The following is a 144,179-nucleotide window of genomic DNA, read 5'->3' on the forward strand; positions in this document are numbered from 1 at the left end:
CCTTTTTATTATTATTAAACAAGTGCGATTTAACTGTACATCTGTCTCGAAGGCCATGAATTCAGAAGATGCAGTCTATCCATTTGTTGGTAATATTTATTCCAGATTGAATGAGCAGGATCACCGCTTGGATCAGTTTGCCATGGCATTACAAACTCTCCTGAGTCGCAAGGCTCACCTGGAATCTCCCACTGTGGCTGCTCCGGTAATACCTGTGTCGCAGGCCGTCCCTGCTGCTGCTCCAGTCTCTGTGCAGGCACCCGCCTCGAGTATTACCTCTATAACAGGTATGTCTGGTTCCGCTCCGCTTCCCCAGCGATTTGGGGGGCTATTCAGTCCAATCAGGGCTGCCATCCAGGGGGGTACAGCCGATACAACTGTAAGGGACCCGAACATCTGGAGGGGCCTGACCAGGCTAGGAGAAGTCAGGGGCGGGTAAAGGGGGGCCGTGTTGTGCAGTGCAGAAACAATCTCTGCAGCGGCTGCTCTCTGTTGCATTAAGCTCAGACATCAAGCTCTTTACTGCCACCTCTGACTACTATGTGCATGTGCACCCCTCATGTGTTGCATGTACTACTGTGTTATGTAGTGTGATCGGCTGCAGCCCCTCTGTGTCTCAGCAACATATCAGATTTGTGGAAACAGGAGCTAGGACCAGGTAGGAAGATCTCCTTTACAAGTAGGGGCTGTGAAGGAAAGGGGGGGGGCTGTTTGTGTGCAGGGAGGGGCCAGAGCTTTGTGTGTTTACAGATGTGTATATGTGGGGAGCTGACATGTTTACAGGCGTGAGGGGGGCCCGACATGTATACAGGTGTGAGGGGGGGCTGACATGTATACAGGTGTGAGGGGGGCCTGACATGTATACAGGTGTGAGGGGGCCTGGCATGTATACAGGTGTGAGGGGGGATGACATGTATAAAGTTGTGAGGGGGGGCCGGACATGTATAAAGGTGTGAGGGGGCCTGACATGTATACAGGTGTGAGGGGGGCCTGACATGTATACAGGTGTGAGGGGGGCCTGACATGTATACAGGTGTGAGGGGGGCCTGACATGTATACAGGTGTGAGGGGGGACTGACATGTATACAGGTGTGAGGGGGGCCTGACATGTATACAGGTGTGGGGGGGCCTGACATGTATACAGGTGTGAGGGGGGCTGAGTGTGTACAGATGTAAGGAGGAAGGCTGACATATTTACTGGTGTGAGGAGGGGGGCTGACATATATACGGGTGTGAGGGGGCTGACATATATACAGGATTGGGGAAGGGGCTGAGTGCGTACAAGTGTGAGGAGGGGGGCTGACATGTATACAGGATCTGGGGGGGGATGACATATATACAGGTGTGAGGAGGGGGGGCTGATATATATACAGGTGTGAGGGAGTTGACATAAATACAGGATGGGGGGGCTGAGTGCGTACAGGTGTGAGGAGGGGGCTGACATATATACATGATTGGGGGGCTGAGTGCATACAGGTGTGAGGAGGGCGGCTGAGTGCGTACAGGTGTGAGGAGGGTGGCTGAGTGTGTACAGGTGTGAGGAGGGGGGCTGAGTGCATACATGTGTAAGGAGGGGGCTGAGTGCGTACATGTGTGAAGAGGGGGGCTGAGTGCGTATTTGGTGGGATAGCCCATGGGCAGGCCCTGGGGAATGTTGGTGGTCAGGCTCGGGGGGGGACAGGCCTAAAGTTGTGTAAGAGGCCCAAACATTTCTGATGGCTGCCCTGAGTCCAATGTAGAGGGTTTCTCAACCAGGTTGAGATATACTTTGAGATGCTGCCCCAGGCATTTCCCACAGACAGAAGCAAAGTAGGTTTTGTGATATCTTTGCTTTCTGAGAGAACCTTGGCCTGGGCAAACCCTCTATGGGAGTCGCAAAAACCTGTTGTCTTGAGTTACCCAAGGTTTGTGGCTTCTTTTTAAAGGGTATTTGACATTCCTGCACGCTCCGCTTCTGCTGCCAAGTGCCTCATGTCCATCAAACACAGTACAAGAACTGTTGCCGATTACGCCATTGAATTCCGTACTCTGGCAGCAGAGGTTGCTTGGAACAATGAGGCTGTCGTGGCTTCTTTTTTTCATGGTCTCTCAGAAACCACCAAGGATGAGATAGTAGCCTGAGATATATCCACTGAGCTGGAGAAGTTGATTACGTTTGCCATCCTCATTGACTCCAGACTCAGAGAAAGACTTCCTTTTAAGGAGCACTTGCGGAATCCTCCTGTACATTTGTCTCCGAACTTTACAGTCCCACCCTTGCCTCCCGTGAAGATGAACCTATGCACTCAGGCTTCACGTGTCTCTCTGCGGATGAGAGAACCCTTAGGAGGAGGGAGGGATTGTGCCTTTATTGTGGCCAGGCAGGTCACTTTTTGAAGTCTTGTCCTACTCATCCAGGGAATGCCAGAACCTTGAGATCCTGTCACGGACAGACCTTAGGTGGTGTTGTTTCGTTCCCTGTGATCCAGAAAGATAAGCCGCTGGTTTTGGTTACCCTTTATTGGGCTGAGTCATCCGTCGAGATACAGGCTCTAGTTGACTCTGGGGCTGCAGGCCTGTTCATTGATGCTGCCTTTGTATCGAAGCACTTGATTTCGCTGCTGCTGCCTGACACTCCACTTGCCATTGAGGCTCTTGACGGGAGACCTCTACAGCCTGCCCATGTGATTCATGAGACTGTTCCATTCTCTATGGCCGCAGGGGCTCTTCACCATGAGATAATCCAATTCCAAGTTATTTCCTCACCTAAGTTTCCGCTGGTTATTGGTTATCCTTGGTTACAGAGGCACAACTCTTCTTTTGATTGGCTCCGTGCTGAGGTTCTCTCCTGGTCGCCACAACGCAGCAAGACATGCTTCCAGAAAGTAGCCAAGGTCCTGTGCACCTCTTCACTCTCCGTCCTGCCGGAGGAGTACCGCGATTTTAGCGATGTCTTTGACAAAGGTCAAGCCGGTAGTTTGCCTCCACACCAGATGTATGATTGCACAATTGACCTTCAACCTGGTGCCATTGCTTCTGGCTCCAGAGCCTGCTTGCTGTTCTACTACGCTCATCGCTGGCTCCCTGACCTTTTGGCTTGTCTGACTATTCGTTCCTGTTCCTGAACTCTGGCAATGTTTTGACTATGTTTATCTTTTTATTATTATTATTATTATTATTATTAAACAAGTGTGATTTAATTGTACTTCTGTCTCAGTCTGATTCATGGTTTCTGACACCTTTGTCCCAAAGTTTTTGCTCCTCATCTGTAATGCTTGCTGTATCAGTATGTGGGAAGACCTTTAGGAGGCCGCATAATTGCCTGCACAATCACATCTACAAAATAAAGAAAAAACATTTTACTAATGTCGGCAGCTATTTTAGTGAACAGCATGGAGGTGATCACTCAGCCCTATGGATTCAGGGGATTGAAGAAGTGGTTCGCCCCAAGAGATGTGGGTACACATTTGGGCTACTCTGCAAAAATGACATTTATTGGATTTTCCATTTACAAACAAGGATCCCCAATGGGCTGAATTTTGAATGGGACCTTACACACTGTTATAAGTGTGGGTTCCCATTCATAAATCACCATGTGTACATGGCTGCCTTACCAGTGGCTTTCAAGCTCTGCTTTCTAGCTTGATTGCTGGTCTCTTGGAATATGTTTTACAGCACACCTGGAAAGTATTTACAGCCCTTCACTTTTTACACATTTAGTTATGTTACAGCCTAATTCCAAAATGGATTAAATTAATTATTTTCCTCAAAATTCTACAAACAATATACCATAAGGACAACATGAAAGAAGTTTGTCTGAAATCTTTGCAAATTTATTAAAAATAAAAAATTCATTATTTTGGTATAAGTATTCACAGCCTTTGCCATTACACTCAAAATTGAGCTCAGGTGCATTCTGTTTCCACTGATCATCCCTGAGATGTTTCTACAATGTAATTGGAGACCACCTGTGGTAAATTCAGTTGACTGGACATGATTTGGAAAGGCACACATCTGTCTATATAAGGTTCCACAGTTAACAGTGCACGTCAGAGCACAAACCAAGCCATGAAGTCTAAGGAATTGTCTTTAGACCTCCAAGACAGGATTGTATCGAGGCACAGATCTGGGGAAGGGTATAGAAAAATGTCTGCAGCATTGAAGGTCCCAATGAGTACAGTGGCCTCCATCATCTGTAAATGGAAGAGGTTTGGAACCCCCAGGACTCTTCCTAGAGGGGGCCGCTTGGCCAAACTAAGCGAATGGCCTTAGCCAGGGAGGTGACCAAAAACACAATGGTTACTCTGACAGAGCTCCAGAGTTTCTTTGTGAAGAGAGAAGAATCTTCCAGAAGAACAACAATCTCTGAAGCACTCCACCAATCAGGCCTGCATGGTAGAATGGCCAGACAGAAGCCACTCCTCAGTAAAAGGTACATGACAGTCTGCCTGGAGTTTGCCAAAAGGCACCTGAAAGACCTTCAGACTATAAGAAACAAAATTCTCTGGTCTGATTTAACTCCTTGGCCTGAATTGCAAGCGTCATATCTGGAGGAAATCAGGCACTGCTCATCACCTGGCCAATACCATCCCTCCAGTGAAGCATGGTGGTGGTAGCATCATGCTGTGGGGATGTTTTTCAGTGGTATGAACTGGGAGACTAGTCAGGGTCGAGGGAAAAATTAATGTAGCGATGTACAGAGACATCCTGTCCGAAACCATGAATCAGACTGAGACAGAGGTACAGTTAAATCACATTTGTTTAATAATAATAAAAAAGATAAACAGAGTAAACGTAGTCAAAACATAGCCAGAGTTCAGGAACCAGAACGGATAGTCAGGCAAGCCAAAACAGCAGGGAGCCAGAGAACAGCGTAGTAGAACAGCAAGCAGGATCTAGAGCCAGAAGAAATGTCAGCCAAGGAAGGGCTGAGCCCAGCCCTGACACATCTTTGATGAAAACCTGCTCCAGAGCGCTCTGGACCTCAGACTGGGGTGAAGGTTCATCTTCCAACAGGACAAAGTCCCTAAGTACACAGCCAAGATAACAAATGAGTGGCTACAGGACAACTCTGTGAATGTCCTTGAGTGTCCTTGAGTGTCCCCCCAGCTAGAGCCCAGACTTGAACCTGATTGAACATCTCTGGAGAGATCTGAAAATGGCTGTGCACCGATGCTTCCCATCTAACCTGATGGAGCTTGAGAAGTCCTGTAAAGAAGAATGGGAGAAACTGCCAAAAATAGGTGTGCCAAGCTTGTAGAATCATACTCAAAAAGACTTGAGGCTGTAATTGGTGCCAAAGGTGCTTCAATAAAGTATTATGCAAAGGCTGTGAATGTACATGTAATTTTTTTATTTTTAATAAATTTGCAAAAATTTCAAACAAACTTCTTTCACATAGTCATTATGGGATATTGTTTGTAGAATTTTGAGGGGAAATAATAAATTTAATCCATTTATGAATAAGGCTGTAACATAAAATGTAGAAAAAGTGAAGCGCTATGAATACTTTCTGGATGCAGGGTACAGATATATGTTTTTTTATTTTTGTTTGTTTATTTTAATATATATATATATATATATATATCTTTTGTTTGATATATCTGTAGCTGCATGTTGGGATTAGCAGATGTTGGCTACCGTTTTATCACTAGCCAATTATCTACAGCTGCATACCTGTTCTAGGGTCATATAATAAATCTGGTATAATATAGCTGGTTGATCTGTGTTGTGGTTTATGATTAAGTTCAGCACGTAACATGCTAACCTTTTCTCCCTCACTGTGTTCATTAGAGTGCTTTTCTGCTGCTATGTTCGTGAATTTTCAGTAAAGGTGGATTACAGTATTGGAAGTGCGATTGCCTGGATCTTCCTTGATTATCACATACATTCATTTTCAGTTTTTGTTAACCTAAACTTTTTTATTCACCTCTGGCAGTTTATTGCTTACCTTTGTACCATTTCAGGTTATTTACTGGACTTGACCTGTTTAAATTTCAATAAAAACTGCAAAAATGGGGGTGTTTTAACATTTTTGATCTGTAGTGTATATATATAGCGGGCAAAATAAGCATTGAACTAAGTACTGAACACGTCACTATTTTTCTTGGTAAATATATTTATAAAGGGGCTATTGACATTTTTCACACATGTCAGTAACAACCTATGCAATCTATACATGCAAAGAAACCAAAACAAAGTAGTTCAGAAATTAAGTTATGTGTAATAAAATGGAATAACACAGGGAAAAAGCATTGAACACATGAAGAAAGGGAGGTGTAAAAAAGCATGGAAAACCAAGACACCAGCTGAAATCTATCAGTAATTAGAAAGCAATCATGCCCCTTATCAGCTGATTCAGTCTGAACTGATGGCCTATAAAAAGGTGTCCCACAGGGTGGATTTTATTTAAATCAAGTCAATTTAAATCACTATTTAAATCATGATTTAAATTACTAGTAAAAAGGCTTGATTTAAATCAACTCAATTTAAATCATAATTTTTAAAGAGCAACTGTAATCTTTGCCCCGCAGCAGCTCCTCCTCTGACCCGCTGTTGACTCACCGACAGTCCTATTCACTTTAATGGAATGGCTGGTGATGTGGCAGTGACACAACAAGGTGAGGGATGTGGCGGCAGCAGGTGAGTGGATGCCCGCTAATGGGACGTGCCATGATGGATCTGAAATGACAGGCGCTCTTTAAATGTAAGGACTTATTCTTGCTGGTAGTAAGAATCTTTAATATTGGCAAACAAAATGAAGGTTTCCTATTTAGAATAATAAGCTGTCAGGTAAGTAAAAAAGAGAACAGAACCGATTCAATCATACAGTTTGTAGTGTACATAGATTTGCAAAACAATGCGATAAAGGAATATTCCTGAACTTTGTTTTATCTCAGGGTTACTGTGAAATTGTGTAAATGCATCAATGCAGAGCATGTTATCTCACCTTGCAGAGCATTTTATTAAAATAAATTTGATAAAAAATGGTTTAAATCATTTAAAAATGATTTAAATCAAAAAATATGATTTTTTTAATTTTTTTTTTAAATCATTGATTTTTATCCACCCTGGTGTCTCATTACCAAGGTGTCCCACAAGGAACATCTCTTGATAGATAAAAGCAAAGAGCTCTCTCAAGACCTTTGCAAACTTATTGTTGCAAAACATACTGATGAAATAGGTTAAAGAAGGATTTTTAACCTTCTGAATGTTCCAGTGAGCACTGTCGGGGCAATAAACTAGAAGTGGGAAAAAAACATAATTTCATCATAAACCGGCCACAACCAAGTGCTCCTTGCAAGATTTCTGATAGAGGAGTAAAACGAATTATCAGAAAAGTTATCCAAGAGCCAAGCACCACTTGTGGAGAACTTTAGAAAGACCTGGAATTAGCAGGTACAATTGTTTCAAAGAAAACAATAAGTAATTCACTCAACCGCCATGCCCTGTATGCATGCTTACCACGCAAGACACCATTGCTGAAGAAAAAGCATGTTGAAGCTTGTTTAAAGTCTGCTGCACAACATTTTGACAAGGCTATGAAAATACTGGGAGAATATAGTCTGGTCAGATGAGACCAAAATTGAACTCTTTGGATGCCATAATACACACCATGTTTGGAAGTCAAATGGCACTGCACATCAGTCCGAAAACAGCCCCGTACCAACAGTGAAGTTTGGAGGTGGGAACACCAAGGTGTGGTGCTGTTTTTCAGCATACGGTACTGGCAAACTTCATATCATTGCAGGAAGGATGAATTGAAAAATGTATCAAGAGATTATTGATAAAAATCTGCTGCCATCTACCAGGATGAAGATGAAACGAGGGGTGGACATTTCAGCAAGACAATGATCCCAAACACAAAGCCAAGGAAACTCTCAATTGGTTTCAAAGAAAGAAAATAAAGAAGAGGCCCACGTAACCTTCAAGATTTGAAGACTGTTTGTGTGGAAGAGTGGGCCAAAATCACACCTGAGCAATGCATGCGACTAGTTTCTCCATACAGGAGGTGTCTTGAAGATGTCATTACCAACAAAGGATTTTGTACGAAGTATTAAATTGATTTCAGTTAGCGTTTTGAATACTTTTTCCCTTTATCATTCCATTTTATTACACATAACTTAATTTCTGAACTTATTTGTTTTGGTTTCTTTGCATGTATGGATTGCAGGGGTTGTCACCGACATGTGGTGAAAATTTCATGTTAATGGCACCTTTAGAAATATATTTACCTAGAAAAATGGTAATGTGGTCAATACTTATTTCACCCACTGTGTACTGTATATATATATATATATATATATATATATATATATATATATGGCTTGTTTTATTGTCTGAAGTGCCACAGCCCCTTTAATCATACACCTAAATTTTATACGATTCTTAGATAACAGATAGTGCAAACAAACCTATTTTTCAAAAATGATCTAGTGGACAATTACCGAAGTCCTTTTTCTAATAAAATATTACTTCCTCACATTTCCCATTAGACTTCCATCCTGAAGCTTCAGTGCATGACCTTATGGAAAATAAGAAATGACACTAACTACAAAGACATCCGGAGGATGTAATGTATTACTGCCATGTATTATGAAACAGTTTTGATCCTTCTTATTCAATAAAATGTTACATTGGGAGATGCTTAGCATGTCTATCTGCCTTTCATTCATCTACGGGAAGGAAATAATGCCTATACAAAAATACATTATTAATCTATGCTGCCAGCTTTTTCAGAATGAGGCAACCTAAAGAAAACAAATGAATTGCAACCTGTAAAGAAGAAAATAAATACTTGCAGTTTGGTGGGGTACAGTGTTTTAAATCTTCGCTCTGGGTGCTGCTGTTATGCAACACTTCTGGGTGTATAGGATAGCATATTCCCTGTTGGGTGTTGTGGTTCGTGTCATCAGCCTATACACCACTACAAGATAAGGTAGTGACATAGGGGTTTCATTTTATATCATTTCAATACATTCCGAGTACATCAAAACTAATAGTATGTAATCTTATTTTTCCTAGATTAGAAAGCATCCACAGCTTTTGTAGAAAAGCCTGCACCCTGCTAATAACTACAGACTAGGACCCTTGCTCCTTGTGTGGAAGCAGTGGTCTTTATGCAGAAGTCCAACATACTCCCTGGTGATGGTGGATGTTAGCGACCTTGCGCTCCTCCACCTTCCGTTTGAGGATGCCCAATAGGGTTTAGGTCTGGAGGCATGCTTGGCAAGTCCATCACCTTTACCCTCAGCTTCTTTAGCAAGGCAGTGGTTGTCTTGGAGGTAAATCTTTATGTAGAGCAACAATTCTTTTTTTCATATCCTTAGAGAGTTCTTTGCCATGAGGTTCCATGTTGAACTTCCATTGACCAGTATGAGAGAGTGAGAGCAATAACACCAAATTTAACACACCTGCTCCCCTTTCACACCTGAGACCTTGTAACACTAACTAGTCACATGACACCAGGGAGGGAAAATGGCTAATTGGGCCCAATTTGGACATTTTCACTTAATGGTGTACTCACTTTTGTTGCCAGCGATTTAGACATTAATGGTTGTGTGTTGAGTTATTTTGAGGGGACAGCAAATTTACACTGTTATACAAGCTGTACACTCACTACTCTTTGTAGCAAAGTATCATTTCTTCAGTGGTGTCACATGAAAAGATAAAATGTCTTTAAATATTTGATTTAATTTAAAAAAATTAATTCAATGCATTGTACTGGCAGAAAAAATTTAGTGCTGTGATAAATGGGAGACATCTGTAGCCTATAGATTATTGATCCTCAGCACAGTTTCACATGCAGAGAGAATATTAATCTATGTTTTGCTGTGTAACAAGGAGAGTGCAGCTCTGCGCTTTCCTAGTTCTAAGAGTACACTGTCACTGGTTAGAAATCAATTGACCACAATGACAGCCAATCAATGATCTCATCAATTTATTTTCAAGTGAACCTGCCAGCTCCAGTTGTCACTGTAAATCACAAAGAGAGAGGCACAAAGACAGCTGAAGCTAGCAGGCTGCAGTACATTACAGTAAATAAAAAACGTTTTAAAAAATTGATTAAAAACTGTTCTCTATAAAATATATGTTTGTCAATTGGAAAGCTTATGATAAAAACATGAGCAGGGTATGTGTTAAGACAGTGTAGTAAATAAAATGTTTACACAGACGCTAGATATACTTCACCTGTAGGTACCATTAAAATAGATCCTCAAGTAAAACACCCAATTCTGTAACTGAGCTCCGGTGGGTGGAGTGAAACACAACAGTGGGCATGGCTGGAGCGGCGCTGGCTGAGGCCACACATCTCATTAGCACCGGGTCGGTTTGAGCGGCGTCTCATACAATACAGTATAACACTTCTGGATGGGTGAACCTGACAATATATAATGCCAATACTTATTTACGCATGCAAAGTTTTTTATTTTTGAAGGAATACCTGAAACAAAAAAATTATCATTTAACAAGCAGCAGGCTATCTCCCTGGCAGAGGTTCTAACCCCTTCCTGCTCCATCCAAAACGAGAATATATTATTTGTTAATATTTATAATGTCATTACAGAATATAGTGCTTCATGAGCCTCCTGCCTAAGTACGACAGTGTGAGTTTCTCCAGCTTAGCTGTACATGGAAAATATTTGAATACTGTCAATTAGGCAGAGACAGTCTGTCTTACATGATTTCAGCTTTTACTCCCTGAGCTAACCACAGATAGAGAAAGTAGGCAGCTGGCCAATCCCCCCTTAAGCACTTCAATACTGGGCACTTTCACCCCCTTCCTGCCCACGCCAATTTTCAGCTTTCAGTGCTATCGCACTTTGAATGACAATTGCACGGTCATTCAACACTGTACCCAAATCACCACTTGGGTTATATTTTGCTAAACAAACATAAAATACTGTTTTTTTTAAAAAAAAAGCTTTTTAGTTTCTGTTATAAAATTTTGCAAATAAGTATTTTTATTTTTTCTTCACTGAGGTGCGCTGATGAGGCTGCACTGATGGGCAATGATAGGCTTTGCTGATGGGCATTAATGAGGCTGCATTGACGGGCACTGATGAGGCTGCACTGATGGGCACTGATAAGCTGCACTGATGGGCACTGATGAGGTGGCACTGATGGGCACTGATAGGCGGCACCGATGGGCACTGATGGGCTGCACTGATAAGCACGACACTGATGATCAGTGCACTGCTTATCAGTGTACACAGTGTGCTGACAGGCTTGGCGCTTATCGGCATTCCTTTTCTCACACAGACACAGCGCATGAGAAAAAAACTGCAGATAACCAGCAAGTCTATTTACATGTGATCAGCTGTGATTGGATCACATGGTAAAGGGCAGCTGTGATTGGCCCGATACCCCAGTCTGTAATCAGCTGTGTCAGAAGGAGTTCTGTGGTTTCTGGCAGGGTTCTGGGAGAATGTCCATGGACACCCTCCCAGAACTATAGTATCGCACTGCAGCCGTCTTTTGGCTTTAGCCCTTGTTGGTTAAAAAATACAGTATAGAGGTTACCATTGCTGTTCTCGCCTTCAGAAATTGCTGAACCATAAATGCACATTGGGAGCATTAACTTCACAGCAAAAGTGCTTTCAAGGAAAATGGCCTGCATCTGAGAAGAGTCTAGGACACTTTGGGGTCTATTCATAAAAAATTTATAAATAAAAAATAAAAAAAAATAAAAAAGTGCAAATGTCTCAAGCATTCATAAAGCCATCTGAATAATAACATTAATCTGCTTAATATGTTTACTCCCTAGTATTGTCAGCTTCCATCTAGTGGTCATAGGGTGGCATTTTCCTAATTGAGGTATTTCAGAAACAACTGCATTATGGTCAATAGATGGAGCTGACTACAACAGGAAATTAATTTATTATGCAAATTACAGAGATTATATGTGACTATTGTGTGAATCCAATGCCCTGAACAAGCATGCAGCAAGTATGATTGTGTTTATATGTTAGAAAATATGCTTTCGGGTAAACTAACTGATTAAATGAAACAGTGTAGCAAGAGATTGACTTATGTGGAATGAAGCTTGGTAGCTATTTATTTACAAACCTTATAATACATTTCTTTTCCATTAACATCTCTTTTTTATTTTTATATATATATATATATATATATATATATATATATATATACAAAAAATTAGCATGTTTTCTTGTTGAATTTCCAAGAATATGCCAGTTTTGAGTAGTTGGAATTCACAGAACAGTGACCAAGTTACAGTGTTTCAAGGTTAAAATGTCAGTCTCATATGTGGTCTAGTAGCCATCAATCATGTCTGCACGGGTAGGTCACAACCATCTGAAAACAATTAGGCCCAAATGATCACAGAATGAAAACCTCCAAATTTAATTTGCAGAACTTGATGTCCACACACTCTTGTACCATCCACCCTCACCCCAAGTCACATTCATGTAAATGATTAATCACACTAATTATCGCTTTTCTGTGACCAGTGTATATAGAAATATCCGTTAATCATGCACCAGAGACCAAGCTACTGAATCAACATAAAGCTGTATGTTTTCCTAAATAGTCTTTTTTGAACTTCAAGCATTAATTTTAAAAAAATATGCATTGAACAAGAAATAGTAACCAGTGATAACTGTGTAGATTGTATAAACTTTTAAATGATGAGGAACACTAGGGCCACGTTCACAATTGTGTGTTTTTGGTGTGTTTTAGATGTGCTGCACAAAAAAAAGTCCTGCTTGCTGCATCTTTTATGCACTTTCATCAAAACGCACATTATATAGAGTTCAATGGTAATGCACATAAAATACACCTAAAATGCACCACAGATGTGAACTGACCAATAAGTGTTACTAAACCCAGGATCCTGCATTCACTATATCTGGTCTCCCACAGTACACAGAACATGGAAATGCAATTATTTTAGTAAATATAAACTGCTAAATACCTTTTCTCATCAGCAGTATATAACAGTCTTGTAACTTCTATAAGTGTCTGCTTAAAGCTTGTAGGATGAGTTTTTATTCTGCACTGACTGTCCTATCAGGATGCAGGACCCCTAACTCTCTATCCGGACAGAGCCGATTGGCCCTGTGCTGATCACATGCATCCTCCCACGGAAAAGAAGTCTCTAGAAAAACACACCAAACTGCTGAGCACGTGCGGCCTGACCCCTGACTCTGTATTTTCAGGAAATATATTGGTGACAGTAGAAGGAGCAGAGGATCAGAGAAGACAGGATCAAACAGCCTGTTTACACAATGCAGAGGATTATCCCCTTAAGTTCCACAGTGAGTATAACAAGCATGCTTTACTGCATATACAGACTGATTTTACTGTTGTGGGTTTTGTAACACTTTAAGTACATAATTCTAACATCAATGATCCATAATAATTGTTACTCAAAAAATTATGAATTGAAAAAAATTATTCTTAATCGAAAAGAAAATATTTTTTGACAATCTTTTGGGTTGCATTCAATCATGACCCATTGTACTCAAAACTTCTGCAAAGAGAGAATGCAATTACATTTATACTTTAAATTTAATGCTGTGCAGGAAAAAGCAACAGGTTACACTATAATGGCATTGGCTAGCCTCCCCCTGCAAATATTCAGCTGTAGATTATGTTTACATGAAATAATTATGCTATTATAGTAGTCTGAGTAAAATTTCAGCTTAAATTATTAAATTAGCTAAATACATTCCAGATGCATTAAAACAAAAGGGATTCAATATTTTATATTTTATTTTATATTTGAACTTTCTTTAGAAAGTGGCCACAGCCTGAGTAGAAAAGCCTGTCTCCTGCCATCATGCTGCGGAGATGGACCCTTGCTCCATGTGAGGAAGCAGTGGTCTCTCTGCAGATGTCTGACATGCCTCTAATGCTCTTGCTCCCTGCTGATTGGAGAGTTCCGTCTCAGTGGGGGGGGGGGGGGGGGAGGGGTGTTGCACTACTGAAGATACTTCACTGTTTTCCCACAGGAGTCCATCTCAGCAAGGGATAAAAAGGAAAGAAGAAAAACGAGTCCTGTCAAATCAAAAATCAACGGTAGAGAAAATTCAAACCGTAATGCCACTAACCAGAGTATGGTACTGTTGCTGTAGCTAAACCAAAATGTCCATACAAAAAAGGCCCAGGTATAACTATCGGGGTCAAAAAGCAGCTACTTCCGCAACAGAGGGTCTTAGTCAAGATTTTGATTCTAAAAAGTACAAAATTTATTAATTCCACAGAGGGTGCAAAATGCATTAATTCATGATGCGACTATAAATATTAAAGCAGATTCATTCACAATACTTTTAACCTCCCTGGCGGTATGATTATTTCAGATTTTAGGTGCTGAAAGCGGTACCATTATTTTGCATGGAAATTTGGCGTTTTATATTGTAGGTCTGTAAATCTTAACAATAACACACTTAAATCTGTCCAAACCAGAGTCTAGTAGATATCCCGGGTATGATAAAGTTTGAAACACAAAAACATAAATTATAATATAATAAATAAAAATAAATAATTAAAAAAAAAAATAGTAATAAAATAAATTTCCCCACAATTCACTATCGCTCAATTCTGCAAGTGTTCTAATTTACTATCGCTGTTTTCTAGCTGGTCTAAAACCACTTTTGACGTAAAGGGACACTTTTTGGTTGCTATGGACAATCTCCAGTTTCCAGGCAGAAAGAACAGTGTATATCATGTAAAACTGCATGCAGGGCATGGGCCAAAGCACTGGGGACAAAAGGGATGTGAAATCATTTCATACAGTACTGTAATCTGTAAGATTACAGTACTGTATGTGTTATGATTTTTACTTTTTTTTTAATTTGCCGCCAGGCTCCGCCCCCGTGCGTCGCGCCGCTCGCAGGGAACGGAGCCTGGCACGGAGAGGCTTCGGAGGAGGACGGAGCCCTCGGACACTGCGGGTGACATCGCAGGATCCCGGGGACAAGGTAAGTAAAGCCGCCCCAGGATCCTGCAATGCGATCCCGAGTGTGGCTCGGGGTTACCGCTAATGGTCCTGAATTTTAACCCCGAGCCACACTCGGGAAAACCGTCAGGGAGGCTACAGGATTTTTTTCCAAAGGGGAAAAAAAAACACTAAAAGATGGTGCTATAAAAACAAACAAAAAACATAGAAACACACACAATACCAATACACAATCAAAAACAAACACACAAGACCAGACAAAAGCATATAATTCCCAGAAAAACAGTTGTGCGATATTATCGCACTAATGCAAAAATGCATATAAAAAATGAAATTAATTCAAATCAAAAGTTTTCACAGCTCCACTGTGAATGACCCCTGGGAGGATCTTGATCATTATATGACAACCCTGAATCTGGATAATTTCTAGATAACTGCTGATTGATTTGGAAAGCAATGTTTCTATAGCTGAATGACCGGTGGTTAGATCCTGTCGCTAATTAGTTGGATTATTGCATCTTTGAATGGTAGTCCATTTCACTTATTGGGTAATTGGCTTTCTTTACTCACTCCTTTAAAATTGCGCAGTCCCACTTGCATTAACACTGGCGCTTTTGAATATGCTCCAATTTATTGTCAAGACCATCCATGGAATCTACAGTAAAGTCCCGACTGATTGATACATGCCTTATAGAGAGTATATGGAGCAAAATTTAATGCATGAATTCATGGCAGGTAATTCACTGAAAATGCAATAAGTAGCCAGAATTAATATCAGTGCAGTAAACAAGGGGACCGACTTTTCTCCAGGTGAATGGACAGATTGAACTGCTCAATGGCGATCATATTATTGCACAGAATCAGGTTTTTCAACAAACACAATCAGGTATTTCAGGGAAAAGCACGCCCATACATTACCACCCTGTTAAGTCCAGTGATCATTATGTCCCGCTGGATCCTTGCAGACTGGGCTTCTGTCACATTGATGTTTCCTTAGGCTCGTAAGAGCTCCGTGACGGAAAACGAATCCTCTGATGCAAGGTTGCTGGATCCGCGGCACTCGCCGCGTGAGGTATATGGTTAGGGTGGATGCCGAGCGGACGCCTCCTGAGCCGCGGTTTAGTTTGAATGGGGCATTCCGTAGCTGGCGTCATCCAGCTACGGAAATCAAAATCTTGACTAAGACCCTCTGTTGCAGAAGTAGCTGCTTTTTGATCCCAGTAGTTATACCTGGGCCTTTTTCGTATGCACATCTCAGCAGAAGACATGTTTTCATACTCAGGCTGTGGCTACTTAAAAAAAATAACACTTTTTTTTTTTGATGCACCTTGAATGTAATCACACCAGGTGTTGTGGAACTGTGCTGGGCAGCTTTGTCCAGAGATGTCCCATCACAAGACAAGACAAAATGTCTTGTTTCCTATCAGGCTAGTTCACATCACCAGCACCACAAACAAACAGATTTCCCAGCACATTTACCAGCCAGCCTGCTACAACCAAACTGACCTCATCTAATGCCGCGTACACACAAGCGGACTTTTCGATCGGACTGGACCGACGGACTATCCGAAGGACTTTCGACGGACTTCCAACGGACTTTCTGAATGAATAGACTTGCCTACAAACAATCACACCAAAGTCCGACAGATTTGTATGTGATGACGTACAACCGGACTAAAATAAGGAAGTTGATAGCCAGTAGCCAATAGCTGCCCTAGCATCGGTTTTTGTCCGTCGGACTAGCATACAAACAAGCGGACTTTTCGATAGGAACTGGGTCCGGCGGAGTTCCGACGTAAAGATTTGAAACATGTTCCAAATCTAAAGTCCATCAGATTTTCGACAGAAAAAGTCCGCTGCAGGTCCGATGAAGCCCACACACGGTCGAATTGTCTGCCGGACTCGGTCCGTCGGACCAGTCTGGCCGAAAAGTCCGCTCGTGTGTAACAGTTAATGTTAAAAACGGAGGGTTTTGTTTGCACACATTTGCAAGTATATGCGTAAACCACAGTGCCCACATCAAGGGACCTCTGTATATACCGCAGTCCTAACTCTAAAATTTCCAGAGTCTCCATGTGCCTGGTGGGAGCCCACCCCTCCTTAAAGGCACAGGGACACACATAATGCCCAACAAAGACACAATGGTAGCGAAGGCATCCAGTACGTCCCTGTACCCAATTTAACAAACTATACAAAGAAGTGGCAACCACTTCAACCTATAACTGGCCTTTGCAGCAAGGTGCACATGAAAGGGCACTGCAAAGGGAAACTCCACTTTCGTGGGGAAAAAAATAGCAACTAAAGAAAAAATAACATAGCATATACAATTGCAACATAAGTCATATTGTAATTGAATGTTATTAAAAATGACCTTTCCTTTTCAATCTGCAGCTCTGTAATTTTTCTATAAAATGCAATATTGTTACCTGGAGGTGTTCTCTACACAGAATGTGTACAGAATGCTCCCCAGAAACATCATTTCCTGCTTGTGTGATTGGCTCACCGATTTTCCCAGAAGTCTGCACTAAGTCAGAATCAGGCATCCCCTGCAACAAAAATGTCATATTTTAGTGAGATACTCCCAATAGCAAATCACATCTAATGGGATGCAGGCCCAGCAGCTTTCCTCATTAGTGCCATGCAGGTGCAGCAGCTGATTGATAATTATGAAACCACTCCCATTAGACTCACTTTTCCACATGGACACAGACAACACACAGGGATTTCTTCAGAATAACAAAAGGTAGAAATCTGCAACAAAGTTTGTTAAAATGCCTGTACATAAATCACCCAGAAGGGAATGTTTTTTTCTCAACGAAAGTCTAGTTACTTTTTAACCGCTTGCCTGACCAGCCGCCATCATTATACTATGGCAGGTTGGGACGGCTGCACGAATTGCTATAGTTGTACGTCGGGCGATTTAAGAGCAGTAGGGGGCCATGCTGAAGCCGATGCACGTGGCTGTGATGTCCGCTGGCCACCCGCGATCGCTCCACACAGAGCCAGAATGGTGATCTGTGTATGTAAACAAACAGATCCCCGTTCTGACAGGGGAGTAGAGAGTGATCTGCTGTTTCTAGTGATCAGGAACAGCGCTCTCTCCTTCTCCAGTCAGTAGACTTCCCCCACAGTTATAAACACCTTCCTAGGGAACACTTAACCCCTTGATCACTCCCTAGTATTAACCCCTTCCCTGCCAGTGACATTTCTACAGTAATCAGTGGCTATTTATAGCTCTGATCGCTGTATAAAAAAAGTGTCAAAATTGCAGATTGCTGCCATTACTAGTAAAAAATAAATAAATAGTAAAAATGCCATAAATGTTTTTTTTACCAAAAATATGTAGAAGAATACATATTGGCCTAAACTGATGATGTAATTTGTGTTTTTTTGGGAGGATATTTATTATAGCAAAAAGTAAAAAATATTGTTTTTTTTTTCAAAATTGTCGCTCTTTTTTTATTTATAGCGCAAAAAATAAAAAGCGTAGAGGTGATTAAATACCACCAAAAGAAAGCTCTATTTGTGGGGACAAAAAGGACATCAATTTTGTTTGGGTACAACAGTTAAATTGACACAGTGCCATAATGCAAAAAATAGCCTAGTCATTAAGGGGGCAAATCCTTCTGGTCCTTAAGTGGTTAACTGTTAGACAGAGTCAATTTGGTTGTTTTGCAGGCTGGCTGGTAAGTGTTCTGGGAAATCTTTTGTTTGTGTTGTGCATTGCCCTTCCATGTGCACCTTACTGCAAAGGCAAGTTATAGGTTGAGGTAGATGCCGCTTTTTTGTACAGTTCACACCTCTGTGTTGTTATGGTGTGAAAGAAGTGCTTTTTTTTATCAGTGCAGCGTGGTGCAATGCAATTCACCACATTGGACTGTGCTGGAACCAATAGAACATAATTAAATGTCACTTTGTGACACTTCAATAAGGCTTGCACAATGGTGCACCGGCACTGCTGTCATCCAGCTGCATACCAGTGGCTGACTTTTAAGCACAGCTGCTTGTGTGACCAAGCCCTTAAATTAAAGTGATACTAAAGTGTTTTTTTTGTTTTAAAATAACAAACTATGTTATACTTACCTGCACTGTTGCAGTGGATTTGCACAGAGCAGCCCAGATCCTCTTCTTCTCAGGTCCCTCTTCGGTGCTCCTGGCCCTTCTCTCCTGTTAAGTGCCCCCATAGCAAGCGGCACCTGAACCGAGCCACAGCTATCCATTCAGACACGGAGCCATGGTCGGCCCCACCCCCTCTCTCTCCTCATAGGCTCGCTGACTTTGATTGACAGCAGCGGGAGCCATTGGCACTTCACTGCTGTCTCAGCCGATGAGGAAGGAGAGTCCCGGACAGCCAAGTCTCGCATGCAACATTGCTGGATCGGAGGGGGATGAGGGAGGCTCCTGCACACATAAGGCTTTTTATCTTAATGCATGGAATGCATTAAAGTGGAGTTCCACCCACATTTTTTACTCCTCCCCATGCAGCACTAATGTGCATCCTTAAAATGAATTGGCAATTTATTTATTTTTTTCTTACTTACCTAATTTATGCCAATATCCAATTTCACTTCCTCCTTTAGAGGCCGCGGCACCGTACGTCATTTCTGCTTTTGCATTGGCTCCTGGGAGATCTTTGTCAGTTTGGCATGGCACTGCTCCCATAACATTTAACATTGGCACCTATGGAAACTCTTGGTCAGCTTGACATGGCACGGCTCCAGTAACAAATAACATTGGCGTCTATGGAAAATCTTGGTCAGCTTGGCATGGCTGTGCCATGTCAAACTGACCAACATTGCACCGCACTGCAGGTGTGCAAGATCGGCAGGTGCATGTTGGGTAGCCAGCATGCACGGAATCCAGGAAGGAGGACACTGTGGCTTCAGATGCCCACACTGGAGATGGCCGCGCTGTGCAGGAACTTCACAAAGTAAGAAAACGATGCTGTACAAATAGAAAACTGGGCATAGTTTACAGCATACCTTTGTTACATTGCACAAGGCATGAGTATTCTAGTGGTATTTTTATCTAAAAAGTCATATTTCAGCCAGAACTCCGCTTTGAGATAAAAAATCTTCTGCCTTTACAACCACTTTAAGTGTTTAATTGGGCCAAAAGAGTAACAATTATAATGTTAAGAAATGTATGCACTTATATATCTTCTCCAGATTACTGTTCTCATTTTAACTCTTTCTAAAACTTCAAATGTTTTGAAAACAGACAATTTACAAAAAACAACAAAAAACAAAATCTATTTCCTCCCTATAGGGTTTGCAATTGCCATATCCACCAGTTTTTTTACATAACAGATATACCCAGCTGTAATGAATAACCATTAACTTATCTTTAGAAAATAAATCACTTTCTTACATAGGAAGTACCTGGTACAATTATGAGGACTATTTCTTCTTTGGATCTCATGGTATGTCTCATACTGATGTTTAACAGGCACTAATTTTATGTTAGTTTAAATAAGTGAGCATAAATGTCTTGTCCGTGTATTAAATTATCATGAGTCTGGTTCTTTTATAAAGTGCCCATTTTCACGCAGCTACCTAAAAGTTTTTAGGAAACGGAAGGTTAACATCCTGTGTTACTAATGCAAACTTCTAACCTTAGACCTATTAAGGGTGTCAAAGCATGGGCCACCTTGTCTATTAATGGCTATTAAAATGCTGTTAGTCTGTGTGGTATCTGATAGTGTAAATCTGCTATGTGATGTTTTCCAGGAATGAATGGCGCAATGTGATACAGCTTGGGTTGAGGGCCAGTTAAAAAGGTCACAAGTTCATGAGTAGTTAAGACATCCTCTAGTATGTGGCTATCAAGGGAATCTTCATCAATCTCTGAGAAAGTCCTGACTTTTCCCTTCCACATACAGTTTAAATAAGACAGCTCAACAGGGGTGAAAATTATTACAAATTATCTGTTTTTTCGCTTTGTGTCCTTCTTTGAATATGTCTAGGTTATCTCTTAACCTATTGTGTGGCAGGCAGAAGAAGCTAATTAGAGGAAATGTCTTCATTCACGTAATGTCAAGTAATGTGTCTTTAGAAATTCAAGTGATGAAGAGCTTGATATTGTATTTTAATTTTGGGAGTTTTATTTTGAGTAAATTTGTAATGTGCTAAATACAGTAAAAGCATGTTTAGATATTTTAAAAAGCTTAGGGCCCATTATACCATTGAACTGAAATTAAAAAAAAAAAGGAATTTATATACTTAGTACTATGCTTACACGTATTACCTACTTACAGTAGCCAAAATATAATATATTTGTGTGATAGTTGTCCTTTAAATTATTTTTAGAGTAGCCAGGAAAAGACAGTTTATAACAATAGTGTAAAACCCAAGGCCATGATTGTTTACACAAATTAAGTGGATGGCCGCATCTAAATCAACACCAGTGTTATACCCTGTCCAGGCCGTACAGACCACCTAAGCCTTTTGCACGGCGTGAAAAGCTCAGGACGCAAGATGGTGACAGCCATACATATTACACTAAAACCAGGAGTAGACATGTATATAATAGGGATAATCCCTTTCCAGGAAGCTCCATTCTTCTGCTCACCTCCATATTGCTGGTTTATTCCTTTTTGGTATTAGCGGATGTAAAATAATTCCCATCATCATGGTCAGAGGGAATAAAAAAAGTCCTATCATCGCTGTCAGTAGGAGAAAAATAAACCACATTGATGGTGTCATTCAGAATAAACATAGCCTTATCATCAGTGGAAGTAAAATAAGTCCCATTGTGCTGTAAGGCTCCATTCACACTAGCGCGTTTTTTGATGCATTTTGCATTTTGCAGAAATGCATGGGAATTTTTTAACATGGGTTCCTATGGAACATGTTCACATCAATGCCTTTTTGTATCTCTGCATTTTTGGAAAGGGTCAGGGACTTTTTTTCATGCAAAATGCAGCGTTTTGCATGTAATACAATTCAATGGACAAGCATCAAAAACGCATGTGTACCGTTTTTGCAGCGTTTTTACAGCGTTTTTGATGCGTTTTTGCCGGTTTTTTTTTACATTTTTTTTAAGACTGTAAAAAAAAACTGTAAAAAAAAAAAAAAAAACGCAAATCGCGGCAAAAACGCCGCAAAAACGCCGCAAAAACGCTGCTCAAAAACGTGGCAAGCATGAAAAAAAACCCTCCAAAAACGCTCAAAAGCAACATGCATAGGTGTGAATCGAACCTTAGTGGGAATAAATCAAACTTTTATAATGTTGATTTCAGCAAGAATAAAATAAACAACATATTATTGGTATTGGTGGGAACAAGAATAAGCCCCATATCGTTGGTATCTCTGGATACATACTATACAATTTTCTTTAGATTTTTTTGTTTAGATTTACCAAAACCATATAATATGAGGTCAAACCTAAACACTTTAAATTTTTATGTAATCAGGCAGACCCTTGCACTACATAGTTGAAGGTAAATCTAAAGGAAATCGAACAACAAAAAGTTGTATAGTGTGTATCCAGCTTTAGGCTGGCCTTACATTATAAAAGTTTCTTATTCAATTTCCTTTAGATTTACCTTCAACTATGTGGTGCATGGACCCGATTACATAAAAATTAAAAGTGTTTAGGTCTGACCTCATATTATACAGTTTTGGTAAAATTGTACAAAAAAAATGTATAATATATGCCTATTAGATTATAAGCTCTTCTGAGCAGGGCCCTCTTAATCCTCCTGTACCTTATTGTATTATAACTGTATTGTCTCCCTTTTATATTGTAAAGCGCTGCGTAAACTGTTGGCGCTATATAAATCCTGTATAATAATAATAATAATAATAATAATAATGGCGTGTATAATGTATTTTTCTTTTTTTGTTTTGTTTTTTTGCTTTTAAAAGATGTATTTCTCACTGGTATAGAAGTATATGTAAATGATAAAATACCTGCGCACAACTCTTAATTAAAAGAAAAATGTGTTCTATTGCCAACGGTGACGTGTTTGTTATTTAATTGCAATCCCAATTCAAAATGTCATCAGAATATACTATGTTTGTGTGCTAAATACTGACAGCCACTGTGGCAAAATGACTTTATTTATGCTACTGTAAATCATGAAATTGAAGAGTCACCTGCACCCCTGACTCCAATGAAATGCTTCATTCTACAAAGCATATGTAGGAATCTGAGAACAGCCAAGATGTATGTTGGATTCTGAAGGCAGAATATGCTGTGGGGTCCTATAGCTGGGGGAGTGACCCTGCTAGACGTAGCACCCACCCAGACATAGATTGCTAACACATTCATGTATAAGAGCAGTACAGCTTTGAGAGAGTGCCAGTTACCTGTAAGAATGGCTGTACTTTTCTTCGATGGGAACCTTGGTGTTTTGCTGGTGTACAGTGTTGTAATGGGATCTGCTTTTACCAGGAGAGTGGACAAAGGGGATGAAGGAGACACTGAGAAGAAGATAACATTCGCCAGATGCACATCACGTTGTCTGGCCCTCCACATCACACAGCTATCTGCCAGCTTCAGAAGTCTTCAGGTATCTGGGTCACAGAACATAACAAAACTATAGTGGGGTTGATTTACTAAAACCAGAGAGTGCAAAATCTGGTGCAGCTGTACATGGTAGCCAATCGCTTCTAACTTCAGCTTGTTCAATTAAGCTAACAAAAAAAAAACTGAAAGCTGATTGGTTTCTAGCAGAGCTGCACCAGATTTTGCACTCTCCAGTTTTAGTAAATCAGCCCCACTAAGTCTATGTTATTTTGTTCTATTTGTTTAGTGAATTTATAGTAGAAAATCATATGGTCAAATAGTAGCACTTGCAGGGTGCCTTTTTTTATATCACCAGAAGTAAAAATAAAATCTATCTATAATATTAAATAAAAAGTAAAATATTTGCAAATGTATCCCTAACAAATTAAAAAATATACTTTAATTAAAAGAAAAAAAAGCATGGGTTTTCTAGGAATTTACACCTGTAATTTATTGGTTTCATTTTATTGAGTTATTTACCTAAACTCAGGTTTTATAGGAATGTAAACCTGTAATCAATTTGCTGGTCTTACTATGTATTATTTTTTGTTTCTAGGATGATAATATTTTGGCTTGGTGTGGGAAAAAGCGGCGGTGCTCACAGGTAAGTAGTAGAGTTTGGGAGATAGAAATGAGTGGTTGCTTTGATACCAGCAATGAAGAAATGTGTTGATTTAAAATGGAAATGCACAAATGGCACCTAACTTGTAGAATGCAGGAGCCTGAAATCAGCAGAGGCTCAAGTTGGCCATATACTTGTAGAATTGAATTCAACATTTTTCATTTTAAATATGTTCTTTCAAATTTTTTAATCATTAGTGGGGTCAAATCAATGTTCATTTGATCACAGTGACAAGAACATTTAATAGGAGCAGGATGGAAATATTTTCTCCAAGTGTATGTGGTTTTAGTTCAGGAATTTTCATACAAACGTTCATATTCATTTTTGGACAAATATTAATTTGAAAATATACTAGTGTATGGCCAGCTTTAATGTGGCTTATGAATACGGAGACTGCATATGCGTGTGCACCCAGTGTTTGTATGTATGACCCTTCAAATGTTTACAATTACATTAAAGAATGTAATCATTACATGTTGGTGCATTCTGCTTTCTGATAACATACTCATTCTATATACTCTATATACAATATAAAGAACATGTATTGTATTTACATTTTTAAGGAGGAACCTGTGTAAGCATACAGTGAGGGGAAAAAAAGTATTTGACCCCCTCCTGATTTTGTACGTTTGCCCACTGACAAAGAAATGCTCAGTCTATAATTTTAATCTTTTTTTTTTTTTTTTTAATTTTAATTTTAAATAAAAATAAAATTTTTATCTTAACAGTGAGAGACAGAATGACAACAAAAAAATCCAGAAAAACGCATTTCAAAAAAATTATACATTGATTTGCATTTTATTGAGTGAAATAAGTGTTTGACCCCTTCGCAAAACATGACTTAGTACTTGGTGGCAAAACCCTTGTTGGCAATCACAGAGGTCAGACATTTCTTGTAGTTGGCCACCAGATTTGCACACATCTCAGGAGGGATTTTGTCCCACTCCACTTTGCAGATCCTCTCCAAGTCAATAAGATTTCGAGACTGACCTTTGGTAACTCAAACCTTCAACTCCCTCCACATAGTTTCTATGAGATTAAGGTCTAGAGAATGGCTAGGCCACTCCAGGACCTTAATTTGCTTATCCTTTTGTTGCCTTGGCCGTGTGTTTTGGGTCATTGTCATGCTGGAATACCCATCCACGACCCATTTTCAATGCCCTGGCTGAGGGAAGGAGGATCTCACCCAAGATTTGACGGTAGATTGCCCTGTCCATCGCCCCTTTGATGCAGTGAAGTTGTCCTGTCACCTTAGCAGAAAAACACCCCAAAGCACAATGTTTCCACCTCCATCTTTGATGGTGGGGATGGTGTTCTTGGGGTCATAGGCAGCATTCCTTCTAATCCAAACACAGCTGAGTTGAGTTGATGCCAAAGAGCATGATTTTGGTCTCATCTGACCACAATACTTTCACCCAGTTCTCCTCTAAATCATGCAGACGTTCATTAGCAAACGTCAGGAAGGTCTGTACATGTGCTTTCTTGAGCAGGGGGACCTTGTGGGTGCTGCAGGATTTTAGTCCTTCGTGGCGTAGTGTGTTACCAATTGTTTTCTTAGTGACTATGGTTCCAGCTGCCTTGAAATCATTGACAAGATTCTCCCCTGTAGCTCTGGGTTAATTCCTCACCATTCCCATGATCATTGAAACTCCACAAGGTGAGATATTGCATTGAGCCCTACATCGAGGGAGATTGACAGTTATTTTGTGTTTATTTCACTTGCGAATAATCACACCAACTGTTGTCACCCTCTCACCAAGCTGCTTGGCGATGGTCTTGTAGCCCATTCCAGCCTTTTGTAGATCTACAATCTTGTCCCTGACATCCTTGGACAGCACTTTGGTCTTGGCCATGGTGGAGGGATTGGAATCTGATAGATTGATTGCTTCTGTTGACAGGTGTCTTTTATACAGGTAACAAGCTGAGATTAGGAGCACTCCCTTTAAGAGGTGACACCCGGGAGCCAGAAATCTTTTTTTGTTGTTATTCTGTCTCTCACTATTAAAATAAACCTACCAATAAAATTATAGACTGATCATTTCTTTGTCAGTGGGCAAATGTACAAAATCAGCAGGGGATCAAATACTTTTTTCCCTCACCGTAAACAACGCATTCTACCAGGCTTAACAAAATTCCTAATAAGGACATACACTTTGGGACGTCTGCCTTTACACGCACATGAACATTAATGGCATCCCAGTTTTAGTCCATATGGTTCAATATTGAGTTGGCCCACCCTTTGCAGCTATAACAGCTTCAACTCTTCTGGGAAGGCTGTCCATAGAGTTTAGGAGAGTGTCTCTGGGAATGTTTGAACATTCTTCCAGAAGCACATTTGTGAGGTCAGGCACTGATGTGGATGAGAAGGCCAGGCTCACAGTTTGCGCTCTAATTCATCCTAAAAGTGTTCTATTGGATTGAGGTCAGGATTCTGTGCAGGCCAGCCAAGTTCCTCCACCCCAAGCTTGCTCATCCATGTGTTTATGGACCATGCTTTATGCACTGGTCCAAATCATTTGGTAGAGGGGGGATTATGGTGTGGGGTTGTTTTTCAGGTGTTGGGCTTGGCTTTTTAGTTCCAGTGAAGGGAATTCTTAAGGTATCAGCATACCAAGACATTTTGGACAATTTCATGCTCCCAACTTTGTGGGAATAGTTTGGGGTCGGCCTTTTCTGTTCCAACATGACTGCACACCACTGCACAAAGCAAGGTCCATAAAGACATGGATGAGCGAGTTTGGGGTGGAGAAACTTGGCTGGCCTGCACAGAGTCCTGACTTCAACCCAATAGAATACCTTTGGGATGAATTAGAGCGCAGACTGCGAGCCAGGCCTTGTCATCCAACATCAGTGCCTGACCTCACAAATGTGCTTCAGGAAGAATGGTCAAACATTCCCATAGACACACTCCTAAAACTTGTCGACAGCCTTCCCAGAAGAGTTGAAGCTGTTATAGCTGCAAAAGCTGGGCCCACTCAATACTGAATCCTACAGACTAAGACTGGGATGCCTTTAAAGTTCATGTGTTTGTAAAAGCAGGTGTCCCAATACTTTTGGCAATATAGTGTATAAATAAGACAAAGCTACTGCAATGAAATAACCCAGACAGTTAATAAAAATGCTAAATCAATGAAAGCCAGGAGTGCTACCCACACCTTCACAAAATACTTATATTAAAAAAAATAACAGATTAAAAGTGTAGGGATAATAGTAACAGTAATAATAATATTATTGGATTATTACAGGATCAAACAGGCAGTCATTTGGCTTTTTGCATCCAGGACCAAGACTGGTAGCTTTTAGCTCTAAGGCCCCTGGCACATGTAACATCTAGCTTCTGTGCATGTCATCCCAGGCAGTGGCGGAACAACCAGATCTCCCATACAATCTATGTTTTTCTCTATATTGGATTACATTCTCGTGGTCTGTTTATGTTAAGTTGGTATTTGATAAAAGGCAAGACTTAAAATTGCAAAAAATGCTCAAGTTGCATTTTTTTAAGCAGGCATATTTGAATATAATTTGCAGAACAGTCATGGAACACTGTACCCAAATGAATGTTATATCATTTATTGAGCCACACAGAACTTTCTTTTGGTGGTATTTAATCATCACTGTTTTTTTTATTTTTTGCTATGTTTCCTTTTGGTTTTTGCTACATAAAGGGAAAAAAAATTAAAAATAAAACATTTTTCTTAGTTTCTGTGATAAAACTTTACAAATAAATACTCCTTTTTTCATAAATATAGGCCAAAATGTAGTCTGCTACATTTCATTACTGAAAAAAACAAAAAACAAATAGGTGCATATCACTTATACTGCATGAAAGTCATAGCGCATGTCAGGACCAGTAAAAACACCCCCAAAATGACCCCTTTTTTTGGAAAATAGATAGTCTAAGGCAGGCATGTCCAAAGTCCGGCCCGCAGGCCAATCGCGGCCTGCATTACGGTTTCTGACAGCCCGCCTGGTAATTTTGACATATATATCTTTTGTGGCCCCCAACAAATGTCCGAGCGCCGGGGCCACAAAAGATAGATATGCTGGCTGCCTTGGAGGGGGCGGAACAAGTGCCGTTCATACAGGAGAGGAGTATTTCCTGTTTACAGGGCGTCCTGTTCCTTCTCCTGAGCTGCCATTGGACAACTGTTTTGTCCATCATAGGAGGCGGGACTTTTAATTAAAGAGGCCGCTGATAAAAACAGGAGTTTCTCCTGTATGTTTGTTGGCGCTCGTCCTGCCCCCCTCCCTGTCTCCTCCAAGGCTGCAGATGGACATGAATCAGGCTGCACTGAGGCAATGGTGAGTCTGCATCTATGTCAGTGTGGGTTCTACATTAATGTCAATAGAGTGGGTGCTGCATTCATGGCAATACGGTGGGTGCTGCATTCATGGCAATACGGTGGATGCGACATTCATGGCAAAGGAGAGGGTGCTGCATTCATGGCAATGGAGTGGGGGCTGCATTCATGGCAATCAAGTGGGGGCTGCATTCATGGCAATGGAGTGGGTGCTGCATTCATGGCAATGGAGTGGGTGCTGCATTCATGGCAATACAGTGGGTGCTGCATTCATGGCACTTGTGAGGCTGCAGATGAGCACTGATTAGGCTGCATTGATGGGCACTGACCCTTATTTTGCTTCATAGTTCTTTATTTAAAAATTAAGATTTTTTTCCTGAAACTTCCTTTTTAAAGTTAAGGTGCGTGTTATAAGCCAATAAATACGGTATATCCAACTAACACGCCCAAGCTCTTCTATTCATCACACACAGCACAAAGGCAAGAGAATTCTTGTTAGGCAGGGTATTAGTGCTCGGACGAACACACTTAGACCGAATTTTATTTTGTTTTTTTTTGTTTTTTTTTCCTCTTCATGCTATTTATTTTCAATAGATTTTTATTAAATGTTTCAAATACAGCATTTCAACATTGGTACAGAAAAACGTGTGGAGACATAAAAGAATGTTAATAAAAAATAATAACAGCTGCCATACACTTTATATTAAAATCCCACATGTTCCTGGAAGAGTGTCTATCTCAACCTCAAAAAAGGGAGGAGAAGATGACAACCTCCCCTCCCAGCACCCCTCAAGGGATCTAGCTGTGCTGGGAGAAGGGGTCAGCCCCCCCTAAGGATGGTAGGTTAAAAGATAGGAGCGAAACAGGTTTTAATAAGAGACAGTTTCAAAATAGACCAGTATTGATTGCAGAGTGTATGTGGGGTGGTCGTCCTAGAGTCAGATCAGGAGACCTAACCAGCTGAAAATAATTTGTATTAATTGTGACGTAAACCACAGGTGTGATGAAGACTGTGTCCATATTAAAAGGACGCAGGTACACTCCGTGTGATGGCAAAGCCAATGCGCCTCCGCTGCCTGTGGCGAACCAGAGGGGGTCGTTTAAGTAGGTGCCCATTGGCTAGAAGATGATAATCCTAAAGTCAGGGCACCGATCAAACCATGGTCCCAGAGGACATCCTGTCATGGTGCCTCTCTGGCCCCCGACAGACGGGGGGCGCAGTCGTGTTCTTAAAAGGAATCCTGTGTTTTGGCCTAGACCGAATTTTAATGGTTTAAAGCAGGGGTCTTCAAACTGTGGCCCTCCAGGTGTTCAGGAACTACAATTCTCATCATGCCTAGTCATGTATGTGAATGTCAGAGTTTTACAATGCCTCATGGGATGTGTAGTTCTGCAACAGCTGGAGGGCCGTAGTTTGAGGATCCCTGGTTTAAAGAATGTCAGGCAAAATGGTCGGCCCTCAAGCATGTTCACTTCATCAAATCTGGCCCTCTTTGAAAAAAGTTTGGACACCCCTGGTCTAAGGTATTTAGTAAGAGGTATGGTAAGTTTTCTGAAGTTGTGATTTTTGTCACAATTTTATAACAAATTAAATTAAATGTGGTTTTATCACAACGTTTTCATTTTAAAGGATAAGTTCACCTTAAAAAAAAAAAAAAAAAAACTTTGTATGTTACCCACTCCCAATAAGCTGCAAAGTCTGTGGTTGGGGGGAACTCTGATGTAAGTGTGGGCCTTGGTGAGCAAAAACCCACTAGCATCAGAGTGCTTTTAATTATAAAAAGTAGAGCTTTTTGAAAAGATTTTATTGTTGCTGCACATTGTGACGCGTCTGAAATTTATTCACACAGGATTAAAAGATCTACTTTTAACACATCTGTAAAAGATAAATATGTATGGAATTCTTTAATATAATATCCTGTGGTTTAAGGGGATTTCTTGATTTTATGATAAAAGTGACTTGTTTAAATACTGCTGGATATGTTTTAACAATCTAGTATTTTTCAGTGTATGCAGCCATGCATGGGCCAATGGGAAGAAGCTTCACAACAGTGTCACAAGAAATGTGAGGTAATGTCGAATGGTATCTCAACTTTTTGACTTCCATTAAGACTCAATTAGCATATTCAACCAACTAAATACAACTTCTGACTCTGACTTGCAAGTGTTGTATTCAATAACCCTCATGAGTTATATTTGGAATCTTGACCTCACTTATGCATACATGGGTGTATATTAAACAGCTTAACTGCTTAATGCCTGAAGGTAAAACAAACCTTACCGCCCGAACCCAATTTTCCAATGTTGACATTTGTTAGTTAAACTGTACATACAAAACTGTATAGTACAACTACTTAGAAAATCAAGTAGAAAGGAAAACACCGCTCCAGGTCAGTTTGCCTGAATCTGCTGCAAACAGGTGCCGGTTCAGCTCCTAACTGGAGATATCAAAAGAAGGAAATAAAGACGACCATGTGCCGAAACCACCTATATTAAAAAATGTCCTTAAAACGAAATAAAGACTAGCAAATACACATGGATTAGCCAGCTAGTATATTTCATACTTAGTATATCCAGGCAAATGATACCTTGTTTTTTTGTTTTGTTTTTACATGTACATGGTAATGGATACGACCTGTTTTTTATAATTAAAGAAAAACTGGCCCAATGTAGTAAAAACATTATCTGTATATTTCTTACCATTACCAGGCCCACCACCAAAAAACCCAATTTGGCATTTAATAGTAGTAGCTACTGGAAAGTATTATGTTCAAATTACTTTTTACATTTTTTTTAACAATGAACAAAGCCTTTTCTAAACCAAAAGCATTGGATTCATACTGTATATATGGTACCATCTACCAAGCAAGTTCAAAAGTATCTAATGCATTGTTTACTTTTTATCTTAAAAACTTTTTTTCGGAAATTGTGTGGTCAATCAATCTATCATTAAATTGTGGAGCTCCTTATAATTCTAGGAATTCTCTAGTGGCGGTATAGTAGCAGCTCATTAGAATACCCAGGAACAATAAGAAACTACAAAGAAGAAAAATATAACCTCTTCAAGGGGTAGTAAACTGCTGGGTGTTTTTTTTTTTTTTAAACCTGAAAGGTAATCTCATAATGTGCTAGTATGCTATGCATACTAGCACATTATATGAAGCATACCTGAAAATGAAGCCTTTCACCGGCGAAGTGTCACCGGTGAAAGCGCTCCCATTTTCACCTGGTCTTCCTTCCGGGTCGGTGGACTCCGGCTTTGTGAGCCGCCGTCACTTCCGTGCATTACGGCCGTTCTTTTTAGAGCGCATGCGCCAGTAACGTCATCGGCTGCATCTACAGTAAATATCTCCTAAACGGTGCAAGTTTAGGAGATATTTACAGTACCTATAGGTAAGCCTTCTTATAAGTTTATCTATAGGTGAAATTCATGCATGGGAGTTTACTCCCACTTCAAGCTGGGTATAAACGGACTGAAAATCAGCTGATTCCACAGGAACAAGCTGACTTTTGGTCCATGTGTACCTGTGACTGTTCAACAGAAGCTGGTCTAATGACTGCCTTCTGTCGAACGTCATGTTGGAAAACCAGCATTTGATCAGCTATTTCAACCAATAGCATCAACTGATCAGTGCATTCTGACAGGGTAGGGGGTGAGGGTACTCGCTGTCAGACTACAATAGCTCAGTGGGATAGATCCTCGCATCACACATTGTTTGTGTTGATGCATAGGTCTGTCCATTTTTTTTTTGTTCAACCCGCTGATTTAACAAAAAAAAGCAAAACGCACATACCCTACTTTACTCTCTGACTTTTCTTTTTCAGGCGTTCACTAATGTAAACATTGTCCTGTCTGTAGTCTGCACTGTATGGAGTAGATGCCAGCTTAAGAACAAGTTTGTATGGAATAACACGGGATAGGGTAATATAGATTAGAAATCATCATTGATGGCTCCTGGAAGGAAGACATGAACCAGACTTATGTGTGATCAAATGCCATTCTTGCTGTTTTAGTCCCGATCTGCAGGAATGTTGCTCAACAGTACAGTGCAGACTGCACTTAGGCTAAATGTAAACAAAGCAATGTTTACACTGGTTTTGGCCATCAATGACAATGATAAACAGCAAAGGAATGGCAAAGTAAGAGATTTTATTTGTAAATTGATTAATCTAGAAATATATGTAAAACACAGAACGTGTTTATGGCTATACCTTGTAGGGGGTTGTTCTAAACAACATCTTCCCTGTATAAACCTCCTGAGCCCTCCCACATTAACAAAAGTTCCCTTTCATGTATGACAGTCAGGCAGAATTTTAGATCGCTCCATGCATGGGTCCAACTATCAATGATTGCATTGTACTTGTTTTAGGGCTCCAATTCTTTAAAGTATGCCTTTGTTCCATTCAATTACAAAGCCTAAAAGGGAACACAACCTACAGAAGTACAACAGTGGAAATTTAAAGGGTAGATAGGTAACATGCATATTAGTAAAGGCAACCAATCCCAACATCTTAATATTACTACTATTGTAGAAATAAAGTCAAAGTATTTCATTGTATATAATTAAACTTTTCTATGTATTTTCTTTGCACTACGTAGAACCACCATGAATGTGTGACCAGCTGTGAGTTTTTGAAATCTCTGAAAATGAACAAACAGGGAGATTGCCCTCCTCCACACCGAGCATCTGGGTTCACTGCCGCTTGTGTGTTAAGTTGCAGTATTGACAAAGACTGCCCTGGCATAAAGAAGTGCTGTGCCAATGGATGCGGTTTCACCTGCCAGGTGCCAGTTAATAAGAATAAAGGTAATCTATCTGCTGAGGGGATAGACTTAAATCATAGCGTTCACATGGATATCTAAAGTCTCCTTTCTATCCTACAGGCCTGCCATTAAAACCTAACACTGGTTTCATATTTAATGAACATTTCAATGGAAGCATAGGAATCACATGGAAGTCTAGATTCAATGTCTCTGCAGAACCAGTTTTATACATCCTACAAAGAAGATGGAATTATGGCATTCAGCCTAGTGAGGATCGGTCTACATCTTGGCAAACAATAACAGTGGTCAGTGTTGACCTTCTACAATATTGTTAGTATGTAACAGTTCTAAGTGCTTGATTTCTGCAAAGAAACATCTCAAGAAGAGCATTCAAAATTAAATAATAGCTAAATAAAAGCCCTGGTGTCTTTTATATGTGAACTTGGCTTATATGTAATTGTAAAGAGCATGAGAAATAAACAAAACACATGGACCCTGATAGCATGGCTTATTCTTGTTGGTTTATTATTTTGCTAAAATAGAATCTGCAATGTGTAGGCGGTCACATGAGTTTGATAGTATAATTCCAACATATGGTAAGGACTTGATGACAAATAGTTAGTTGTTTTTTTGCATTTCAACACATAATACATTTTAAAGGAGGATTTTTTTCTCTATTTTGTGTATTTGCATGTTGAAAATCAAGGTAATTTTTCTATAATAATTTATGTGTATGAAAATTAGTCAGAAGAGGCAGTAAAAATATGTGTCTTTTATTTTTCCACAGACAGCAACACACCGTTTCAGTATGACTGACATAAGGCCAAACAGATGGTATCAGTTCAGAGTGGCAGCAGTGAATGTACATGGCACCCTAGGATTCACCACCCCAAGTAAACATTTCCATTCAAGGAAAGGTAAGAATCAATACATAGAGGTTTCCAGTACAGTACTGTCCTCAGGCACCACCAATAGTGAGTGTGAGGAACACAGATTGAACTAAGTCACTAGATCACTAGGTTTTGTAGAGACCTTCAAAATATTATTAACATGATTTGAAGTTTTCAAAGAAATAGGGAAATGTTAGAACCTCTGACAAGTTTTTGTTGCTATCGCTCTCTTTATGTGGAAGATCTCCTTCCTATTCTGTCCCCATATCAGTAACTGCAGAGAATCTCTGTAACAGGAACAGCGCTTTTATGAAAGACCAACCTGACAGCGGTTTCTACTGATGAGCCAAACATACCTGGGATTGGGTTTGCAGAATATTACTGTTAGTTAGGGTGTCGAATCCAAACCCCATTAACCACTTGCTTTCCGGGGCACTTAAACCCCACTCCTGTCCAGACCAATTTTCAGGTTTCAGCGCTGATGCAATTTGAATGACGATTGCGTGGTCATACAACACTGTACCCAAATGAAATTTTTATCATTTTTTTTCTAACAAATAGAACTTTCTTTTGGTGGTATTTGATCACTTCTGTGGTTTTTATTTCTTGTTAAAAAAATTTAAAAAGACCGAATTTTTTAAAGAAAAGTTTATATTTTTTTATATTTTGTTATAAAATTTTGCTAACAGGTAATTTTTCTCCTTCATTGATGTACGCTGATGAGGCTGCACTGATGGGCACCGATAGGTGGCAGTGATGGGCACTGATGGGTGGCAGCAATGGGCACTGATCGGCACTGGTAGGTTACATTGATAGGCAGCACTGCTAGGTGGAACTGATTGGCACCACTGGTGGGCATTGATAGGTGGCACTGGTGGGCACTGTGGGCACTGGCAGGTGGCAATGGCAAGTGGCACTGGCAGAGGGTACTGGTGGGCACAGATAAGGCAGAATTGCCTCTTCCTCTTCGGGACCGATGTCCCTTGCACATAAGCCGGTGATCGGCTTTTTTTTTCCTCACGCTATCAGCGTGAGGAGAAAAAGTAAACCAATTACCGAGCTTTTGTTTACATCATGTGATCAGCTGTCATTGTCTGACAGCTTATCACGTGGTAAGGAGCCAGGACCGGCCCCTTACTCGGATCTGTGATCACCCGAGTCTCAGTGACTCAGTGATCACAGCGCGCGCCACAAGCGCCCTGCAGGGAGCGTGCGGGCATGGGTGTCCACAGAACTTTTTTCAGGGGGGGCATCATTTTAAGGTCACCCATGCTCCGCCCCTTTTCGACTGTCATTATCACGGTCAGAGACTGCAGACATAATACTGATACAGCTGATACAGTTCTCACCCCACCAGCTGACTCTCGTCTGAATCATACCAGACTTAATCATGAATCCCATGATTAAGTCTGGTATGACGAAACATGTCGGGGCGTGGCTGTACGGCATCCAAACAGTAGCAGAGAGTGACGGAGGAGACGCTGCATCTCATCTCCGTGCATGAGCGGTGGATCCCTGCGCGATTCAGACGAGAGTCAGCTGGTGGGGTGAGAGCCTGGTTCCGCTGATCTTGGGTCCGCCGCGACCGTGTTTACATTGGTGCTGGGAGTTCACACAGGAGTATTGAGAAGTTGGAATTGCTGTGCTGGTTTTGGCTTGATTTTACAGTTTGTAATGTGAGTGCAATGATTGAAGGTTTTAAAGTTCAATAAATGTGGTGTTTTACGGTATCACACTATGTGCACATTTTTTATTTACATATGGAATGAAATGACACTGGGTCGGATGGAACGTAGAGTTTGAGCACACTGTGTACAGTGTCTTATGCGCTTTTGCCAAAACACGAGAGTGTGAGGCATATTCATCCGGTGAGTGTTGAATTCAGAGGGAGAGGAATCACTGGCACGTGTGATTTGGTGAACATTTTTTCAGCAATTTGCACACTTCTTCACGGTGTTCTCTCCTATGGACATTTTTACGGATGCATCTCTTCTTTTATATATGATGGACTTTTGAAAGGGTTTTCAATTTAATAGTGACACACACAAGTGTCATTTTATTACTTCAGTTCACTTTTGAAAGAATTTTCAGTTTAATAGTGGCACACTTAAGTGTTACTTCGATTATTTTAGTACACTGGTTTTATATTTTGAGGCATGTTATATCACTGAATTTTGGATTTGTTTTGAGGTGGTTTCATTCACAGAATAGAGTGAGACACACAGATATTGCATATATCAGCCTAATACACTGATTGGACACTTTGAATATTGGGGTATGATATATCACCAATAATAGCGCCACTTATATTAATTTCTTTGGGATTTATAAATGAATATAGACCAGTTTTAGTTTACATTTAAAGTGGCAGCTTTTTTCACATAAGTTTATATAATTCACATTTTGACTCACACTAAGTGCTGCAATAGACACTTTTTCCTGAGCGCAGTGGTGGGGACTCAAGGAGGGCGCAGTTTGTTTGAGTACCAGTAATTACATAATACTGATACACCCAGATACATTACACCCTCATACACCCAGATACATTACACCCCCATACACCCAGATGCATTACACCCCCATACACACAGATGCATTACACCCCCATACACACAGATGCATTACACCCCCATACACCCAGATACATTATACCCCCATATACACAGATACATTACACCCCGATACACACAGATACATTACACCCCCACACACAGATGCATTACATTGCAAGCTTCAGATGACATTAGAGAGAATTAAATCCTTAACCCCAGAAAAGGCAGATGGAAGGCTCCAACAAGAGCTGCACATGCCAAGCAGCTCAAATGAGGCTGGGGCCCCATGCGGTGGGTGTTTTTGGGGCCCCTATCTAGAAGGGAGCGCTGGGCCTCTCGCATATGTCTAGGCAGAGCCCACACAGCCGACAGTCCCAGCCGAGGAGGAGGAGAGGAGGGGAGATAAATCATCAGTGATCTGGTTGGGCTGAGCATTAGCAAACGCTGTCCCGGCAGCAGGTGAAAGGTAACAGGCAAGCTGCAGGAGAGATTTGTATTCCCTGCCTCTGGTCGTGCTGCCTCCCCTCAGCTCAGGGGCTGCAAATACCATCACTCCCTGACACTCCATGTTGTGTAGGTGACTCCCGCCCTGGGACATGCAGCTCGGCGCCCTCGACTGATTGCCTATAGGCCTATAGGTAGCACCAGCCCTGCAAGGGGGGGGCACTTGACCCCCCTTGCCCCTACCTGTGGACGCCCATGTGCGCGGGGAGCGTGCAAAGGGGAGGATGTCATATGACGGCCTCCCAGAAATTCAGGTCCGAGCTGTGGCCGTCATTCGGCTATAGCGCAGACGCCAAGTGGTTAAAGCCAAATGTTAAAAAAAAAGTAATGCCCATTTTGTACGCTAACAGTCAAGGAATTGGCAAACAAATAGTATAGGGGATTGAAGAACAAAAAAAGTTTAAAAGTTTGTCAGGGAGCAGCGATTTTAAAAATGCTTAAAGGGCAACATTAAATATTCAAAATTTAAAATTCCTTTAAATAACATGCCTGGGGATGCCCTTAACCTGTCTGTGAAGTAAGGCATCTGTACAATATAAACAACCTAAAACAGAAAAAAAATAAAAATGCACGGGATTCCCCTTAAAGTGTTACTAAACCCAGGAGCCTGCATTCACTATATCTGGTCTCCCACAGTACACAGAACATGGAAATGCAAATATTTTGGTAAATATAAACTGCTAAACATCTTTTCTCATAGCAGTATATAGGAGTCTTGTGACTCTTATCAGTGGGGTTGATTTACTAAAGGAAAATCCACTTTGCACTACAAGTGCACTGCAAGTGCACTTGGAAGTACAGTTGCATTATATCTAAGGGGAAGATCCTAAATGAGAGGAAGCTCTGCCAATTTCATCATCCAATCATGTGCAAGCAAAAATGCTGTTTTTATTTTTCTTGCATATCCCCCTCAGTTCTACAGCGACTGCACTTCCAAGTGCACTTGTAGTGCAAACTGGATTTGCATTTAGTAAATAAACCCCACTGTCTGGTTAAAGCTTGTAGGAGGAGTTTTCATTCTCCCATGATTGTCCTATGAGGCTGCAGGACCCCCAAAACTGAGCATGTGCAGCTTGCCCCCAAGGCTCTGTTCTATCAACAGATAGATTGGGGACAGTGGAAGAAGGGGAGGTTAAGAGAAGATAGGATCAAACAGCCTTTTTACTCAATGCAGAGAATTCACCCCTTAGGTTCCACAGTGAGTATAACAAGCATGCTTTACTGCATAAACAGACTAATTTTACTGTTGTGGGTTTAGTAACAATTTAATGGATCTGATATGAATGAGGAGACTCCATGCCATTAAAAAAAAAAATTCTTTACACTGTACCTGCCCCTTTGCCCCTTTGCCCTTTGTTTACATTCACCTGTCAGCCAGGAATCCTCAGGCTGAGTGTGGATAATCACTGGTTGTTAGGACACCAGTAGCCACTGGCTCCCTAACAACCAAAAGCTCTGCAGCTAAATGTTTCATTTCTACCTGCAGACAGAGGTTTAGCTCAAGCGAGCACCAATGTAGTCGGTGTGTCTTTTCCAGACTGGGCAATGTTAATGATGTTACCAGCAGTGCTAAAGAAGTGTATTAGCAGGCAACAACACTTAGTGAATCAATGTGTGAATCTTGAGTGAAAACATGTATGAATAGACTTTATGATGTTACTATAGATCAGTGGTTCTCAACCCTCTAGTGCCGTGACCCCTTCATAAAATTTCCCAAGTTGTGGGGACCCCTAACAGTATAATTATTTTCGTAGCGTGGGTTGTCAGCACCCAAGGTAAAACAAGTAATTTGCGCCCCTAACCCATGGACATTTAGCACTCCCTGAGTCCTTTCCACTCATACAGTATTAAAACCCTTATGGTACATTTTAGGATGTACTACTCTTTCTCTTTGTTCTCCTTTCTTTCCCTTTTATCTCTCTCTCTATCCTAATTTCTTGGGATTTTTTTTCCCCCCATCCCTCTCTCTAGCCATCTTTCTTGTTCTTTCTCTCCCTTTTTCTTTGTTCCTCCCCCTCTTTTCCTCTCCCTTCCATGTATTCTCTATTTTTATTCCTTCTCTTACTCCTTGGTGGTGGGATGAGTGGCAGTGCTGGGGGGAGTTGGGATGAGTGGCAGTGCTGGCGGGGAGTTGGGATCAGTGGCAGTGCTGGGGGAAGTTCTGATCAGCCAACTTAGGTGCTCTTGATCAAGATCATCTGCTGATCTGAGAACTGTAGTGGGGACTTTTAATGGCAACTATAGTCGCAGGTAATGTTACGCACTGTGTCTCCGACTTTGTGGTTACTCGCAGCAGTGACACCTATGCAAAAATCAAGAGTCTCCTCCAGCCCCTCCCACTTCATATTCCTCACCAGTCAGCTGACCTCTAGTCTCTGCCCCGTAGTCATGCCGTGAACTGAATGAGTGGATACGAAGAGGCTGAGTGGGCAGCTGCGGGCTCCAGGAACAGCCCTGCTGGGCGGCCACAAAAAAGGCTGGGAGAGCAGTGCTGGCTTCAGGAACAGCCCAGGATTCAGTGACCCCTGGCAAATCATCATTTGACCCCCGAGGGGGTCCCGACCCCAAGGTTGAGAACCACTGCTATAGATGATAAGTTTACATTTTTTTTTTCTATAATTTTTCCCATTAATAACGACACTAAAATGATGTTTCTGATACAAAGCATCAGCATTTGTGCATTTTTAAAAAATGTAACATTAATGTAAGTAAGAAAAAAATGAAAACGTTTAAAAAATGGTTAAAAAAAAGCAAAAAGATTAGCAGAAAATAGCTAAGAGAAGGGTAGAAAAGAATTAATTAGGGCTGATTAGGGTTAACTAAAGGGCTGCATGAAAGCTTATGTTACCCCAACATTTCACATTTCATATTCAAATATATATCTGTGTTTCTATGTACTTGTTTTGAAACATATCCTGTTCTCTTTGCATTGCTTCATTTGTGTAAAATACCTGGTGATCCTACCAGCCCCCCCCCCCCCCCGCTTTACTGTTTCAAACTGACCACCGTAGGGCATGGCAGCACATCCATCCCAGCCTGGTCAGCTTGCGTGTTTGCATTTTACTTGAGAGCACAACCTGCCTGTACTCCAACGGTCAGACTTGTGCTTACATAGCTCTTCACTAGGAAGATCAAAGCTCTGCTGTTTCTCTGCCTCCTGTTGACATGACCTTCATCCCCCGACCACCTGCAGTCTTCACCCTCCGTTCTCTAAGCCCCTTATGCAGCTGAGAACAGAGATTGTGTGATCACTTATAAAAAAAAATATTATAATATTTTTAACCATCTCTCTGTTACAGAACGATGTGAAAATAATATTTTTAACCACTTCAATACCGGGCATTTTCACCCCCTTCCTGCCCAGACCAATTTTCAGCTTTCGGCGATGTAACATTTTGAATGACAATTGCGCGGTCATGCAACACTGTACCCATATGATCATTTTTCCCCCACAAATAGAGCTTTCTTTTGGTGGCATTTGATCACCTCTGCGGTCTTTATTTTTTGCGCTATAAACAAAAAAAGAGCGACAATTTTGAAAAAAACACAATATTTTGTAGTTTTTGCTATAATAAATATCCCAATTTAAAAAAAATAAAAACCCATCTTTACCTCAGTTTAGGCCGATATGTATTCTTCTACATATTTTTGGTTAAAAATAAAAAAAAATCACAATAAGCGTATATTGATTGGGTTGCGCAAAAGTTATAGCACCTACAAAATAGGGGATAGATTTATGGAATTTTTATAATTTTTTATTTTTATTTTACTAGTAATGGCGACGATCTGTGATTTTTGTCAGGACTGTATTGCGGCGGACACATCGGACTCTTTTGACACCATTTTGGGACCATTGACAATTATACAGCGATCAGTGCTATAAATATGCACTGATTACTGTATAAATATCACTGGCAGGGAAGAGATTAACACTAAATGTGTTACCTAGGGAGTGATTCTAACTGTAGGGGGAGGGGTCTGACTGGGGGTAGTGACCGAATGGTGTCCCTATATACAAGGAACACACGATATGTCTCCTCTCCCCTGACAGGACGTGGATCTGTGTGTTTACACACACAGATCCACGTCCCTGCTCTGTGACAAGTAATCGCGGGTGCCCTGCAGGACATAGCAGCCGCCGGGCACGCCCATCAGCTCCCGAGTGACGCGACACGAGTGCGCCGCCTAGATGGCCGGGAAGTCGAGGACGTCATATGACGGCCGCCTAGGATGAAAGAGCCACCTTGCGGCTGTCATATTACTATACGCGGGATGGGAAGTGGTTAATATATACACACAAAGTTTTTCCTTGCATTTCTATTCTAAACCGAATGGATTGTTTTACAAGGTAAGAGTTTACATATACTTTAACTGACACCTTGGGGTTCATTTACTAAAGGCAAATCCATTGGAAGTGCACCTCGAAGTGCAGTCGCTGTAGATCTGAGGGGAAGCTCTGCTGATTTGATCATCCAATCATGTGCAAGCTAAAATGCTGTATTTGTATTTATCTTGCATGTCCCCATCGGATCTACAGCGACTGCACTTCCAAGTGCACTTTCGGGTGCATTTGCAGTGCACTTGTAGTGCAAAGTGGATTTGCCTTTAGTAAATAAAGCCCCATATGCAGAACAGAGATCACCCCTTTGATCTACACATAAATGAATCAGAGTAGCAATGTTATTACTTTGTACTTCTCCATGAAAACTATAAAGTGTCCTAAACAAAAAGATATTTGTTAAGCCTAATACACACAAAGAGATTATCGTTTGTTTGTTTTTTTTGCATGCTAGTCTTCATATCGAATACGAATAGGTAACTAAAGTGTGAAAATTCTCATACGACTGAAAGAAAAAAAGGAAGTGCTGTATTGTATTTTCGGACAAAAACTGTGCTGATTAAATGAAAATAGTAAGATCTGGTATTACCTGAGAAAAATTTTTGACCGCTGTATGCTAACAATCAGAGTATCGTACGATCGCGTCGAAAGAGGAGTTTTTCGTCCTGTTTTCTCATCGTGTGTACAAGGCTTTACACAGCAGAAGCTATTACAATTGCTGTGTAAACAGAGCACAACTCAGCTGTCATTTTGACAGCTGGTAATTATATTTGTGTTAATGGGGCAGAATGCAGACAGGAGCACTGCTACAGTGTGGACATTTCTGCACCCACAGGTAGCATGCTCTGCTGGAGGCAGCTGCCATCATTTCCCATAGGTCACTCCGGCCCTGCCACTGCCTCTCTTCTACACAATATCCCTGTACCACCGCCTCTCTCCTCAGATCACCTCAATTTCTTCTGTTCTCATATCAGGGGAGACAGAGCAGCATCACAGGGGGCTGAAATAATCGGATGACTCTACAGCCTCCCAAAAATTCTTTTGCTAAAAATAGAAAAGCCATCTTCTATCAGCCAGCTTTTATAAGTTTTCAGGCCCCGCCTCGAACTTGCCTGGGGCCCCATGGGGGTAATCCAACTCTTAATATGCTTTCAGGAACTTCTGCTTTCATAGGAGCCCAATCTTATTGGTATTTTGCCATGTGACAGATTTCCCTAAAGTTTATAGTATCACTGCTAACCCTGAATTCCCAGGATAATTTGAAGGTATGGAGATGGATAAGAACTCCTCTCAGTTTTTATTGCTGTCTGTGTCCTTGTTAGAGAGATTCATCCTTTCTATTTGTCCTGTTTACCATTATCATTGAAAGTAAAAAAAAATCCCAAATTTTGGGTTGTCCCCAGGAAAGTAATAGATGGAAAATCTTCCAATTGGGACGCTAGTTCTGGTGATCTGGGAGTCCCCAAGGCATTCCCTTAATTTGCAGGGATTTCCTCTCACTTCCTGTTTGGCTATGGGACAGGAAGTGAAGCGAAATTTCTGCAATGCAAAAAATCTGATAGGGGTTATAACCCTCCCTTTGCTCTATCCAAAATGAAAAAAAAAAATTGTCTATAGTTCTACTTTAACTAACCATTTGCTAGCATAGTAAATCTATAACTTGTGCCACAACAGGATTACAAATTAATCATTATCTAAATCTTTTGCTCTGTGTCAACTGTTTTTCCTTGTAATGTACTAATTAAATTGTTTATACTCCTACATAGGGCTTTTTTTCTCAGACAATAGGTGCAGGAACTCCCCCTTTCCGAGTCACCCCTTTTCTCCATCCCTACCCAACTCCGAGCACCATCCCTTGGTTCCATCCCCTACCCACCTCCCAGTACTGCCACCTTTTAGGCAATAAAGAACCAAGTATCATTTTGTGTTGCTAAGTAATTTGTATGGAATTTGGTAATGATATCAAGAAAAGCAGTAAAATAGATCCCCTGCAGTCAGCAACAATAGATCCCCCTAACAGCAATGGAGCAACCCCCAACAAAATACCCCCCCCCCAGCAACAATAGACTCCCGGCAGCATTAACAGATCTCTGCACAGCCAGCATTAATAGACTCTCCGGCAGCCATCAACAATAGACCCCTCCCCCCAACAGTAGATCTCTTTCAGCAACAACTGACCCCCCAGCAACATAAGACCCACCTCCAGCAACAATAGGTCCCCCACCAGCAACAATAGATCTCCTCAGCAACAATAGACCCACCCTGCAAAAATAGATCCCCTCCAGCTAGAATAGATCCCCCAGCAGTGAGCATCAATACCCTGCAGCACACCCCAGCACCCCTTACCATTACATAGAGTCAGTCCAGGAGGTGCCGGAACTGTGTTCCCCCACGTTCCCGCTGAAAAAAAGCCCTGCTCCTACAGCTGTCATACAGTGTATTCCAAAAGATCTGCAGTACGTTTTTCTAATATTAAGAACTTGCTTGCCCATACAGTGCAGTAGTAAGAGCTAGCTGCCACTATAATTTACATAGAATTTCCATGTTAAAATTAGTTACTTTGTTAGCTGTTGATTGTATTTTAACATTTTCTTGTGCAGGCTTTATTCTTGAGACAGTTGGGCGCTCTTGGAGATGCTATCCTCAGAACAAACCGCATGGCTAAGAACCTTTTTTTAAAATTATTTATTTATATATTTTTTTTGGTGCCTGTTAGGGACTTGCACTGGTCTAATATGTTCTTATGATAGGTTACTGAAAAGGCCAACTCCTCCCAAAACTAATATTTTAATATTACACAGTTGTTAATAAGTTATATCTCTTACTGACTCCATATATCTGCTGCAGAATCTAGAGGAAATTCATGCCCACCAGAATTTTCAAGTCTGCCTAAATACTATTGCTAATAGCAGACAATTGGGTCACACCTTTTTCAAAGAGATTTACATAATGCACTATAAAGAAATAACAAAAAGTTCAGGTGAGAAAGAGATACACTTTCACTTTGGACTTTTGTAAGGAAGTAGAGCCATAAACTATTATAGGGAAATCAAGGTCTGATATCAGTATTTGGTCTTTAACCAATAACCAGTGCAAACGACAGAATTTTGTTTACATTTTATTATACTTCTCATGTGTTTGGGTAGTACCTTTATTTTCTGCTATGTACTAAAATAATAATAATTGAACAGTATTTTGAATTAATTATTTTGCACAGATCCATTGCCACCAACTGCTCCTACTGGTCTCAGACATGGTAACCTAACAACTGTCCATGATGGTACCCTAACTGTGCATATTACTTGGGCTGCACCACAAGAGCAAGACCTAAAAATTCATCATTACAGAATATCCTGGAGGAGTAAGACCAATCTGCATGCTGGGAGCAAAAGAGACAGCTGGAGGCTAACAGATGGGGTGTGTAATATTAAAGGCTATGTTATTTTAGCCTCCCTTTATATTAAACTGTTCAGTTAATCAGTGTTCTGTGTAATTCCAGGCAAACACGGAGTTCTCGTTAGAAAATTTGCTGCCTAATACTGAGTATTTAGTAAAAATACAAGCAGTCTCGTTTTGGGGTCAGAAACGACTGAAGAGTTCAAAGTCACAGCTTATTATCAGGACAACATTGAAAGGTAAGGTATTGACCGCGACTTACCTAGCACCTAGCCAGTGCAGGGTACATGGAGACAATATACCCAACTGCATGCACATAACTCTGGTGCCTGAAAGTTAATATATAGTGCATTTCAAAATATTTACAGTGGGTATAGAAAAGAATCCCCACCTTTAAAATAATTACATTTTGTTGTTTTTCAGTCTGAAATGAAGACACACACAGTTTTTGTTTTATCCAGCTGTATTTACTCAGTGCATCTTATGACATCCAAGTGAAAGATATAACAAAAACATGTCAGAAAAAAAGTAAAAAAAACTTTAAAAAAAAAAGAATCACTGAGTTGGAAAAAGTAATGCCCCCTCCTGGAAATGACTGTAAACTCAATTAGGTGTAGCTAATCATCTTCTCAATCGCACACAAAGCCATTTGACTTTCAACTGTGATCAGCTGTGGTCATTTTGATTAGCTCAGCATAAAAATGCTTTCCTGAAGTATTTCAGTCCTTGGTAATGCAACTGAAGCAAACAATCAACTACGGGTGGCAAGGCACTGTCAAAAGATCTATGGGATAAAGTTGTGGACAGGCACAAGTTAGGAGATGGATACAAAAAAAATGCAAAGGCTTAATCAATACCTAGAAGCACAGGGAAGTCTATTATTACGAAGTGGAAGGTATTTGGTACAACACAGGCCCTTCCAGGATCAGGATGTCGCTCCAAACTGGAGGATGGAGGTAACTGGTCAGAGAGGCTACCAAGAAGCCTACAGCAACTCTGAAGCAGCTGTAGGAATTTATGATAAAGAGTGATCATTAGGTGCATGTAACAACAATGTCACAAATTCTCCACAAATGTGACTTGTATTAGAGGATTGCAAGAAAAAAGCAACTCCTCAATAAAGGTCACATGCAGTCACGACTGAGCTTTGCCAAAACGCACCTTGAAGATTCTGTGGTCACATGGAAAAGGGTGTTATGGTCAGATGAGACTAAAATCTAATCACTTGGCCTCAACACCAGGGGCGTTGCTAGGGGGTGGAAATTGGGGCTATAGCCTCGAATCTGGGGCCCATAGCCCCGAGTCTCTCCTCCGACATCCCTCTCCGCCCGCTCCTCATCAGCACTCTTTCAGCCTGGCCTCTTCAATCTGGGAGCGAGGTGCAGCGAGCAGCAGAGAGATGACATCATCTCTCACTGCCCGCCACACATCAGCGCTCTTCCTCCCTCACAGCACGGTGGAGGTCACGTGCTTCCTGTCATTGTGGAGCCAGACTCCCTTGCTTCAATGATGGAGGTGCAGCGGGGAGCAGCGACATGACATCTCTCACTGCCTGCCCCGCATTACTGCTCTCCTGCTCTCACTAAATGGACCAGTGCTGTCAGCCTGCCACCAATGCAGCATCAATGCACATTTGGTGGCACTGGCTGGCATGGCAAATGACAATCCACATCAGTTAGCAAATGACAACCCACATCTGATGGCCGGGGATGTGGCAAGTGACAATCTGCAAATGGTGGACAGAGATGTGGTAATCTACAAATGGTACCAGGAGATGTGGCAAGTGACAATCTGCAAATGGTGGCAGGTGACGTGGCAAGTGACAATCTGCAAATGGTGGCAAGAGATGTGGCAAGTGACAATCTGCAAATGGTGGCAGGAGACGTGGCAAGTGACAATCTGCAAATGGTGGTAGGAGATGTGGCAAGAGGCAATCTGCAAATGGTGGCAGGTGACGTGGCAAGTGACAATCCACATCTGCTGCCAGGTGAAAGTGGCAAGTGACAATCCACATCTGGTGGCAAGCGACATGGCAAATGACAATTCACATCTAGTGGCAGGTGACGGTGGCAAGTAACACGCTGCATCTGGTGACAGGTGACGGTGGCAAGTGACACGCTGCATCTGGTAGCAGGAGATGTGGCAAGTGACATGCCCAGGGCTCCGACTGATTCTGCAGTATGGTGAGTTGAACCACTTCATTATATATTAGAATGTAACAATAGAAATAATACACTTCAATCACCCTGACACCCCCCCGGGCATGCAAAATGATTGGTGACCGCTGTTATGGGCTCTGGCCCCAGATCTAGCAACACCTCTGCTCAACACCAAACAATATGTCTGTAGAAATCCAATACAGTTCACCATCCAAATAACACCATTCCTACAGTAAAGCATGGAGGTGGTAATATCCTGTTTTGGGGATGTTTCTCTGCAGCAGGGACTGGGGCACTTGTCAGGATAGAAGAAAAATGGATGGGGAAAAATACTATCAAATTCTTGAGGGAATTTTCTGCTGCCCTCTGCCAGAAAGTTGTCAACGGGAAGAAAGTTTACCTTCCAGCATGACAAGGAGAAAAAGGTGAATGTCCTTGCATGGTGTAGTCGGAGCCCAGATTTAAACCCCATTGAAAATCTGTGGAATGACTTGAAGACTGCAGTGCACAAATGGTCACCATCAAATTTAACTGTCCATTAAAGAATGGACAAATACTGCAAAGTCTAGATGTGCAAAGTTAGTAGAGACAAATCCCAACAGATTAATGGCTGTAATTAAAGCAAAATATGGTTCAACAAAATACTGACACAAGGGGTGATCCTTTTTCCAACTCAGTGATTCTATTTTTGATTTTTTTTTCTGACATGTTGGTGTCATTTCTTTCACTTGGATGGTATAAGTTGCACTAGTTAATACAGCTAGATAAAACAAAAAACCATGTCTGTCTTCATTTCAGGCTTCAAAGCAACAAAATGTGATTGTTTTAAAGGGGGGTATATACAGTATGTTCATTTTCTAAAAAATGTATTACTTTTTTTCATCAGCTAAATAATAAATATTGCATGTGAATAGATCATATTTACTAATTGCAAACAGCTGCGGTATTCTGTGCAAGTCCTGTGCTCTGTGAACTCTTTTAGGCCTCTTAGGCTCCATTCACACTAGCGCGTTTTTTGATGCATTTTGCAGAAATGCATGGGAATTTTTTAACATGGGTTCCTATGGAACATGTTCACATCAATGCCTTTTTGTACCTCTGTATTTTTGGAAAGGGTCAGGGACTTTTTTTCATGCAAAATGCAGCATTTTGCATGTAATACAATTCAATGGGCCAGCATCAAAAACGCATGTGCACCATTTTTGCAGCGATTTTGCAGAGTTTTTGATGCGTTTTTGGCGGGTTTTTTTTTTTCTATTTTATTTTTTAAAACTGTAAAAAAAAAAAAAAAAAATGCAAAATGCGGCAAAAACGCAGCAAAAACGCTGTAAAAACGCTACAAAAACGCTGCTCAAAAACGTGGCAAGCATGAAAAAAAAACCCACCAAAAACGCTCAAAATCAACATGCATAGATGTGAATCGAGCCTTACACACTGCAGCTTGAAAAAGCTCAGTACAGCTTTTTTTTTTTTACTGAGCTAAAATACAGCCCATTAATTGTAATGCGCCGTGCATATTTCAGTAAAAAAAACGCCTCATGCACGCAAATACCCGCAACTGCGCACAAACGTGTGCAAATACCCATTTACGTGTTGTGCAGAATGAGAACGCAAGAATAAGTTTTCGCTCATTTGCACAGAAATGCACGTGTGCGCAAAATTGTACGAGTGCATATACGCGAAAATGCACGTAAATACGCGTAGATACATACAAAAAAAAAGTCTGAAAAAGTAGATGCTCAGACGGGAGTATCATGTGCAAGAGGCCTTAGGGCTTATAGACTAAAGCCAGAGTTGGCAGGAAAATTGGTAAACTCACTCACCCCTTCGCATCTTAACCAGTAGAATTGCACAGTCTGCCAGAAAGCATAAAGCTAGTGCTGTTTTTTCAAACAGAATATCCTGGAAGTGCCTTATATTAATTGCTTACTGTATGTGTGAAATAAAGGCATTGTACACAATATTTAATCATGTATAAAACTATTTTTTTTAAATTGTGAGCTTAAAGGGAAACTGTAATTTTGACTACTCTGGCTCATTTACTTGTATTTGTATACATTTTAGCTTGAGCTATTGATCTCTGCATAAAAAAGAGGGAAACAAATAGGACAGCAGAGGGTGCCAGACTAAAAGCAGTAGTATGGTAAAACTTTGAGATAGGACAATTGGCAACTCACATTTGGTGCATCAAGTAAAGCATGTCCTCATGTCAGAACACCTGCTGTCTGTGAGGTGACAGGCCACTGTAAGGACCACCAGTGAGACGATCAATAGCTGTGTGACGAACCAGGAAGTCCCAGGAACCACGCTGGAGCACACAAGGATGCTGGACCAGATGTGACATCACCACCGGTGGAACCAGAAGCAGATAGGTGTGGTAACGAGTTTCAGAGCTCTTTGGCTCCTTTCTCTTGATGGTTTGAGAAAGGAGTTGAAAAGCTTTGAAACGCGTTACCATGCCCATTGGCTTCTGTTCCACCAGCGTTTACGTCACATCTAGTCCAGTGTCCCTGTTTGTTCCAGCTTGGTTCCAGGGACTTGCTGGTCTATCGCACACTTGATGGTCATTTTGCTGGTGGCCATCACAGTAGCCTTTTACCTGTCAGACAGCTGGCTAAATCGAAGAAAGTTCTAACATGGAAAAATGCTTTACTTGATGCATCAAATGTGAGTTTTCTTTCCTCAATAAAGTATTCCCATACTACTGCACTTAGCCTAGCGCCCTCTGCTGTCCTACTTTTTCCTTTAGAGATCACTTCAGTCTTATGAGGAGCAGCCTTGGATGTGTGCAGAGTATTAACAGCAGTTTATTGACTTAAATATATGGACTGGCCAATGAGGAGCTTATATGTTTGGACTAATATACCACTTAGCAGTGTTAGTTACTGTTTTCATCTATGAATGGGCAGCTAATCTCCACAGCGCACCATTTCTTTGATTCTGTTTCTATACAACAGAGGGAGTCTTTGTAAAATGAGGCTAAAGCTCTCCCTGCTACCTCAAAAAAAAATACAAAATATGAATATGCAATGATCATATAAACCTAAAATATGTATTTTTAATTATTATTTTTAGCACTGACCATATGTACATAGAAATCATGAACAAAGCACTACACATTCTCTTTAATGAAATGTATTTCAAATTGCTTAAACAAAAAATAAAAACATAATTTCTATTTAAGTCCTACACACTGGGAAACCGTTCAGTCGCTTATTCCATGGCCACACACCAGTTATTATTGACATTAACCTGCATGTATAATCCACTTCAACATATTGGGGTTTATTTACTGCAAAATCTGGTGCAGCAGAGAAACCAATCAGCTTTCAAGTTTTGTTTGTAGCTTATATAAATAAGCTGAAGTTAGAAGCTGATTGGCTACCATGGACAGCTGCACCGGATTTTGTACTCTCTCGTTTTAGTAAATCAATCCCATAGTGTCTGCTGATTTTTTAATTTATTTTTATTATTTAGAGCTTCCAGTTGAAAATTGCATGAATAAAATCATTGCTGTTTCAACTAGCAGACCCCAGAATATACATGAATTTGTACAACTTTTTGTGGAATATTTAACTTGCTCACTTGAAACTCACATGTGGCCTTTTATATGCAAACATTGCACAACGTACATCAAGTAATATAGAGAATAAAACACTAATATCCCAATTTCTCTTTCTTTGCAATTAACAGATCCAAAATTATCAAATTTGCATCCCATAGATGGCTGTAAAACAATTCAAACTAGTTGTACTTTGCAAGCATCTTCCATTTACCACAATAATCAGGTGCATATAAAAGTATCATGGAAGCCAGTATCAGGTAACATCTCTCATCTCCTTTATGTTATTCCTAATTTACTGTGATGGAGCAATTTGAAAAAAAAAAAATATTGTATGTCATAGATATGTATTAGTCATTATGGCTAATACATATGAAACGTAGAACATTGTTTAACGTTTTGTGCTACCTCTATAGACACTAAAAACATTTAAAGCCCATATGAGAAAAGAGATATGGAAGCTGTCATTTCTTGCTTTTAAGGATGCTGGCCCGGGAACTGTTTTGACATCCATATACCAGGAACCGAAATGAGGATCAGCATGGCAGTCACAGAGCCTATATCTTTAAAAAATAAGTCAGCAATGGAAGCTAATGTTTAATTATCTATATAGGTTTATTTCTTTTTTGTACATCACGGGACACAAAGCCACAGTATTTACTGTTGGGTTATATAGGCACCACTAGGTGATGGACACTGGCACACCCTAGACAGGAAGTTTAGCCCTCTATATAACCCCTCCCCTTACTGGGAGTACCTCAATTTTTTTGCCAGTGTCTTAGTGCCTGTTCCAGGCCGAATTGAATGGTACCTGGGCCTCGTGTCCGAAGAAACAAGGTTTTACCTATAACGCTTCTCTTTTTAGAGAGCTGGACCCCGGGATCCAGTATTTGTTTTTTTCAGCCATATTCCTGGTGGGGTGCTTTACCGGCCCAACAGTGGCGGAATTATCAGGGTCGCACCAGTCGCATCTGCGACTGGGCCCCTGAGTTCTGCCACTGTGGGGCGGCCCGCTGCCGCCCAGGAGATAGTCATTGACCTGGAGTCCCGATCGTCCCGCCCATCCTCTCCTGCTGCTCCGCCCATCCTCCCGCCCATCCTCTGCTCCCTCACTCACGGGGACAGTCCCCGCCCGCTTCGCCCATTCTCTCTGCCCGCACAGTCCCCGCCCACTCCGCCCATCTTCTCCGCCCGCACAGTCCCCGCCCATCTTCTCTGTCACACCTGCACTCACGGGCACAGTCCCCGCCTGCTCTGCCTTCACTCAAGGCCCCGCCCATCCTCTCTGCTCGCCCAAGCAAGACAGAGCAAGGAGGGGGACCAAGTGATCTGCAAGTGAGTGGCACCCATCCTTCAATATCAACACTGCCACTGATCCCCCCACACCACTGCCACTGATCCCCCCCACACCACTGCCACTGATCCCCCCCACACCACTGCCACTGATCCCCCCCACACCACCACTACTGCCACTGATACCCCCCCACACCACCACTACTGCCGCTCATCCCCCCCACACCACCACTACTGCCACTGATACCCCCCACACCACCACTACTGCCACTGATCCCCCCCCACACCACCACTACTGCCACTCACCCCCCCCACACCACCACTACTGCCACTGATCCCCCCCACACCACCACTACTGCCACTGATACCCCCACACCACCACTACTGCCACTCATCCCCCCAACACCACCACTACTGTCACTGATCCCCCCACACCACCACTACTGCCACTGATACCCCCACACCACCACTACTGCCACTCATCCCCCCCACACCACCACTACTGCCACTGATCCCCCCACACCACCACTACTGCCACTGATACCTCCACACCACCACTACTGCCACTGATACCCCCACACCACCACTACTGCCACTCATCCCATCCCCCCTCCAACCATCACCCTTGCCACTGATCCCACCCCCCACCACCTCTGCCACTCATCCCATTCAACCCTCCCACCACTGATCTCACTCCCCCAACCACAACCCTTGCCACTGATCCCATCCCCCCCTCATCGCTGCCACTCATCCCATCTCCCCACCACCACCGCTGCCACTGATCCCATCCCCCCCACCATTGCCACTCATCCCATCTCTCCCTCACCACTGCCACTCATCCCATCCCCCGCCACTGATCCTATCCCTCCCCAACCACCACTGTTGCCACTCATCCCAGGGGCGTAACTACAGGGGTAACAATTGCAATAGCGCACATGTTGCCCCTGAACACCTGGATGTGGGGGGGGGCATTTAGTAGAAAAAATCTCCTCAATTTTTCTCCTGCAGCCACTAAAAGTCTGCTTCTCCTCCTCTCCCTCTGATAGGCATTAAGTGGTTGCAAGAGGAAAATGGGGGGGGATTTGTTCCCCCTCCTATCCAGGTCCTGCTGCCCCCGCGATCAGTGGGAAGGGCCCTGGCTGGAGGTCAGGGGGGCCCTACATGGTTTCTTGCACCAGGGCCCTGAAGGTTCTAGTTACGCCACTGCGGCCCAGGGCTGTGGATCCCCGTTTTTAAAAAAAAGGGGGCCCCAGTCCCTGAAGGTTTTCTAAACAGAGTCCACCGTGAGAGGTGAAGATTGGGTCTGTTACCACAGAACCCTGCAGCTGGATAAGGTAAGGGAGATTCCTAAGGAATTTTTCTAATTCTTGTGGGTTTTCTCCTTTAAGTAAATGTATGCTATGCCGAAAGTCGCCACCAGGGGCTGTCAAGAGCACTACCTTTCCATGCTTGTCAGTCTTGTCTCTGTGTACAAGCTGCACGCTCCTCTGAGCTCATGCCCCAGGTACGATGTGGGAAGGGTTTTCTTTTTCTTTTTTGGGAATGTCCCCTCACAGCTTCCTTCAGGCCATAGGGCAGTCAGCGGTATACCGCACCGCCTCCCGCCGCCACCATTATGGCAGCTCTCCATCTACCGGCCCTCCTCTCTCCTCCGCCCCAGCCTCCCCTCCATGTGCGATCCAATCAGAATCGGAGCCCTCAGCTCGTGCGGGAAAAGCTGTCTTTTTTTTAAAAAGACGGGGGGGCGGAAGGTGTGGTCAGAGGAGGGGGCGGAGCATTAGCACGACGTCAGCGTTGTTGAACGCCCACAACGCGGGCTATACAAGGCTATACAGTACACTCTTTTGCAGGTGCACACAGCTAAAGGAGGGACACAGAGCAGATGGATGGCATGTGAACGTGGGTGACACAGGCATTCCCAGGCAACATTTACTTAGCATCAGACTGAGCCTTGATAGAAGCGGCAGTTGCTGGACAATTTTGCTATTTTGCTTTGGGTGCATTTCTGGTAGTACCTCTGCATTTGTGCTTGGCACTATGGGCAGAAGGGGAGGTACAAATACCTCGAAAAATTTGGGCTCAAATGGATCTCCCTCAGGCTCTGAGGACCCCCCCTCTGCAGCACCATCTCTCCCTGAAGGACCTAGGGAGGCTAGTCAGAGTGAGCTGTCAGGGTCAGGGACTGCAACTGCTTCTGGCCCCTGTATATATTACTCAGGAGGTTTTTTCCTCAACCATACTGTAAGTGAATTAGAGGAAATATTAATGGCCTTAATCGCATCTTCACAAAGTGGAAGAAAACGCATTAGGTCCCCTTCTACCACCCAGGACCCTCACACAGAGGAACTCTGGGAAAAGGGAGATGAATCAACCTCAGAGGACCGGGATGAGACTGATGAGTCCTCTGAGGAATCACATGGGGAAGGACCCTCTTCAGCTTCACAGGCTGAGAAATTGCTGGTGCATTCTCTTACTGAAATGGTCCGCTCCACATTTAAGTTACCCGTAATGGAGTCGGTTGAAAAACCCACATCCTGTTTGGGTTCACTGAAGCCTCCTCAAGCTGCACATGCTTTTCCTGTTCATTTCTTGCTTGAAAAGCTTATTTATTCTGAGTGGGATCACCCAGATAAACATTTTTTCCCTCCTAAAAAGTTTTCAATACTTTATCCTATGGAGGAAAAATTCACAAAGATGTGGGGTATACCGGCAATTGACGCAGCTATATCCGCTGTGAAAAAAAGTCTGACTTGTCCTGTTGACAACGCTCAAATGCTTAGGGATCCAACCGATAAAAAATTGGAATTCCTGTTAAAAAAATTTTTTTCCTTGGCAGGTTCAGTAGCTCAACCTGCAGTGGCGGCAATTGGAGTATGTCAGTCCTTGAGAGACCATTTGAAGCAGGTGCTCAAGGTTTTCCCTGAACAGCAGGCCCGGGAGTTAGCCAACCTGCCAGCGGCCTTGTGTTTTGCAGTTGACGCAATTATAGATTCTATCCTTCAGACCTCTTGCCTTACGCTTGGGTTGGTGCATATGCGTAGAATCTTATGGTTGAAAAATTGGTCAGCCGAAACACCATGCAAAAAACTCCTGGCTGGTTTTCCCTTCCATGGTGTAATGCTGTTTGGGGAAGATTTGGACAATTATATCCAAAAAATCTAAAGTGGGAAAAATACCCTTTTGCCAGTTAAGAAAAGGAGTAAACGTCCCTCATTTAAATGGGTTCTTTCTCCAGTGCCAGAGGCATCAGCCTCCAGGCAGTTGCGACGGCCTCCACCGTCAGGTTCAAGAGGAAAAACTCAGAGTCAACCCCAGGGACAAAAGAAGTCCTGGGGGAGAAAATCTACAAGACAGAACACTGAAGCCTTTTTATGAAGGGGTGCCCCTGATCATTTGAGTGGGGGGAAGACTGCTACAGTTCTCAAGGGTCTGGCAGGAGGATTTTCACAACAGATGGGTGGTCTCCACAATAACTCTAGGTTACAAACTAGAGTTCTGAGAATTGCCGTCTCCTCGTTTCCTCAGATCAAATGTTCCCAAAGACCCAGAGAAAAAGAAGTCTCTCTTTCAAGCGTTGGAGCGACTTTTGTCGCAAAAAGTAATCAAGGTGGTTCCCATGCAAAAGCAGGGATTGGGGTTTTATTCAAACCTTTTCATGGTGCCAAAGCCAAATGGAGATGTCAGACCCATCCGAGATCTCAAGGATCTAAACCGGTTCCTAAAAATTTATTCTTTTCGCATAGAGTCAATCCGATCAGTAGTCTCCATCCTACAAGGAGGAGAACTTCTGGCATCAATAAACATCAAGGATGCATACCTGCATGTACCTATTTTCCCCTTTCATCAGAAATTTCTGCGTTTCGAAGTGGAAAAACCTCATTTTCAGTTTGTAGCTCTGCCTTTCGGTCTAGCTACTGCACCTCGGGTGTTCACAAAGGTCCTGGCTCCGCCTCTGGCCAGATTAAGGGCCCAGGGTGTAACGGTTATAGCGTACTTAGACGACTTGCTCTTAATAGACCGCTCAGTAGCCCGCTTAGACTAAAGCTTGGTCACCACAGTCAACTACCTGGAATACCTAGGTTGGGTCCTCAACCTAGAGAAGTCTTCTTTAAAACTAGTAAGAAGACTAGAGTACTTGGGTCTGGTCATAGATACAACCCAGAAGAGGATGTTTTTATGCCAGGCAAAAATCAGTGCCATAAAGGAGCTGGTTCAGGTAGTTAGGGCAAAGAATGATCCTTCTATTCGCCTTTGTATGAGGTTGATGGGAATGATGGTGGCTTCATTCCAAGCGGTTCCCTATGCTCAGTTTCATTTGAGACTGCTGCAAAACAGTATCCTGTCTGCCTGGAACAAGAAAGTCCAGGCGCTAGATTTTCCGATGCGCTTGTCACCAATAGTGCGTCAGATCCTCAGTTGGTGGTTGGTACCCGAGAATCTGTGGAAAGGGAAATCCCTTTTACCAGTTACCTGGAAGGTGGTAACAACAGATGCCAGCCTTTCGGGTTGGGGAGCAGTTCTGGAAGAGACAACTGTTCAAGGGAAATGTTCCAAAACCAAGAGGACCTTACCCATCAAAATTCTAAAGATTTAGGTGGCGTACCTAGCTCTAAAGGCCTGGACATTCAGGTTGCAGGGTTGTCCTGTCAGGATCCTATCCGACAATGCCACAGCAGTGGCTTATATCAATCACCAAGGTGGCGCCAGGAGTCGTGCAGCCCAGGGAGAGGTGAACCAGATCCTAATCTGGGCAGAAAGCATGTGCCGTGCATATCTGCAATCTTCATTCCAGGGGTAGTGAACTGGCAGGCGGACTACTTAAGTCGCCAGCAGTTGTTCCCAGGGGAATGGTCTCTTCACCCCGACATCTTCCTGGCTATATGCCAAAGATGGTGGATCCCGGATGTAGATCTGTTTGCGTCCAGGTTCAACAACAAGATTGACAACTTTGTGTCAAGATCAAGGGATCCACTTGCATGTGGGAGAGATGCGTTGGTGACTCAGTGGCATCATTTCTCACTGATTTATGCATTCCCTCCTATTCTGCTGCTACCACGACTTCTTCGCATGATCAAGCAGGAAAAGAATTTGGTGCTTCTAGTGGCCCCAGCATGGCCCAGAAGATTTTGGTATGCAGAAATAGTGAAGATGGCGGTAGGGTCCCCATGGACCCTACCACCACGTCCAGACCTGCTATCGCAGGGACCAGTGTTCCATCCTACCTTACAAACGCCAAATTTAACCGTTTGGCTATTGAAACCCTCATTCTGAATAGTCATGGGCTTTCAGGCCCAGTAATTTCTACCTTGATTAATACAAGGAAGCCAGCTTCCAGAGTCATTTATTATAGAGTCTGGAAGGCATATGTCTCCTGGTGTGAATCCAGGGGTTGGCATCCCAGAAAGTATGTCATAGGGAGAATCCTTGCTTTTTTACAAATGGGGTTAGAGATGAAGCTGGCTTTGATTACTATCAAGGACCAGGTCTCGGCCTTGTCGATATTGTTTCAACGTCTGCTTGCTTCGCATTCTTTCGTCCGAAGCTTTATACAGGGAGTAACGCGGCTTAATCCACCGGTTAGAGCTCCCCATGAACCCCTGGGACTTTAGTTCTGTTGGCATTACAGAAACAGCCTTTTGAGCAGATACGACATATTCCCTTGGTCCTTTTGACAAGGAAGCTCATTTTTCTAGTAGCCATTTCTTCTGCAAGAAGGATATCAGAATTGGCAGCTCTTTCTTGTAAAGAGCCATATTTAATTATTCATAAGGATAGAGTAGTATTGCGTCCTCATCCTCGCTTTCTACCAAAGGTGGTTTCAGGTTTTCATCTAAACCAGGATATTGTTCTCCCTTCTTTTTTTCCAGATCCCTGTTCCACGGAAGAAAAGTCACTACATTCTCTGTATGTAGTGAGAGTGGTCAAAACCTATTTGGAAGCGGCTGCTCAGGTTTGCAAAACGGATGTTTTGTTTGTGTTGCCTGAAGGTCCTAAAAAAGGACAGACGGTGTCAAAACCTACCATTGCTAAGTGGATTTGACAGGTAATTGTTCAAGCTTATGGTTTGAAGAGGAAAGTTCCACCTTTTCAAATCAAAGCGCACTCCACCAGGGCTGTTAGTGCTTCATGGGTAGTGCACCACCAGGCTCAAATCTGCAGGGCCGCAACTTGGTCTTCAGTCCATACATTCACCAGATTCTATCAGGTGGATGTGAAAAGACATGAGGATATCGCCTTTGGGCACAGTGTGCTGCTGGCAGCGGTACAATGTCCTCAGGTCTGTTTGCACCCTACTTTTGTTGTATCTCCCATCCCTCAGATAGCATTGCTCTGGGACATCCCATCAGTAAATACTGTGGCTCTGTGTCCCGTGATGTACGAAAAAGAAAATGGGATTTTTATAACAGCTTACCTGTAAAATCATTTTCTTCGAGTACATCACGGGACACAGAGGTCCCTCCCCTCTTCTAATACACATATATTGCTTTGCTACAAAACTGAGGTACTCCCAGTAAGGGGAGGGGTTATATAGGGGGCTAAACTTCCTGTCTAGGGTGTGCCAGTGTCCATCACCTAGTGGTGCCTATATAACCCAACAGTAAATACTGTGGCTTTGTGTCCCGTGATGTACTCGAAGAAAAGGATTTTACAGGTAAGATAATATAAAAATCCTATTTTTAAGGTGTGTCTGTTACAAAACTAAGCAATTTACAATGAGCATATGATGAAAAATGCATATGTTGGGATTACCTTTAGTTAATATAAGGAAATCCAGGGTATAGACAGTGGAAATTATCAGTAATCTAGTTGTTTTTTTCATAATAGTTGAGCATGGCTCCACCCCTCTTCCACACCTCCTGCAGCCTCCAGGGGAAAAGAATCCCAAGCTCACCCTTTAGAGTTTATGCGCATATTTGGAAAATACACTAGATACACAAGCACAGCTAAACTCTGATTCAAAAAAGCCTCAGTCATTCGCTTGGATGGCAGACTGTACACACACGTGCAGCTCCCTGGAAATGGAAGAGCCCCAAGAATTTTCGCTAGGCATAGAAAATGCCTATAAACTCCTGTGTGCATGAACCTTTAAAGGAGAAGTCAAATTGCATAAAAAACTGCCATTTACACATACAGCTTTCACAGGACATAACCTCTGCTCATACATGTTTTCATTATATGTTGTTTGAATTTCCTGGTTAATGCCAGATTTACTTTGAAGTTGAATTATAAAATGGTAGACTTGATTCATATTTAAAATCTATGACAGAACATATTTTTTTGTCTCAGTAAAAAATGAAAGAAAAACAACTCTGTTTATAAGCTAAGCAAGTAGAGCAATAGACATTAGTAATTGGGCAGCATGCATTTCAGACTTCCCTGTAGACTTGCAGACTACAAAACTGCCAAATTGATCTGGGCTTTGTTCTTATTAGTCACCTACCTGGAACAAGCATTTAGGATGGGGCTCCATCACATAATTTCAGAGATTTCAGATTACTGGCTTTTCCCAGGTGAGTTACTCACTAGGCAGTTAAGACAGGATCAGGATGGCAACTTCCATATCCTTTAAGAACAAGTGAAAAATGGTAGCTCCTATATGTTTATTCTCAAACATCCCTTAAAAACCACTCCACAAAACTCCCCATAAAAACCCAAACTGGGAAACATGGTTATAAATTGCCACCAGCAGCACATAACAGATACTTCCAGGTGCCTGCAAGTGCAGTCAATTACCAGTTTAGTTCTCCTGGTGACTCTATTCTAGAAGCACTCTGGTAAAATGATCTATTGACCCAAATTTCTGCATCAAGACTATATTAGTAGGTAGTAGGAGGCTGGACCAAACTGCATTATCAATCCATCCCTATTTCACTGTGCAGTATTATTTCGCAGAATGAGACAGAACCATATTTTCAAGGACCAGGAAGCTAGCTTAAAATGTTTTCCACCTATTAAGGGTTGCTGTAAGATTAGAGACAGATGCTGTTTTATACAGTTGTTTAGGTTTTGTGTCTGCATTTGTAAAGTGTTCTGTAAATATCTTTCCATTTTGGATTTGATCTTATGGATCAGAAAATAATACTAAACCACACATCACACCAGAGAACCGTGGAAGCCCCAAACTCTTGGAAACTAACATAAACATCCTGAAGTTAAGCTTGGGCCCACCCCCATGCCTCCATATTTAATGCAAAGGCCATCCGTCATAACAGTTCTATCCTTGCTGCTTGTTACCCTGTGGATTGTGTGCAGCTCAACATGCAGCTAAACTCTTCTAACCTCCAATAAACCTTTTTATTGAAAAGAACAGGGTGGGGGAACAAGTAATAGACATTCAAAATGCATAAATAGTGTCTCTGCTAAAAGATCAAGTAGATACTGGGCCTGTACTCACCAGTGATGGTTCATGTGCCCAAGATGGTAGCCAGTTTCTTCTACAGGTATGGACATGCAGTTGGATCAAAACAGAGCTACACAAGTTTATGCACTTATATGAGGTTGTGCATTGTGGACACTAGGGGGATAGCAAGACAAGTTAAAGAAATAACCATAAACAATATTTAAACCCTACGTTGGAGGCATGAAAAAAATTATTGACCAACAAAGTGATGTGTGCAGGCCTGAGCATGACTGTAAAAATAAAAGTTGATAAGTGAATATTGCAGCACCTCAAGATTCAGGGCTTCTGCTGCACTCTGGAAGAGGTCTAACGGGAAAGGTGTAGGTACTTCTAGGTGGCTGTTTACTATGTTATATGTAAGTACTGGCTTGTTTTAATTAGCATTTATAGCTGCATCTAGTATTGTAAATACAGCCTGATCTCTTTTACATCTGTATTATATTTCTTGCGAAAAAATTATTACAACTGCATCACATATGCACTGTAAACACATCATAAATGCATTGCAAATACATATTAAACATGGTCTGTTTTCTCCTGAAAGTTTTTAAACACAGACAGTGATGTACTGTAGGTCCTTGTGTGCAGTGTCCACTTATAGAATGCCTACATCCAAAAGTGAAAATTCATAGGTGGACAGCATTTGTTGTACTGCACACCACACATTTACAAAACCAAATGCAGCGCACACTGAACAGAAGGGTTGCGTGCATTTTCTATTGGTCAAATCAGAGCACCATGTTATTCCTGATTTAGATTATTAACTAAACAATATCATTACCTTGGCATTTTCACCACCAATAATTATCTCTTGTGATTATATCAAGCCAAAAAATAAATCATTTTTTGTGTAATTGAATTGCTTATCACATATACTGTATGTGCAGTCTCTGGAAAAATCAAGCATATACACTGCTGACTGTTTATATTTCGATTACTTTTTCTCTGATCAAAATTCATGTTTGCAAGTGTGTCGTTTGTTATCTGTTAGTTTGCTGTCTGCTGTTTGTTAAAGCCAAATTCCAGGAATTATCTGTATTGCATACTTACAATGGTCCAGCTTGGCACAATGTGTCACAGTGTGCAAATGTCATAACTGATGGGCCTTCGGCGAAACTGAAAATTACCATGGCAGTTGGCATTACTACAGTGATAGCCACAGTCTTCTTAGTCCTGCTCAGGATTTTTGCAAGATGCTTCCCTTCTGCATCCAGAACACAGGGGTCTGTTGCTTGGCACTGCCACCATTCATAGAACGCCTTGTATTTTTTTTAGTAAATAAAAAATGTTCTCAGATGAGGTGGCGATTGTGATGTCACAACCTCTTTTTACCACCTGATCCAATAGAGAATGCCTTGCATTCATTGAAAAGATACAAGGCTTTCTTATCAGTGTTGATGGTTCCAAGCACCTGACTCCCTGTGTTCTGTGCACAGAGGGAAAGTTGCTCGCACAGAACCCGAGGGGGCCCTGGAAGCTTGCAGCTATCACTGTGGTAACTCTGACTACGTTAGTGATTTTCAGCTTCCCAACAGTCCATCAGACATGACATCTGCATACTTACATTGTGCCAAGCTGGACCAATATACATATACAATGCAGATCCTTCCTGAAGTACAGTTTAACTATTAAAATGTCAGTAAACTAAGATACATATTCAATATATGGCCTTTTTCTTCTTGCTGTGGTTACATTTTACTCTTCAAAATTTTGACTAGGTCATGAAGGTATGGGGTTAATGGAATTGGTTGATATCACACATTATTATGTTGTTGTTGTGGGCATTGCCATGCAAACAACACCTTGATCTAAGGTACAAGAGCCTTATTTTTTAAAATCACTGTGTCAGCTTGCTACGTGAAATACCAGATTGTGAAAACAGCACGCATACTGTAATGATAATTACTGTAATCAATAACCTATATATTTATGTCCACAGAAAACCATGTGGAATTCAAAACATATTTGATAAAATGGAAACCAGTGTTATGTGAGAATAATGAAAATGTTCCTGAAAGAAAAGCAACTGTTCAGGTGAGATCTCAGTGTACAGTACAGGAAACCTTTTATAATCCTGTAACCTCAGGGAAACATGGATAATATGATTGCATCTTCGCATAAAGGGCGGTATGTACCTCGAAGGCCCCTTTCACATGAGCCAAATCTCGTTGTTTATCAGCAGGGGATCCATCCACTGATCCCTTGCTGAGCTGAGCATAGCAGCCGGATGACAAGTCTGTGTCCAGTCTGTTCTATGGACAAGCCGATATAAATGGACAGGTTTTATGTTTCCATCCAACTGCCATCTGATCCCACCAGACAACAGGAACAAATCCCTTTCCGTTGTTTTTACCGGATCGGATCAGGAGTAGCCGGGTGTAAATAGACAGCATGGAGAGCCCAATTGAGTCTGCCTGATGAACAGACAGGCGGACCTGATCAGACTTCTTATGTGAAAGAGGCCTAACACAGAAGGTTTCAAAGCTTATTTTGCCTTCCGCCTACTTATCAGAAAAAAAAAAATTACCAAGCGCCCCCTGGATATCTACCTTCTAGAATAAACAGAAAGATGCAGTGACAAATTTGCGTTCTTTTATGTATCTATATTTCTACCTACAATATGTCCTTTAAAACATCTTACAGCTAACATAGAACAACTTACATGGAAATGTTTTTTGATGAGGGAAAGATGAAAGGAGATATACTTACCTGATCCGCAACTCCTCGCCGCACAAGACCGATCCCTTCAGCTCCTGCACTCTTGCGCTCTAGTGGTATTGAGTCCTGATGTCTTTAAGCCCAGAACAGCATCAATAGCCATGGAAGTGAATGCGCCAGGAACAGTCCTCCAATGGATCATGGCGAGTGCAGCTTACTGGGGGTAGTTCAGGTAAGTATAAGGGTTTCTCCACTGGACAAAATGAGTACCTAACCCTTGCAGTGCAGGCACAGCACCACTGCAACAGATAATTTTTGTATGGCCAGAGTTGGGCTTTAAGACCTGTCAGCAGACTTGACCACTGATCATTCATGACTTGCATTTAGAGATGCATCGATATATATCGGCCACCAAAATTTATTGACTGAAAACAGGGTTAACAGCGTTTAGGCCACTGAAAAAACGGTTGGGATTTGGCCACGATTTTACGGTGATTTTGCCACGATTTATATAGGTCATGTGAATCAAAAACCACATCAAAAAGTCAAAATATTTTTGATGCGTTTTTGCCACATTTTCAATGCATTTCAGTGGGGAGGTGTGTTACACCACAACCATAGTGCAACGGACCAGTGTGAAGACATGCATAGAATTTAAAGGTATGCATTTTTCTTGAGCTTTTCTTGTGCTTTTTTTAACGCAAAAGCGCTTAAAAAATTATTAGATTAAACATTATATATAAAAAATATATTTAGATTTTAAAAACTGTCCATTTTGGTTTTTGGCCAAGTGCATCCTGAATTTTCAGTTTCGCTTTTGGTCCAGAATTTTAGTTTTGGTGCACCACTACTTGCATTTTGTGTATTTATTTAGCAGAGAAAGTAATCACTACAATTTTAACTCTATTTTACACAACAGATGAAACATGTACAAACAGTTTTTTATAAAATCTCTTCTCTTTTCTTCTCTATGCTTCCACCACCCCCTTATTTTCGTTCAATGCCCTGACGCTGCTACTACACTCTGGATCCTTCCAGGGGGCATTGTTGCCCACTTTGGGAAGCACAGCTCTAACATATTGGTGTACACTTTAAACCATCTTAGAACAATCAATTTTCACCATCAAACAGGTGTGTAATTTCACAAAAAGGGTAAAGTCTTAAAGCCTAACTCTGGGAACGTTTAAAATTTTCCTTTGGAGTGGGGCAGCACCCACATTGCAGGGGTTAATTGTTTGCTTTGTCTAAGGGAAAGGAGAAACACTTTTGCTCACCTGATCCCCAACTGCTCTGGCAGATAGTGCTTCCTCATGCTCCGGCAGCGGACTGTCTTACAGCCCCATCACATCCAGTAAAGGATTATGGACCCTGCTTTGGTCTTGATTATTATTATTATACAGGATTTATATAGCGCCAACAGTTTGCGCAGCGCTTAACAAAATGAAGGCAGACATTACAGTTACATTATAATTTGGTACAAGAGGAATCAAAAGGTAATAGCTGTGGGGGATGAACTGATGGAGTAAAACAGTTATTAGTTAGAAGCAGGATAGGCTTCATTAAAGAAAAGGTTTTTCAGGGATCGTCTAAAGATGGATCGATTAGGGGACAGTCAGACAGATTGGGGTAGGGAGTTCCAAAGGATGGGAGAAGCTCTGGAGAAATCCTGGAGGCGAGCATGGGAGGAGGTGACAAGGGAGCTAGAGAGCAGGAGGTCTTGGGAGGACCAAAGAGAGCGGCTTCATTGGTATTTTGGGAATAGGTTAGTGATGTAGCTGGGGGCAGAGTTATGGATGGCTTTGTAAATTATTGTTAGTGCTTTGAATTTTATTCGTTGGGTGAGTGGAAGCCAGTGAAGGGATTAGCAGAAAGGGGTGGAGGACACTGAATGGTTGGTAAGGTGGATGAGTCTTGCAGCGGCATTCATTATGGACTGAACGGGGGATAGTCTATGTAAAGGTAATCCAATGAGGAGGGAGTTGCAGTAGTCGAGGCGAGAGATAACGAGGGAGTGAATTAAAAGCTTTGTGGTGTCATTGGTTAAAAAGGGGCGTATTCTAGAAATGTTGCGGAGGCTAAGGCAGCATGATTTGGACAGGGATTGGATGTAGGCCTGAAACGACAGTTCAGAGTCTAAGGTTCCCCTAGCACCCTGGCATGTGGGGGACGGACTGATAGATGTGCCATTGACCTTGACAGAGAAGGGGCAAAAAGTTGAAAACACAAACAGGTTGATTTGTTTTCCACTTCACCAACAAACAGCTAGCTGCTTTCTTCTCCTGAGCTACTGGTAGAGAGGCAAGAGTGTGTCAGAAAATAACAGTTTTGAAATTCTCCTAAAAATGTTAACGTTTACCTATAGGTACTGCAGGGACTACACTAATGCCCCGTACACACGGTCGGACATTGATCGGACATTCCAACAACGAAATCCATGGATTTTTTCCGACGGATGTTGGCTCAAACTTCTCTTGCATACACACGGTCACACAAAGTTTTCGGAAAATCCGATTGTTCTGAACGTGGTGACGTAAAACACATACGTCGGTACTATAAACGGGGCAGTAGCCAATAGCTTTTGTCTCTTAATTTATTCTGAGCATGCGTGGCACTTTGTGCGTCGGATTTGTGTACACACGATCGGAATTTCCGACAACGGATTTTGTTGTCGGAAAATTTTATAGCAAGCTCTCAAACTTTGTGTGTTGGAAAATCCGATGGAAAATGTGTGATGGAGCCCACACAAGGTCCTATCACACATTTTCCGTCGGAAAATCCGACCGTGTGTACAGGGCATTACAGTGTAGTTTATTATGTCTGCTTGTAATACCTGATTTTCAGCACAGCTCTCCATGAGCCTGACAGCTTCATCCGCCTTCTCTGAAGGACTTTTTGACGGACTTTCGACGGAGTTACGACGCAACGGACTTGCCTATGCATGATCACACCAAAGTCCAACTGATTTGAACGTAATGACGTACGACCGGACTAGAATATGGAAGTTCATTGCCAGTAGCCAATAGCTGCCCTTGCATCGTTTTTAGTCCGTCGAACTAGCAGACAGACGGACGGATTTTTTGACCGGACTCGAGTCTGTCAGAAAGATTTGAAACATGCTCTATTTCTAAAGTCCGTCTGATTTTTCAACAGCAAAGATCCGATGAAGCCCACACACGATCGAATTGTCCGTCGGATTCGTTCCGTCTGACCTTTGCTGTCAAAAAGTCTGGTCGTGTGTACACGGCATAAGCCATGCTTTTGACCCACCACTCTGATAAGCAGCTTCATAACCAATAGTGACGTTCAGTAGGCGAGGATGGATGGGCACTGTTGGTGACCAGGAAGCTGGCAGCGTGCATCAGCATGCCAGAGTTTGAGGCTCATGGGTTGTTTTGCTCTTAGATCTCTTCAGTCTTGCTTTAATAGATTGTAAAAACCAAAATGTACATGTTAATGCATGTTTAGTAATTCAAATAATTTTTAGATGCATTGCATTTTTATGAGACCCTATTTCATTTGACTTGAAAAATGCTGGTCAGTGCACCAAAACATGCAGCATGCACTAGATATATAAAGATATATTATATTGATGGCTATTGGCCCTGTTAAAACCAATAGTCTTTTCATTTTACCTGTGCAGTAGTGTAAAACGCATAAAAATGCATCTGATGCTATTGAGCCCTAAATAATTATTAATATATGCTATCAAAACCCTTATACATAAACTAACCTATAAGTTTGATGTTTATTGACACAAACTTCCTACTGGAAGAAATCAGAACTCAGTTTTGAGGAGCAATGTTTGTCTTGCTAGTACAAATTAGAAAATAAAAGAAAATGGTTGCCTTGAATAACATTTCTACTCCACATTTAATCACCTTCAATTACTAAACCAATAGCCCAGTAAGATAAATCAAGTTAAAACTAACATTGATAGATATCTTACATGTCATCATGATATGTATGCTTTGAATTTATTTTTGAACCTGTGAGAAGTGGATGTGCTTGTGACAGACCCGACAAGGACAGGGGCTTTTGGAAGGGACTGCAGGGTGGCCTCTTGCCTACTCACTATGGGCCCTGGCTTTTAAGGGAACACTACTCTTTTGGAGGTGTGTACCTGGGGGACCTTTGGAGTGGTCTCGCTTCAGATTCAAGTCCACGTTCTCCCAGAACACACAGACTCTGGGAACTGGAGGACCCAGATACATATTGGGGCCTCTATGCCCAAACCAGCAATGACTGCTTTAGACTGAGACTCAGAGCAGATGTTAATATGATCAGCTCAAAGCAACCCGATACTGGGGTCTCCTGCTATAGTCGATTTATTAAGGTGTTACGTGTCTTTCTGTTAAGTATGTCTCTCCTATTGAGTGCCTCCTAGGTGTGCATTCCCATTGTTAACTGAGTCGCCTATTGTTTCTGTCTGTCTGATCATCTCTTGGAGAGGAGATTAATATTGTGACCACTGTACCTTGTTATCAAACCAGTGTGGGATGTTTATGCTTATGATAGTGTGTAATGTACTTTGTATCCAGGGATGTGGGCTTGATGCCGAACAGTCTGAGTGGGCACTGAGTCATCTAGGTGGCTAGTTGTTTAATTAGCGTAATGTTTATGTAGCAACGTCTTTAGCCTCCTCCAGTCTAATGAGAACCTTCAGGGCCAAAGATAGCTGACATCCTTCTGTATGTGGTGGGTTGTGAGGCATAGTGGGTACAAGGTGGATAAAGTTATTGGGCGCCAGACACTTCTTGGATGTAAAAGAGGTTTTATTTCTCTTAACAGTCCTTTTTATATTTTGAGAGGGAAAGAGGGTTAGGGCCAGGACACCCTTAAGCAGTTGCAATTTCAATTGGCAGACTCTGAGACTTCAATAGGAGGACAGCCGTACAGGGAAAGGCCCCCAACAAGGCACCACATCTGCATGTGCAGGATTGCTGTCTCCTATGGCAACAGTCTTTAACAGTTCCTAACACAATTCGTTACAGTTCTCTTTGCTTCACTACAACTTCTACTTGTAGTTCTTCAGCCCCTTGAGCTCCTGGTCTCTCACTGAACCCTCTGATTCACTGACTCTCAATCCCTGGAGCTCCTCAAAGCTTTGCGGTGGTATCTCCCTCAAGCATCACCCACGCTTTCCTGCTGGGTTCCTAGCTTGGCACTCCAGATACTTCTCAAGCTTCACCCCTGTTAACCGGCTCGTTCCCTGGCTTGACTCACAAGGCTGCTCTGCAAGCATCACCTCTGTTAGGGCCCCTGACTTGATCACTGCCAGAAGTTTCCCGATTCTCCACCGTGCCTGTTCGGTGAGAATGCTGCCTCGGTACTTGCTTCAGTTTCTCACTGTGGTCCCTGGTAATAAGGTGATTGGTCCCTTAGTGGCGACAGCTTCCCTTCTACCTCCAACCTTGACAAGTTCTTTCGGCCGGCAGAACATCACTTCTGGTTGGACTGCAAGTCACAATCCCAACCCTGCGCTGCCCTCTTACTTCTGGATAGGCCCTCACACAGCCTGGCAGCCAGATGCCCCTGGGATAGGCCCAATCTCCGGGCTAGCAGTCCAGGGCATACGACTCACTTCCACCCAGACAACCATCCAGGTGGTACAGAACATAGATCACCTGACCTCACCCGAATATATAGGTTCTCCCAGCAGGCCAAGGGATTAGATACCCCATATACCCATAACCTGATCTTGGGTTGCTCTTCTCGTATCTAGTACCACCAAGTACCCCGCCACCTAGCGGTAGAAGAGAAAAGTGCAACCAGGCCAAATTTAGGGAGAAATCAATGGATCCCTAGCAATTGACCAGGGTAACTACTACTGGCAAGGCAATTTGTGAGAAGCTCCTTGACTAAAGGGCACTACATCTATGATGGCTGTTCCTTAGCTATGTTAATTATATTCCTGTTTACAGTTTGTAGATAAAGCCCAATTTTTTTTTTTTTTAGTTTGAATAAAGTGGGATTGTGTTAAATCCTTCTTTGGTTTATTTTTTGCTGTCTTGGCCCCTGACAAAACATGAAACAAAAGGAAATTTCTATTAAGTGAGAGAAATCCTCTCATAGACCATTGTCACAGGAACAGGTGTTTCCTTTGGAAGATTTTACCCCACCCTTTGTTCTGGAGACAAATCTAAAGTTTATTTTCTTGTCTTTAAAATATTTTAAATTTGTGAAGTTGAATCTCTGAATAAATCAGATATTAAAGAATCTTTGCTTCTGTGAGGGCTAGCGCATTTTAAATCCCTGTTACATTCCTGTCTAGGCATGGCAGCGAGTGTCACAGACATTTCTAGAAGCTCAGAACTGCAAAAGCGGATGATGTAAATGTGTGTGTTTCCAACAAAACACATGGTGGTGGCTGCTGTTTGTGTGTTAGGGGTCAAATGCAGAGTTAACTTGCACCAGTGAGGATTGCTCTCAGTCTGCTGATGCTTAGATTGTCCTGTGAGCTGGAAAATCTCTGCCCTGGTAAGGCTGAAAGCAGAGAAGTTAGTTCTTTTATCCATTACACAGGGAGTTGGGTTTTGAGTAAAACTGACTTAGGACAAATTCACATTAGAAAGGACAGCTGCTGGAGCGCTTTACCTTTCCGGCAGCTGTCCATTCCTGACTGCGGTAGGGGGCAATGTAGTGTGCGATTCAGGGCATCATACAGCTCCCTTTTTTGTTTTTGCACAAAACTTTATTTGAAGTGTACAAATGTATACTTCATGTCACTGTAGAGCAACGCGATGCTGTGCAAGTGGTTCTGTACAGTGCGCTATGATAACATTTCAGCATACTGCGTTTTATCACTGCACGCTGCAGTGCAGCTCCAGGTTCCTTGCTGTAACAGTCGTTTTACGATGCAGTAAAACACTGTCACTGCACTATATGTGAAGTTACCCTTAATACCCTGCTACAAACCCCAAACAACACAAAAACAATACTTTTTTTTTTCAATATTACAAAAAAATTCTATTACTGAATTTGTGTTTTTCCTGGAGATCGCTTTTAAATTAAGGCCTCATGCACACTGGACATTTTTTGATGTTTTTACAGCAGCTGTTTTTGGCTGTAGACATTTTTTACTACAGTCATTAAACTCTCCATCATGTTATCCTATGTGTCCATGCACACATAGGCTGTTATTAGCAGTTTTGGGCAGTGCCATTTTTGAGCAGTAAAAACAAAAACAAAACTAGTAGGTTCTGAGAGACGTTCTCCAGCTATAAAAATGCTCTAATGCTGATAAACGTCGATAAACACTCAAAAACGTCGCTCACCAGGGTTTAACATTTTTGATCCATTGAAAAAATAAATAAAAAATAAAAAATAAAATTTTTTCTTAAAAAAAAAAAAAAAATGCTAACACGGAAAAAAGTTAATAAACGCTAAAAAACGCTATTGCAAAAACGTTGAAAAAAGTTGAAAAACTCACTACAAAGCTACTGACTTTTTTTAACGTTATTTTAACGTCCAGTGTGCATGAGGCCTTAAAGTGCAATGAAAAGATAAGTCTTAATATTTATTTATTATTTATAACAAGTCATTAAAAATGAATGTATTGTTCCAAATTGTCTGAGAAATATCTAGAATTGCTATGTAAACAAAGCCAGTAGCTAGCTTTCATACATAATTCACTTGAAAAAAAATATATAATGTATTATACTCTGAGTAAAAAACACTTTTTTCCTGATGCATACACTAATCCTATGGGACTTGAGTTTATTGAGAACTTTTGGATTTCTCGTTGCAGGGTTCAAACTTTGTCATTTCTGGGCTCCTGTTTGCATGCAAGTATAAAGTAACAGTACGGCCATTCACCCTTCAGGCATCATCAGTCGAAGAGATGACATTTGTAAAGACACCAAGGTGCAACAACATGAAAGTTAAAAACCTGAAAGATGCACAGTGTCCAAGACAGGGTGAGTGACCATTAAAACAAAGGCAATATCTAAAACATATTAACAGTGTGTTCAATCTGTCAGAGGTGAAGTATTCAAAGTTCTATTAAAACCTGCCAAAAAGTCAACATGTAAAAAGGCATGAAATTACTGTCTGCAATATTAATATTTTGACTTAAACATGTCTAGCATGTGTATATAACAGGTACACTTTCAGGGCCATATTACAATGGCGGTTCTGCCACTAGCAACACCTTTCCATTGGCCGATTCACTGATATGAAGCTGCCACTTTAGCTAATGGATGTCACTTCATCACTGGCCAAAATGCTTCTGAACCTCTATCGCTAGCGAGAGAGCTGTGCTGAAATAAATCTCGCTAGTTTGGGCAGAGACAGAGTGATGCCATAAGGGAAGGTGAATTAAGTTTTACACAGTTCTATTGGTGGTTGCCAGCGATAAAGCCACTAGTGAACCAAGGCCCTAACACTGCTTAAGTTTCATATTTAAGGCTGGGTTCACACTATCTTCGCATGCGGCTCACAGCAGGGGTCTGGTGCGTCCTGGTTCACCATTTCAGGCCCAATTTCGGCCTGAATTCGGACCTGAAAACGGACCAAAAGACGCACAGGCCTCCTGTGCAAATTCGCACCGGAGCCGCAGTGGAGATGTGTGAACCAGCTCTATAGAGAGCCAGTCAAAATCTTCTGCTATTCTGAACTGGATGCGGTCAAGCCACATCCAATTCGCAATAGTGTGAACCCAGCCTAAAGTATACTTCTCTTGCTATAGCATAAACTTGCCTCAATAAAGAGCACCAAGTGTCATCTCTGTCTGTTGCCTTATTCCTCTGCTATCAGCATGAATCACTTCTGACAAGTATTCCTGACACCAAGAGAAAAAAAGGTAACAGGGGAGGGATCTCCAGTCCCTTCTCTTCAATCAGCTCTCCTCACTGAGCTCTGCAGAGTGTAACTCTCTGCCCCCTTATTTCTGACATCTCAGACAAGCGTTATTAATTCTGGACTTTGAAAGGCTGTAGAAAAGAGAGGGTTGCAAATAAAGAGGTACAACTTATGTAGGAGGATTAAGAGAAAACATGTTTTTAATATTTCTGGGTACAAGAATCCTTATTCCTTGAAATCTTTTTTAACTGACCGCTCTGGGCCCATTCACACCATCATGTTATAGTTGGTAAATTTTGTTATGTGTGTAGTACACTGCCAAAAAGTGCTACTTGTACCTTTTTTGGTTTATTAGGCAGTCCATTTAAAATAAAGGACCGCCTTTAACGCAATGCACATTATGTGCAGCATAAAATATTTTACTGCAAGTAATGCGGCTTAAAAATGTGAATGGCCCCAAAGAAGAGGTCATCTAGGGCCTGACACATCATTTCTGATTCAGATTTACAGTATGTGTTTATATCCTTCTCAAAGTATATGTAAACCCAATAACTAAATTCTCATATAAGCTTTAGGGCTTGTGTCGATGGGTTTTTTAAAGCAGGGTTTGCATTCATAGACATGTCTATTGATATGCAAAAAAGGCTCCAAACAACTACAGGTCAAATGCACCTGTTGATGAATTTGACATAATCTCAGAGAAATCCAAAACTGATGCCATACTGATGTCATCTCAAGCCCAATGGTGGTTAACACTCTGTATTTACCATTAAAACTTTAAAAGCTTTGACTAGAGTAGGGAAAGTTAAAGAGTAGATGAAGAGGGAAAGAGCAGGGGAACCCTTAGCAGGTTATTTTTTACTGTCTGTGTCCTGCCGGGAAGGTTTCCCTTCACTTCCTTTTCTGGAGACACAACAGGAAAAGAGAGAAATTCTCCCCCAAGCTAAAAGAAATCCAATCTTAGTTGTCACCGAGACATTTGTCCCCATTGGATGATTTACCATGCCTCTTGTGACAACTTCCTTACTGTATCCAAAACTAAAAAAAAAGAAGCTGGAGACCACAAGCTGCTGTTTGTAACACATATTACACAGTCATGCTTTATTGCTTTAACCATCAGGAAACCTGCTTGGAAAATGCCATGCAGCCATAACAGCTCAACAGAGATGCAACAAAGGATGAAAAAATATGAGAAAACAATTCTTTTATTTGAAATAACCAGACCATAACAATATTATTTTGAAATGTGCAGATTAATACCTTGTTGTTTTATGTCCAGTTCTGAAACAGGCTTTATATCTGTAACTCTAGGTCGCCATCGTCTGTCCAGAAATGGGATTCAAAAAACAGAAAAATTAACTGCTGCCTTTCATAAAGTAAATGGCAAAATTCAAGGGGAATTTCAATGGCAAGCCTTTCAAAAAGTCCCAACGCAAAACCTTACTGGCTTCCTGTTCAGCTGGGCAGAGATATCAGGAGCTACTGCAGTTTACAGTACACAGATACTACCAGCTGTAAGTACTGATTGCAGATTAAGATTAAAGTGATTGTGAAGCCTAATTTTTTTATTAACATAAAAAAGATAATATACTTGCCTGCTCTGTGCAATAGGATTGCACAGAGCGGCCCCTTACCTCCTCTTCTGGAGTCCTCTGCTGGCACTGCCTGCTCTTCCTCTCCTGATTGTGCCCCCATAGCAAGCCTGGTGCTTTGAGGGCACACGTGCAGACGTGCTCCTGAGCCGGGCTGTGTGCGTCCATAGAGACACAAAGCACAGCTCGACCCCCCCCGACATGATTGACTGACAGCAGCAGGAGCCTATGGCTCCCATGCCGCTTAAGTCTCTTGTGATGCTAGAGAGAGAACCTGTAGCCAGATAAGTGTTTGGGGGGGGGTTAGGGGGAACAGTTAGTGAGGACTTTTTTACCTTAATGCAGGGAATGAATTAAGGTAAAAAAAAAAAAAAAAACTCTTAGACTTTAGAACCACTTTAAGAGGATAATAAAGGCCATAAATAGCTAAGTGCTATTTGGCTGGGAATGACCAAGAAGTGATGTCAGGGGACAAATGCTGACTATGCCTAGGAGTACTGAAGGTGCTAGAATAGGCTAGCCATAGGTTTATGGACATTAAGAATCTGTGCATCCCTTTCAGCTGTTCCAGAAAAACCTAGATACATTTTGAAATTGAATATTTGCCAACCTAAAACATCTTTTTGGGGTTCAGTGGTCCTGGAAACCTATACAGACATAAACATTGCTATTTTAAATGGCAATATTCTGGCTGCAGAGTATAATAATGTTCTAGATTACCGTTCTATAACATTGTATTAACAAACCTAAAAATTATTTTACATGACAGTAATTCACAGGCTATGTGTTACAGGACTTTGCCCGTGTGGTTATTGAGAACCTGAAACCATCAACGTTCTACCACATTAAGTTGAGAGCAATCTACAGCAATCAAGAAGAACTGTCTATAGAAAAAACATTCAAAACGCCCATATTTAGATGAGGTTAGTTAACCAAAAAGGGTGGATTCAGACTGGTTGGTTGGAATATGGCACAAAATAATTATAAATCTCTTTTTATTTCTTTTATACGTGATCTCATAATCTCTGTTCTCAGCTGCATAAGGGCCTTAGAGAGGTGGGGGTGGAGAAATAGCAGCATACTAATCTTTCCAGTGAATGGCGATGCAGGGGGATGGGGGGATAAGTGTCAGCACAAGTCTGATCATTGGAGGACAGGAAGTCTGTTCTCCTAGCACAGCCAGAAAACTGAGATGGATATGCTCTCATGCCTAGCGTGGCCAGTTTTTATTAGTAAAGCAGGGGGACAGGCAGGATCACAGGGTATTTCACACAAAGGAAGCAATACAAAGAGAATAGGATACTTTTTATCACATGTACATGGTTTAAGAGACACATATCAGGAATATGAAATGTTGGGGCTAACATATTCTATAAGCTTGGCAAAATAAATATATTATGAGACTATATTCTAGTTGGGCTTTGTTCATCCAACCATGCTATAAATCTAGAGCCTCATACCAACACAGAGCCAGGTGTTGCCTACTGCTACCATTGCTGCTTTGAACTACTACAATTGCTTTCCGAACCTGTGTAGAAAATAATTGTGCTACATCATGCCAAGAATTCTATATTTTGAGCTAGCCCTATGGTAAAGGAATGCTTTTTTTGTTTGTTTTAGCTCTGTCCACTATTCTAAGAGGAACCCACTGTTTTTGAATTGTGATGGAAGTTATATAATGTAAATGCTTTCTGTTTTAAAAATCCTCTACTGTGTTTTGCTCTGGCTTATTAGATGGCTTTTTGGTTCTTTTTATCATTTCTTTTGTACTTTTATTTTTTTTTTTGTGCTCACTTTCTCCCCATGTTGTTCAGGTTATTCTGGAAAACATAAAAAAAGAATCTGAGACTGATTCAAGTCTCCCTGGAAATGAGTAACACCCCTTTTACACTGAATGCGGCTTTGAAATTGCGCTACTTCAGCGCGATTTCAAAGGCGCCGGTCACTGCGATTTCATGTGCGGCTTGCCGACATCTGTGCAACTTCATGCACAGATGTCTATGCAAGTTGTACATATAATCGCCAAAAGCCCATTTTATCATAGTTTTGTGTACTTTTTTGAGGTACACTAGTGTGACCCTCTCTTTCTCTCCATGTTGTTCAGGTTATTCTGGAAAACAAAAATAGTGCAGGAACCTTTTACAAATTGGAGTTGGAGTCATTAAGGGTGTTTGTTAAAATTGTTGCTAAACATGTTATTTGCACTCCAAACTGTGGAATGTTTCCTCATGCTTTGCCACAACTCACAACATTAATGTAGCATAGTGGTTAGTAAGGACATTTTTTTATCATGTTTTAAAAGTGGGCTATTCACCAATAAATAAAAGCGCGATTGCAATTGTAATATGTAACCAAGCCTAAAGTTGGCCATAAATACACTATATTGTCAAAAGTATTGGGACACCTGCCTTTACACGCACATGAACTTTTATGGCACAACAAAGCTCTTAATTCACTTGGTGGTCATCTCTCGCCTCAACTACGGCAACTCCCTTCTCAGTGGCTTACACTCTACATAGTCTATCACGTCTTCAATCCATCATGAATGCTGCTGCCAGACTAATCCACCTTACCAATCGCTCTGTGTCTGCTACCCCTCTCTGTCAATCCCTCCACTGGCTTCCGCTCACCCAAAGAATTACATTCAAAATACTGACAACTGCTTACAAAACCATCAACAATTTAGCCCCCAGCTACATCACTAGCCTAGTCTCTAAATACCAACCTACTCGTTCTCTTCGTTCCTCTCAAGACCTTCTGCTCTCTAGCTCCCTCATCACCTCCTCCCATGCTCACCTCCAGGACTTTTCCAAAGCCTCTCCAATCCTATGGAATGCCTTACCCCAATATGGCCACTTATCTCTTATTCTATTAGCTTTTAGACGATCCTGGAAAACCCTTCTCTTTAGAGAAGCCTATCCTACCCCCACCTAACAACTGTATTTTCATTTTCTCCATCAGCTCACCCCCCACAGTTATTACCTTTTGTTTCCACTAGACCCTCCCTTCTAGATTGTAAGCTCTAACGAGCAGGGCCCTCTGATGCCTACTGTATTGATTTGTATTGTAAGTGTACTGGATAAAGGGAAAAAAACTGCGCTCAGTCACAATAATATTGAAGCAATTATTAAAAAATAAACTAAAATGATAAAAAATAATATTAAAAGAGTCCAGTATGCATCAGCTGTGGGATATACACAAACAATGATATGGAAAAGAGAAGCTGCGCTGCTTGAAGGTTTTTATCAAACAATTCCTTGTAGATAACAGGTTTTCAATGACAGTTCAATTGTGATTGTAAACAGACACCAACGTGAGCTTATTCAAACAAAACGTGCCACCACCTTAAGAAAAAGCTGCTTACCAGCTGGCAAGCAAAACCGGGCAGATGGCATAAACACAGCCAGGGCCTTTGCTTGTGCAGAGGATCATCTGGTAAGCTGTAATTTGAATGGCTGAATAGATGTTCCAACCGCTCCTGGCCCGTAGGACTCGGAATCAGAGGCCCAGTACCCCCGCCTTTTCAACTGTTTGAACTGGCAAACATTAGATCTTTATTCAAATAGTGCCTCAAGCAGTGTGACCGCACAACTAAGTTTGGTCCACATAAGCTTTTGAACCACTGCTTGCACACTGATACCAGCAATCACCATCTACTGCAAAAATAGATAGTTATTAGTCAAACTCGATAAGCTCAACACGTTTTGTGGAATTCCGATTCCATTTAAAGGAATAGAAAATACATACATCAAACAAAAAGCTTTCAGGATTCTGAAAGCTTTGTATGCGAAATATGTATTTTCTAGTCCTAGAACATTTCCCTCGTGCCTATTTACACCTGTTCAAGAGATAGGAGGTCCTGAAGAAGCTGGAATTCCGTGAAACACATCAACCTTATCTCTTGAGTTTGACCAATAACTATGCATTTTTGCAGTGGATGATGATTGCTGGTATCAATATGCAAGCAATTGTATGAAATAAATAGTTATATATATATTTAATTGGTAGAAATAAAAAAAATGTATTTTTATAACATTTATGTTTTATTGTGTGTTCACTGGAGGGGTATTTCAAGCCCTATTATTTACATTTTTTCTAAATATGAGCTTTCACTAGTTTAAAAGAATATGATGCAATTCAGCTACACCTCTCCTATGCATATAATCAGAAGAGTTGTGGCTACACTTTATCGTATTCTATAAACGATTATCTTAGCTTGATCAGGAAACATGCCTCATATGACGTCCTGTCATCCCTTTAGACATGCATGTTCCTCCCTGCTGGCCTCTGCTATCGGGTCTTATAGAATGTAATCAAGCAACTGATCAACAGATTGCATAGCTAAAGTCAGCCAACAGGGAGGAGCAGGCATGTCTTAAGAGGGATGCCAGGAGTCTGCCCTTAATATAACGCAGGGCTCAGAGCTTCGTCACATGCTCAGACTAATTTCTGCCCTACTATTGGATAGTGAGGTTCAAAAGTATATGCGCTACATCATCTGACAGCATGATAAAAGAGGCGAAATAGATGGTATTTGAGCTTGGTGAAATTTTGGGATTTATAGTTAGGTATTGTTAGGTTCTTATATAATGCTCACATGCAATAAATAGCTCTAATGGGATTTTATACACTTTAACTACACAGGCAACAAATATACATACAAACCTGGCAGAGGTTCTAATAATTTTCTACTGTATTCAAAACTTAAAGTGACACTATATGATAAGGCAGTGTATGTTGATTGCCGTCATGTGCACTGCTCCATGCACATTACAAATTCCTAGTCCATACTCCATCTCAGGAGCAAGTGGCCACATTCCTACATACAGTGAGACAGTGGAGAATAAATGTAGCCACCCTCCAACAGGGAATTGAATCACATCAGCAAGAGAGAAATTTGAAGATTTGGTAGAGATCAAGAGCAAAAGGAAGATACTTTTTTGAGTTAAGAATACACAGATGATTAGATTTTTTTTTTTCATCAAATCAGAGTTTATCTTTACCTTAAAATGTAAGCTTTATCACCATTTAATTATATGATTTAAGTTTGTTTCCTCTTTTTTCAGGTACATGACAGGCTGACATAATGAATGTAACCATATATTATGAAAGGATATGAGATGACATCCTAAACCACCACAAAAATAAAAGAATTTATTGTCCTGCTAATTATTGCTTCCACTTCACCTATTGCAAATAATTGTTGCAAGAATCCAGACATCTGAGTTATTTTATAGCCGTCTTAGATTTTATTTATACAGAACATTTTAAGTTATCTTGATAATGCATTTTGTGTAAAAAATATGTTATTTTTGTTGTATTTATATCTTATAAATTATTTAAAGGAAAATTGTCTTGGTTTGGGAAATATATATATTTTTTATATAAATGATTATGTGGGCCAGAAGATCACTAATTGGGACCTGTGGTAGAGTATGGCCTCATGCACGGATGTTTTCATGCATAAAATATGCCTCAAATATTTCCCAGACACACACCAATAAAGCAAATCACAAAACAAATGAATACAACATGGCTTCAGCTGGCTCTTCACCCACCAGCAAAGCCCCTCTAACATATTTCACCCATATTTGGCTTAATCATTGAGGCCTCTATGATTAAACCCTATATGGATGAAACATGTTCGAGGTGCTTACCTTATGGGTGGAAAGCCAGTTGAAGCCATTTTGTGATTCACTATATTGGTGTGCGTTCCTGGGAAACATTTGTGGCTATATGTGTGGACTTGATGTGTTCTTATCAGTGACCCAGGACCCAGCAGCTATGTTCGAATTGGCCGCTGTATCTGACAGGAGTATGTGAGTGATTCAGCTTACATAAAATATGCTCAATTTGATTTTCGGGTATCTGTATCAATTGGAACAAATCAATGCTTTTTCCCCTTTGCAGTTCTCTACCCCTTATAGACACAAATACCCCCTTGAAGTGGGTAGGTGAGTTTACATACTTATGAGTAAGGGTAGGTGGTGAGTTAAAGGGGTATCTAGACAGGAATGTTTATCCACTATTGCCTCAGCTGCAACAAAAGTGTTCCACCTGGCGGTCTCTCCCCTTGTCCCCGGTTGGTAGGGGGAACTTATTGAAAATGATCTACTTACCAAAATGTTTATATTATTTCAGGCATACCCCAGTTTTGATACCAAAATCCTTTTTTCGTAGGCTGGAGAGCGTGGTGATTTCTTTCATTTGGGCAGGGAAAGCCCCAAGGGTAGCTAAAGCCATATTATACCTTCCATTATCTGGAGGTGGACTAGCCTTGCCGAATTTCTTAATATATTATTGGGCGGCCGTCTTAGTGACGGTGAGGTGGTGGTTCTCGCAGCCTCGCCAAAACCCGGCTGTCACATTGGAGGTGGCAGTTATGGGCTCCTATGCAGCGCTATCCAATCTCCCGTATAGAGGAATAAAGGCTACTCCTGCTGTTACAGGCCCCATGAAGACCACAATCCAAGTCTGGAGGTCCTCTAGGGCAGCTTTACTACAACCAGCCACTGTGTCCCCACACATCCCGTTGTGGGCTAATCCTATGCTCCCGCACCTCTTCAGTGTCCCGGACCCAGCGGCATGGGCTAGGCGAGGCATTACCAAATTAAAACAAGTAATGTCAAGGGGAGGAATACAGTCATTTAGAGAGCTGCAACAGGCCCATAATTTACCAAATTCCTTCCTTTTTAGATACATTCAGTTGCAGCATGCCCTCAAGGCCCAGTTCCCTGACCGGGTGACGCTTGAACCGGATTCAATCGAGCGTCTCCTGATCTCGGGGATACTGGAGAAACCCCTGTCCTCTCTCTATTTGTATTTAACAGTGGCTCATGATGTTAAAACTGACAGAACTAGAGTCAAATGGCAGACGGATATCCCCTCGCTGAGGGAGGAGGAATGGGAAGAGTGCCTTACCACGTTCATCCCATCCATGATTGCAGCCAAGGATAGATTTATACAGCTAAAGTTTATCCATAGAGCCTATTACACGCCCCAGCGACTAGCAAAAATTTACCCCGAAAAGAGCTCCACCTGTACCAGATGCGAACTAGAAGTGGGAACATTTTTTCATATGGTCTGGTCCTGTCCCAAACTGCGCCCATTTTGGAGCGCAGTGGCAGACAGGCTAGGGGTGGTGTGTGGTGCTGAGATACCAATGGATCCTTCAATTCTACTACTCAGTTATTTGGAAGAAATAAAGGGAGACCGCTACATTAAACAATGTTTAACATACTCCTTATTCTATGCAAGGAGAGAAATACTCCTCAATTGGAAGAAAAAAGAGGCGCCCACTAGAGTTGCATGGGAAACAGCGGTTAACAATGCACTGCCGCTATACCGTTTAACCTATGAGAGCAGGAACTGTCCTCAAAAATTCGACAAAGTGTGTTTGAGCTGGGTGGACGCATGTGGTTGACCCCTGGTGTTGGGGGAGGCCCCAGGCGTTCATACTCCCCCCCCCTCCCTCTTATCTGGGAGGTGGTAGGGCAGACTGATTAATTGCACTTAGTTGTTATATCTAAAGATTTCCTTAAAACATCCCATCAAGGAAAAGCTACAGGAAAATACCATAATTCAACACTTGTATAAGTTTCGCCCCCGGTCACGATCACAATTATGATTATAGTATTATCATTTGGAATGGAAAAGAATAAGTTTTGTGCATGTACTGCTGCAAGTTTGTAGTCTGCTGACTCATGTTGGGTCCCTATATAATGCTGACAATGTTTGTACTGTCTTAAGTGTTTAATAAAAAAGTAAAAATTTACTGTTAAAAAAAAAAAAAAAAATATGCTCAATTTAAAATTCCCAGCGTTTTGCCATGCTCAAGGTGCTACAGGTAGAGCAAACAACCAGCCATAGAAGTGATAGGCTCTACGACCCAGTACTTGTGTAAACACCTATGAATCTATGGATCTGCATTTACCCATGTAGCACCACCCTGACCCTTGATTTCACCCGAGGGCTGAGTCCATATCTAAAATGAAGGACTGAAAACATTGGGCGCCAGTCACTTTCTGTCTTTTTAGAAGTTTTATTGGTCATCACACATAAGGAGGCGAGGGTTAGGGATCCCAGATACCCAGAAGAACACTTTCAGACTTCTCCAGATCCATTTCCAGCTTCACACTATTATAAGCTTTAAGCCAACTTGGCAACACTGTAGGAAAAGTCCTAGCTGGTTTACAGACTTCTCTCCCTTTTTCCTAAGCTTCTGTGTATCCTCTTTAAAAGAACCACCAGGTCTGCAAGAAATCAGCCTTTATTCTAGCCTTCTCCAGCAAGGTCCTCCTTCTGGGTCTTGATCTTGGCACAGCTTCCCACATTGACAGGCAGGGCAACCTTCAGGCCTATCTTCACATCCAGAGCACATGGTAGGCCCCACACATGTTATGGGCCACTTCAGCAGCACCATCCCAGGTCGCAGCACAGGGGAAGTAAGAGCCTGAAAAGGTCTGCCCCAAATATTTATATCCCTCGGCCACCCAGCATGCGTCAGTGGTAAAGAACCTCCTACTGGGTCGGTTGGTTCATAACGCTTGTCATAACTCTTCTTGTGGATCTCATACTATTGCCAGTGCTAACAGTGACACCAGAGAGAAATCACAGCTCTGAGTTTAGGGGAAAAGCAAGTGATGAAAGAAACTTCATATTCAGCTTGGGCTGACTACCATCCACCAAAGCTAAAGTTAGGTAGTAGTCCATGTTTAGGATAGGGTGCTACACCATGAATGCACATACAGCTTATTTTCCGAAAGTGGATGTTTCTCATTCAGAAAATATTTTGTAGGCACATGCATGGGTATACACTAATGCATAAAAGCAATGCATTTAAACAAGTACAGGGATATACAGCCATTTACTTATATGGCTGGCTGTACACCCCTTCTCAGGTTTCAGGAAAACATCAGGAATTTTATGCTAGCCATATTTTATGCTTGCAAAATTCCATTTGCATTAGGTCTAATGGGTTTGACTTCCCCTTACACCTTCTATTCCTAAGGGCTTTCTGATCAGGTCCATCTGTCAGTTTTTCAAGCAGAAATGATCAGAAGATCCATGTAAGTATATGGGAAGGCAGATATAAACAGAAGTGCATCCATTTACATCTGCTTACCTCCTAGTCCTTCTTGGTCCAGAAAAAATGGAAAGGGACTGTATATTTTTTTTTATTTTTTTTTGCTGGATATAAGCATGATGGATCAGAGGTAACCTCATGTAAGTGGACACCCATAGATTAAACTAGGGTCTCAAAAGGTCCATTGTCAAAATGCAATAAAAAAAAAAAAAACAATTGAACTGATCTGTAAATAGCCTGTGTGATAGATCCCTAATTTCTAGCCTAGTAACAGACTCCTAACATTACCAACCAGCACATTTACTATTTAGCAAATCATGTTTTTTTCTCGGAGCCCCCCTCTTGTGCACCCTGTAAATCAGCAACTTGTACTTTGCCATATCTCAGTCCTGTGGGAAAGTGAGAATGACCCTATGTGAGACACAGAGGTACTCTCTAGTAGGGATGAGCTTCGAGTTCCAGTCAAACCCATGTTCAAATCAAGCATCGCCTGGTTCGATTGTTCGTCGAATTACGAACGTTATGGGCCATTTGCGCCAAGTTCGAGTGGCGCGTTACGGCCCATAATTCACTGCGGCATCGCAGTGCAATGCTGGTTGATGATTGGCCAAGCATGCACTATGACCCGCATGCTTGGCCAATCACAGCGCCGTCTGTACAGAGAGTCGTAATTGGCCAAAGCCAGGGTGGCTTTGGCCAATAATGGCTAAGGGGTTTAGTACACGCCCCACACTATATAAGGCCGCCTGCGTGGCAGCCTTGTGTAGTGTGTTGCGGTGGCGGAGAGAGATAGACAGAGAGACAGTGCCATTTGATTTAAGTTAGATAGAGTAGGCAGGCGAGTCAGTTAGCTGCACTTACAGTGTATTGTTATATATATGTATCCTAGGTGTTGTGTATATATATATATATATATACACTGTATTCAGTTTAGCTAGGTCCGTTCCTGTTATTCTCTTCCTAATATACTGATAGGCAGGAAGGTGTTTTTACAGTATTTACAGTATTTACAGTTAGTGTACTGTGTCCTTTGAACAGTGTGCACCTAAAGCTACCTAAAGAAAATTGCTGGGGTTTTTCTAATCCTATTAATATCACAGGCAGGCAGCTCCAGTATTTACAGTTAGTGTACTGTGTCCTCTGCACAGTGTGCACTTAAAGCTACCTGAAGACAATTGCTGGTGTTCTGATCCTATTAATACCACAGGCAGGCAGCTGCAGTATTTACAGTTAGTGTACTATGTCCTCTGCACAGTGTGCACCTAAAGCTACCTGAAGACAATTGCTGGTGTTCTTCTGATCCTATTAGTACCACAGGCAGGCAGCTGCAGTATTTACAGTTAGTGTACTGTGTCCTCTGCACAGTGTGCCCCTAAAGCTACCTGAAGACAATTGCTGGTGTTCTTCTGATCCTCCTAGTACCACAGGCAGGCAGCTGCAGTATTTACAGTTAGTGTACTGTTTCCTCTGCACAGTGTGCACCTAAAGCTACTTGAAGACAATTGCTGGTGTTCTGATCCTATTAATACACAGGCAGGCAGCTCCAGTATTTACAGTTAGTGTACAGTGTCCTCTGCACAGTGTGCACCTAAAGCTACCTGAAGACAATTGCTGGTGTTCTTCTGATCCTATTAGTACCACAGGCAGGCATCTGCAGTATTTACAGTTAGTGTACTGTGTCCTCTGCACAGTGTGCACCTAAAGCTACCTGAAGACAATTGCTGGTGTTCTGATCCTATTAATACCACAGGCAAGCAGCTCCAGTATTTACAGTTAGTGTACTGTGTCCTCTGCACAGTGTGCACCTAAAGCTACCTGAAGACAATTGCTGGTGTTCTGATCCTATTAATACCACAGGCAGGCAGCTGCAGTATTTACAGTCAGTGTACTGTGTCCTCTGCACAGTGTGCACCTAAAGCTACCTGAAGACAATTGCTGGTGTTCTTCTGATCCTATTAGTACCACAGGCAGGCAGCTGCAGTATTTACAGTTAGTGTACTGTGTCCTCTGCACAGTGTGCCCCTAAAGCTACCTGAAGACAATTGCTGGTGTTCTGATCCTATTAATACCACAGGCAGGCAGCTGCAGTATTTACAGTTAGTGTACTGTGTCCTCTGCACAGTGTGCACCTAAAGCTACCTGAAGACAATTGCTGGTGTTCTGATCCTATTAATACCACAGGCAGGCAGCTGCAGTATTTACAGTCAGTGTACTGTGTCCTCTGCACAGTGTGCACCTAAAGCTACCTGAAGACAATTGCTGGTGTTCTTCTGATCCTATTAGTACCACAGGCAGGCAGCTGCAGTATTTACAATTAGTGTACTGTGTCCTCTGCACTGTGTGCCCCTAAAGCTACCTGAAGATAATTGCTGGTGTTCTTCTGATCCTATTAATACCACAGACAGGCAGCTGCAGTATTTACAGTTAGTGTATTGTGTCCCCTGCACGGTGTGCACCTAAAGCTACCTGAAGACAATTGCTGGTGTTCTTCTGATCCTCCTAGTACCACAGGCAAGCAGCTGCAGTATTTTTTTTTTAACAAAAAAGTTTATTTAGGTTTTCCAAAACAAACAGTTTAAAGCGGATTAGACATAGATAGAGACATCTTTCAAAGGTTTCTTACATTTCTCAACAAATGCCGGAGTAGCAGTGAATTCAACAGTATATTAACAAGAACATTACACCCATCTCGGGTGGAGGTATAAAAGGTCACATTGATTACCTTTAGTTCGTACACCTTAATCCCACACTCTCACAGGTAGACCCAGAAATCCATTTATGAGGACCAATTTATATCAGTAAGCGTGAGCCACAACCCGGGGGCCTCAGTCAATAGTTAGATGTTTTGCCTTCACCCATGCTGCCCAAATCTTCCCAAATTTTTGGGGGCAATTTCTTCCCATATATGTCATTTTATATAATGGTAGTGCCCTATTTATCAAGGACTGCCAAAGCTGTCTGGTGGGTGGCTGGGACTGATTCCACTGTAATAGGATTGCCTTTCTAGCGTATAATGTGGCGTAGAAGATGTATAGTTTCTTCCCCCCATGAGACCTCTAGGAAGTCGCAAAGGCCCAACAAGAGAGGGATCGGGCTGTATGGAATCATCAATCTACCAATGGAGTTAATATCAGCAAGTATATTTTCCCAGAATTCCTTCACACCAGGGCAGGACCAGACTATATGGAAGAAGTCAGCATCATCCGAACCACACCTAGCGCACCTCGCCGACCTATCTGGGTTGATTCTCGCTAAACGTACTGGAGAGTAATATGCACGGTGAAGAAACTTCAGTTGCATGAATCTATCTCTAGCCGAAATTGTAAGGGGTAAATATTGCTGAATCCCCTCCTCCCAGTCCTCATCTGTCAGCTCCGGAATATTCCCCCGCCATAGCTCAGATAGCTGGGACACTCTAGATGTGTCATGGGACGCAAATATATTGTACAGTGTGGACAGCGTTTTCCCAGTATCTGGGGATTTAAGTGTATTTTCCACAGGCGACCCTTCCAAATTCAGCGGGCCAGGGAATTGGGACCGGAATGCATGGCGCAGCTGAAGGAATCTGAAGAACATATGGTTCGGGAGGTCCTTATCTCTTTTTAAGGCATCAAAAGAAACCAGTCGGCCCTGTACTACTATGTCCCTCAAAGTTTTGACCTCATATCTAGCCTCACGACCGGGTCCGGAATAGAGCGAAAATGAGGCAAACGAGGGTTTCCCCATAAAGGAGTCGCAGGGGACCAATCATTGGGTCCCATGAGCTGTTTTTGGACCGTGTCCCAAACCTTAAGGGTCGTCTTCATGGGATGAGTCACCCGAAGATTGGATCTGGGGCCTCTATAAACCAAATTCCCCAACTCCGCAAACGAACCAACCAATGCCGCCTCCGTGGTGGAAGCAGGATTAGTCGGGTCCTCCGAGAACCACCACTTAACAGTCACCAGGACCGCCGCCCAATAGTATTTCAGAAAACAGGGCAAGGCCAGTCCCCCCAGCACACCTGGTAGTTGTAGAGTTGATCTAGCTATTCTAGGAGCCTTCCCATTCCAGATAAATGAGGTAACAATACTGTCCAGATGTTTAAAGAAGGTTATCGGTATAGAGATTGGAGTTTGACGGAATAAATAGGTAAACTTGGGTAGTACCGACATCTTGATTAAGTTAACGCGGCCCACTGGTGTTAGAGGTAAGGATTTCCATGTGGCGCATCTTTGAGAAAGGTGATTAACTACTGGGTTTAGGTTGAGGGTTATATATTTTTTTAAATCCCGATGTATTTCTACACCTAAATACTTAAACTGAGGGACTCTACTAAGCTGCCCATCTGCCTGCGAGGAGGCAGAACCAGCATGGAGAGGGAACAGGACTGACTTCCCCCAATTTATGCATATGCCCGAGAATTTGCCAAAATTATTAATTACCGACAGGGCTGCCCGTAGGGAAGTACCATCATCCCTAAGATACAGCAAGGTGTCGTCGGCATATAACGACACCCTTTCTTGTATCGAACCCCTTGTGATCCCCCGAATCTCTGGTGCAGCACGGAGGAGGGCAGCCATGGGCTCAATCGCCAGGGCAAAAAGTCCCGGAAACAACCTACGAATGTTTATGTCTGTGCCCTTCCCTGGCATAAAGCCTGACTGGTCTTCGTGAATAAGGGTAAGTATTACTTCGTTCAGGCGTCTGGCTAGAAACTTAGTAAGTATTTTTGCGTCAGCATTAAGCAGGGATATGGGTCGGTATGAAGGGCACAGTTGGGGGTCCTTCCCTGGTTTGGGTATAACCACTATAATGGCTTGTGCCATAGACAGTGGGAGCTCCCCAGTTCGTAGGGTCTCCGTGAGCATTGCATGCATCCTATGGGCTACCTCACCAATGTACAGTTTATAGAATTCGGGGGGGAGACCATCTATTCCCGGGGTCTTCCCTGTCTGCATAGAACCCAAGGCCTGCTGAACCTCCTCCAAAGCTATTGGGGCATCTAAGCTTTCCCTTGCTGCGTCTGTAATGGACCGGAAGTGTTACCCTGTCTAAAAAGTCTGAGAGCTCGTCAGGAGAATATTGTGTCTTAGAAGAGTACAGAGTCGAGTAGTAGTCAGCAAAGCAAACATTAATATTTACCGGGTCTGATACTAGAGTCCCGTCACTCTTCCGAATACGGGCTATGGTGGAGATCGAGGATTGTTCCCTGGCCAGCCAGGCTAGGAGCCTGCTTGTTTTGTCCCCTTGTTCGAATATCCTCTGTGTCTGGGCCAATTGGCGTTTATTTGCCTTGGCCACTCTGAGTAGCTTAACCTCCCGATAGGCCACCTTCATATCCTGTGCTATAATTGGATTAGAGGTAAGGGCAAACCTAGTCTCTAACTCTCGGGCCTTAGCCTCCACTTCCTCCAATAACATTGCGTCGTTTCTTCGTTCCCTGGCTATGGATGACATATAGCAACCTCTAATGTAGGCTTTAAAGGTGTCCCATACAGTCCCTGGTGTGGCGGAATTGGCATTAGATAACCAGAATTGTTTGATTTCTTTGACCATCTCCACTTCTATAGTAGGATGTTCAATCCAGAACCGAGACAGCCGCCAGATTCTATCTGCCTGTGGGGTAGCAGTTTGCAGCGTGCATAGCAGTGGGGAATGGTCAGATATCCCCCTTGGGAGTATCTCAATATCCATAATTTTGGGAAGCATGGGTAAACTGGCATAGAAAAGGTCAATACGGGATAATGTATTATAGGAGGAGGAGTGACATGTGTACATACGATCCGATGGGTGTTTCCATCGCCACACGTCCTCCAATCCCATTGTCTGAGACCAACGGAACAGCATCAAATCAGTGGCGGGGTCAAGGGATAGTTTATCTAGAGAGGGGTTCGGAGGGATATTAAAATCCCCCGTTAGGATCACATTATCCGTGGGAAACTGGGCAATCAGGGTAATTATTTTCTGTAAGAGGGAGATATTAGCCGGAGGCGGCAGATAAACACCCACCACCACCACGGCTATTGTGTCAATAACAGCATGTAACAACACATATCTGCCTTCTGGATCTATAAGTACATCCAGGGGTTCAAAATTGAGAGATCTGTGGACCAAGATACTAACTCCCCTGGCATAACTAGTGTGCGTAGCATGGTAGTGGTGTCCCACCCACGGCCTCTTCAGTCCCATTACTCTACCTCCCACCAAGTGTGTCCCCTGGAGAATGCAGATATGTGGAGTATACTTTTTAAGGTAATCAAAGACTAGGGAGCGCTTGATTTTATGATTAAGACCTCTGACATTCCAGGACAAGATCTTTAATGGAGCCATATCCCGGTAGGACAGATAAATTGGAAGGGGAACCACATATCTCGGGGGCTTACATAAGAGCCCCCCTCCCCCCACCCCACCCCCCATCAGTGGGCAAGCAGGGAATTTGCAGGAAGGTAGTAGGACAGGAGATTTCCTAGCGTAACCTAATCCTCTGATGTCATAGAACCATTTGAATTTAAATGCATTCAAGCGTGTAAGTGTCAGAAAACCAAGAACAAAAATGAAACAAAACAAACAAATAGAACCAAATTTCCCTCCCATCCCACCCCACACCCCTTTACGTGAACCTAGGGGTGATCGAGTACCCATAACAACCAAAAAAAAAAAACAACTTAAATGTAGGAGAAAACTCCTATGGGGGGAGTGTGTAGCAATCGACACACCTAGGACCCAATGGAGCGTAGGGACTCCACTACACGCATTACCTGTAGGCCATTGCTGATAAAAATGGAAAAACGTGATAAGGGAACAAGGAAACCCTTCAGCATCTACACAGTAACTCACTCTTAGATCACTCTAAGGGTACAATCTTAGTTACACGAGCTATTCGCTCAACCTGTAAGAAATAAACAAGGTTAAACAGTACATAATAAACACTTATGCTTCTCAATTGAGACCAATCCAAGGGGGAAAGCTTTCCACCCCTAACCTCTCCTTCTGATCAGCAGTTCCATAGGCGGATCACAGTTCTGGTGGAGATACTAATGTCACATTTAATCAGATGACTCTGACTGTAAAAGGCCCGGGGAAGCCACCTCAGCCCCCCACCCACCTCAACCGCTCAAATGCAAGATCCATTCCTCACTCCTTAGCACTGAAAAAAAGGGGGGTGATAATTATAGAGAGTATGGATTCCAGTACATCCTGCATCCAGGGGTGGGGCCACGGAAGGGGGGGGAAGCAACGGCAAAAATAAAAAAGTCAAACGCCGGAGGTGAATCGAAGGTGGCAGATCCCCCCCAACCCCGAACACCAGACCATTCAGCAAAGTATCGGTCACCTATTATGACAACACCCGACATTGCATCCGGTTCACAACCTAGATCTGGTCTCCAAAAAAAAAAAAAACAAAAAACAAAAAGGGGGAGGGGACAAATGCATCACTCTCTGTGGTCTGCCGGAGTCAGAGAAAGAGGAGGTTACAAAAACAAAAAACTGCTTTTCTTACCGCCAAACATCTCGGGCATAGGAAAGAGGTATTCTTGGTGGTCTCTGAGTTACAAATCAATGACTGCGTGGCAAGGACTCGAGCCATCTGGACGCCTCCTCCGGGGAAGTGAAGAATTTTGTAGTCTCTCCGTCCACCACTCTAAGCCGCGCTGGGAATAGCATGCTGTATTTGAGCCCCCTGGTGCGCATTTGGGCTTTGATTTGATCGAATGTCCTACGCTGTCTTTGCGTTTCGACCGAATAATCAGGGAACAGCATAATCTTCGCGTTTTCGGATCTCAGTTCCCCAGCTTTTCTGGCTTCTCTAAGGATTAAATCACGGTCTCTGAAATTTAGCATGCGGAATATTCGTGGCGGTGCTCCCGGTGGACCCCGGACCGATGGCATCCTATGGGCGCGCTCCACCGCAAAATGTGTAGAGAATGAAGCTTGTGGAAGGAGAGTACGGAGCAGATGCTCTGTATAAGCCTCCGGATCTCTTCCCTCCACTCCTTCCGGAAGTCCCACCAGTCGCAGGTTATTTCTGCAATTTCTGTTTTCCTGGTCTTCAACCCGGGATTCCAGCGTTTTCATCTTAACTTGCAGTGTACGGATTGAGGCACTATGGTCCCTGATGACATCCTCATTGTCTCCTACCCTTCGTTCAGCCTCCGTCAGCCTATCACGGTATTTGTTCATATCACGTCTTATGAGGCCCATTTCTGATTGCATCTGTTCTATTTTCGTGGTAAGGGTGGTTTGGCATCCTGTTATCGCCTGCATTAGTGCTTGGAATTGATCTGTAGCTAGTTGAGACGTTTCTGCACAGGGTTCTGTGTGCTCCGTTTGGGACGCCATGTTTAGTCGCACCGCTGCACGTGTGTCCCTGGCCGACGGTGGAGTTTTTTTGGGCCGACTGCCTTTTCTTCTGTGCACCGGAGGTCCTCTTACGCATGCCCAGGCAGGACAGTGTGGTTATGTATCTCAAGGGGCCAAATTAAAGCAGCTGTGCAATGTGAAGCCCCTGTCCATCGCTTCACATCAGGGTGCGCCACGTATAAACTTTCTGCAGTAGCGGCGTTTGCAATGCCGGATGTCACTATCTTTATGCCCTAGATTAGCTTCCCAGAGAAATCACTGTGTAGTGGGACAAGAAGGATGGCTATAAGTCAGTGGCACATATCAGCTTCGTTGTAACAGGCAAAGCATGGTGTGTTAGTATCACAGGGAGTTTGATTGTATTGGATGCACAGCACGTAGCTCCTGATTCTCACTTCCCCCCAGGACACTGCACTTGTGTCTGCCTGCGGGGTTTATAAGGCAGGATGCCGCCGTCTGTGTGCCCCAGAGAGTGTCCCGCTCGAGCCTGTGACAGACCCCCTGTTTAGTGAGGCAAGGAGGGTGGCTCTATATCGTAAGGATCAGGTGTTGGGGACGCCATCCAGAGCAGCCAGGGCGGGCTATGCTCACAGGACAGAGAACCGGAGTGTGAGGCCTGTGCAGCGTGGAGCCCCTGTCTCTCCTGCACACCAGGGCGCTCCACGCGGTCCCGCCGGCAGCGGCATCTGCTCGCCCGGTGCCGATGTCACTACCTCCCTGGTTACCTCACAGGAGAGCCCGTGAACAGCGGCAGCTCAGGAGGCAGCTGCAGTATTTACAGTTAGTGTACTGTGTCCTCTGCACAGTGTGCACCTAAAGCTACCTGAAGACAATTGCTGGTGTTCTGATCCTATTAATACACAGGCAGGCAGCTCCAGTATTTACAGTTAGTGTACCGTGTCCTCTGCACAGTGTACACCTAAAGCTACCTGAAGACAATTGCTTGTGTTCTTCTGATCCTATTAGTACCACAGGCAGGCAGCTGCAGTATTTACAGTTAGTGTACTGTGTCCTCTGCACAGTGTGCACATAAAGCTACCTGAAGACAATTGCTGGTGTTCTGATCCTATTAATACCACAGGCAGACAGCTGCAGTATTTACAGTTAGTGTACTGTGTCCTCTGCACAGTGTGCACCTGAAGCTACCTGAAGACAATTGCTGGTGTTCTTCTGATCCTATTAGTACCACAGGCAGACAGCTGCAGTATTTACAGTTAGTGTACTGTGTCCTCTGCACAGTGTGCCCCTAAAGCTACCTGAAGACAATTGCTGGTGTTCTTCTGATCCTATTAATACCACAGGCAGCTGCAGTATTTACAGTTAGTGTATTGTGTCCTCTGCACAGTGTGCACCTAAAGCTACCTGAAGACAATTGCTGGTGTTCTTCTGATCCTATTAGTACCACAGGCAGGCAGCTGCAGTATTTACAGTTAGTGTACTGTTTCCTCTACACAGCGTGCACCTAAAGCTACCTGAAGACAATTGCTGTTGTTCTGATACTATTAATACCACAGGCAGGCAGCTGCAGTATTTACAGTTAGTGTACTGTGTCCTCTGCACAATGTGCACCTAAAGCTACCTGAAGACAATTGCTGGTGTTCTGATCCTATTAATACACAGGCAGGCAGATCCAGTATTTACAGTTAGTGTACTGTGTCCTCTGCACAGTGTGCACCTAAAGCTACCTGAAGACAATTGCTGGTGTTCTTCTGATCCAATTAGTACCACAGGCAGACAGCTGCAGTATTTACAGTTAGTGTACTGTGTCCTCTGCACAGTGTGCACCTAAAGCTACCTGAAGACAATTGCTGGTGTTCTGATCCTATTAATACCACAGGCAGGCAGCTGCAGTATTTACAGTTAGTGTACTGTGTCCTCTGCACAGTATGCACCTAAAGCTACCTGAAGACAATTGCTGGTGTTCTTCTGATCCTATTAATACCACAGGCAGGCAGCTGCAGTATTTACAGTTAGTGTACTGTGTCTTCTGCACAGTGTACACCTAAAGCTACCTGTAGACAATTGCTGGTGTTCTTCTGATCCTATTAGTACCACAGGCAGGCAGCTGCAGTATTTACAGTTAGTGTACTGGTTCTTCTGCACAGCGTGCACCTAAAGCTACCTGAAGACAATTGCTGGTGTTCTTCTGATCCTATTAATACCACAGGCAGGCAGCTGCAGTATTTACAGTTAGTGTACTGTGTCTTCTGCACAGTGTACACCTAAAGCTACCTGAAGACAATTGCTGGTGTTCTCATACTAATAATACTACAGGCAGGCAGTTGATTCTGCAGTATATATATACATCCCAGCTTTGTGCAGCTACATCTCACTGCATGGTATTAGTATGTCTGGAAGGCCAACAAGGAGAGGCAGACAGTCACAAGCCAATAAAAGAGGGCAAGCAGGCTCTGTGTCTAGAGGCAACAGTGCTGGTCATGGACACGGTGCATCCTCATCAGCACGTGGCGGCGGGACACGCTTGTCCTTTTTTTCGGTAGCTGGCCGTGTTGAGCAGCAACATGCCGAAGACCTGGTAGAGTGCATGACCAAGCCGTCCTCATCCTCTCTCACCCAGGCTCATGGTACTTTGTCTGGCAAAGCAGCTGCCAACGCGGCCTCTTCCCTCAGCTCAATGGCATCAGTCATTCCTTCCCTAGCCCCACCATGTCCTCTTGAGGAGTCCCCCGAACTGTTTGACCACAGTGTTGGGTACATGCTCCAGGAGGATGCCCAGTGTTTTGAAGGCTCCGATGATGGTACCCAGCTAGAGGAAGGCAGTAATGTGAGCCCAGAGAGAGGGGGTGCCCAAGAAGGACAGCAATCTGGCAGTCATGTTCCCCCAGCTGCAGCATACTGCCAGGTTTGCTCCAGTGATGAGGAGGGAGGGGATGATGAGGAAGTCACTGACTCCACGTGGGTGCCTGATAGGAGAGAGGAGGATGCCCTCGAGGGGCCAGCTTATGGGCAGCACACCGACTGCATCACACTGCAGAGCTCCGCATGTGCAGGGTGCTGCTGTCTCTGCACGTTATTCCAAAAGTTCTTTGGTGTGGGCCTTTTTTGAGACGAGTGCATCAGATCGCACCGCTGCTATTTGCAACATATGTCTCAAGCGTATCTCGCGTGGCCAAAACATCACCCGCTTGGGCACCACATGCTTGACCAGACATATGTCGATCTGCCATGCAGTTTGTTGGCAAGCTTACCTAAAAGACACACACCAAAGAACAAAGCGGACCTCTCCTTGCTCCTTATCAGCTGGGATCTCCAACCCCACTATACCTTCAGTCCTCTCTGAAACCTGCACTGAGAGGAATGAAGGTGTAGAATTAGGTGTGTTCCAGCCAAGTACTTGCAGGCAATCTGCTATCGGTACACAGACGTCAGATTGTACCAGGCAAATTTCCCTGCCCCAGCTGCTGCACCGCCGAAAGAAGTTCGCTCCCAGCCATCCACATGCCCAGCGGTTGAATGCTAGCTTGGCTAAATTGCTAGCACTTCAACTGCTGCCTTTTTAGTTTGTAGACTCTGCCCCCTTCTGTGAGTTTGTGGAATGTGCGGTTCCTCAGTGACAGGTTCCCAAACGCCACTTTTTCTCACGGAAGGCCATTCCGGCTCTCTACCGGCATGTGGGAGGCAATGTCTTGGCCTCGCTGGACAGGGCGGTCAGCGGTAAGGTGCATATTACCGCTGACTCATGGTCCAGCAGGCATGGACAGGGACGTTGCCTATCTTTCACCGTGCACTGGGTGACTCTTCTGGCAGCTGAGAAAGATACAGGACAGGGTGCAGTAGTGTTGGAGGTTGTTCCGCCACCACGCCTCCAAAATTCTACTAGTGGTGATTTTGCCACACCTCTCTCCTCCACCCCCTCCTCTTCTTCTTCCTCCATGGCCTCTTCCTGTGCTGATTTGTCCTCGGAACCAGCGGTGCTCCGTAGGCGTTCAAGGGGCTACGCAAGCACGCAGGCAAAAAGATGCCATGCGGTGCTTGAGCTGGTGTGCTTGGGGGACAGGAGCCACACTGGGGCAGAGATTCTGTCAGCTCTGCAGGGGCAGGTTCAGAGGCTTCACGCCAGCTTAAGCCAGGAATGGTGGTTTGCGACAATGGCACCAACCTCCTCTCCGCCCTCTGACAAGGACAACTGACCCATGTTCCCTGTTTGGCTCACGTCCTTAACTTGGTGGTGCAGCGGTTCTTGGGCAGGTACCCAGGCTTACAGGATGTCCTGAGGCATGCCAGGAAAGTCTGCGTGCATTTCCGCAGGTCATATAATGCCAGTGCTCGGCTGGCTGACCTCCAAAAGGAATTTAACCTGTCCAAGAACCGCCTAATCTGTGACATGCCCACCAAGTGGAACTCAACGTTGGCCATGCTGCAGCAGCTGCACACGCAGCAGAGGGCCATCAATGAGTACTATGTGACTATGGAACCAGGACAGGGTCAGGAGAGCTTGGTTTATTTCCCCATGCCAGTGGGCTATGATCAGGGATGTATGCACTGTCCTGTCACCATTTAAGGAGGCCACGAGGATGGTGAGCAGTGACAGTGCATGCATCAGTGACACTGTCCCTCTTGTCCACCTGTTGGAGCACACGCTGCGTGGAATAATGGACAGGGCACTTGAGGCAGTAAAGAGGGAGGAAGAGGAGGACTTCCTTACCTCTCAAGGCCCCCTTTATCCAGACAGTGTTTCTGCGTGCCTGCCAATCACACAGGAAGAGGATGAGGAGGAGGAAGACTGTGTCAGCATGGAGGTGGACCCTGGCACTCAGCATCAGCAGCAGTCTTCAAGGGATCATTTACAGTCTGAAGTAACCTATGGACTTGTACGTGGCTGGGAGGAGGTGGCTGCAGATCATGTCGTCCTTAGTGACCCAGAGGACTCCTTCACCGAATGCCTCAGTAAACCTACGCTGCATAGCCTCCCTGATCCTGCAAAGCCTGCGGAAGGATCCTCGTATTCGTGGTATCAAGGGGAGGGATCATTACTGGCTGGCAACCCTCCTTGATCCACGTTACAAGGGTAAGGTTGCAGACCTTATCTTGCCATCGCAGAGGGAGCAGAGGATGAAACATCTTCGGGAGGCCTTGCAGAAAGGTTTGTGCAACGCGTTTCCAGAGCCTGGGAGGTTACAATTTCCTGGTTCTCCTGGACAACATGTTGCTGAGGCTTTGGTCAGTCACAGAAGGAGCGGTGGAGAAGGTGGCCATCTGACCGATGCGTTCAGACAATTTTTTAGTCCACAGCCCCAAGGTATGATCGGTTCCAGCAACCATCGCCAGCGTCTGATTCACATGGTGCAGGAATAACTAGGGGCAAGATCAGACTTGGACACCTTTCCCACCGAAAATCCTCTGGGCTACTGGGTCTTGAGGATGGATCACTGGCCAGAGAATGCACAGTATGCAATTGAGCTACTGGCCTGTCCTTCATCCAGCGTTCTTTCGGAACGCACATTCAGTGCTGCTTGAGGCTTTGTAACCGATCACAGGGTGCGCCTGTCCACCGAATCGTTCGATCGACTGACCTTCATAAAAATGAATCAGTCTTGGATCACCAGCTACCAAGCACCTGATGCTGATGTAACCGAATAATTTTTTTTAATGTGAGATCCCTTCAAGACTGCCTATGCTGATGCTGAGTGACTATCCTGTTATGCTGAGTGACAGTCCTCTTCCTCCTCAATTTTCATGCTGATAGCTTGTAAGAACATTTTTGGTTCTGGCACCGCCACCAGTGGCTGAGCCCCATTTTTTCTGCCCCTGTTTAACAGGGGCATGTAATCACAATTTTTGATGTAGTACTTTGCAGCAGGGCTCATTCCTGCGCTCCAACTAGAGTATCTGTGAGGGGTTGCAGTGTTGTGGCACCAGCACCAGTGCCCAAGGCCCATTTTTTCAGCCCCTGTTTAACAGGGGTGTATAATTACAATTTTTGATGCAATACTTTGCAGCAGGGCTGATTCCTGCGCTCCCACTATAGTATCTTTGAGAGGTTGCAGTGTTGTGGCAGCAGTGGCTAAGGCCCAATTTTTCTGCCCCTGTACAACAGGGGCATAAAATTACAATTTTTCATGCAGTACTTTGCAACAGGGCTCATTCCTGCCCTCCAACTATAGCATCTGTGAGGGGTTGCAGTGTGGAGGCACCAGTGCCTAAGGCCCAATTTTTCTGCCCCTGTTCAACAGGGACATGTAATTACAATTCTTGATCTAATATTTCACAGCAGGGCCCATTCCTGCGCCCACCATGAGTAACTGTGAGGGCTTACAGTGTTGTGGCAACACCACCACCACCAAAGGCCCAATTTTTCTGCCCCTGTTCAACAGGTGCATGTAATTACAATTCTTGATATAATATTTCAAAGCAGGGCCCGTTCCAGCGCCCACCAAGAGTAACTGTGAGGACTTACAGTCTTGTGGCACCAGCACCACCACCACCACCACCAAAGGCCCAATTTTTCTACCACTGTTCAACAATGGCATGTAATTACAATTCTTGATCTAATATTTCACAGCAGGGCCCATTCCTGCAGCCACCAAGAGTAACTGTGAGGGCTTACAGTGTTGTGGCAACACCAACACTTAAGGCCCCAATTTCTGCAGAGTATATAGGGCAGGCCCCTACTTTCAAACATCCAACTTGCAAATGACTCCTACCTGCAAACGGAAGGAGACAACAGGAAGTGAGATGAAATCTGCCCCTAGGAAGGGAAATTCTCTCCTGTAAGAGTTAATATGGGAAAAACGTGTCTCCTCTCCACTGATGCTTTATCACCAATCCTTTTTTCACTAAAAACCCCAAATTTTCAAAAAACATTTGTCATTGGGACAGAAAGTGAGGTGAAATCTTCTGTAGAGGTGCACAGACAGCAAAACAAATGTTACAAGAGTGATAACCCTTCCCTATGTTTTCCAAAAAGCTTAAAAATAGATTTTTTGGCTGTAGCTACACTTTAAAAATGTACCAGTTTAAAATTACAAACAGATTCTACTTAACAACAAACCTACAGTCCCTGTCTTGTTTGCACTGCCTGTATACTGCTATTCAGAGTATATAGGGACCCCTTTTACCCCCCTTCTCCCCCCTCTTCCACCCCTCCCCTTTTCCCTTCTTATCCCTTTCCCCCCTCCCCCCCTCTTTCCTCCCCCCTCCCACCTCCCCTTCCCTCCCTTTCTTTCCCCCCCTCTTTGTTTTTCTTCCTGGTCTTTGTTATTTGGATTGTTATCCCCCCTCCCCATGATTCTCTTCCCCTGGTCCATAGACCTTCTAGACTTTTTTAATTTTTATGTTTAGATATTTAAATATAGAAAAGTAGTTCTTCTATGTTTATAATTTGCTAAATTAAGAATTAGCTATCGATTGCCACACATTATCAGATTGTTTTTTATTCCTTCGATATTATCCCTATATATATATATATATATATATATATATATATATACACACATATATTGTTTTTTTCTGTTATCACATCTATCTTTTTGATTATATTATATATTACTATTAGAATTTGTTTTTCTTTGATATTAAAAAAAAAAAAAGTTTTGTAAATGCAACTGCGTTTCTGTGTCTTTGGCCATTCACCGCACCCTTAAGTTTTTTTTATCCAGCTGACCATCCTTTCTCTATGCTGTATTGTCTGCTTGAGCTACCTAGTGCATTTGGATGACCGTATGGACGCCCAGGGTGTCCTTAATTTCAGTTAGACACCCGATTTACTGCGCTCTATGTGCGTATTATATATTACTATTAGAATTTGTTTTTCTTTGATATTAAAAAAAATATGTTTTGTAAATGCAACTGCATTTCTGTGTCTTTGGCCATTCACCACACCATTAAGTTTTTTTTACCCAGCTGACCATCCTGTCTCTATGCTGTATTGTCTGCTTGAGCTACCTAGCGCATTTGGGTGACTGTATGGACGCCCAGGGTGTCCTTAATTTCAGTTAGACACCCGATTTACTGTCCTCTATGTGTGTGCGTCCTGGTCCACTTGAATTCTCTCCTTTCACTGTGACTGGAGAAAATTGAGTACTGTCCGTGATACTTTTTTTATTTGCACTAACATACAATTTTTCAGGACAAGCTTTCGGGGTATGTCCCCTTCTTCAAGGTCCAAGCAGTACTGATTCACAAATTTTTAAGCAGAATGTTAAAGAAGAAGAAAAAAAAAAAAAAGAGAGAAAACCAAACACATACAAATCAATGGTAATAAAGATAGCAGCAGAGTTAGTGAGATAAGACAGAGGGAGAGCTAGGGGGGAATGCAGGGGGGGGGATACTAATCACAGAGCGGTCGTAAAACTTTAGCATAATGTGTAAGGAAACCAATATCTAAATTCAGGCCATTATTCTTCGTGTCAAAAAGAAGTATCATTCTTAGTTCAAACGTTTTCCTTTCCTGGATAGTTCTGAAATTCCCTTTAAGAACTAAAACATTGAGGTCTTCTATGGTGTGGTCCGATTGTGAGAAATGATGTCCCACAGGTGTGCATAAACTGTCTTCTTTATGTTCTTTGATGGTATGTCTGTGCAAATTCATCCTCGCTTGCAACTTCTGTCCTGTTTCACCAACATAAGATCCTTTGCTGCACCTTTTGCATTGGATGAGGTACGCAACATTACTTGAGGTACAGCTGTAAGATCCCATGATATTGAAGGTCCCATTTGTGTGTGTAACACTTTTGGATGGATTTATCTGGTTGCATAGTTTGCAGCGTTTTTTATTGCAGGGTTTGCTACCATTATTTGTGACTTCATAATCAGAGTGAAGTTTCCTGCTGATTAGTTTGTGTCTGAGGTTGGGTGGTTGTCTGAAAGCCAATAATGGGGGTTCTTGGAATATTCCTTTCAGAGTTTCATCCTCTGTTATAATGGGTTGTAAATCTTTGATTATCTTTTTGATCCCTTAAAGTGCTGGGTTGCATGTGGTGACTAGAGGTACTTGGTTATTTGTTTTTTTCTCTGTGTATTGGAGGAGATTTTCTCTTCGGGTTTTCAAGGCTGTGTTTATGCTGTTGTTGATGGTTTTGTCTTTGTAACCTATCTTATGGAAGGAGTCTGCCAGTGTTCTGAGATGTTTATCTCTGTCTTCTGGGTCTGAACAAATTCGGTGGTATCTGATGGCCTGGCTGTGTATGATGGCCCGTTTGGTGTACACTAACTGTAAATACTGTAGCTGCCTGCCTGTGGTATTAATAGGAGCAGAAGAACAACAGCAATTGTCTTCAGGTAGCTTTAGGTGCACACTGTGCAGAGGACACAGTACACTAACTGTAAATACTGTAGCTGCCTGCCTGTGGTATTAATAGGAGCAGAACAATAGCAATTGTCTTCAGGTAGCTTTAGGTGCACACTGTGCAGAGGACACAGTACACTATCTGTAAATACTGTAGCTGCCTGCCTGTGGCATTAATAGGATCAGAAGAACACAACCAATTTTCTTCAGGTAGCTTTAGGTGCACACTGTGCAGAGGACACAGTACACTAACTGTAAATACTGTAGCTGCCTGCCTGTGGTAATAATAGGAGCAGAACAACAGCAATTGTCTTCAGGTAGCTTTAAGTGCACACTGTGCAGAGGACACAGTAAACTAACTGTAAATACTGTAGCTGTGTGCCTCTGGTATTAGTAGGATGAGAAGAACACCACCAATTTTATTCAGGTAGCTTAGGTGCACACTGTGCAGAGGACACAGTACACTAACTGTAAATATTGTAGCTGCCTGCCTGTGGTATTAATAGGATCAGAACACCACCAATTTTCTTCAAGTAGCTTTAGGTGCACACTGTGCAGAGGATGCACTACACTAACTTGTAAATACTGCAGCTGGCTGCGGTACTAATAGGATCAAAAGAACACCACCAATTTTCTTCAGGTAGCTTTAGGTACACACTGTGCAGAGGACGCACTACACTAACTGTAAATACTGCAGCTGCCTGCGGTACTAATAGGATCAGAAGAACACCACCAATTTTCTTCAGGTAGTTTTAGGTGCACACTGTGCAGAGGACGCACTACACTAACTGTAAATACTGCAGCTGCCTGCGGTACTAATAGGATCAGAAGAACACCACCAATTTTCTTCAGGTAGTTTTAGGTGCACACTGTGCAGAGGACGCACTACACTAACTGTAAATACTGCAGCTGCCTGCGGTACTAATAGGATCAGAAGAACACCACCAATTTTCTTCAGGTAGTTTTAGGTGCACACTGTGCAAAGGATGCACTACACTAACTTGTAAATACTGCAGCTGGCTGTGGTACTAATAGGATCAGAAGAACACCACCAATTTTCTTCAGGTAGCTTTAGGTGCACACTGTGCAGAGGACTCACTACACTAACTGTAAATACTGTAGCTAATATGACTAATAGGATCAGAAGAACATCAGCAATTTTCTTCAGGTAGCTGTAAATACTGTAAAAACACCTGCCTGCCTGTCAGTAGGAAGATGATAACAGGAACAGGTCTAGCTAAACTGAATACAGTGTGTATGTATATATATATATATATATATATATATATATATATATATATACACCTAGGATGCATATAAAAAACAATATACTGTAAGTGTAGCTAACTGACTCGCCAGCCTACTCTATCTAACTTAAATCAAATGACACTGTCTCTCTCTATATCTCTCTCAACGCCGGAACACACTACACAGGGCCGACGTGGGGCATGTACTAAACCCCCTGAGCCATAATTGGCCAAAGCCACCCTGACGGCGCTGTGATTGGCCAAGCATGCGGGTCATAGTGCATGCTTGGCCAATCATAAGCCAGCAATGCACTGCGATGCCGCAGTGAATTATGGGCCATGACGCGCCACTCGAATGGCCCATATCACTCGTAATTCGACGAATGGTTGAACATGTGATGTTCGAGTCAAACATGGGTTTGACTCGAACTCAAAGCTCATCCCTACTCCCTAGGTATATGGGTACCCTGCACACCTGCAGCTCTATTCCCTTGTAATTACCCTGAGAGTGCTTACATTTAGTAAGATGCAATTAGATGCTGATCATTTATATGCTACATTGTTTGAACCACCTATTCTGTGAAGTTATCTTTTCATTGTATGTCGCATACCACTAAATAAAATTTTTTAAAAAACAAATAAAATGCAGTCATTGTGCCAAACAAATGCAGCTATTGTGCCCTCAAATGCAGCCACCGTGCCATCAATTGCAACCATTGTGCCCATCATATACAGTCACTGTGCCCATCAAATGCAGTCTCTTGTGCATATCATATGCAGCCACTTGTGCCCATCATATTCAGCTACTTGTGCCCATCATATGCAGACACTGTGCCATCAAATGCAGCCACTGTGCCATCAATTGCAGCCATTGTACCCATAAAATGCAGCCACTGTGCCCATCATATGCAGCCACTGTCCCCGTCATATGCAGCCATTCATGCCCATCAAATGCAGCCACTTGTGCCCATCATATGCAACCACTTGAGCCCATCATATGCAGCCACTTGTGCCCGTCAAATGCAGCCACTTGTGCCTGTCATATGCAGCCACTTGTGCCCATCATATGCAGCCACTCGTGCCCATTAAATGCAGCAACTTGTGCCCATCATATGCAGCCACTTGTGCCCATCAAATGTAGCCACTTGTGCCCATCATATGCAGCCACTCATGCCCATCATATGCAGCCACTTGTGCCCATCAAATGGAGCCACTTGTGCCCATCATATCCAGCCACTTGTGCCCGTCAAATGCAGCCACTTGTGCCCATTATATGCAGCCAATTGTGCCCCATTAAATGCCGCCACTTGTGCCCCATCAAATACAGCCACTTGTGCCCATCATATGCAGCCATTTGTGCCCATCATATGCAGCCACTTGTGCCCATCAAATGCCGCCACTGTGATCCCCGCCCGCCCGCTGTCTGCCCGGCACGGGGCGCCTATGCCTTCAGCCAATCGGGTGATGGCTATTAGACCTGCGCTACCTGATTGGCGGAGAGGCGGTTCAGTGTTAGAAAAGTGTAGCAATAACTCTCGGTGGAGCTGCTGGTTTTTAGCGGGCTGTTACCGTTATCTTCGCTACCTCAATTTCACCGGAACCGGGTCTAGGGTCCCGTTGAGTTTAACGCCAGACAATGTAGGCACCGGACACTTGGGTATCTTTTCCAATGCTTTAATAAACGTAACTGTAGGAAGTAGCAGGAAAGAGGTAGAAGAAGAGTTGCAGGGAAGTTCAAATACCTTTTCTTGATGTAGTATTAAGAATTGGAATCTTATAGATGAATGTACTTTCCTCTAATGCCCTGTACACACGGTCGGATTTTCCAACGGAAAATGTGCGATCGGAGCATGTTGTCGGACATTCTGACCGTGTGTGGGCTCCATCGGACTTTTTCCATCGGATTTTCCGACACACAAAGTTTGAGAGCAGGCTATAAAATTTTCCGACAACAAAATCCGATCGCGTCAATTCCGACCGTGTGTGGCCAGTTCCGACGCACAAAGTGCCAGTCATGCTCAGAAGAAATTCCGAGACGGAACAGCTCGGTCTGGTAAAATTAGCGTTCAGAATGGATAGAGCACTTTCGTCACGCTGCAATGTTTTAAATTGTTTAATACAGCGCACTCTCTTCTTCTTTATAATGTGAGAAGAATTAAGTAGTTTTGCTGCTCATAGTCACACAGACTTCTCACAAGCATATTTCTTTATTATTTATCGGGATTCCCTCAATATATTTTGATTTGTCACATCTGACCAAATTTCTATTTTGTTGTATTATTTTTGTTTTGTATTTTTTTCAAGGCTGTTTTTATTTTTTTGGGGGGTTTGTATTTTTTTCAAGGCTGTTTTTATTTTGTGTTTTTTTGTGTTTTACTCCAGAATATTTTTGTGTGTGTTTTGTGTGTCAGGTTACCACAACACCATTATTATCTTGTATTATTTAATCTCAAGGAGATTGTTTGGTGTTGGTGTCTCTTGTTATTTTCACATTGTATATTCGAAACGTACCTGCCTCCTCACAAACAAACTGTCCTTTTTGAAAGAAAACACACATAGGCAAGTATAATTGAAACAAAAAATTCCTTTATTAAGGGCTCACAACCAAACAAAGAGGGAGGCAATGCTGGAGAAGTAGCAGCAGAAGTAGAAGCAGAAATTGGCGAAGCCTTTGACCCCCAGGGCAGACATCAATTATTTCCAGGCAAAATTGGTGGCCAGTGGAGACCATATCTAAGGGAGTGCAGTCTGGTCCAGAAGGCCTAGAGATCCGGAAAGCAGCAGATGACATCTGTGTCCCCAGGCTGTGGTCATACAAGAGACTGCATCTTTGGCCAGACCAGACTGAACCCAGACCATCACTCTCTGGTCTTCCTTCCATGCTTCCTTCCATGCTGTGGCTCTGGTGTTGGAGATGTGGCAGCAGGAGGAGGAGGAGGAGGAGGGGGATGGGCCAACTCACTTTTGCCACTCACCCCCTTAGTTAGGACTTTATACAGAAGGTCCACACACAGCTTGCGTTGACCCTCCTGCATGCCCTGCAGTTTGGGGGCAGCCATGCAGGCAAAGGCCTCTTCAGGAGTGGGGGTGGCTCTGAGGGATGCAGAAGCCTCCTGAATGAGCCTGATCGCTGAATCCTGAACGTGACTCCCCTTCCTCCATCTTTTGTTGGAAGGCGGAGGGGAGGAACCTGCGATTCAGTCAGGCTCCGACTGGGCCCAGGCTTCTTCTGGCTGCCACTTAGCCCCACCTCCTCCTGGCTGCCACATTCCACAGCCTCCTCCTGGCTGAGGTCTTCCTGTGTATGAAAAAGGGACATAGTTTTAGTTTTTTGTTCATCAATCACACACAATTTTCACCTCATGATTGTTGCAAACTGAATGTTAACAAATATAACAGACTATCCTTCTGAGCCCAGCATTTTTCAGTCTTGTCCCAATTTTTTTTCAAAACTACTGTCTATTGATATGTAAAACACTTTCTTAAATCAGCAATTAGTGATCAATAATAACATCTAGTAAACATAATTTCTTTATTGACCAGAAATCTGGAGAACAATGCTATACCTGACTCCATCTGTGCTCCTCCACTTCTTCCTGGCTGGAAGTCCCAGGTTGGACATCGGAAGCCTCGGCTGGGGTGGAAGGAAGAGTGGAAGGAAGGGTTGAGAGGGATTCCCTGACTCCAGTCTGGTCTGACAGAAATCGCTCATAGTACCACAGCCTGGGGACATAAATGTCATCTGCTGCAGCTCCGGATCTCTGGGAATCCGTGACCTTCTTGCGCTCCCTTAGATAAGTGCTCCTCAGGCCACCAATTTTGGCTTTTAAATAGGGGATGGTTGCTGTGTGGCTCACCGGCGTCACCAACTCCAGCAGTTTCTCCAGCGCTGTCTGCCTCTTTTGTTTATTATTGTAATGTGGATGTTTCACCTGCCACAGACAGGGCAGCTCCCTGTACTTGTCTACGAACAGGGGGAGGAAGGTGTGGTCATTGAAGCCATCCATTTTATCTGCAAGACACACGAGACAAACCCTAATGTCAGGCAAAACTCTCCTAATCTTGTTACAATATAAGCCTCAATCTAGAAGCAGTATAGGCCCAAGTTTAGATCTTACCTTCGTTATCACGATCGGCATCTCTGATACTCCTTCCTCCGCTCACAGATCGTACGTACTACGCACGCGTGTTATGCTTTATACACACTGCGCATGCGTGTAACTCCGCCCGCCCCTGATGTTCTTTCTAGTCTATTCCCCGCTCCTTTTCATTCGGCGCAGTGGGGGAAGAGCACATGGCGGAGACACAGCAGGTGCGTGCTAATTACAGCAACGAGGAGGAGGGGGAGGAAAGCCCGGAGCCAGAAACGTCTGGATCCAGAAGGAGACGATTTAAGGCCTCAAATATGTCCTTTGGGGAGATGTTGGAGATGATCAACATCCTGAAGAAGGCCGACTATGATGGGAAGTATGGACCTTACCCCAACCCCAATGTCAGAAAGGCCAAGATCATTGCGAAAGTGGTCAAGAGTCTGCACTGGAATTTAGGGGTACGACGATCGAAAGATCAGCTCAGGAAGCGGTGGTCGGACCTCAAATTGAGAGAGCATGAGCAGTACAGAAAGATCCGGAGAGTGCTGCAAAAAGTAAGTAGTTGTGCTGTGTTCCTATTCTTTATTTTTATTACGTTCGTGCTGCTCCATGTGCTTTTCTTAACTGTTGTCCAGTTTAAAATGGCAACTTTCATGTTCATGGGCACATTATTCATTCGTATCAAACATTGTTCGTTCGGCCTAAAAAACACCATGGTTTTGGCCATATGCATTTGGCCACATTTTTTAGGGCCTACTTGTCTGAAACTAATTTGGTTGGGTAGATAAGTTTGTAACTAGAATGAAATGCAAACTAGATTTTGTGTAAGGAGAGGACACTCAGCAGTTGTTTACACATCTGGACGCTGGAGCACTAGTGTGGGACACAAGAACACCCTTGTTATTAGGGGGCCCACACAAGTGCTCCAGTGTATACTATAGGGGTGTCTCCATCTGTGAAGCTTGTACAAGACAGGTAAAGTATTCAAGCTTGACAAAGGACAAGAAAAGTGCTACATCTTGGAACTCTGCCCACAAAAAAAATTGTACCCCATTTCCAAACAATGTTTCATATTTATAGTTCTGCCATCAAATATCTGTGTGCTAAGTATACCATTTTTTTTTTACATAGGGGAGAAAAGACTCGGAGGACACCCCTCATCCGAGGAGACCAGAGACCCCCCACCTCTGGAAGAAGGGGAAATCCACCCAAGACAAACAGAGCAGGAGGAGGAAGACGTGGTGGAAATTGGCACCACAACAGGTGAGTGTCTGCGACCACAGGCTCAGGTAAGGGATGGATGCCGGCATATTTATAATACATGTTTTTTTTGGTTTCTATCTTTTTAGGTGATCGTGATGTTGTGGATCCTGATCCTTTCACCTCGGAAAGTGCACAGATCCTGATTGGGGAGATCATGGGGTGTAATAGGGACTTGGAAAACATCAAGAAAAACATCAATGATGTTCTTCAAAAAAATAAGAACATCATTGATGTTTTAGGGAGCTTTTAAAAGCCCTCCAAATCCCTTTGTTTTTTGTGTGCTACAATTTTTTTACATTTTTTGACAAATTGGAGAAAAGCCAAATTTTGAAGATGCACACAGTGTGTCAACATGTGCTATCTGCCATCACGGGAGATCAATGGATGCGTTTTGGGGGTGCAACCCCTTCCTCAATAATAAAGTAGCTGAGAGGAAGGGGTTGCTCCCCCAAAACACGTCCCTGATCCCTGATCCCCCATGATGGCAGCTAGCACATGTTGACATTCGGTTATTTATGTGCATCTTCAAAATTTGGCTTTTCCTGGGGTGACTTCACCCCATCTGAACGCAATATCAAACACAGTTTGTAAATACTCATGTCTAATATTCAAGATTTGTGTCTTTCTTGTTGGTTTTAAACATGCCTGTTTTATCTTAAATGGATATTTCTACTTTTTCTAATGTGACCCCAAAAATTGTTATACAACAAACATGTTGGTTTGTTTTAAAAACCTTTTCTAAATGCACATGTGATTGTGCTTGTATTAAAAAGATTGTTAATCAAGAATGTGTGGATTATTGTCTCAACGCTACAACACTTTTGTGGTGCTCTAATTGCTGTTTTCTGTAAAAATGGGTGTTATTTTCTAAGGGCAAATCCACTTTGCACTACAAGTGCAGTTTCAAGTGCACTTGTAGTGCAAAGTGTCTTTGCCTTTAGTAAATAACATCCAACAGTGCTTTGTAATGTTACACAATCACGCCATTTTCAGGACTCACCACATTTCTCTCAGGGTCAGCTAAAACAAACACAAGCAGTAAATGTCACCAAAGATTTTATTTATTTTTTTATTTGAAAAAGGCTTTAGACATTGTCTGGCATATTGATAGCCCCCCTACCCGCAAAGAATTCAAGGTATCTTAGCCAGACATTACAGGCACTCAGGGGGGGCAAGCCAGGACGGCCACTTTCAAGCGCCATCAGGGTTGGTTCATTTTGAATTCCGGCCTCAGGCCCAACTGAGCCAGAATAGTTGGCAGAATGTTGCCGTAAAAAGTTGGGTAGAACACAGCACGCCAGGATAATGTTATTCAGTTTGTATTCCGCCATATGTATGGATGTAAGAAATGGGCGGAACCGGGAGTCCATGATTCCAAACGTGTTCTCCACCACTCTTCTGGCTCTGGCCAGCCGGTAATTAAAAACCCTCTGGTCCGGGGTGAGGGTCCTCATTGGGAATGGCCGCATAAGATGGTCCCCCAGCGCAAATGCTTCATCTGCAACGAAGACGAATGGGAGTCCTTCCACATTGTCTTCTGGAGGTGGCAAGTAAAAGCTGCCATTCTGGAGACGCCTGTAGAACTCGGTCTGGGCGATGACTCCACCATCGGACATCCGGCCATTCTTCCCCACGTCCACATACAGGAACTCATAAGTAGCCGACACCATCGCCAACATCACAATACTATTGAACCCCTTGTAGTTGTAATAGTACGACCCCGAGTTGGGTGGTGGGACAATGTGGACGTGTTTCCCATCAATTGCCCCTCAGCAGTTAGGAAAGTCCCACCACTGGCCAAAGTGGGAGGCCACAGTCTGCCATTCCTGTGGCGTGGAAGGAAACTGTGGAGTCAAAACAAAAAAAATTAGTCATTTTGCACATAAACAGGGAAAGCAGATTACACACAAACATTCTTGGCCAACATCAAGATAACATTTTTTGGAGGGAGTTTTTAAAGACCAAAGTATAAGGTACACCTATCATATCCCCCCCCCCTCTCATGGGCCATTTCTAACATTATGGGGGGGGGGAGCTCTTGGACAGGTAACCCTCTCCACTTCATTGAGAGATGAATGCCTAAATAATGGGTATTACTTTTGCCAGCACCTCCTTAGTTACACTATTGACAGCCCACTGGACAGGTAAGAAGTGTCATAAGACAAAGATATAAATACACACTGTACACATTTGAGCACATTTGGATAATAATAGTATACAAAAACTTTAAACAGTACCATTTGAAAGTATACAGGCAGGCCCTTGCACTACATGCTTTGGGGAATTCATCCATAAATCTGACCACTAAAGAGATGGGTATAGTGTGTATGGGTTTGGCAAAGTCAGCAGATAGCTGATTGAGGATAGATAGAGAATTGTTATCAGCTGACTAAGCAGTTGGGGGGAGGGAGGGTTCCAAATGATTTGGGGAACCCCAAAAAAAAGCCTCTGGCACTCTGCCTGAATTTAAAGCACAAATCACATTTAAAAACATTTTAGGGTGTGTTTGGGGTAAAACACTACTATGGAGCTGAGAAAATACATTGTTAAGTGACTACATGAGGTGAATATAGGGCCAGGAGAGCATGCTGGGGAGGTAAGTGAAGGCAAATATGTATGAAGGACAAAAAAATAATTACATAAAAATCCAGCATGAATGAGGACAAAGGGGACATTCACAGCATATTACAATCATGGTAATTAGGAAATGAGGAAAGAAATACAAAATATTAGCAAACATTATATACAAAAAAATGTGATATTAAACGATAAAAATCTTACCTTAATTTACTCCTTCTGCAGGACCTGTATGATGGCAAAACAGGTCTCTGGGATAATGATCCCCAGAGCCTGGGGGAGATGCCTGTCGAGAACTTCAAGTCCTGCAGGCTTCTCCCCGTCGCCAAGTACCGCAGGGTGGCAAGGAGCCTCTGCTCCGGAGTGATGGCTTGCCTCATGCAGGTATCCTGCCTGCTAATATAAGGGGTCAGCAAAGCCAACAAATGGTGAAATACGGGGTCCGTCATCTGGAGAAAGTTCCTGAAATCATCAGGATTATTCTCACGGATCTCACGGAGCAAAGGGACAGAACTGGTCACGCTAAGGCAACCAATTCTTGGTCCATGAACTCCTCCCCACCCTGTTCATGGACTGGGCTTGTATCAAGGTCAGGACCCCAACACCAAGCCCCCTCACAGCACGAACTCTACGAGGAGTACGTATACACAACACGGCTAGAAATCGGTCGGCTGCTCAGAACGAAGTAACAGAACGCACTGAAGAACAGCAAGGCCTGTGAAGAGCGACCTGAAAAACAGTAAAAAAACGAACAAGAACACAATGACTGAGTCACGCGTGACTGAGCACAAACTGAACAGCAGAAAATGATCTGAAAACCACGAGTCTGAAAAAGCGTGAATCGTCTCTCACCAAACTTTTACTAACACGAGATTAGCAAAAGGAGCCCAAAGGGTGCCACGCTTGGTTCTGAACTGGCCTTTTCTAGTCTCGTTGTACGTGGTGTACGTCACCGCGTTTTTAGCGAGCGGAAATTCCGACAACTTTGTGCGACTATGTGTACGCAAATCAAGTCTGAGCCAACATCCGTCGGAAAAAATCCATGGATTTTGTTGTCAGAATGTCCGATCAATGTCCGATCGTGTGTACGGGGCATTAGAGTTGAATCTTTGCCCGACCTGGATAGGTCTCTCTCACTAACCTAGCAGCCAGTATGTAGCATGAACAAAAGTCTCTGCCACAGGTTTAAATGGAATAGAAACCCGTACGATCCTCTGCCACAGGATGTAATGGTTTATGATGAATAGCAAACACAGCACTAGAACCTTTAAGCCGACCCGGCAGTACTATGCGGTAGGATTACTTTAGGATACGTCCTCCAACTAACTCACCAGGCCCCTCTCCAGACCAGCACTCTGCATGATCCTTCCATGATGGGTCCTCCCCTGGGATCTTCTCAGTTGTCCAGCTTCTTCCCGTAGGACAGACAGCCCAGGACCATTCCCTTGCCGCTGTGGTAGGCCCCAGACAGGCTTCTGGGCCCACCCACACGCTGCAGCAACGTGGGCCTCCCCTTCGGAGGACCACGCGGTAGTACTCCTAACACATACCTGTCAGCCAGGAGGGCCAGCAGGTGGAACGAAAACGAACTCCAAAACATGGCGTCTGTCCCATAAATACCCTCTCCCAGAATGCAACTCGGAGGACCACCTCCACCGAGTTATCTCTGGGACAGAGGAGCACTCATACACTTCAACGTGTTGCCTTTCCAACACCAACCCATGGTGACAACGACACCCACAGGCACAGTGTGAAACTACATGCTACTTAGTCAAGTTGGAACAGAGGCAAATCTGACTATGTATGAACAGATAACCCACTAAATTTACCTATAAGCAGTAGATTGAAAATCTACCAGCGCTACATACTCCCCCCACTACTATAGACGTTGCCCTCAACGTCTGTCAAAATAACTCCCAAGCCTGAGAGTAGGTATTTGAACTTAAAAACATGGATGCAGAGGAAGAAAAGACAGTATGGAAATATGACAGTTTTAACATTTATAGAACAACATATTCACATCCGCAAAAGAAAATCACATTTAGAACTGTTACAAGTCCCACTATCTATCTAGCTGAAAAGCCTAACAGCTTGATAGGAGATCCAATTGTTCCTGAAAAAAAAACAAAGTTAGACACACACTAAATATGTACAGTATCCTAAACAGTTTAGGAGCAAAGCCTCATTCCAAAAGAAGAATGACACTCTCTTCCCGTATATTTTCCTTTTAATGGAAACAAACTAAAGTAACTTGAAAAGTCCATCCCTATCTTTGAATGAATCACATCCTTTTAATAAAGAAAATCCAGCTAGCAAAGAGTCTTTGGATTTGAAAACGCTGGGATGAATATCACTTCTTGACCACGGAGATCTCTATACACTGACACTCTCTAACTAAATACCCCCAAAGTTCTTGTTCATAATCACCAATAAAGCCGAGGATCTGGCAATGTCAGTTTCTTTCCTAGCTTATCCACGGTAGTGGTAAAGTACACAACATCATCCTTTCCAGGTCTGCAAATGACCACTTTGTCAGCATAGATGTGCCGACCATAGTTCCAGTGTAGAAAACATCCACTGAAGCGTTCATCCATGGCAACGGAATATCCAGTTCTCCGGAAAGGTTTTGGCACAGACTAATAGTCCCAAACAGCTTCACTGTACCACAGTTCCCGGTTGGCCTCAATTTCCTGCATAATTTCCTGAGTAACATAGGGAAATTCCAGACCATATTCTGTGGCAACACGTTTGGTGAGCACTCTCTGTAAATGTGCAAGTTTAGGCAAAGATCTATTTTTCCCCAAACCAGGGGGCACACAAGAGTTCTGTGATTTACTCACCATAGACCCGACGGGTGTCGGAAGCAAACTAGCAACTTTTGATTGTCTCTTTGGTAGTAGGCATGTGCATTTCGTTTCGTTCCGAATCGAAATTCGGACGAATTTTTCATTATTCGGAAATTCGGATGCATCCGAATTTCCGAATTACAAAAGTAAAGAATTTAAACAAATCCGAAAAAAACGAACGAATTCGAAAACATATTCGAATTGAATTAGAAAAAAATAGAAAACGTTTTTCTAAAAAAAACAATAAGATAGAATATAAAATAATAAAGCTAGAAAATATATATATATATATATATATATATATATATATATATATATATATATATTTTTTTTTTTTTATTATTCTCTTCTATTGTTTTTTTATGCTTTTCTTTTCTATTTTATATTTTATAATAGTCTTTTTAATTCAATTTCATTCTATACGAAATTCGAATTTCAGTACATGGCTGGCTTCTGAAGTTTGAATTTCGTATAGAATGAATTCGAATTTGAATTGAAAAGACTATTATAAAATATAAAATAATAGAAAAGAAAAGCATAAGAGAATAATAAAAAAAAAAATTTATATATATATATATATATATATATATATATATATATATATATATTTATATATATATATATATATATATATATATATATTCTATTGCTTTATTATTTTATATTCTATCTTATTGTTTTTTTTTAGAAAAACGTTTTCTATTTTTTTTTTTTACATATAATATATTCTATAATAGTCTTTTCAATTCAAATTCATTCTATACGAAATTCGAATTTCGGTACATGGCTTCTGAAGTTTGAATTTCGTATAGAATGAATTCGAATTTGAATAGAAAAGATAGAAAACAGAATAGAAGAAAATATAATATATATAATATATTTTCTTCTATTCTGTTCTATTGTTTTTCTAGTCTATTCTTTTCTATTATTTTCTATTCTATTCTAATCTTTTATATTCAAATTTGATTTCGGTCTATATGAAATTTTGGGAGATGTTTTATTTATTTATATATATATATATATATATATATATATATATATATATATATATATATAATATAATTTTCTATTCTGTTTCATGTGTTCATGTGTATATATATATGTATATTTTATATATATATATATATATATAATTAGAATAGAATAGAAAAGAATAGACTAGAAAAACAATAGAACAGAATAGAAGAAAATATAATATATATATTATATTTTCTTCTATTCTGTTTTCTATCTTTTCTATTCAAATTCGAATTCATTCTATACGAAATTCAAACTTCAGAAGCCATGTACCGAAATTCTAATTTCGTATAGAATAAATTTGAATTGAAAAGACTATTATAGAATATAAAATAATAGAAAAGAAAAGCATAAAAAAACAATAGAAGAGAATAAAACAAAAAAAATTACCGTATTTATCGGCGTATAACACGCACCGGCGTATAACACGCACCCCAAGTTTAGGAGGGAATTTTAAGGAAAAAAAAACTTTTAGGAGGGAAGTTTAAGGGAAAAAACTTACATTTAAATGCCCATCATTGCAGCCTTCTCAGTGCAGCCTTGCCCCAGTGCAGCCTTGTCAGTGCAGCCTTGTCAGTGCAGCCTTGTCAGTGCAGCCTTCCCCAGTGTCCATTGCAACCTTATCCCAGTGCAGCCTTGCCCCAGTGCAGCCTTGCAGCTCGCAAAATCCTGTGATCCCCTGCGATCTGAGCTTCAAAATCGCCGACCGCGATTTGAAAATGGTGCCGCCGGAGCCAAAATACACAGAGCCGGTCCTCGGCTCTTCTCGGCGGCTCTCGTTCACTTTTGGCTCCACTCGTAGTCCCGTCCGGGATGGGCGTGACTGTGAGCGGAGCTATCCGAACCTAGCCGAGTACACTCGGCTAGGTTCGGGCCGCGCTCGAGTGAAGCCGAAAGTGGCCGAGAAGAGCCGAGCTCAGGATCGCAATAACACGCACCCGTGATTTTCCCCTGATTTTAAGGGGAAAAAAGTGCTTGTTATACGCCGATAAATACGGTATATATATATATATATATATATATATATATATATATATATATTTATATATATATATATATATATATATATTTATTTATTTATTTTTATATTTTATTTTATTTTTTTCTATGCTGGTCTATTGTTTTTCTATTCTTTTCTATTCTTTTCTATTTTATTCTAATCTTTTCTATTTGAATGCGAAATCATTCTATACGAAATTTGAATAATATAAAAGAACAGCATAAAAAAACAACAGAACAGAATAGAAAAAAAAATATAAAATATTCTATTCTAATCTTTTCTATTCAAATTCATTATGTACCAAATTCCAATTTTTTAATTTATATATATATATATATATATATATATAGATATCTATATATATATATATAGATATCTATATATATATATATATATATACATACATATACATATAGATATATATAGATATATATAGATATATATATATATCTATATATATATATATATAGATATATATAATATTTCTTTCTATTCTGTTCTACTGTTCTATTGTTTTTCTATTCTATTCTTTTCTATTAGAATTTGATTTCATTCTATTTCTATATAACTATTTTCCGAAATTCGAATTTTGTATAGAATGAATTTGAATTCAAATAGAAAAGATCAGAATATAATAGAAAATAATAGAAAAACAATAGAACAGAATAGAAAAAATAGTATATATATATATATATATATATATATATATATATATATATATATAAATATATATATATATATAAAACCATCTTCCAAAATTTGAATTTCGTATAAAATGAATTTGAATAGAAAAGATTAAAATAGAGTAGAAAGAATAGACTAGAAAAACAATAGAACAGAATAGAATAAGATATAATATATATATATTATATTTTATTCTGTTCTATTGTTTTTCTAGTCTATTCTTTTCTATTCAAATTCATTCTATACGAAATTCGAATTTCAGAAGCCATCTTCCGAAATTCGAATTTCATATAGAATGAATTCAAACTCAAATAGAAAAGTTTAGAATAGAATAAAAAAGAATAGCATAGAAAAACAATGAAACAGAATAGAAAAAAATATAATATATATATATTATATTTTATTCTCTTCTGTTCTATTGTTTTTCTAGTCTATTCTATTTCTATTATTTTATATTCTAATCTTTTCTATTCAAATTCGAATTCATTCTATATGAAATTCTAATTTTTAGAAGCCATCTTCAGAAATTCGAATTTCGCATAGAATTAATTCAAATTCGAATAAAAAAGTTTAGAATAGAATAGAAAAGAATAGCATAGAAAAACAATGGAACAGAATAGAAAAAAAATATAATATATATATTTAACCATCTTCCAAAATTGGAATTTGGTACAGAATGAATTTGAACTTAAATAGAAAAGATTAGAATACAATATATTATATTTTTTTCTATTCTGTTCTATTGTTTTTCTATGCTATTCTTTTATACTTTTTATTCTATCCTAATCTTTTCTATTCGATTTCATTCTATACGAATTTCAAATTTCGCAAAATGGTTATATATAGTTTACTTTTTCAAATTCAGTTATTGTTTTTTTCGAATGCGGTAGAATTTTTTCGAATTTTATAGTTTCTTTCGAATGTGGTAGAAATTTTTCGAATTTGACAGTTTTTTTTCGAATGTGGTAGAATTTTTTTTCGAATTTGATATTTTTTTCGAATGTAGTAAAATTTTTTTTGAATTTGATAGTTTTTTTCGAATGTGGTAGAATTTTTTCAAATTTGACAGTTTTTTTCGAATGTGGTAGAATTTTTTCGAATTTGATAGTTTTTTTCGAATGTGGTAGAATTTTTTCGAATTTGATAGTTTTTTCGAATGTGGTAGAATTTTTTCGAATTTGACAGCTTTTTTCGAATGTGTTAGAATTTTTTCGAATTTGATAGTTTTTTTTCGAATACGGTCGAATTTTTTCGAATGCGGTCGAATTTTTTCGAATTCGAATACGAAACGAAACAAATTCCGAAAACGAATGTAATGAATGCAACTAAACTGAACGAATTTTTTCATTGTGCACATGTCTGTTTGGTAGTACTGTGCGGCTCCACACAAGGTGATGTCTTCCCAGAATCCAGGGCTGTCCACTCTGAGAAAGTTAAGGCAGAAGCAACATCCTCGCCCTGGGCCCACAACAGTTCCTGTGACACCGTCCCGAACAAATCATCATCACCGGAGAGATCCGACATGGAATCTATCTCCGAGTCTCTCAACTCTTCTGCTGGCAAATATTTACAAAGAGTCCCAGATACATTCCCCTTTGATCTCTTACCCGTTCCTGACGTGGATTTCTCCGGATCCATATATTTCTCAGGCTCCGGTTCGGGTAGTCTCTGGGGTAGGCCTTGACCACGGCCGCGGGAAGCCTTCACATATCCCACCTTCCTCTGGACAGATGCAACGGGGATAGGTGTAGTAGACGTAGACATAAAGGTGATATCCGCTGATGAAGCAGTGACAGCGGTATCTCCCTCAGGAACACTCTCGGTGGTAACAGGCGAAATCACAGCCTGTTGCTCTCCAACAGCAATAGTAGCAGCTTCCACTGTGGCAATACCTGTAGCCCAATCCACACGATAAGCACGGGGTGACATGGTAGGTTGCTCCACTATGAACAAATATTCTCCACACTGTAAACAACGAACAAATGGACGGAGATGTATGGCCAGTCCTTCAATGCATGAATCTATCCATTAGTCATAGAGGGGGTGGCTGGAGAGAGGGGGTGGCGCCCGTTTGCCCTTAATGGACGGGCCGCCCCTGCCCGGATATCTGCCCAGAAAGGCCTTATTGTAAAGCAGTCCCTCCACATATGGAGGAATGTGCCTCTCTGACCGCAACCTCTCCAACAAAAGTCAGAAATGGACAGGTAAATCCGGGCAAGGGTCGTGGGCACATGATACCATCTTGTCAATATTTTGTAATTATTCTCCTGCGTCTTGGTATCTACTGAGCTGGAGTGTGTCAACTGATATAGGTGCTGCAATTTCTCTTCAGATAACTCACACTGGAGATCCCGTTCCCATTTCCTAATATAGGTCAGTGTAGGGCTAGGGGCAGCCGAGTTGAGCAGCTTATATACATACATAGTATATAGTTACATAGTAGGTGAGGTTGAAAAAAGACACAAGTCCATCAAGTCCAACCTATGTGTTTGATTATAGGTCAGTATTAAATTCTATAAAAAAAGTACCAAAAATATGTAGATATGTGCAAAATAATGTGAATGACTGTGTGCAATAAAGGAATACATCACTGCAACATTACTGCAACATTATTATTGAATAAAAAAGTCACTGCAACATTATAAGTGAACCTTGATAAAGATTCCATGTGAATACTAGAAAAATAGTGAAAACATAAGTTCACAAAAACTAATTGTGTGACATAACGTCCAAACTGAAACAAAGTGACAAGGTGGAAAAATTAAGAAATAGCACTTGTATGAAAAAAAGGGGATGCCGCCTTTCATTCAAGAAACAGCTTGATTGGATACTTTAATTACTTCAATTCTGAAGAGGAGATAAACATAAAAGTAGCCAGATGGCCTCTTACCAAATAGGATGGACCCCAAATTATAGGGGTCAAGATCGCCTTGTGTCAGCTATACACTAGATGATTTCCACCCGATCTACTCAGAACGGTCATTCATCAACTCTCCCACGATAGAGACACCAAGAGGGGATAATCATACAGATGTTAACAGACTGGCTGTCCATTTACACCCAATTGCCCTCCGATCCAATCTGGCTAACCGGCAGATTGCTTAGTGAAAACACAACACAGCGCACACAGTAAACATTGTAGGCACACAGGTAACCCTTTGATTGCTCCTAAATGTTAACCTCTTCCCAGCCAGTGTCATTAGTGCATTATGTTGGCACTGATCATTGTATTAGATTCACTAGTGATGTCAATGGCAGTCAGTCAGTTCCCCCCAAGCGTCAGTTAGTATCAGATTGCCCACCGCACAGTCCCACTATAAGTTGCTGATCGCCACCATTAGTAGTATAAAAAAAATTCCAGTATACAGTTAGTTCCATATATATTTGGAAACAGGCACAATTTTTGTTTTTTCAGGTATTTACCAAAACATATTCAAACTATAGTTATATAATGGATACGGGCTGAAAGTGCACACTCGCAGGTTTAATTTGAGGGTACGTACATCCAAATCAGAGGAAGGCTTTAGGAATTACAGCTCTTAAGAATAGCCATCCCCCTTTTTCTAGGGACCAAAAGTAATTGGACAATTGAATTAAAAGCTGTTTCATGGACAGGTGTGGGCTACTCCTTTGTTATTTCTTTATCAGTTGGGCAGTTAAAAGGTCTGGAGTTGATTCTAAGTGTGGTATTTACATTTGGAATCTATTGCTGTGAACCTACATCATGCTTTCAAAGGAGCTGCCCATGTAAGTGAAACAGGCCATTGTAAGGCTTCAAAAATGAAACCAATCCATCAGAGAGATAGCAGAAACATTAGGAGTGGCCAAATTAACAGTTTGGTTCATTCTGAGGAAAGAAGAATGCACTGGTGAGCTCAGCAACATAAAAAGGCCTGGACGTCTACGGAAGACAATAGTGGTGAATGATTGCAGGATCCTCTCTATGGTGAAGAAAAACCCATTCACAACATCCAGACAAATTCGGGACACTCTCCAGGAGGTTGGCGTATCATTGTCAAAGTCTACAATCAAAAGAAGACTTTAAGAGAGCAAATACAGAGGGTTCACCACAAGGTGCAAACCATTTAAAAGCATGAAGAATAGACAAGCCAGATTAGACTTTGCCAAAAAAACATCTAAAAAAGCCATACCAGTTCTGGAAAAGTGTTCTTTGGATGGATGAAACTAAGATTAATCAGTTAGTTCACAAGCAAATGCCCTACACCCTGTGATACCTGCACTGCGCTTCTGAATAAGTGAAAAAAGTATAATTGAAATAAACTATAGCTGCCACTTAAAGCGGAGTTCCACACAAAAATGGAACTTCCGCTTTTCAGGACCCTCCCCCCCTCCGGTGTCACATTTGGCACCTTTCAGGGGGGAGGGGGGTGCAGATACTTGTCTAAGACAGGTATTTGCACCCACTTCCGGCATAGACTCCCATGGGAGTCTATGCCTCTTCCCGTCCCCACCGCGCTGTCTGCTGGGAACACACAGCTCCCAGCAGAGAGTGGGGACCACTTGGGACGCGCAGCGCGACTCGCGCATGCGCAGTAGGGAACCGGGAAGTGAAGCCGCAACACTTCACTTCCTGATTCCCTCACCTAGGATGGCGGCGGCAGCTGCCGAGAACCGAGCGGGTTCTCGGCGTCCCCTGCCGACATCGCTGGACCCCTGGACAGGTAAGTGGCCATGTATTAAAAGTCAGCAGCTGCAGTATTTGTAGCTGCTGGCTTTTAATATATTTTTTTTTTGGCGGTGTGGGTGAACCCCCGCTTTAATATGTAACAAATATGTGACTGAATTTAAACCTCTAGAGATAAGTGGAGTAAATAGTAGCGCTCAAATAAATAAAAAAAAATACAAAATGAAAAAATAAAAATGAAAAATAAAAATAAAAATGTGCTAATGAAAGCAACAATCAATCTAAATGAACAGTAAAGGTATATATGTGTGAATATTGACAATAATACCCTCATTGAAAATCAGTCACAATATGAATGTGATCTGACAAAAAAGTTATTGGTGAACGCTGTGAGCAAATACATCCTATCATATAATGTTCAAAGCAACACACCCTGTGGCAGATGTGAAAATAATAAATGAAGTCTTAACATAAAGTTCATATCATTTGAATATATTCTAACAAAAAAAGTTATTGGTGAACACTGTGAGCAAACACATCCTCTCACATCTGCCAAGGGTGTGTTGCTTTGAACGTTATGTGATAGGATGTGTTTGCTCACAGTGTTTACCAATAACTTTTTTTCTTAGAATATATTCACATGATATGAACTTTATGTTAAGACTTCATTTATTATTTTCACATCTGCCACAGGGTGTGTTGCTTTGAACATTATGTGATAGGATGTGTTTGCTCACAGTGTTCACCAATAACTTTTTTGTCAGATCACATTCACATTGTAAGTTTGTTACTGATTTTCATTGAGGGTATTATTGTCAATATTCACACATATATACCTTGACTGTTCATTTTAGATACATTTTTATTTTTATTTTTCATTTTTATTTTTATTTTTTCATTTTTTATTTTTTTTTTTATTTACTTGAGCACTACTATTTACTCCACTTATCTCTAGAGGTTTAAATTCAGTCACGTAAGATTAATCTGTACCAGAATGATGGGAAGAAAAAAGTGTGGAGGTGGCTTGGAACAGCTCATGATCCAAAGCGCACAACATCATCTGTAAAACATGGTGGAGGTAGCGTGATGGCATGGGCATGCATGGCTTCCAGTAGCAATGGGTCATTTGTGTTTATTAATGATGTGACAGAAGACAGAAGCAGCCGGATGAATTCTGCAGTGTTTAGATATATACTGTCAGCCCAGATTCAGCCAAATTCAGCAAAGTTGATTGGACGGCGCTTCACAGTACAGATAGACAATGATCCAAAACACACTGCAAAAGCAACCCAAGAGCTTCTGAAGGAAAAGAAGTGGAATATTCTGCAATGGCCGAGTCAATCACTTGATCTCAATCCAATTGAGCATGTATTTCACGTGCTGAAGGCAAAACTAAAGGCAGAAAAACCCACAAACAAAGAACAACTGAAGACAGCTGCAGTTAGAGCCAGGCAAAGCATCAGAAAGGAGGAAACCCAGTCTTTGATAATGTCCATGGGTTCCAGACTTCAGGCAGTCGTTGCCAGTAAAGGATTCTCAACAAAATCTAAAAAAATTAACATTTTATTTATGATGATATTCATTTGTCCAATTACATTTGAACCTCTGAAAATGGGGGGACTGTGTATAAAAATGGTTGCAATTCCTAAAATTTGTACTTGATATTTATGTTCAACCCCTTGAATTAAAGCTGAAAGTCTGCACTTCAAATAAATTTGGATTGTTTCATTTTCATTTTATTTTGGTGGCATACAGAGCCAAAAGTATGAAAATTGTGCCTGTGTCCAAATATATATGGACCTAACTGTATATAACATAGTTTGCATACGCTATAATTTTCACGCAAACCAATTAATATATACTTATTGGGATTTTTATTTTTACCAGACTTGTAGCAGAATTCATTTTGGCCTAAATTTATGAAAAAATTTAAATGTTTTTATTGGATGTGTTTTATAGCAGAAAGTAAAAAATATTGGGTTTCTTTTTTTTCAAAAACGTACTTTTTTCATTTATAGTGCAAAAAATAAAAAACCCAGTGGTGATCAAATACCACCAAAAGAAAGCTGCTCTATTTGTGTGAAAAAAATATAAATTTATTTGGGCACAGTGTTGCATGACCGTGCAATTGCCAGTTAAAGTAGCACAGTGATGAATAGCAAAAAATGGCCTTACAATCCCAGCAGATCTAGCATTGTCTCTTACAGAGAGTATTGTCACTCTCCTCTTACAGGTCTTGTTCTATACCATCGTTCTTGTTTATGTCATGGGGAGCAGGATGCCTCTTCCTGGTTCCTGCAGCTGGCTCCCCAATAATGCAGTGCCAGATGTCACACAGGCATAGACGCAGAACTGGAGCTGTGTCTGTTTACATATTTTTTTATATGAATGGAAGATAGAATAGTTTCCTGAGATACTGATGTCACACATCACAGGAGGTACTGTATTACTTTCTTACATTTATAGAAAAATCATAAAAATAACGCCACATATTAACCTCCATTTATAGACACAGCGCCAGATCCCTGTCTTCATGTGTGGGATCTGTTTAGCAGAAAGCAGAAGGTACTATTGTCTAATGACATCAGTATCAAAGGAGACTGGAGGAGAAGCGTGAAATGTTAACTTCACCTAGGTAAGAACGATGACAGGGGGTGGGGCCAGCATTAAAAAGGTGAGTAAAAAAAAAAAAAAAGAAAGGTCAGCTTTTCAATACGTGGAAATGAAGAATCAAGAAGGATTCAGTTTTATTTTTTAATAAAGGCCTGCTTTAATATACTCCATCCCAATTTGTCATGTGCACACTTTTGCTATTAGAGTGGACCTTCACCCATTAAAAGTACTTCCTCTTTTTTAAGCTCCTTACTCCTCTCTTTTAACCACTTGACCACTGGGCACTTAAACCCCCTTAATAACCAGAATTTTCAGCTGCTCTCACATTTTGAATGACAATTACTCAGTCATGCAACACTGTACCAATATGAAATCTTTGTCCTCCTTTTCACACAAATAGAGCTTTCTTTTGGTGGTATTCAATCACCGCTGAGTTCTTTATTTTTTGCGCTATAAAAGAAAAAAGACCGAAAATTCCGTAAAAAAAATGCATTTTTCTTTGTTTCTCTTATAAAATTTTGCAAATTAGTATTTTTTCTTCATATATTTTGGCCAAAATTTATGCTGCTACATATCTCTGGTAAAAATAACCCAAATTGGTGTATATTATTTGGTCTTTGTGAAAGTTATAGAGTCCAAAAGCTATGGTGCCAATATCTGAAAAATTTTTTTCAAATATAGAATTTATTTAACTCCGAACAGGGGTGAGGGCCCCAATGTACAAACAGAAAAAAGTAGAAGGTACATGTCATGTTACAATTGCTATACAGGGGTCACTAATATTCAAGACATTGTATGGTACATATGTGATCAAGGCTCTACTAAGTATGTGACACCCCTTAGCGTGGTATCTGTCATCACTGAACAATATTGTGTATAGTTCTACCCCTACAGGGCGTCCCCCACCAACTTTTTCAACTTTACTTTAGAAAGTAGGAGCTGATGCTCCTTAGATTGAGAGAGAAGGAAAAAGAGAAAAAAAAAATCAAAGTATATGTATAAAAGGGGGGGGGGGGGAGGGGAGAGGAGTAGAGGAGAAAGATAGGGAAAGTGGAGACATGGTGGCAGTTAGGCCCACAAACCCACTCAGACCGTGTGATCTCAGTAATTGTGGGGTTTATAATCATGACCCAAGTAACCGCTGGCCTTCCTCGGAGTGAATGAAAGCGTTCCAGATATCCCAGGTCTTTTTATGTGCTTCCTGTTTATGTTGTGCAGTTAGAATCAGGTCTTCCATGTTCTTTATTTCCTCCACCCTCCGCAACCATAATGAAATGGCTGGGGAAGAAGGTTGTTTCCAGCAAAGTGGTATACACGCCTTCGCTGCATTGAGCAAATGACGTGTGAGGGATTTCTTGTACCTCTTGATAGGGATCGAAGAGTGGTGTAGAAGAAAGAACGCGGCCTCGTTAGGGATAATATATTCTGTACACACTTTTGTGTTATGCGTCTGATCTCTCCCCAGAAGTCCCTCAGCTTAGAGCATGACCAGAAAATGTGAATTAGAGTTCCCTCCTCCTCGTCACAGCGCCAGCACCGATTTGAGGAGGAGGGAAAGCACCTCTGCAACCTGGAAGGGGTCAAGTACCAGCGGTTGAGCAGCTTGAAGTTTGTTTCTTGAATTTTAGTGCAAAGCGAAGATTTGAGAGCTAGTGTGATTATTCGTTGTCGCTGGGCTACCGAGAACGTGCAGTCTAGGTCTCCCTCCCATCTGACCAGGCAAGGCAGAGGTGGTTGTTCTTTTGGCGAGTTTACTAGGGAATACGTTTGGGACAAAATGTGGGTTATTGGGCCCTCTCCTGTACAAAGATCTTCAAACGACGTTTGCTGACGGGTAAAAGCTTGTGGTCCTGGGAGGGAGTGAAGGAAATGGTGTAATTGAGCGGCTTTCCAAAAAGGGAGGCGGTAGTCACCCGCTGGGTTAGTCAGATCAGTAATGGATGGCCATCTCTCTCCATTGGTAAATTTGGCTACATGGTCCCATCCCGAATCTCTAAGATCAGTGTAGTCCGTCAGCTGCAAACCCGGGGTAAAGTTTGGGTGGCCCAAGATAGGGAATAGAGGAGAATTTTTGGATGTGAGGGACGTCTGTAAGGCTATTTGATGGCTATGTTTCAAGGTGGTACCAATTAAGGGGTGAGATCTCATTCTAGAGGGAAGGTCACTATAGCACCACAACGCACCCTTCAGGGGTATGTGAGTTTGGGATTGTTCCAGATGAACCCATAGTTTTAAAGCTTTGTTCCTCCTCCAGTCAAGAATACGTCCCAAGTGGGAGGCCAGGAAGTATTGTCGTATGTCAGGTAGTGCTAGTCCCCCCTCACTTTTGGGGAGTGTCAGTTGTGAGCGTCGTAAGCGGGGATTTTTGTGTGCCCATATAAATCTTGTGAAAATTGACTGTACCTGTTTGAAGTAAGAGGGTGGGATATGGATAGGTAGCGCTTGAATTAGGTAGATAAATTTGGGGAGTATACACATTTTCAGGAGGTTGCATCTCCCAAACCAGGAATGGAACCCTGCGTTCCATTTTTCTAACAAGCTCCGGGTATTCGTTAATAAGGGCGGGAAGTTAAGATCAAATGTATGTGACAAGTTAGAAGGTATCTTCGTGCCTAGGTATGTTAGGGCTGTATCAGTCCACTTGAAATTGAAGTTAGACTGGAGTTCCAGTAAAGTTTGTGAGGGAACAGCAATGCCCATCGCTTCCGACTTAGAGAAATTGATTTTTAGATGGGAAATGGCTCCATAAATTTTAAATTCTCGCATAAGGTTTGGAAGGGAGATTCTGGGGTTGGTGAGGGAGAATAGTAAATCATCAGCATACGCTGAGATTTTACAGTGTGATTCCCCCACCCGGAGCCCAGTGATATCTGCGTTTTTTCTGATTGTGCAGAGGAATGGTTCGAGGGAAAGGGCAAAAAGCAGGGGGGATAAAGGGCAGCCCTGTCTTGTACCATTGGTGATAGAGAGGGGGTTCGAGAGTACACCGTTTACTTTTACTTGGGCTGAAGGGTTAGAATATATTTTACCAATCCATTTCTGCATCGTGTCTCCCAGGCCTATATGACGGAGGACTGAGAACATGTAGTTCCAGTTAACCCTGTCGAAAGCCTTTTCGGCATCGGTGTTCACAAATATGCAGGGAGTCTTACTGGTATTCGCTACGTGGATGAGATTGAGAGCTTTAATAGTATTGTCTCTTGCCTCTCTGGTGGGAATGAAACCAACCTGATCAAGGTGGATAAGGTCATGAAGGTGTTGTGATAGTCTGGAGGCAATTATTTTGGAGAACAGCTTTAGATCCAAGTTTAATAGAGAGATGGGCCTGTAGCTGCCGCATGCGCATGGGTCTTTTCCCTCTTTGTATATCAGAGAAATATGGGCTTTTAAGGTCTCTCTCAGGAAATTAGTGTCTGCTCCTAATGCATTGAAAAAAGCGACTAACCGTGGACCTAGAATGGGAAAAAAGGCTTTATAGTACTGGACAGTGTAGCCGTCCGGACCTGGGGCTTTACCCACTTTCATAGAATTTAACGCTACTCCTAATTCCTCTAGAGTTATTGGTTCGTCTAGAGTTGTCTTGGTTTCAGTTGAAAGTGATGGGAGTTGAGAGTCTGAAATATATTTATCAATGCCCGCCTGGTCAGAGAGGGGAGCAGGGAGATTGTATAAGTCAGAGAAAAAATCCCCAAAGCTCTTGGATATTTGTGTTGGGGTGGTTGCTTTTTGGCCATTGGGACCAGTAATCTGTGGAATATAAGCAGCTGATCTGATTTCTCTTACTGATCTGGCCAGTAGCCTTCCGCACTTATTCCCTGACTCATAAGAAATTTTTCGACAGATCTGTAAGGCTGCCTTTGCTTTGTAATGAAGTAAATCTGTGATTTGTGAGCGCAGTGTCATCAGTTGCGTCTCGAGAGCTTGGGTAGGTGTCTGCTTATGTTGTATCTCTACCGAGGCTAAGGTGGAGAGTAGCTTAGTGATTTGTTCATTTCTTTTTCTTTTAATAGATGTCCCGTGTTTGATAAAAACCCCTCGGAGTACACACTTGTGAGCTTCCCATAGTATTCCAGGGTCGCATCCCTGCGTGTCATTTTCTCGAAAATAGAGATCGAGCTCTTTAGTAACCTCCTCTAGCACCTCAGGATTTTGTAGAAGGCTCTCGTTCAGGCGCCAAAATAGGGACCTGGGCGAGGGTCTCTCCGTGAGTGCGTATGTGAGCGAGACGGGAGCGTGGTCAGACCAAGTGATCTGGCCGATGGATGTGGAGCTCACAAGGTGCAACTGATCATGGGGTATCAAAAACAGGTCAATCCTGGAGTATACCTTATGTGGGGGAGAAAAAAAGGAATAATCTCTTTCTCCTGAATGTTGGAGACGCCACACATCAGTCAACTGCGCGTTGTGTAGAGTCTGCGCTATATGTTTTCTAGAAGAGGGGGGAAGGGAGGAGCTACCAGAAGATGTATCTACGGAAGGAGTCAGAGGAACATTAAGATCACCTCCTAAGATCAGTTGGCCCTGTTTGAATGTCAATAGTTTGTCTACTACATGTCTCAGAAACCTGTTTTGGTGTTCGTTGGGAGCATACAGTCTGAAAATTGATCACACCTGAAGTACTGACGGCCTATCTAATTACTTGAGACCCTAACATGCCTGAAAAGTACAAATACCCCCCAAATGATCCCTTTTTGGAAAGAAGACATTCCAAGGTATTTAGAAAGATGCATGGTGAGTTTTTTGAAGTTGTCATTTTTTCCCACAATTCTTTGCAAAATCAAGATTTTTTTTTTCTTTTCACAAAATTGTCATATTAGCAGGTTATTTCTCACACACAGCATATGCATACCACAAATTACACCCCAAAACACATTCTGCTATTACTCCCGTGTATGGCGATACCACATGTGTGAGACTTTTACACAGCGTGGCCACATACAGAGGCCCAACATTCAGGGAGCACCTTCAGGTGTTCTGGAGCACCTAGGCCAATTCTGACATTTCTCTCCTACATGTAAAATCCTCATTTATTTGCTAGAAAATTACATAGAACCCCAAAACATTATATATGTTTTTTTAGCAAAGACCCTAGAGAATACAATGGCGGTCGTTGCAACTTTTTATCTCCCATGGTATTTGCGCAGCAATTTTTCGAACGCGTTTTTTGGAAAAAAACTGTTTTGTGCTTTAAGAAAAAACAAAACAGTAAAGTTAGCCCAATGTTTTTGCATAATGTAAAAGATGAGGTTATGAGCTGTGAGAACTGAGCCATCTGCGATGTTCGATCGCTCAGTTCTCAGTGTAGAGACGCCGGGGGACAGATGCAGCATCCACCTAGGTAAGTATAAATCTAAAGAAAAAACAAAACAAAAACCATATACTTCTCTTTTAAGTGGTTTCAAAAAATATATATATACTTCGGTCAATTAGACACTTTGTTCGTTTTTCAGCCAGTTATTGGGCACAAAATTGATAATTGTTGGGACGTTTTTGAGCCGAAAAAACTAAGGACAAGTTTGGAAAATTTCTGTTGAACGAACGATAAATTGAAAGGTTAATGTGTTTCCCGTGCGAACTGTCTGCACTAGTTATATGTAAAAAAACAAACATAAAATGCATTCATTTATGTCCACTGAACGATTTATCGGTCATTACATGATGACGTTTTTGCGAACGAATGTTCGTTTTTCGAAAATGGGTATGGCTGATCTTTCGTATAGTGTATGGCCAGCATAATGCTGGCCATACACTATACGAAAAATCGGTTTGGACAGTTCAATCGCTTTTCAGACAGTTAATGGGCACAAATCAGTAATCGGTTGTGATGTTTTTGAGCCAAAAAAAAGGACAAGTTTGGAAATGTTCTGCCGAGCGAATGATAAATTGAAAAGGTTAATGTGTTTCTCATTCAAACTGTTTTCACTAGGTATATGTGAAAAACAAACAAAAAACTGATTCATTTATGTCCATTGAACGATTTATCGGTCAGTACATGATGGCACTATAGGTTGCTTTCACAGCCGAATGTTTGTTTTTCGAAAATGAGTTTGAATGATTTTTCATATAGTGTATGGCCAGCATAGGGAGTGGAAAGCTGCAATACTATTATTGTTCCTGGGTTTAAACGCTCTCTAGACTTCCGTTCTCCCGTCTAGAGGAAGTATGGCGGTGTTCCGTCAGATTAGGCGACCATCGGAATGTGTAACGGAAGTGACGTTCCGTTGCCGCCATCTTGCTACACCCCACACTCCTCCATAGTAAGGATACACGGAGAAGGGGAAAGCGGACATCTTTTTACACCCACCAGAGTTTTGCATTTTACACTTATTTTTAACAGTAAAGTGAGTTTATATAGTGGAATACAGTACTTCACTCCGTCTGGTTAGATGTTGAATTTTAAAAGCAGCGAAATTCTGTCAGATTAGCAAGCCTATGAGATGAGCAGGCTTGCCGCTGCTTTTAAAATTCAATATCTAACCAGTCAGACTGAGTTCTAAGTACTGCATTTCACTAATTATACCCACTTTACTGTTAAAAATAAGTGTAAAATGCAAAACTTTGGTGGGTGTAAAAAGATTTCCGCTTTAGCCCTTCTTAGGCCTCATGCACACTAGACACTGTTAAACGCGCGTTCAGATGCAGTTGGACACTTTTTCAACTGCCCCTGAACTTATTCAATGTTATCCTATGTGTCCATCCATGTACACAGTCTTGTGTTTTTGGCGTTTTTAGGCAGTTGCGTTTAACCTCGTTTTTCCAGAAGCAAAAAAAAAATGGGTTCAGACGCAAAAGTTTTCCACGTTTCAGACGCCAAACGCGGCTAAACGCCGGTACCCGCGTTTAGCTGCGTTTGCGCTTATAAGTATTTTTAAAGGAACCCTATTTTTTGGACCGGAAAACACAGAAATATGATGGTAAACTGCAGCAGAGAATAACATTTTGCGACCCGACTTTGGGGCCCCGTATCTCTTGGTCTGCAAACAAAGTGGAACTAGCACTACAACATATCCAAAGTTGGGGTTCCTAGCACCAAGTGGCCCCGACATACGGGGCCCCAAAGTCGGGTCGGAAAATGTCAAGCACTTTTCTGCAGCAGAGAATGACATTTTGTGACCTGACTTTGGGGCCCCGTATCTCAGGGCCACTTGGAGCTAGGAACCCCAAATTTGGTGTGCAAACACAGTGGACCTAGCACTATAACATATCCAAAGTTCCTAGCACCAAGTGGCCCCGAGATATGGGGCCCCAAAATCGGGTTGCAAATTGTCATTCTCTGCTGCAGAAAAGTGCTTGGGGAGGGTCTTTGTTATCTTAACAAAACGCTTCTAGATGCAAACGCGGTAAAACGCTGCTAAACGCAGCATGCAAACACGGCAAAACAGGTGTTTCTAAATGCCGGTTTCAGCTTTTAAAAAACGGAAAATTGAATACTTACCTTTCCGTAATTTTCCTTTCCTGGTGCCTACCAATGGCAGCATACCAATGGTTGGTTGCTCCGCCCCCGACCAACCCACAGGACCACTTTAACTCTATAAATAAAAGAGTTGTTCCTCCCCGCCGGCATTCTTGTAACTAGATCTCAGAATACTAAGGATTATTGAAGGGAGGGTGTATGCTGCCATGGGTAGGCACCAGGAAAGGAAAATTACGGAAAGGTAAGTATTCAATTTTCTGTTTTCCTGGTGCCTCCATGGCAGCATACCAATGGTAAATAACTCGCTTACAGGGAGGGTACTGCAATAAGAAATTTAATGAAAAACTACAACCTTGATATCTGTAAGGTTCTTTCCCCAAATTCCCGGGAAGTAAGAACCGCTGGGTCTACACTATAGTGAGACATGAAAGTGTTGAATGACGACCAACTAGCTGCTCGGCAAATTGTCTCCGGAGAGACCCGCGCCAATGCTGCCCAAGAGGAGGCCATTCCCCGAGTGGAATGTGTGTTAACCGCATCTGGAACTGTTAGACCACTAGCCCGATAGGCCCTTTGGATTAATTTTACGATCCAGCTTGCCAAGGTCATCTTGGATGCTGCCATCCCTTTCTGGCGCCCTTTGGGATGACAAACAGCCTTTGATCTTTGCGAAATTGTTGTGTTGTGTTTAGATTAGTTTAGGACTCTGGATCTTCTCCAAATGCTGGGAGAACCCATTCCTGGTTAAGATGGTAGAGAGGCCTTTCCGTTCTGAGGGGTGGTGGGATGACGTGAGACGTCAGACAGGAAGGGAGGAGCTGGCGGCGTGTCAGTGAACCGGCGTCCTGGCGGCCCCGCTCCGACAGCAAGGCAAGCGGCGTAGGTAAACCACGAGGAAGGGAGAAGCGAAGAGCGCGGTGTCCAACATTGGAACCAAGTGCTTGGAGCCTCAATTCCGGTGAGAACCGGGCTGCAGCGGTACGATCCTAGAAGACGGAGCGATGGCCGGGTGATCCCTCTGTGCTCCTCTCTCCCCCTCCCCTCTCTAAACCTGACAGGGAGATGGCAGGGGGAAGGAGAAGATTCAACTAAAACCACCTCACCTCTCAGATCGAGAACCCCCTAAGCCTGCAGAGCTCTAAAGGCGGACCCCACAACGGAAAACACACGCAGCCGGCAGCAGAATGCCTCCTTCAAAGTAAAGTAGCACAGATGGATTTGAATTGGTAAGAGGTATGCTTTTTTCCTCAAACTCCAGAGGTAAGAGAATACTAGAAATTGGTGCTGAAGAGGAAGAAAATTACTAGAGTGAAATGTCAAGGTATGACAGCTGCTGAACTGTATAGTAGGAGATACTGCATATAATTAGAAATAGTGGTTTTGAATACTGTATGAATATTGCCCTTGGTTCAATACTGATACATGCTGTATTTACTGCTTTGGTCGATATGTACAACGGGGAGTCAAATAACATGATGCTACACAAAACATTATAAACCCCGCCAACCTCTTTGGAGCTAAAACTCAGCGCAAATTGGAGGCCTAACAGCATCCGTGGAAACCATATATTGTGTACATATAGTAGAGACGAGTAATAGGCCACCACTTTGACTAATATATTTTAGCATACCTGCGCCATATGGTTACACCTGCCCTATAACATCGCATAGGAATAAACCAATAAAAGCTTGAAGTGGTAATGCCGGACCATACAGATGGGATAAGATATACTGTAGTAAAGAACCTATAGATGCACGGCTAGCTCCCAGTCATACTGGACATTTTTCTGGAGAGATATAAGTGGTATTAAGGTGGTATTAGGACACAAGGACAAATATACTAAGTATATACCACCCACCCCCGGACAGTGCCCTAAAACTCCTGTTTAATAAACATCTGCCCCACATACAGTAGGCCTGTTAAAGGGGACTCTGCCATATTGACGGTACAGTGGGATAGAATAAGAGGGCCTAAAAAAGCGACCATAAATACCATTATAGGGGTTTGCCGATATTGCTGATATTCTCAGTACTGCTGCAGTACCTCTGCCATAACCCGGGACATTTAATCCCCGCCCTAAGGGCATAACAACAAATACACCAGGAATATGGGAGGCCTGTATCTGAAATATCGGATCTAAATGTATCAAATGATATTGTGATAAATACCGATCGTATTACAGTACCTGAAACTTCTGATAAATGACCAGTAATATCTTTATTACTATTCTACCGTCCTTTTGGCGATAGGTGGATCAGTAGATTCAAGCCTATGAGCATAGGGCTAAAATTGCTAGTGTAATCCTTTAACAACTTGAGCAATACCATGACGTATCCATACAGGAGAGGCCGTGCACACTATATTAAACACTAAAGTACTCGGCTTTTCTGCTTATTAATAGCACACTGTATTTTTGTAACCATATATTGGACTTTAGAAATATTTATATCGTCATTGTAAGCATACCTTATTATTGCACACCGGAAAGGGGAATCAAAGCATCAAAAAGCAGTAAACCCCTAAAAGAGAGTTAAATAAAATCAGAAGGAAGCGGTGATCACCAGTCCCCTTATAGCAGTTCTGATATAGAAAATAGATTATTTATCCTGTCCCTATCCAAATAAAATTTTGAGGCTTAGGCGGTTTGGTGCCTGGAGGGGAAAATATAAACCCCTAGAAGACAATCACAAGCATATAAAAATTGTCCTAGTGTAGGATCAACGAAGATTCATCCGCATTAATAGGGCAAAGTGCTCAAAACTCTATCTACAGAGTTCTCTGGGATAAATAATGAGCAGAAATACAACTAAAGCAGGGAAAGGGGGTCCACCGAAGACACCAAAGGACAACCCCTCCGCCAGTACCACCGGGAGCTCAATTAAGCAATACTTAGCCACGGGGGGGAGCCCGGGGAGTGCTCACCAAGAAGCCCAAATGTCAACTGTGCTGGACAAGAGGAAAAAGGGTCAGAACGAAAAGAGAGACCAGACTCCCAATCAATCAAGAGATTCGTCATTAATTGAAAATATTCACGAGACATCCAGAATGATGGAACACAGACAGGACCTAGAACTCCCCTCAAAAAATGAAATTGCGGAGATGTTTAAAGCACTTGAAACATCGATTAAATCAGAAATAAGCATGTTGAGGACAGACCTCGGTAACCTCTTGGCTAGAGTCGAAAGGGCAGAAGATATAATGGAGCAACAGGAGCGAGAAATCTCTGACTTAAAAAAACAAATTAAAACAACGCAACAAAACCAGATAAAAATATGCTATAGAATAGAGGACCAGGAGAACAGAAGTCGCAGACAGAACTTGAAAATCCGAGGGGTCCCGGAAAAGAGGGGTGAAGACCTAAGGAAGACTGTAGCGGACATCTTCTCCCCCCTCCTGGAGCTGGGAGGAGGGGACTTCCCAAAAATTGAGCGGGTACACCAGATAGGAAGGCTAGATACTAGCCGAACAGAAAGAAGCCGCGACATAATTGTGAGGTTCAGATTCTACACAGATAAGGAAAAAATATGGATAAAATTGAGAGGGCAAACCCCACTCCAATACGAGGAGGCAAGGATTCAAGTATTCGCAGACTTAGCCAAAGACACATTATCGAGACGACGTCTGTTGAAGCCCTTTCTGGAACAAATGATAAACCAAAATATAAAGTATTCATGGGGATTCCCTGCCTGCCTAATTGGCAGTAAAGATGGCAGAACAGCCAGGCTAAGATTCCCGGACGATCTGGAGGAATTCTGCAGGAAACTAGGCCTACAGGCGCCCACAAGGTTGGATTGGTCCAACGAAAGATGGATAGATTTGGGAATAGGAGTGGTATGAAAAGAAGGGGGGACAAAGGGGGAGGCGTGGGGGGGGAAGGGGGGAAAATTTCGTAAAGAAAATAGTGAAGTCAGAGTGCCGGGAGGAGCTGACTAGTATACCTGGCCGCCGGGGCAGGGTTGACCGATGATCTGGCACACCAACAGCTCCACCCTTAGAGGTGGAGACCAATTGAGGGTTACGATATACGGGATCCACATTGGCTAAAGGGTCTAGGGAAGACCAGAAGGGGGATTGGGGGGACATGGGAGAGGGGGAGGGAGGAAGGGGAAGGGGAGAGGAATAAGGGAAGGGGTCGCAATTTAACTTTAATAATTAGAATATGGGGCATCTCTCCAAGGTCTAAGATAGAATGGGGTGGCGGGGAGGTAGAAAAATGACACTAACTACAATAAAATGTATAACGTATAATGTCAAAGGCCTAAACATGGCATACAAAAGACGAAGTATCTTTAATGAGCTTAGACTGCTTGGACCAGAGGTGGTATTCCTTCAGGAAACACATATATCACATCAATCAAGATTAAGATTATTTTCAGGGGAATACCCGATCTGGTACCAAGGAGATACTATCTCAAGTAGAACCCGGGGGGTTGCTATTGGAATCGCAAAAAGAACTAGGTTTATGTTAGAAGAGAGACTAGTAGACACAGAAGGTAGATATATATTTTTAAGAGGTAGATTGAATGAAAGAGATTACACACTGGCTAACATTTACGCACCAAATAAAAACCCAATAGAATATGTAGCAAAAACTTTGGAGAAATTAATGAAGTTCAGACAAGGGCATCTGATATTAATGGGGGATCTTAACTTTTGTATGGATCCAGGTTTAGACAGTACGACCCGGGCACAGGAGAAAAACAGTGTACAATTAAGAAAGATTAGGCAAAAGCTCGCCAGCCTCCAGCTGGTAGACATATGGAGAGTGCAAACATCCAAGGAAAAGGGACTACACGTTTAATTCACCTGTGCACGAGTCGTACTCCCGGATTGATTATGGGTTGATAGACCATAGAGAGATTGAGAAGGTGGTAGACTCTTGGATAGGAAATATAACTTATTCAGACCATGCACCAATGACCATGGAAATAAAAACAGGTGAAGAGAGTAGACACCCAGGGCAATGGCGCTTAAATGAAGAGCTGATAAGGGGGGACGAAGGGTTCAATAGAATCAGTAAAGAACTGAAGGATTATTTTGCGGGAAATGATACGGGAGAAGTATCTGGGTCTACCTTGTGGCAGGCCCATAAAGCTTACATCAGAGGAGTATTCATCGAGTTAGGGACAAGGAAGAAGAAAGAGAGAAGTGAGAAAATTCAAAAACTAACAGAGGAGCTAGCCAGCTTAAAACAGAAACATAAGTTACAAACAGGACAACTCTCCCAAGTGACATACAAACACATAGTAATGAAAAGGGCAGAGCTGAAAACCTCACTGAAACAAGAAGTAAGAGCAACACACAGCAAGATTATAGGGGACAGGTATCGTTGGGCCAATAAATCAGGTAAACACCTAGCGAATATTGTTCAAAAACGGAAAGCGAGGAATTTTATAGAAAAAATCCAGACCAAAGAGGGCCATATAAAGTACTCTTCTAAGGAAGTAGCGGAGGTTTTCAAAAACTATTATCAGGAGCTATACTCAGTTTCCAAACAGGATACCGTGCTCAATAACACGAGAGAGAGAAACAATAAATGTTTAGAGAAGGCAAAGCTGCCCAAGATTACAGAAGCGGAAAGAGAATGTATGGAAACCCCAATTTCTGAAGAAGAAGTTAGAAAAGCAATAGCAGGAATGGCCCCTGGGTAAAGTCCAGGCCCTAGCGGATTTACACTAACTTACTATAGAAAATTTAAAGAAATACTAAACCCTAGGTTGTGCCAGTATTTTAATGGGTTGGGAGAGGGATACGAGATGAGCAAGGAGGCCTTAAAGGCTTCCATCACGGTTATACTTAAGGATGGAAAAGAAAAAACACTATGTTCAAGTTATCGTCCCATCTCCCTCCTCAATACTGACACAAAACTCTACGCGAAGATATTGGCGGAGAGGTTAAAGGGATCAATGAACGCCCTGGTCAGCCCAGACCAGGTGGGTTTTGTCCCTAAAAGAGAGGGGAAGGACAACGGGGTCAGGACACTACTCTTGTTACAAAAAATGAGGGAGAGCGGACCCCCAGGGCTACTAATGTCGATTGACGCCGAATAGGCTTTCGACAGAGTAGACTGGGGGATCATGTTCCAGACCTTGGAGACCATGGGTCTCGGACCTAAAATGTCTCAGAGGATTAAAACTTTGTACCACCACCCGACGGCAACGGTGGGAGTGAACGGAGTAATGTCTCAGCCATTTGAGATGAAGGTAATATTGTTAATCGGCTATTGCAAGACCCCCATAGGGGATAAGTCATGTTATCAGATTTGCTACATATTTGGTTTTAATGATTTTTGATATGGCAAAGTGTCACAATGATGAGACAAAGGAGAGTGGGCTGGAAGATAAATGAACTGCAAAGTTGATTCAAGCCTCTCTAAATGGTCGACTGAAGTGACAAAAAAAAAAAAAAAAAAAAAAAAGATGGTAGAGAGAAGGTACTTTAGGGATGAATTGATGGATGGGCTGCAAAACCACCCTGTCCGGGAAGAAGGTGATGTGAGGTTCCCGTGATCCTAGAGCTTGGATTTCTGATACTCTGCGAGACGAGGTGATGGCAATCAAGAACACTTTCGCTTTCAAGGAAATGTCCTCTAGGGTGCAATCTTCTGTGGGAGCAAAGGGAGGATTTGATAGGACATCCAGCACAATCGTCAAGTCCCATTTGGGGTAAAGTGTTTTCCTGGGAGGTCGCAATCTCAGGACTGCCTTCAAAAAGCGTTCGATCAGAGGGTTCAAAGCCCATCGTGTATCTGTTAGGGCTGAAAGGGCCGAGACCTGGACCTTAAGTGTGTTCAGGCCTAAACCTAGATCTAAGCCATTCTGTAGGAAGAGAAGCACATTCTGGACCCCAGGATCCAGGGGATCGAAATGACTGACCTCTGCCAGTTCTGTAAACTTTCTCCATATTCTGTAATAGGTGGAATTAGTGGAAGACTTTCTTGCCTGTAGAAGTGTTTGAATAACATTGTATGGGCATCCTAAATCATCCAACTTCTTCCGCTCAATTTCCAGGCCCCCAAGTCTAGGATTTCCAGAAGGTCGTTCAGGTGTGGAAGAGGAAGCGGTCTGCACAAGGCCAAGTTGACTAGGAGTGTGAACCACGGTCTCTTGGGCCAGTATGGGATTACTGCCAAAACTGTGACTTTCTCCGTCGTCAGGAGAAATCTCAATATCAGAGGAGTCGGAGAAAATGCGTATCCTTTCCGAAATTTCCAAGGCTGAGCTAGAGCATTTACTTCTGCTGACCCCGGGGACGGGAACCTTGAGAAGAATAGAGGTGTTTTCACGTTGAGTGGAGAGGCAAATAGGTATATTTGGGGGTGCCCCATTGTTGGAATATCCAACCAAAAACCTTGGGATTCAGAGACCACTCCTTGTTGTTGATGAATGACCTTGACAGATGGTCGGCTAATTGGTTCTCGGACCCTGGGATGTATGAGGCCCGCAGGTTGATTAAGTTCCTCTCGACCCAGGTCAGAATGGGGGTCACTTCGCTGAGTAGAGACCTGCTGTGTGTTCCCCCTTGGTTCTGGACATAGGCCACTGCCGCCTTGTTGTCCATCTGTAGGAGTATGGATTTTTCTCTGAGGTAGGTGGCTAAATGCAGGATTGCCATCCACGCCGCCCTTAGTTCCAGTATGTTCGATACTACCGCCTCCGAATTTAACTGCCATCTCCCTTGGACTAGTTGACCTTGGAAGTGTGCACCCCAGCCCCACTGACTCACCTCTGACGTAAGAATGGTCCACGAGATGGGCCCTAGGGAACAGTGAACCTGCAGGTTGGACAGTCTCGTCCACCACCAGAGACTGGATTTCATTATGGATGTGACTAATATCCTCTGATCCAGGCGATTCCTCCTCCACTGTGACAGAAAACCCAGTTGGAATCCCCATAGATGCCACCTGGCCCACTTCACCACGGGTATACAAGAGGAAAGGGAGCCCAGGAGACTCAGACAGTCTGATGCCAACATGGAATGGTTTGCCAATGCTTTCTTTACCTTCCTTTTCAGGGCAGGAATCTTTTCTGGAGGAAGTGAAACTGCTCTCTCTGGAGTGTTGAAAAGTGCTCCTAGATATGTCATCTTTTGTGTAGGTGTGAGCTGGCTTTTTGAGTAGTTGATTAACCAACCGAACCTGCTCAGGGTGTCCAGGACCAGCCGTACATGTATTTCTAGGCTCCCTTTGTGCTGGGATAGAATGAGGATGTCGTCCAATAGTGAAGCACCCGAATCCCTTTTTCTCGAAGAGGAACCAGGATTGCCACTAGTACCTTGGTAAAGGTTCTGGGAGCTGTTGAGATCCCGAACGGAAGGCATTGAAACTGTAGATGTAGGTCGCCCACCTTGAATCGTAGGAAAGGCTGAAACTGCTGCAGGATAGGTATATGGAGATATGCATGTTGGAGGTCTATAGAGACCATCCAATCCCCTGGTTGTACTGATAGGATCACTGTGTTTAAGGATTCCATTTTGAAATGCTCTATACGGATGTATCTGTTCAACCTCTTCAGGTCCAACACGGGCCTCCAGCCGCCCGATTTTTTTGAGGACCAAAAAGACTGGGGAATAAAACCCTGAGCGTTTTTCCAAGTCCGGAAGCCTAACTACTGCTTGTTGCCGGATAAGAATTTGCACATACTGAAGAAGGACCTCTCTCTTTTCTTTGGAGGTTGGAATCTTTGTTGGCTGGAATGAAAAGGGTGGGGGCCGTTTTCTGAATTTCCAGAAATGCCCCTGAATGACAGTGGAGACTGCCCATTGATCTGTACAATTCTCCACCCAAACCTGGGTGAACGCCCTGAGCCGAGCTCCTACTGGAGCGGTTTGGGTGGATAAGGAGTCAAAAAGACTTCTGGCCCTCAACCTAGGATGTTGAGGCTTTAGGCTTCCCTGCCTTCAAGAAAGTGGCCTGCGAGCCCTTCCAGCCTTTTCTGTACTCCCTGCCTGGGCGGTATGTTCTGGAGTCTCTTGTTCTCTGCTGACCAGCTGGACGTGACACAAATCTATTCCTCCTGCTTCTGTCCTGGGGAATTAGACCACTTTTCCCCCCTGTGACTCTGGTAATTGCGGCATCCATTTTGTCGCCGAACAGAGCTTTCCCATTGTATGGTATGCGACACCATGATTGTTTTGAAGTTGGGTCGGCTGACCATGGTTTTAGCCACAATGCCCTTCTGACAGTGATGGAATACAGCATAGCCCTGGAGGAACACTTTAGGACATCAATGGCGGCTTCCGCCATGAAATCAGAGGCCAGCTTCAGCTCATCTAGTGCCTTGATAATTTCGTTAGAGCCCATCCCCTGTCTGAGGGCTGTCTCAATGTTGTCTGACCATATTCTAGTTGCTCGTGAGATCGAAGTCAGGGCTACTGCTGGCTTGCATGCTCCTCCTGCTGCTTGATAAGACTTTTTTAGATCTGAATCAATCCTTCGATCAAGTACATCTCTGAAAGAGACCGCATCCTAATGTTGTATTCCTGGCTAATCTCATAATTGAAGCATCTACCTTTGGAAGTGAATCAAAAAGCTGAGCATCTGCTTCAGCAAGTGGGTATAACTTGAGAAAACGATTGTAAGCTAAGGGTCTTTTGTCCACCTTCTGCCGTTCATCTGTGACAACTTCCTTTATTTCTTCCATTAAGGGGAAGGTTGATAATTTTTTCTTCAGGTATGGAAAATATTTATTTGCTTTGGATGGAGGCTCTGGATCTTCCCCTCATTGGATTGCGTCTTTTACCGCATTGATAAAGGGTTCCACTAGAGCGAAATCAACAGCTGAAGCATTTTCCTCTCTCCCACTTCCGATTCGTCCTCAGAAATAACCTCTTTATCCAGCTGTGGATTGGGTGTATTTACTGCTACTTCATCTGAGGGTGGAGTTACTTGATCTTGGGATAAGGCCAACTCCCGGATAGAGTCTTTAATCATCCTTTTGATTGATTCCATGGACTCTAGTTTATCTCTCTCTTTGTCTCCTGTAGCTTCCAGGAGGCATTGACCACATACTAATTTATCAGGGAGGGCTTGTTTGCCACACACCCAGCATGCTTTCTCTCCTGGATACACAGGTCTGTGCTGGGAGTCTTGTTTACTCGAGGTATGTCGGGGTGATTTGTGACCACTGCGAGAAGTATGGGCCGAGGATGAGTGGGAATGACCCGAGCTCCTATGACCCCTTGATCTTCTATCCGTAGAATCTCTGTGGGAGGATCTGCGGGAAGATCCGTGATGCGGGCTAAAACAAAAAATAGAAAGCAAAGAAAGGGTGCTTCAATCAGCCCCGGGTGCTCTTTTTCCTTAAAAAAAATAACTTAGCTGAATGTTGCAGCCCTTACCTAGTGGTATGTTGAGGATCTTTTTGATGCGGTATTATAGTACTAGGGACAGCTGAAAAAAAGAGCGATTGGTATTTAGCATATATTTTAAAAGTATGCAAACCGGATTTAGAGGAGAAGGGAAAAAATAAAACTTTTTTTTTTTTTTTTTTGATATACACATAGGTATTAAAAACATACATATTCCCATTCCTCCCTGGTACCTTGGCTGGGCTCCATAGCACAGGGAAAAAAGGATAGAGGAGCTGGAGAGGACACCACATAGATGTTTCCCCTAAGGCAGCTGCTCCTCTACTGAAGGTAAGCTCTCTTATATACTAGAGAGCGGTCTGGGAGTCCCAAGATGGCCGCCGTCGGCTTCACAGCGCTACTGCGCATGCGCCGTGACGTCACACTGAGGCCCCGCCGGGAAAGCAGAGCTGAACGGCGAGCGCGAAGTGCTGCACACTCCTGCACGCTGAGAGGAGATATACACAGGCACATGAGGTACGCTGTGGAGGTAAGCAGAGAATCCTCATGGTGTTTGTAAAAAGGCACAAGCATTCAAGCATTTAGGCTTCAGTATGCCGAACCAGGGAACATAGAGGAGAAACTGGCTCCTGTTAACCCATAAAAACTCCAAAAAGATCCACAGAAAAACGGGTTCCCATACTTATCTGGCGCCTTTAGCAGCCCAAGTAATGGGACTCCATACTGCAGGAGAGCATGAACCTGCAATGGTCACACCATAAAGCGGTGAGGTAGGGCTGAGCTTTTGATCCTGTAGGAACGAGGACAGAGAAAAGAATGCCGGCGGGGAGGAAAAACTCTTTTATTTATAGAGTTAAAGTGGTCCTGTGGGTTGGTCGGGGGCGGAGCAACCAACCATTGGTATGCTGCCATGGAGGCACCAGGAAACATGTGTTCAGCAGAGTTTGCACCGGTGTTGTAAAAATTCCTGTGACCTATGCAGAGTCTCGACCCACATCACTTCCTGTGCGGCTTTGTCAGAACACAGCTAACGGCAGGACTTCACTGTGGCTTTACCGCGTGTGCACAGCCTTTCCTTTCAGTCGAGGAAAATTTTAGACTCGAGCGGGCGGGCGGAAGCGGTGCGAGTACATTATCATTACATTACATTATCGTCAGCACAGCCTCCAGCCCCACTACGCCCCTAATACGCCCCTAGCCTGCTCTGGAGAAGGGGGGCGGGCATGGGACAAGGTTGAGATAAAATATAGAGCTGCCCCGCCCCTAGCCTGCTCTGCTGAAGGGGGGCGTGCCCATTTCCTGCATAGCACAGTCTATATGAATGGGACAAAGTCAAATGCAGCCATTGTACCCATCATATGCAGCAATTGTGCCCATCATAAGCAGCAATTGTACCCATCATAAGCAGCCACTTGTACCCATCATATGCAGCCACTTGTGCCCATCATATGCAGCCATTGTGCCCATCATAAGCAGTCACTTGTGCCCATCATATGCAGCCATTTGTGCCCATCATATGCAGCCATTGTGCCCGTCAAATGCAGCCACTTGTGCCCGTCAAATGCAGCCACTTGTGCCCGCCATATGCAGCCACTTGTGCCTGCCATATGCAGCCACTGTGCCCCATCATATGCAGCCACTGTGCCCCATCATATGCAACCCGGCTCGGCTATCACTTCACTAACACCCCCCCCTGCGCGCGCACGCGGCCGGTCTTGCGGCACTTACCGAGAGTGACGGGGCTTCCTCCTTCTCTTCTGTAGTGGTGGCTGTGGCTCCTGTGTCTGCTCGGCTCCTCAGGCTTCTTCATGTCACCTCTTCCGCCGAAGCGTTAGGTATACAATAGGATCGCCTAATGCTTTGGCCAATCGGGAGACAGGTCTCACTGACCTGCCTGCTGATTAGCAAGGAGGAATGTTAGTGTGAAAATAGCGAAAATTCATTTGCTATGCCACACAACAGGGTGAAATTGGGACGCAGTGCTCTGCGCCCCAAGCCCCCCTATTTTGAAGCCTATTAGAGCCTCTGGCTCTAATCACGTGCTTCAAAATATACCCCCCGCCTATCCCCGCCATAGTAATTCATGTGTCCGGCGTCCTGAAAGGGGCTGGGCACATGCATAGGGAGGGTGGCAGAGGTGACAGGGGGGCAGCGCCCGTGCGCCCACAAGGCACGGACCGCCACTGGTCTTTGATCCCTGTCAAGTGCTGGGGGCTGGATCGCCTCCGCTGCTTTTCCTCCAATAAGGGGCCAAAGAAGCTAAGTGCTAGTTTACCTGTACCTCACACTGGAGACTTGTACACCATCATCATGGCGTCCGAGGACGGTGGGTACCGGGTCCCCCGAGGGCAGAGCACATGTGTGACCCGCTTTTGGGTCACTGGTGGCTTAGGGAGAAGGAGAGGACCTCTGGGTGGACGTGGGAGAAGTAGATTGCTCCTGGGTGGACATGGGAGAAGGAGAGGGCTCCTAGGTGGACGTGGGAGAAGGAGAGGGCTCCTGGGTGTCTGGAGAAGGATAGAGCCCCTGGGTGGCTTAGGGAGAAGGAAAGAGCCCCTGGGTGGCCGTGGAGAAGGAGAGGGCTCCTGGGTGGACGTGGGAGAAGCAGAGGGCCCCTGGGTGGCCGGTGGAGCAGGAGAGAGCCCCTAGGTGGCGGGTAGAGAAGGAGAGAGCCCCTGGGTGGCCGGTAGAGAAGGAGAGAGTCCCTGGGTGGCTGAGGGAGAAGGAGAGAGTCCCTGGGTGGCCGGTAGAGAAGGAGAGAGTCCCTGGGTGGCTTAGGGAGAAGGAGAGAGACCCTGGGTGGCCGATGGAGAGGGCTCCTGGGTGGACATGGGAGAAGGAGAGAGCCCCTAGGTGGCGGGTAGAGAAGGAGAGAGCCCCTGGGTGGCCGGTAGAGAAGGAGAGAGTCCCTGAGTGGCTGAGGGAGAAGGAGAGAGTCCCTGGGTGGCCGGTAGAGAAGGAGAGAGTCCCTGGGTGGCTTAGGGAGAAGGAGAGAGACCCTGGGTGGCCGATGGAGAGAGCCCCTGGATGGCTGGTGAAGGAGAGAGCCCCTGGGTGGGTGGTGGAGAAGGAGAGAGACCCTGGGTGGCCGGTGAAAAGGGAGAGGGCTCCTGGGTGGACATGGGAGAAGGAGAGGGCTCCTGGGCCGCCGGGGGAGAAGGAGAGAGCCCCTGGGTGGGCGGTGGAGAAGGAGAGAGACCCTGGGTGGCCAGTGGAGAGGGAGAGGGCTCCTGGGTGGACGTGGGAGAAGGAGAGGGCTCCTGGGCTGCCGGGGGAGAAGGAGAGGGCTCCTGGGTGGCCGGGGGAGAAGGATAGAGCCCCTGGGTGGCTTAGGGAGAAGGAGAGAGCCCCCGGGTGGCCGGTGGAGAAGGAGATGGCTCCTGGGTGGACTTGGGAGAAGGAGAGGGCCCCTGGGTCGCCGGTGGAGAAGGAGAGGGCCCTTGGGTCGCCGGTGGAGAAGGAGAGAGCCCCTGGGTGGCCGGTGGAGAAGGAGAGAGCACCTGGGTTTTTGGAGGAGGAGAGGGCCCCTGGGTGGCCATTTAGTAAATAAGAGGGCCCCTGGGTGGTTGGCAGAGAAGGAGTGGGCCCCTGGCTGTTTGAAGGAGAAGGAGATGGCCCCAGGGTTGGCCAAAATTGGAAGAGCTGGTCCTTGGGTGGTTGAAGGAGGAGAAGGTGCCACCCTTCTCCCCGGAGGACGGGGACACCCTTCTCTCCCCTGGAGGACGGGAACACCGGAGGACGGGGACACCCTTCCTTCGGGGGAGAGAAGGGTGTCCCCGTCCTCCAAAGGAGAGAAGGCTGTCCCCGTCCTCTGGTGTCCCCATCCTCCGGGGGAGAGAAGGCTGTCCCCATCATCCGGTGCCCCCGTCCTCCGGGGGAGAGAAGGGTGTCCCCATCCTCTGGAGGAGAGAAGGATGTCCCCGTCCTCGGAGGAAAGAAGGCTGCCGTCCTCCGGGGGAGAGAAGGGTGGCACCCTCTCCTCCTCTAACCACCCAAGGACCAGCTCTTCCAATCTTGGCCAACCCTGGGGCCATCTCCTTCTCCTTCAAACAGCCAGGGGCCCACTCCTTCTCTGCCAACCACCCAGGTGACCTCTCCTTCTCCCCCAGCCACCCAGGGGCCCTCTTCTTCACTAAATGGCCACCCAGGGGCCCTCTCCTCCTCCAAAAATCCAGGTGCTCTCTCCTTCTCCACCGGCCACCCAGGGGCTCTCTCCTTCTCCACTGGCCACCCAGGGGCCCTCTCCTTCTCCCACGTCCACCCAGGAGCCCTCTCCTTCTCCACCGGCCACCCAGGGGCTCTCTCCTTCTCCCTAAGCCACCCAGGGGCTCTATCCTTCTCCCCCGGCGGCCCAGGAGCCCTCTCCTTCTCTCACTTCCACCCAGGAGCCCTCTCCCTCTCCACCAGCCACCCAGGGTCTCTCTCCTTCTCCACCGCCCACCCAGGGGCTCTCTCCTTCTCCGCCGGCGGCCCAGGAGCCCTCTCCTTCTTCCACGTCCACCCAGGAGCCCTCTCCACTGGCCACCAGGGTCTCTCTCCTTCTCCACCACCCA

The 144,179-nt window shown here is 42.8% G+C and overlaps 1 protein-coding gene across 1 annotated transcript; it reads left to right on the forward strand.

Moving 5' to 3' along the window:
- Positions 1-23,174: 23,174 nt before the first annotated feature.
- LOC141141473 (anosmin-1-like) lies at positions 23,175-78,484 on the forward strand. Its single transcript, XM_073629098.1, has 14 exons — positions 23,175-23,417; positions 23,970-24,017; positions 30,344-30,406; positions 32,937-33,144; positions 33,222-33,406; positions 33,889-34,018; positions 44,604-44,803; positions 44,886-45,021; positions 50,635-50,763; positions 62,137-62,231; positions 70,603-70,771; positions 72,966-73,168; positions 74,040-74,169; positions 78,313-78,484. Exons 1-13 carry the CDS (start codon positions 23,175-23,177, stop codon positions 74,166-74,168), a joined length of 1,938 nt encoding a protein of 645 aa, XP_073485199.1. The 3' UTR covers position 74,169; positions 78,313-78,484.
- The last annotated feature ends 65,695 nt before the right edge of the window (positions 78,485-144,179 follow it).

The sequence above is a fragment of the Aquarana catesbeiana genome, linkage group LG04 (genome assembly GCF_042186555.1).
Source record: "Aquarana catesbeiana isolate 2022-GZ linkage group LG04, ASM4218655v1, whole genome shotgun sequence".
Taxonomy (NCBI): Eukaryota; Metazoa; Chordata; class Amphibia; order Anura; family Ranidae; genus Aquarana; species Aquarana catesbeiana.

Coding starts and splice junctions, on each gene's coding strand:
- LOC141141473 (XM_073629098.1), top strand. CDS start 23,175: ATGTATAAGAGCAGTACAGCTTTGAGAGAGTGCCAGTTACCTGTAAGA. Junction 30,407..32,936: donor AGTGTCACAAGAAATGTGAG/GTAATGTCGAAT, acceptor TGCACTACGTAG/AACCACCATGAATGTGTGAC. Junction 33,407..33,888: donor CTTGGCAAACAATAACAGTG/GTCAGTGTTGAC, acceptor ATTTTTCCACAG/ACAGCAACACACCGTTTCAG.